The sequence below is a fragment of the Phocoena sinus genome, chromosome 1 (assembly GCF_008692025.1).
Source record: "Phocoena sinus isolate mPhoSin1 chromosome 1, mPhoSin1.pri, whole genome shotgun sequence".
Taxonomy (NCBI): Eukaryota; Metazoa; Chordata; class Mammalia; order Artiodactyla; family Phocoenidae; genus Phocoena; species Phocoena sinus.
In genome coordinates, this window is record NC_045763.1 from 77,040,629 (window position 1) to 77,154,616 (window position 113,988).

Genomic DNA, 113,988 nt, shown 5'->3' on the forward strand with positions numbered 1-113,988 from the left:
TAAGAATCAGAAAAATAACTGAATGATTACCATTGTTGTAGTCTGAATAAGCTACAAAATTTATAGGACTCAGTAAAAAATGAAAATGAGGAGCCCCTGTTCAAAAGTAATGAGGATTTCAAGATGGCAACAGAAAAGCATTAAACTAAGTACAGGGACCTTCTAAGCATGAAGCACCATGCAAATGTGCTTTTGCATGCCCCTATAGTCCAGGCTAAACTAGTGAGAACACCTGCAGTATAAAGGCTCTGCATGGGATTTCCAGTACAGTCCTATAGCATCATTCATGATCTAATAGTTGATGTAGTTATCAAACTTTGGGGCCATCACCTCTGGCAGGGAATCTAGCTACAGGAAAAAAAATCTAAGCTATCCCAGTAAAGGAAGAGAGGCAGCCCTAAGTGGGGAAGAACAGCCCCTTATCAACCCCAGAGATTCAAATGACTGCAGGATTCCGGAAGGGAAAAAAAAACCCCACACCAAGCTGATCTCCCTGTGCTATGCAGCTGCTTCCCACTAGCTATCTATTTTACATTTGGTAGTGTGTATATGTCAATGCCACTCTCTCACTTCATCCCAGCTAACCCTTCCCCCTCCCCGTGTCCACAAGTCCATTCTTTACGTCTGTGTCTTTATTCCTGCCCTGCCCCTAGGTTCAGCAGTAACCATCTAGAGGGGTGGGATAGGGAGGGTGGAAGGGAGACACAGAAGGAGGGGATATGGGGATATATGTATACATATAGCTGATTCACTTTGTTATACAGCAGAAACTAACACAACATTGTAAAGGAATTATACTCCAATAAAGATGTTAAAAATAAATAAATAAAATAAAAACTTGCCAAAAAAAAACCATTCACACCAGCAGCCATCCAACTAGTTGCTGCCCCTAGAGGTGGGCAGTTGTCAGTGTCCCGAACTAAACATCTGCCTGCAGGGGTCTATCCAAGCTTTAGGACTGAGGGGTGGTATACATTTACAACCTCAGCTGCTTAGCCAGGACTGAGGGAACCATTTTCCCATGCTCTTACTCATGTTCCTTGGTGTTGGCTGGTGTTGCAGGTCAGAGTGACCTAACAGAGCACGTGTAAACGGTGAGACCCAAACCACAGTGTCTGATGAACGTACACTATGACACTAGCATGAAATAGGACTCAGAAGAGCATAGCTCAAAGTAACTGTGAAGTGAGCCAGGCCTGCTGCAGGTCTAACAGTAAAGTATGGTAGCTAGTCTCCAGAAGGATTTCTAAAGATCCACAACTCCTATTGTTCGTGGGCTTATGTAGTTGCCTCCCACATTAGGGTATGGGATGACCCCATTGACTTCTTTAATTAATAGAAAGCAGCAGAAATGATGGGCATTTTTGTGTTCTTGGGAACTCTGAGATGTCATTTACAAAATTCAGCTACAGTGACAGAGAGACCCCTGCAGAGGTTCCAAGACAATACTGAGAATGAAAGAGGCCTCACTATCCCTGCTTCCCAGTCAAGCCTAAAGATGATCTTATTGGCAGTTATTAGGCTCCAAACATGACCAGCAAAAGAACCTCCCATATAAGCCCAGTAAACCAATAGAATTATGGAGGAGATAAGCTGGTGGTTGTTTTAAGCTGCCAAGTTTTAAAATGATTTGGTCCATAGCTCCAGATTACTGACTAATACAGTAACCGTATTAGTCAGTGTTCCATCTGGGAGTCAGAACCACTGTGAACATTGCAGAATTGAGAATTTATTATAGGGGTTAACTGGGACAGTAAAGAACTGAAGAAAGAACCAGAGGATCAGAAAAAAGTTACTAACAAGCCTCCCTGAAATACTGGAGTTAGCTTTTGTTGTTGGATGTTGGAAGCTAAGTAAGGCCAGGAACTAGAGTGGGACCATGAAGGTAGAAGTCTATGGAAGTTTGTTGCCTCTGCATATCTACAAGCTCTGTGAGATTGTTGCCAAGTATCTTGTTATGGGTCTAGGATCATCATGATAGGTCAGCAAAGCCAGCATTCAAGAAGAAGCGTTAGACATGGAGTAGGGAAGAGTAAGGACACCAGCCCATCTCCATGTTTCTTACTGCCTCCTATCAACTCTCCCTTCAGGCAGTTATGGCAGCTGTTTTACATCTGCCTTCCCAATTTAAATCAAATATCTCTTTTCACCAGCTCTAACCCAAAACCTCACAGTTTCTGTGAAATGTATTTCTATTTTTTCCAAGTTGCTTCAGCAAAGCCAATTCAAACATGGAAGCATGTAATGATGACTTGTGGCACAGCAAGGAATTTCCTTATGTCGTAGTAAGTGGACCCTGTCCCTAACATAATAATAAAAATGTAAGCAAACAGGAAGCTATGAGCTCCTGTGACCTGGTAGATTACTTCCTCCACATTGGCTGCATTGACTACAGAACTTCTGGCCCACTCCCATGAGGAACTGTGGAGGCATGTTAAACTGTGCCCATTTATCCACTTACATCCATATCTTGTAAGCCTTTTATACTGCTTGTTTGCTGACTCAGTAATAAACCCAAGTGAAAACAATTTAAGAGACCTTACCAATTTCCAAATGATAAAAATAGTTTTGATATTGAATAGAAGAGAAGGAACTGCCATGAAAAAAAAAACAGAGACAGCTTTTGTGTGTGTGTGTGCGTGTCCAAAGATGTTTATTATAGCATCATATATAACAACCACAATCAAATTAAACGTCGGTCAGTGAAGGACACAAATAAAGCACTGACATCTACCCCTTAGAACAGCATCTGGTCATCCTAACAGGAGTGTAGTAGATCTAGATGTCCAACAGGGAAAAATCTCCAAGATAAATTAATAAGTGTAAAAAAACCAAAGGATAGAACAGTGTGCGTGAAACGATCCATTTGTATAAAAAACAAATGTAGAGCTACAGATACATACACATACACACTAATGCACACCTAAATTTACTAGGCTGATGTACCAAAGAGCAGTCATCTCCAATGAGCACCTATGGCAATAGGTGAAGATATGTCCTTTTTATTTGATCCCCTTCGGTTCTATTTTATAAAAAGTAAAACAATACATATAAAAAGAAAACAGTTTTATACTGCCCTGCCTAGGTGTTTATAAAATACTGATGTAATGTCCAGAACTCCTACTATAATTCCTGGAAAATAAACCAGGCTAGAGGGAAAAAAGCTTTAGAAGTGGGGCCCTACCCATATATCCAGACAAAACTATAATTCAAAAAGACACGTGCACCCCTATGTTCATAGCAGCACTTTTCACAATAGCCAAGACATGGAAACAACCTGTCCATCAACAGATGAATGGATAAAGAAGATGTGGTACATATATACAATGGAATACTACTCAGCCATAAAAAAGAATGAACCAATGCCATGTGCAGCAACAAATGAGAAAACTCAAGTGTGTGAGATTCAAGAAGGAAGGAGCAGTCAACCGTTTCTGGTTACTGCTGAAATGTGGCTAATGAACATAGCAATACAGTTATTAGTGACCTTAATAAGGGAAATCTTGCTAAAGAAAAAAATGGGTAGTGAATAAATAGAAAAACTGTGTGTACACAATTCTTTCAAGAATCTTAACTTGGAAGTAGAGTGTAGAGAAGGAGTAGAAATTGGGAAAAGTAATATGTGGTGCAAAGAGACTTAATTTGTAGTACAATTGTAAAGTTTTTTTGGAAATGTTATAGAACTATTTTACATTTTAAACTCTATATACTGAACTGATAAAAATTAAAACTTTTACACAATTCTTTGTAATTAGACACTGGTAAATAGCAACATTGGTAAATAACAGAAGTTATGGCTTAGTTTTCTCACCTGTAAAAATGGTATACTAATACCCAGTCCAAGTGTTGTATAAATCTCATTAGATAATGACAGGTCCTTGGCCTCATTCCTGCACATACTTAGTGTTCAATTCATAGCAGCTTTCATGCTGAGAAGCTTTGTACTGTTGTACCCCAAACTCAGGGATCTTAGCACTGAGTGCCAACTGTTCATCAGTCAGTCAGTCAGGATATTAAACTCCTACTATTTATCAACACTTTGCAGCTAAGTGCTGTGGATAGAATGGTGAATGAAAATACTGCTCTAAGTCCTCATGGAGGTTAGACTCTAGCAGAAAGACAGATATTAAACAAATCACAAGACATAAATATTTACAAGTTTTCAAAGTGGTGTGAAACTTCATTCAGTCATTCAAAACCTTGTCTTGTTCCTGATCTTAGAGGAAATGATTTCAGTTTTTCACCATTGAGAACGATGTTGGCTGTGGGTTTGTCATATAAGGCCTTTATTATGTTGAGGTAAGTTCCCCCCATGCCTACTTTCTGGAAGGTTTTTATCATAAATGGGTGTTGAACTTGGTCAAAAACTTTTTCTGCATCTATTGAGATGATCATATGTTTTTTCTCCTTCAATTTGTTAATATGGTGTATCACATTGATTGATTTGCATATATTGAAGAATCCTTGCATTTCTGAAATAAACTCCACTTGATCATGGTGTATGATCCTTTTAATGTGCTGCTGTATTCTGTTTGCTAGTATTTTGTTGAGCATTTTTGCATCTATGTTCATCAGTGATATTGGCCTGTAGTTTTCTTTCTTTGTGACATCTTTGTCTGGTTTTGGTATCAGGGTGATGGTCGCCTCATAGAATGAGTTTGGGGTATTCCTCCCTATGCTATATTTTGGAAGAGTTTGAGAAGGATAGGTGCTAGCTCTTCTCTAAATGTTTTTACAAATTTGCCTGTGAAGCCATCTGGTCCTAGAGTTTTGTTTGTTCAAAGATTTTTAATCACAGTCTCAATTTCAGTGCTTGTGATTGGTCTGTTTCTAATTTCTATTTCTTCCTGGTTCAGTCTCAGAAGGTTAGGCTTTTCTAAGAATTTGTCCATTTCTTCCAGCTTGTCCACTTTATTGGCATATAGTTGCTTGTAGTAATCTCTCATGATCCTTTGTATTTCTGCAGGGTCAATTGTTATTTCTCCTTTTTCATTTCTACTTCTGTTGGTTTGAGTCTTCTCCCTCTTTTTCTTGATGAGTCTGGCTAATGGTTTATCAATTTTGTTTATCTTCTCAAAGAACCAGCTTCTGGTTTTATTGATCTTTGCTATCATTTCCTTCATTTCTTTTTCATTTATTTCTTTTTTTTTTAACATCTTTATTGGGGTATAATTGCTTTACAATGGTGTGTTAGTTTCTGCTCTATAATAAAGTGAATCAGTTATACATATAAATAATGTTCCCATATCTCTTCCCTCTTGCATCTCCCGCCCTCCCACCCTCCCTATCCCACCCCTCCAGGTGGTCACAAAGCACCGAGCTGATATACCTGTGCTATGCGGCTTCTTCCCACTAGCTATCTATCTTATGTTTGGTAGTGTATATATGTCCATGCCTCTCTCACGCTTTGTCACAGCTCACCCTTACCCCTCCCCATATCCTCAAGTCCATTCTCCAGTAGGTCTGTGTCTTTATTCCTGTCTTGCCCCTAGGTTCTTCATGACATTTTTTTTACTTAAATTCCATATATATGTGTTAGCATACGGTATTTGTCTTTCTCTTTCTGACTTACTTCACTCTGTATGACAGACTCTAGGTCTATCCACCTCATTACAAATAGCTCAATTTTGTTTCGCTTTATGGCTGAGGAATATTCCATTGTATATATGTGCCACATCTTTATCCATTCATCCGATGATGGGCACTTAGGTTGTTTCCATCTCCAGGCTATTGTAAATAGAGCTGCAATGAACATTTTGGAACATGACTCTTTTTGAATTATGGTTTTCTCAGGGTATATGCCCAGTAGTGGAATTGCTGGGTCATATGGTAGTTATATTTGTAGTTTTCTAAGGAACCTCCATACTGTTCTCCATAGTGGCTGTACCAATTCACATTCCCACCAGCAGTTCAAGAGTGTTCCCCTTTCTCCACACCCTCTCCAGCATTTATTGTTTCTAGATTTTTTGATGATGGCCATTCTGACGGGTGTGACATGATATCTCATTGTAGTTTTGATTTGCACTTCCCTAATGATTAATGATGTTGAGCATTCCTTCATGTCTTTGTTGGCAGTCTGTATATCTTCTCTGGAGAAATGTCTATTTAGGTTTTACACCCATTTTTGGATTGGGTTGTTTGGTTTTTTGTTATTGAGCTGCATGAGCTGCTTGTAAATTTTGGAAATTAGTCCTTTGTCAGTTGCTTCATTTGCAAATATTTTCTCCCATTCTGAGGGTTGTCTTTTGGTCCTGTTTATGGTTTCCTTTGCTGTGCAAAAGATTTTAAGTTTCATTAGGTCCCATTTGTTTATTTTTATTTCCATTTCTCTAGGAAGTGGGTCAAAAAGGATCTTGCTGTGATTTATGTCATAGAGTGTCCTGCCTATGTTTTCCTCTAAGAGTTTGATAGTTTCTGGCCTTACATTTAGGTCTTTAAACCATTTTGAGCTTATTTTTGTGTGTGGTGTTAGGGGGTGATCTAATCTCATACTTTTACATGTACCTCTCCAGTTTTCCCAGCACCACTTATTGAAGAGGCTGTCCTTTCTCCATTGTACATTCCTGCCTCCTTTATCAAAGATAAGGTGACCATATGTGCATGGGTTTATCTCTGGGCTTTCTATCCTGTTCCATTGATCTATCTTTCTGTTTTTATGCCAGTACCATACTGTCTTGATTACTGTAGCTTGGTAGTATAGTCTGAAGTCAGGGAACCTGATTCCTCCAGCTCCGTTTTTCGTTCTCAAGATTGTTTTGGCTATTCGGGATCTTTTGTGTTTCCATACAAATTGCGAAATTTTTTGTTCTAGTTCTGTGAAAAATGCCAGTGGTAGTTTGATAGGGATTGCATTGAATCTGTAGATTGCTTTGGGTAGCAGAATCATTTTCACAATGTTGATTCTTCCAATCCAAGAACATGGTATATCTCTCCATCTATTTGTATCATCTTTAATTTCTTTCATCAGTGTCTTATAATTTTCTGCATACAGGTATTTTGTCTCCTTAGGTAGGTTTATTCCTAGATACTTTATTCTTTTTGTTGCAATGGTAAATGGGAGTGTTTTCTTGATTTCACTTTCAGATTTTTCATCATTAGTGTATAGGAATGCCAGAGATTTCTGTGCATTAATTTTGTATCCTGCTACTTTACCAAATTCATTGCTTAGTTCTAGTAGTTTTCTGGTAGCATCTTTAGGATTCTCTATGTATAGTATCATGTCATCTGCAAACAGTGACAGCTTTACTTCTTCTTTTCCGATGTGGATTCCTTTTATTTCCTTTTCTTCTCTGATTGCTGTGGCTAAAACTTCCAAAACGATGTTGAATAAGAGTGGTGAGAGTGGGCAACCTTGTCTTGTTCCTGATCTTAGTGGAAATGCTTTCAGTTTTTCACCATTGAGGATGACGTTGGCTGTGGGTTTGTCATATATGGCCTTTATTATGTTGAGGAAAGTTCCCTCTATGCCTACTTTCTGCAGGGTTTTTATCATAAATGGGTGTTGAATTTTGTCAAAAGCTTTCTCTGCACCTATCGAGATGATCATATGGTTTTTCTCCTTCAATTTGTTAATATGGTTTATCACATTGATTGATTTGCATATATTGAAGAATCCTTACATTGCTGGAATAAACCCCACTTGATCATGGTGTATGATCCTTTTAATGTGCTGTTGGATTCTGTTTGCTAGTGTTTTGTTGAGGATTTTTGCATCTATGTTCATCAGTGATATTGGCCTGTAGTTTTCTTTCTTTGTTACATCCTTGTCTGGTTTTGGTATCAAGGTGATGGTGTCCTCGTAGAAAGAATTTGGGAGTGTTCCTCCTTCTGCTATATTTTGGAAGAGTTTGAGAAGGACAGGTGTTAGCTTTTCTCTAAATGTTTGATAGAATTCGCCTGGGAAACCATCTGGTCCTGGGCTTTGGTTTGTTGGAAGATTTTTAATCACAGTTTCAATTTCAGTGCTTGTGATTCATCTGTTCATATTTTCTATTTCTTCCTGATTCAGTCTTGGCAGGTTGTGCATTTCTAAGAATTCGTCCATTTCTTCCAGGTTGTCATTTTATTGGCATAGAGTTGCTTGCAGTAATCTCTCATGATCTTTTGAATTTCTGCAGTGTCAGTTATTACTTCTTCTTTTTCATTTCTAATTCTATTGATTTGAGTCTTCTCCTTTTTTTCCTTGATGAGTCTGGCCAATGGTTTATCCATTTTGATTATCTTCTCAAAGAACCAGCTTTTAGTTTTATTGATCTTTGCTATTGTTTCCTTCACTTCTTTTTCATTTATTTCTGATTTGATTTTTTTCCTTCTGCTAACTTTGGGGATTTTTTGTTCTTCTTTCTCTAATTGCTTTAGTTGCAAGGTTAGGTTGTTTATTCGAGATGTTTCCTGGTTCTTAAGGTGGGTTTGTATTGCTATAAACTTCCCTCTTAGAACTGTTTTTGCTGCATCCCATAGGTTTTGGGTCGTCATGTCTCCATTGTCATTTGTTTCTAGGTATTTTTTTATTTCCTCTTTGATTTCTTCAGTGATCACTTCATTATTAAGTAATGTATTGTTTAGCCTCCATGTGTTTGTATTTTTTTACAGATCTTTTCCTGTAATTGATATCTAGTCTCATGGTGTTGTGGTCGGAAAAGATCCTTGATACAATTTCAATTTTCTTAAATTTACCAAGGCTTGATTTGTGACTCAAGATATGATCTATCCTGGAGAATGTTCCATGAGCACTTGAGTAAAATGTGTATTCTGTTGTTTATAAATGGAGTGTCCTATAAATATCAATTAAGTCTGCCTTGTTTAATGTATCATTTAAAGCTTGTGTTTCCTTATTTATTTTCATTTTGGATGATCTGTCCATTGGTGAATGTGGGATGTTAAAGTCCCCTACTATGAATGTGTTACTGTTGATTACTCCTTTTATGGCTGTTAGTATTTGCCTTATGTATTGAGGTGCTCCTATGTTTGGTGCATAAATATTTACAATTGTTATATCTTCTTCTTGGATTGATCCCTTGATCATTATGTAGTGTCCTCCTTTGTCTCTTCTAGTAGTCTTTATTTTAAAGTCTATTTTGTCTGATAACAGAATTACTACTCCAGCTCTCTTTTGGTTTCCATTTGCATGGAATATCTTTTTCCATCCCCTTACTTTCAGTCTGTATGTGTCTCTAGGTCTGAAATGGGTCTCTTGTAGACGGCATATATATGGGTCTTGTTTTTGTATCCATTCAGCCAGTCTGTGTCTTTTGGTGGGAGCATTTAGTCCATTTACATTTAAGGTAATTATCGATAGGTATATTCCTATTCCCATTTTCTAAATTGTTTTGGGTTCGTTATTATAGGTTTTTTCCTTCTCTTGTGTTTCTTGCCTAGAGAAGTTCCTTTAGCATTTGTTATAAAGCTGGTTTCATGGTGCTGAGCTCTCTCAGCTTTTGCTTTTTGGTAAAGGTTTTAATTTCTCCATCAAATCTGAATTAGATCCTTGCTGGGTAGAGTAATCTTGGTTGCAGGTTTTTCTCTTTCATCACTTTCAGTATGTCCTGCCAGTCCCTTCTGGCTTGCAGAGTTTCTGCTGAGAGATCAGCTGTTAACCTTATGGGGATTCCCTTGTGTGTATTTGTTGTTTTTCCCTTGCTGCTTTTAATATGTTTTCTTTGTATTTAATTTTTGGTAGTTTGAATAATATGTGTCTTGGCGTATTTCTCTTTGGATTTATCCTGTATTGGACTCTCTGTGCTTCCTGGACTTGATTAACTATTTCCTTTCCCATATTAGGGAAGTTTTCAACTATAATCTCTTCAAATATTTTCTCAGTCCCTTTCTTTTTCTCTTCTTCTTCTGGAACCCCTATAATTTGAATGTTGGTGTGTTTAATGTTGTCCCAGAGGTCTCTGAGACTGTCCTCAGTTCTTTTCATCCTTTTTTCTTTATTCTGCTCTGCAGTAGTTATTTCCACTATTTTGTCTTCCAGGTCACTTATCTGTTCTTCTGCCTCAGTTATTCTGCTATTGATCCCATGTAGAGTATTTTTCATTTCATTTATTGTGTTGTTCATCGTTGTTTGTTTCATCTTTAGTTCTTCTAGGTCCTTGTTAAATGTTTCTTGCATTTTGTCTATTCTAATTCCAAGATTTTGCATCATCTTTACTATCATTATTCTGAATTCTTTTTCAGGTAGACTGCCTATTTCCTCTTCATTTGTTAGGTCTGGTGGGTTTTTATTTTGCTCCTTCATCTGCTGTGTGTTTTTCTGTCTTCTCATTTTGCTTATCTTACTGTGTTTGGGGTCTCCTTTTTCCTTTCATTTATTTCTGAACTGTTCTTTATGATTTCTTTCCTTCTGTTAACTTTAGGGATTTTTTGTTCTTCTTTCCCTAATTGCTTTAGGTGTAAGGTTAAGTTGTTTATTTGAGATGTTTCTTGTTTCTTGATGTAGGAGTGTATTGCTATAAACTTCCCTCTTGAAACTGTTTTTACTGCATCCTATAGGTTTTTGGTCATTGTGTTTTCATTGTCATTTGTTTCTAGGAATTGTTTGATTTCCTCTTTGATTTCCTCAGTGATCTCTTGGTTATTTAGTAGTGTATTGTTTAGCCTCCATGTGTTTATATTTTTTACAGATTTTTTTCCTGCAATTGATATCTAGTCTCATAGCGTTGTGGCCGGAAATGATATTTGATATGATTTCAATATTCTTAAATTTTCCAACGCTTAATTTGTGACCCAAGATATGATCTATCCTGGAGAATATTCCATTAGAACAAGAGTAGAAAGTGTATTCTGTTGCTTTTGGATGCAATACCCTATAAATATCAATTAAGTTCACCTTGGTTAATGTATCATTTAAAGATTGTGTTTCCTTATTCATTTTCATTTTGGATGATCTGTCCATTGGTGAAAGTGGGGTATTAAAGTCCCCTACTATGATTGTGTTACTGTCAATTTCCCTTTTATAGCTGTTAGCATTTGCCTTATGTATTGAGGTGCTCCTATGTTGGGTACATAAATATTTACAATTGTTATATCTTGTTCTTGGATTGATCCCTTGATCATTATGTAGTGTCGTTCTTTGTCTCTTACAATAGTCTTTATTCTAAAGTCTATTTTGTCTGATATGAGTATTGCTACTCCAGCTTTCTTTTGATTTCCATTTGCATGGAATATCTTTTTCCATCCCCTTACTTTCAGTCTGTATGTGTCCCTTGGTGTGAAGTGGGTCTCTTATAGACAGCAGATATATGGGTCTTGTTTTTGTATCCATTCAGCCAGTCTGTGTGTATTGGTTGGAGCATTTAATCCATTTACTTTCAGATAGTTATCCATATGTATGTTCCTATTACCATTTTCTTAATTGTTTTGCATTTTTTATGGTAGGTCTTTTCCTTTTCTTGTGTTTCCTACCTAGAAAAGTTCCTTTAGCATTTGTTGTAAAGCTGGTTTGGTGGTGCTGAATTCTCTTAGCTTTTGCTTGTCTGTAAAGGTTTTAATTTCTCTGTCAAATCTGAATGAGATCCTTGCTGGTAGAGTAATGTTGGTTGTAGGATTTTCCCTTTAAATATGTCCTGCCACTCCCTTCTGGCTTGCAGATTTTCTGCTGAAAGATCAGCTGTTAACCTTATGGGGATTCCCTTGTATGTTATTTGTTTTTTTCCCTTGGTACTTTTAACATTTTTTCTTTGTATTTAATTTTTGGTAGTTTGATTAATATGTGTCTTGGCATATTTCTCCTTGGATTTATCCTGTATGGGACTCTCTGCACTTCCTGGACTTGATTGACTATTTACTTTCCCATATTAGGGAAGTTTTCAACTATAATATCTTCAAATATTTTCTCGTCCCTTTCTTTTTTTCTACTTCTTCTGGGACCCTATAATTCGAATGTTGGTGAATTTAATATTGTCCCAGAAGTCTCTGAGACTGTCCTCAAGTCTTTTCATTCTTTTTTCTATATTCTGCTCTGCTGTAGTTATGTCCACTATTTTATCTTCCAGGTAACATCCATTCTTCTGCCTCAGTTATTCTGCTATTGATTCCTTCTAGAGAACTTTTCATTTCATTTATTGTGTTGTTCATCATTGTCTGTTTGCTCTTTAGTTCTTCTAGGTCCTTGTTAAATGTTTCTTGTATTTTCTCCATTCTATTTCCAACATTTTGGATCATCTTTACTATGATTACTCTGAATTCTTTTTCAGGTAGACTGCCTATTTCCTCTTCATTTATTTGGTCTGGTGGGTTTTTACCTTGCTCCTTCATCTGCTGTGTTTCTCTGTCTTCTCATTTTGTTTAACTTACTGTGTTTGGGGTCTCCTTTTCTCAGGCTGCAGATTCGTAGTGCCCATTGTTTTTGGAGTCTGCCCCTAGTGGCTAAGGTTGGTTCTGTGGGTTGTGTAGGCTTCTTGGTGGAGGGGACTGGTGCCTGTGCTCTGGTGGATGAGGCTGGATATTGTCTTTCTGGTGGGCAGGATGGCATCCTGTGGTGTGTTTTGTGGTGTCTGTAACCTTATTATGATTTTAGGCAGCCTCTCTGCTAATGGGTGGGGTTGTGTTCCTGTTTTGCTAGTTGTTTGGCATAGAGTTCCAGCACTGTAACTTGTTGGTCATTGAGTGGAGCTGGGTACTAGCGTTGAGATGGAGATCTCTGGGATAGCTTTTGCCATTTGATATTATGTGGAGCCGGGAGGTCTCTGGTGGACCAGTGTTCTGAACTCGGCTCTCCCACTTCAAAGGCGCAGGCCTGACACCCGGCCAGAGCCCCAAGGCCCTGTCAGCCACATTGGCTCAGCAGAAAAGGGAGAAAAAAAGAAAGAAAGAAAAACATGAAATAAAGCTATTACAAAAATTTTTTAAATTATTTAAAAAAATTTTTAATAATAAAAAAGAAGGAAAGAAGAGAGCAAATAAATCAGAAAACAAATCTACCAATGATAACAAGCACTAAAAACTATATGAAAAAAATAAACCAAACAAAAAACAAAGAAAAACAATAGACAGAACCCTAGGACAAATGGTAAAAGCAAAGCTACACAGACAAAATCACACAAAGAAGCATACACATACACACTCACAAAAAGAGAAAAAGGGAAAAAAATATATATATATATTTAAAAAAAGGAGAAAGAGAGCAACCAAATCAATAAACAAACCTACCGATGATAATAAACTCTAAATACTAAACTACGATAAACATAAAACCAGAAACAAAATTAGATGCAGAAAGCAAACCCCAACTCTACAGTAGCTCCCAAAGTCTACCACCTCAATTTTGGGATGATTTGTTGTCTATTCAGGTATTCCAGAGATGCAGGATACACCAAGTTGATTGTGGAGATTTAATCCGTTGCTCCTGAGACTGCTGGGGGAAATTTCCCTTTCTCTTCTTTGTTCGCACAGCTCCTGGGGTTCAGCTTTGGATTTGGCCACGCCTCTGCATGTAGGTCGCCTGAGGCCATCTGTTCCCTGACCAGACAGGACAGAGTTAAAGTAGTAGCTGATTCAGGGGCTCCAGCTCACTCAGGCCGGGGTAAGGGAGAGGTATGGAACGTGGGGCGAGCCTGCAGCGGCAGAGGCCGGTGTGACGTTGCAAGAGCCTGAGTCTGTGCCGTGTGTTCTCCCGGGGAATTTGTCCCTGTATCACGGGACATTGGCAGTGGCGGGCTGCATAGGCTCCTGGGAGGGGAAGTGTGGATAGTGACCTGTGCTTGCACACAGGCTTTTTGGTGGCTGCAGAAGCAGCCTTAGCGTTTCAGGCCCGTCTCTGACGTCCGCAGTGATAGCCGTGCCTCGCACCCGTCTCTGGAGCTCGTTTGGGTGGTGCTCTGAATACCCTCTCCTTGCACACCCCTAAATGTCTCTTCCCTCTTAGGCAGGTCCAGACTTGCTCTCGGACTCCCTCCCAGCTAGCTGTGGTGCACTAGCCCCCTTCAGGCTGTGTTCACGCAGCCAACCCCAGCCCGCTCCCTGGGATCCGACCTCCGAAGCCCGAGCCTCAGCTCCCAGCCCCCACCCGCCCCGGCAGGTAAGCAGACAAGCCTCTTGGGCTGGTGAGTGCTGGTCAGCACTGATCCTCTGCGTGGGAATCTCTCCGCTTTGCCCTCTGCACCCCTGTTGCTGTGCTTTCCTCTGTGGCTCTGAAGTTTCACCTCACCACCCCCCATATCCACCTGTGAAGGAGCTTCCTAGTGTGTGGAAACTTTTCCTCCTTCACAGCTCCCTCCCAGAGGTGCAGGTCCTGTCCCTATTCTTTTGTCTCTGGTTTTTCTTTCTTTTGCCCTACCCAGGTACATGGGGAGTTTCTTGCCTTTTGGGAAGTCTGAGATCTTCTGCCAGTGTTCAGTAGGTGTTCGGTAGGAGGTGTTCCACATGTAGATGTATTTCTGATGTATTTGGGGGAGAAAGTTGATCTCCACGTCTTACTCCTCCGCCATCTTGAAGGTCTCCCCCGTTCTGCCCATTTTTTTAAAATTGAGTTCTTTTTTGCTACTGAGCTACATGAATTGTTGGTAAATTTTGGAATTAATTGATTGTGAGTTGCGTCATTTGCAAATATTTTCTCCCATTCTGTGGGTTGTCTTTTTTCTGTTTATGGTTTCCTTTACTGTGCAAACGCTCTTGAGTTTAATTAGGTCCCCCCCCCTTTTTTTTTTAATTTCCATTACTCTAGGAGACAGCTCGAAAAAGATATTGCTGCAATTTATGCCAAAGAATATTCTGCCTATGTTTTCCTCTAAGATTTTTGTAGTGTCTGGTTCTACTTTTAGGTCTTTAATCCATTTTGAGTTTGTTTTTGTGTATGGTGTTAACCTAAAACAAATATAGATCAATGGAACAGGATAGAAAACCCAGAAATAAATCCACACACCTATGGTCAATTAGTCTATAACAAAGGAGGCAAGACTATACAATGGAGGAAAGACACTCTCATCAATAAATGGTGGGAAAAGTGGACAGCTACAAGTAAAAAAATGAAATTAGAACATTCTTTAACACTATACACAAAAATAAACTCTGTGTCTTCATTCTACCCTCCCCAATATGTCTGCCACATTGCCCCCAAAGTAATGTGCAAAACCAAAATAGCTCTTAAACTATTTTAAAAATAAAGACTAATGCCACAAAGGCAGAGACTATGTCTCTACATCACTTTTTCCAGGCACCAAGGACAAAAGGACCAAAATACGTGTCAAGTGAATGAATGCCAGGCCTGACACCCTGAGGCCCTTGCTTCCACTTCCCTATCTCTTACTGTACCGTCTCACTGTTGTCACACATCTAATCAGTCAAGGACTTTCAGTTTTCCCAAAAGTACACACTGTTTTATGTCTTTGGGTCTTTATCAGGAACACCATACCCCTTTCATCCTTCTCCATTTCTAATCCTACCATATTCAGCCTCCCTTTTCTGCCTTCTGACCATATGCCCCCCTTTCAAAATCCCACCCCTACTGCCTTTCCTGACTGTCTCCCCCACTCTCAAGCAGAATAGAGCACTCTTTCTTTTGTGTCCAACTCTCCACTCTTCATACAGAATCTAACTTCCAAATGCATTTACTTCTTTACATATTTGACATACACCTCCCTAACACCCCTCAACTGTACAGTGAGTTCTTTGGAGACAGGACTGCATCCTGGGAAGAGAGAAAAAAAGAGGAGTGAGGGAAGGATGAAGTAATGAATATTTGAACACACATAAACATACAGAAACTCTTCCACTCCCTTTCCTTACCCTCTTGCAACCAGTTACCAAATCCTGTCAAATCTGAATATCTCGAAAAGTCCTCCACCTGTCTCTATCCTTAGTTCATGTCCCCAGCATCTCTCACCTGGATTCCTACATAATCCTTTGCAAACAGAGCCACTGTGAACCACTGTACAGGTTGTGTCCTGCCTGAAAGCACCCAGACTTGTCAGGGGCAAGGACAGTAGGGGTGAAATACAGTCCAAACTCAGCTCCCAAGACTAAAGTCAAGGGGGCACTATTTGATCATTTCTCTGCCCAGAGGGAACACATTTTTCTAATTCACAAGTTGTTTTTCTAAATCACACAACATATGTGCTAGCAATGCAGCCCTGTTTCAACCATTCTTCACCATAGAGCCAGAATCTTTCTAAAGTATCAATCTGATGCTTTTACTGTCCTATTTAAAACCTTCTAACGACTTTCCTTTGTACTCAATGTGAAGTTCAAGCCCCATTATATGACTGATAATGTCTTTCATGTTCCACCTCTGGTTTACCACTCCAGTCACAGTTCTCACAACATCACACAGTGTATATTGTATATACTGGGCTCCATCCACTCTCTCTTAATATATCTCAGGATATCTCATCCCCCGGCTGTGAGCTGCTTTTCATTTCCAGGAAAGCCCCCTGCCACCACCCCACCACTTTTACATTCTCCAGTCACATGGATGACTCATGATCATTCTTCCCTAACTCCTCCAGTTCCCCTTCTGACTGGGTTAAGTTCCTCTCACATCATCTCACTTCTAACCTCTGTGGTAACACTGAACCCTCTTTGTTTTAATTGACAATTTACTTGTTCCTATTTTCCTCTAGATGCTGAGCTTCTTAAGGGCAGGGGACAATCTCTTATCATCAGCATACCCCAATAAAATCTGGGTTAAGTTCCTCTCACATCATCTCTGACTGGGTTAAGTTCCTCTCACATCATCTCACTTCTAACCTCTGTGGTAACACTGAACCCTCTTTGTTTTAATTGACAATTTACTTGTTCCTATTTTCCTCTAGATGGTGAGCTTCTTAAGGGCAGGGGACAATCTCTTATCATCAGCATACCCCAAAGTCTATCACTATGCTCAATAAATCAAAATTTGATCAAGGCAAACTTGAAATTTGTCTTCTCCAGAGTATGAGTTGTAACAAATCAATCCCAAAGCTGACAAGGAGAGCACAAAAGGAACAAGTGAAATCTTACTGCATGGGTTTACACTATAGGAAGACAATATTATACCTGTAGGTAAAAATACTGAGCCTCACTCCACCTAATTGAGGAAAAAGACCTTAAACTATATCCTCATTGTTACTGCAATAACAAACTGATTTAAAGTTTGCTCTTTGTTAATCCTTCAACTAGCCTTCAAACTCTAGGTTGATTCAAATTTTTATGAACTCTTATATATTATTATTAGATAAGATAGCTAAAATGTCTTGCCAATTAATTCTCATGATTAAGTTTTAGTGTAGATACTGGTTCCAGCATTAGGAACTCTGACCTGACTAAATGTCAGAGTATTGAATAAAATTGTAGAGTTAAGGAAAGCCTTCCAGATCATCTAGACCTCACACCTGCACATACCGACTTCAAGGTTGTTCCCATGTCTGTGTATCCCTATTTTACTATTTTCTTATTAAGTCAACTCACTGAAAACAAAAACAAAAAAAATCTTGGTGTCATTCTAACAATAACAATATGTGAAATTAGAAGTTTGATGTGTTGGATATGTTTTTTGTATGACACACTAAAATGATTACATATCAACTAATTTTTTCAAAAAGTTCCTCCTAGTTCCAGAGGCACTCTTGAGTGGCCCCAAGAGTCTAGGTGCTTGACCCTGTTTGCCTGAGTAGGATTCCATCTAGACTCACTGAGCACAGTCCTGTCTGATTAATGCAAGCCAGCCTCTGTCCAGAATGTCTAACTGAGTTTGGATTGATGGAGACAGTGGCCATTGTAGCTAGACCAGCCAACTGGGAATCTGTAAGAGGTGGACTAGTTATAAACAGGGATGGCTCTGAGGGCGCCAGAGCAGCTTCCTACTTCTCCTTCTACAAAGAGGGTTAGAAACTCATCATGAAAGAGACATGAAAAGTAAGTCAAGGGCATGCATTTATTTCTAATTCGCTGAAGGTCATTTTTCACACTCTATGAACCATCACACATTCTGTGCCACTATGAACAATTAGAGGAGGAGTGTTACTAACATTTATCTATTTTTCCTGCAGTACATGTACCCACTAGCTGAAGGGAAGCTATTCTTAACTTCTCTGGCAAAAAGGAAGGATCTTCCTTTCCAAAAACAAGAGTTTCCTGATTTTATTGAGGGAGTAATAACACCTCCTCAAAAATACCTAGGTACTCCCTAAAACACCAGAGGGAATCTGAGTCCCTCAGGTTTCTCCAACATTTCAAAGACCTTAAACAAGTTTATGTTTAGGCATTGTGATATGTTGTTATTTGGGGTTAAAAAGATAATCATTCACTAATTCAGTCAATCAGTCAAAAGCAATTTCCTGAGCACTCACTCTATGGGATGAGTGCATGCTTGGTTTGCTTGAAGCCCCCAACCTGGAGTTCAGGGGGAGGTAGGGAACAGTAGGAAATGAGGTCAGTGAGGGAACCAGAAAAGACTGCCTAGGATGTATTTGTCAATACCCAGTCCCGTTCCTCCTCTAGTTAATGACAATTTCCCTGGAAATTGTGGCCAGTACAACAGCTCCATCCTATAACTTGCACAACATATTTTTTTATTGTACAATTCCATTTAAATGAAATATTCAGAATAGGTAAATCCATAGAAACAAGATGTAGATTGGAGGTTTGCACAACATATTAATTCTACTAATATACAATTATCCCATAATATTCTTGAAGGAATGGAAAGAGGATGTGGGATGCTGCCTAAGAGGGCAGAGTCTGGGCACATATAATAAAACCTCCTTCTTGATGATGTTGCTTGATTAGAATTTAACATTGTATTATCCTATCTGAACTCCTAATTTAAAGGTACTTTCTGCTATTCTGTTTTCAATTACCAGTTCTCTATTTTTAGTTCTCCTTTGGGCTTCTGTCAAGTCTTGGCTCCTTTTGCCTTAGTCAGACAGACATTCTTGATTCATCATCACAATTCCTAACCTTGACCCCATTTCCCATTTTTTTAAAATTGTATTTACATTATTTTCATTATAAAACAACATTGCCTTAATGTGGAGTGATTAAAAATATATGGGCTCTGGGGTCAAAATGCTGAATGATCTTGGCAAGTTACTCAACCACTGTGTGCCTCACTTTCTCTTATACAAAATTCATACTTACCTTAGAGAGTTGCTATAGGGAATAAAAGAAGCAGTCTATGCCCTGATAAGCACTGAATAAATGTTATCTAGTAACATTATTTATTCTCTTCCTCAGTGATAACCTGCAGTGATAACTGGATTTTTTTATGTTTGTGTCAACACATAAAAATGTTATAGGTTTTCATAATGTTTATAAAACATAAAAATTAAAAAAATAAATGTTCTTTTTTTTTACTGGATAGGGTTTTTAAATTCATTCTGATAACTCAGTTCTATCAAATCTTCCTTAATTTACCAAAGTCTTTATAATCCTTTCACTTAGGAAATAAAAAAAAAAATAGAAAAGATCAGTGAAACAAAGAGCTAGTTTCTTAAAAATTATAACCAAAACTGATAAATCTTTAACCAGTCTCACAAAGAAGAAAAGAAAGAGAAGCCAAATAAACAAAATAAGAAATGAAAGAGGAGAAATAACAACCAATACCACAGAGATACAAAAAATCATAAGATAATACTATGAAAGTTATATGCCAACATATTGGACAACCTAGAAAAAATGGTCAAATTTTTAGAAACATACAGCCTGTCAAGACTGAGTGAAGAAGAAACAGACAATTTGAACAGACCAATCACTAGAAGAGAAATAGAATATGTAAAAATGCAAACAAATAGAAACTCCCTACAAACAAAGGTCCAGGCCCAGACAGCTTCATGGAGAATTTTACCAACGATATAAAAAAAATATTATACCTATCCTTCTCAAACTGCTCTTAAAAATTGAAGAGGAATGAACACTCTCAAATTCATTTTACAAGGCAACCATTACCCTGATACCAAAACCAGGCAAAGACACTGCAAATAAGAAAATTATAGGCCAATATCTTTGTTAACTATAGATGCAAAAATCCTCAAAAAAATTAGCAAACCTAATTCAATAAAACATAAAAAGGATCATACAGCAAGATGAAGTTAGATTTATTTCAGGGTCACAAGGATGGTTCAACACAGGTAAATAAATCAATGTGATACATTAATTTTTTAAAAAACAAAAAACACATAATCTCAATAGCAGCAGAAAAAGCATTCGACAAATTCAACATTCATGATAAAAATTCTCATCAAAGTGGATATATAGGGAATATATCTCAATACAATAAAGGCCATTTATGACAAACCCACAGCCAACGTAATACTGAATGGCAAGAAGCTGAAAGCCTTCCTGTTAAATTCAGGAAAAAGACAAGGATCTCCTCTCTTGTTGCTTCTATTTAGCATAGTACTGGAAAACCTAACTGCAGCAATCAGACAAGAAAAAAGAAATAAAATGTATCCAAATTGGAAGGGAAGATGTAAAACTGTCACTATTTTTGGATGACATGATACTCTATATAGAGAACCCCATAGCCTCCACCCTAAAACTATTAGAACTAAATAAGAGAATTCAGCAAGGTAGCACATACAAGATTAATATACAGAAGTCTGTTGCTTTTCTATACACTAATAATGAAATATCAGAAAGAGAAAGCAAGGGTACAATCCCATTTAAAATTGCATCATAAAGAATAAAATGCTTAGGAATAAACTTAACAAAGGAGATGAAAGACCTATACTCTTGGTTTTTACATTTTATTTATTTTTTATTTTATTTTATTTTTGGCCACTTCGGGTCTTAGTTATGGGACCTTCGTTGTGGCACGTGGGCTTCTCTCTAGTTGTGGTGTGCAGGGTGAGTTGCCCTGTGGTGTGTGGGATCTTAATTCCCTGACCAGGGATTGAACCCACGTCCCCTGCATTGGAAGGTGGATTCTTAACCACTGGGCCACCAGGGAAGTCCCAAAACCTATACTCTTAAAACTAAAAAAGTTTATAAAGGAAATTGAAGATGATTCAAAGAAATGGAAAGGTATCCCATGCTGTTGAATTGGAATAATTAATATTATTAAAATGGCCATACTATCCAAAGCAATCTACAGATTTAATGCAATCCCTATCAAAATACCAAGTATACCTCTCCCAAACTAGAACACATAGTCCTAAAACTTAGATAGATCCACAAGACTTTGAATTGCCAGAGCAATCCTGAGCAAAAAGAGCAAAGCTGGAGATATAACCCTCTCAGATTTCAGACTATACTACAAAGCTACAGTAATCAAAACAGCATGGTACTGGCACAAAAACAGATATATAGATCAATGGAACAGAATAGAGAGCCCAGAAATAAACTCATGCACCTATGGTCAAATAAACTTCAACAAAGGAGGAAAGAATATACAATGGAAAAAAGACAATCTCTTCAACAAGCAGTGCTGTGAAAACTGGATAGCTACATGTAAAACAATGAGGTTAGAACATTCCCTCACACGGACTTCCCTGGTGGTTCAGTGTGTAAGACTCTGCGCTCCCAGTGCCGGGGGCCTGGGTTCAATTCCTGGTCGGGGAGCTAGATCCCACATGCATGCTACAGCTAAGAGTTTGCATGCCACAACTAAGAGTCCGCATGCTGCAACTAAAATATCCCACATGCCGCAACTAAGACCCAGTGCAGCAAAAATAAATAAATAAATAACCATTCCCTCACACTACATACAAAAATAAACTCTAAATGGATTAAAGACCTAAATGAAAGACCCAAAACCATAAAACTCCTGGAAGAGAACATAGGTGAAACACCCTTTGATATAAATCATAGCAATATTTCCTTGGATCAGTCTCCTAAGTCAAAGAAGTAAAAGTAAAAATAAACAAATGGGACCTAATTAAACTCAAAAGCTTTTGCACAGCAAAGGAAACCATCAACAAAATGAAAAGACAACCTACAGAATGGGGGAAAATATTGTCAAATAATGTGACCAACAAGGGGTTAATATCCAAAATATACAAACAGTTCATACACTCAACATCAAAAAAGTAAACAATGCGATAAAAAAATTGACAGAGGACTTGAATAGACATTATTCCAAAGAAGACATCCAGATGGCTAATAGGCACATGAACGGATGCTCAACATCACTAATTATTAGAGAAATGCAAATCGAAACCACAATGTGGTATCATCTCTCACCTGTCAAAAAGTCTACAAATAACAAATGTCAGAGAGGTTGTGGAGGAAAGGGAATCCTTATACACTGTTGGCAAAAATGTAAATTGGTGCAGCCACTAGGGAAAACAGCGTGGAAGCTCCTTTAAAAAACTAAAAATAAAACTACTATATGATCCAGCAATTCCACTCCTGGGTATATATCCAAAAAGATCAAAAACACTAATTCAAATTATACGTGCACTCATATGGTCACAGCAGCACTATTTACAATAGCCAAGACATGGAAGGAAACCAACAGAGAATTGGATCAAGAAGATGTGGTGTGTGTGTGTGTGTGTGTGTGTGTGTGCACGCGTGTGCGCGTATATATGTGTATATACATATATATATATAAAACGCAGCCATTAAAAAGAATGAAATACTGCCATTTGCATCAAACTGGATGGAACTAGAGAATATTACACTTTGTGAAGTAAATCAGACAAAGACAAATATGATATGCTATCACTTATATGTGAAATCTAAAAAATAATACAAATGAATGTAAAACAAAACAGAAAAAGACTCACAGACATAGAAAAGAAACTTGTGGTTACCACAGGGGAGAAAGAAGAGGCGAGGGACAGACTAGGGGTATGGGATTAACAGATACAAACTACTATATATAAAATAGATAAGCAGCAAGGATACACTGTATAGCACAGGGAGTTATACCCATTATCTTGTAATAACCTATAATGGAATAGAATCTGCAAAAATACTGAATCACTATGTTGTACATGTGAAACTAACACAATATTGTAAATCAACTATGCTTCAACTAAAAAAATTTTTTTTTCACTTAGGTCTCTAAGCCAAATCACCCAATTTGGTATTATTTACATTTAAAAATCTTACATAATATTCCAATATTTATACTCTTGGTAAATAATAAAACCACTTCTAAAATTGAGAAACACCACCATCACTTCTGTTTCTATCAACTTTATTACAAATTTTATTAATTTTCACATAACTTGCTATAGAAAGTAATAAGCATTTGTCTACACTTAAAAAATTAACAAGTGTTAGTATAGAAAATGTATCCCAAGAAGAAAATGTGCAAAGAATTTTATAAAAAGATCCAATTTCTAGTATGCTTCTTGATCACTTTTACAATAACATAAAACAACTGTGTACCCAGAAGCCAAGTACATTCCCACTTTCCAAACACTGACCTTTATACAGTTAATATCCCATAATCAGCCAACGCTGATAAAATATATACATATATACTCCTAAAAAGAGAGAGAGAGACAGAGAGAAACAAAGAGAGAAAGAGAGAGAACTGGAGAGGGTGAGAAAGAAAAGCCTCTTGAACAAACCAAAGTTGGGATCAGGACCAACTCAAGAGGAACAATGGGGTTATTCAGAAGTTCTGTCTTCCTCTTAGTCCTATAGCTGCTGCAGGGGTCCAATACTCCCCTTGTTCGGCTGAATAACAATGGCTATGAGGGCATTGTCATTGCTATAGACCCTGCTGTGCCAGAACATAAACACTAACTGAACAGATAAAGGTAAGGAAGAAATGGAATTTCTCTTGTTTGAATTGTAGAGAAGAAAAAAGTTAGTAGTTAATAATTGCAATGGAAACTTCTTAGTACTCCAGGAAGTTTAAAAGCAGCATGGTACAGGGAAGACAATGCTGGAAAGTGCAGTGGGAATTGAAGGTTCTATACAGTGTTCTACCCTGTCTCACCATAAGACCAAAGACAAGGCATGGGGCCTCCCTGATCCTCCGTTTTTCCATCTGTAAATTAGCAATTGGACTCGTCTGTTCCTTAAACAATTATTTATTGAATGCTTGCTTATGGCATGCCAGGAGAGAGAGCAGTGAATTTTTTTAAAGCTCCTGATCTCCTGCAGTATATATCCTTTTCAGATGATATAGATAATAAAAACATGTCAACGTAGAGAAGGCCAATGGTAGTAAGTTGCTATCCAGTAAAATAAATCAGCAAAGGGGGATAGGCAGTGTTGGTGGGACTGGGGTAGGGAGAGAATGTGGGTTACTGTTTCATGCAGGGTAGTCAGGGAAGTTCTCACTGTTGATGTGACATCTGGGCAGAGGCCTGAGATGAGTGAGGGAAGAGCCCACTGAAAACCTGGGGAGGGGACAGTAGGTACAGCAGTATGGAAGTGACAGCATGCTTGATGTGACCAAGGAAACAGCTGTGAATGAGTAGGAGGAAGGCTGGGGAGAGCTGAAGTTGGAGAGGGAGCAAGGCTCAGGCCATCGGAAAGATTTGGGCTTTTACTTTGAGTGAGATGAAATCCATAGAAGGATCTGAGCAGAGGCAAGGTGTGCTCTCTTCTGCTTATTCTGAGATCATTCTGATGGCAGTGTTGAGGAGACTCTGCGTAGGGCTTCCACTTGCCCTTCATCTTGTATAAGCTCTGTTGCAGCACAGAGGTATAGAGGGACACTGGGTAGAAAGCTGCTGCAGATGAGAACTGATTGTGACTAGGAACAGGGATATTGTGGTAGAGATCATTACTGTGGTGTGATTCTGGACATATTCTGAGAGTATCATAGAGAAATGTGCTGATAGTTTAGATGTGTGGGGTAGAGGAGGGGTGGAGGGAAAGTAGGAATCACAGAAAACTTCAGGGGTTTTGGCCTGAACACTTGGAAAAATATAATTATCATCAATTGAGAAGTAACCTCCAGCCTATTTTGGGAGCTCTCTGAAGTCCCTATCCTACCAAGAGCCAGTCTTCTGGTTATCAGCTCTCTGTACTCTGGCTTCTGGCTGATCCCTGCCCTGAGCCCAATCAGTTTAATGGTCTCTTCAATACATCAGGAGCACACTAGAGCAACTTCCAGAGAAAAGGAAAGGACCCCTTGGAAATCTTGAAGAATAGTTCTATTGTATCTTAGGTCAGGAAGAATTGAGAGGAAGATCTACTTTGACATAAACAATACTGTAGACTGTGGTGTTGCCAGCAACATGAAGAGGTTGACATCGTCATCCAGCACCCAGTATTCCTCAATTATTCAGTGGATTTGATCATGCAGAATAGATTACCAATGAACCTTTCATCCAGCTGTTTCCTCCACTAGATAATAAGGAGGAACAATTTCTCTCATTAATCATAACATTTTTGGGCTTGGGATACAAAACAATATAAGGTGATATTATTTTCAGCTTGATGGCAGAGCAAGAAGCCCTGCCTATGATCAAAAAGCTCTGCCTCTCCTATGAATTTTTCCACTACTCCACTCGCAGTGCTCCCAACCCAGCTGCCTCTGCTGGGAGGTGGGAATATAGTGAAAATCTCTTCTATGGGCCATCACCATAAACTGTTTTCCTCAGCTTGCATCAGGTAAGGCTGTTCCCTACTAGGAATTATAATAGTAATGATATCAGTGAGTTTTATGACTGCCTATGTGTAGTTTATAACTAATTTCATGTTTGTGGCAACCTTAAAGGTAGGTAGTAATAGTATATTAAAGAGATAACGAGACTGAGATTCAAAGCAGTCATATAAACTAGCCAAGGTTTAAGCCAGAGTATTAAGCTAGTATTGGAACCAATTCTAGATGCTTCCAATGTCCATGCCCTTTATCATATTAAGCAATTCCTTGTAATGCCAAACATAAGTATTTGACTTTTGATATAGGATTATAGAAGACTGAAAGCTGTTAAATGTGCAGAATTAAGCCACAATTTTGGACTGACAGGTGACAGATTTCAAATTCTGAATCAGAAACCCTACTCACCAGTCAGTTGTTTTTTGTATTAATGACTGAAAGTGAGAATTGTTGTGATGAATGCCTGTTCATTTAGTCTTCTCTCCCTTGGCCATCCTCACTTCTCTTTTTTTCCTATAATAATAGGACATGGTGACTACAGCTTCTACTTATCTGCATGAAGCCACCGAAAAAAGGTTTTTTTTAAAAATGTATCAATATTAATTCCAGAGAACTGGAAGAACAAAACTCAATACAAGAGGCCAAAACCTGAAAGCTACAAACACGTAAGAGTCAAAAATCTTCTCTTAAAAATATTTTCTCTACTGCTTCTCAGTTTTGACCTAAATTACTCGTTTCAGGGTTTTTTGGACAAATGTTATCATTTCTATCCTGATGTTTTAGAAATCTTTTAAAATGTTCTCAGGTTGATGTTTTAGTCACACCACCTACCCTCTCAGGTTGAGATAAGCTATATACTAAGCAGCTCACTGCCTGTGAAGAAAAAGGAGAATACATTCATTTCACCCCTGACTTTGTACTTGGAAAAAACCAAAATGAATTGGACCATCAGGTAGGAATTTTGGTTAAAACAAATATTTTGCCATGATTCCAACATGCAGCTTTATATCCATGTTCAGTGCACAAGTCTTGGAGCCAGAGTCCCTAGGGTCAAATCCTGACTCCCCTACAGCTATGGGTGACTTTGGACAAGCAACCCAGCTTCTCTGTACTTATTTCTTAAAAAATGGTGAATAGAGGAGCTCCAACTTATAGAAATGTTGGGAATATTAAACTAGATCATCCTTGTAATTGTACTCAGTATGGTCTCTACAGAAATTTGAACATGGGATGGCCATAGTAAATGTTTTGCTTTAGGAACACTTTTTAGGTTTTAATTTTTCAGTTCTCCACTGCTGGATATTAATCAATCACCTGCCACCTCCATGGAAGGCAGATTCGTGGCCCCTGAAAAGGGCCAAGATGACAGTTCCTGGCCAAGAGAAAACGCTCACAGGCTGTTAGTTGCTGATACTATTATTCAACCCATTCTTTGAACCAGATGAACTTGTCTATAAGTGATCGTTTTTACCTATAGAAATGGCAATTTCATCTAGTTCAATCTAAGAAGTTAAGATCATTGTTTCAAATGAATGAAAGCACATTATTTTTCAGGTAAAAATGAAAATCATTGTCAAAGGAGGGTCCAACCCACATGTCACTACTCAATGAAAGCCTTCCTGAATCTGCACACCCCAGAACCACTTCTTCCTCTTCCACTGCCCCTTCAGCGAACATTCATTAAGTCTCTTATCTCTGTCAAACAGTCAGCTAGTCATGGTCCTCAACATTGCCTGGACCCAATATTGAAAGCACCATCATCCTATCCCATCCCAATCTTATCTCTCCCCCATACTTTGGTCTTACCATGTTTGTTGTACTTGCCACCTCTAATCCTTTGTGCCCTTCTAGATATACTTTCTTTTCTACCTGGCATGTCCAATGAAGTCAGTCATGTCAGCTACAAGTATAAATAGCTCAACTCCCTTAGCACTCTTATCCTTATGTTTTAATCAACTTGCCAGTTGAACTGAATTTCTAGCCAGTTTCTTTTGGCTCCTATTAATATATTTCCAAGATTGTGAAACAAAATTATAAAATTAATTGGTATCTTTAAAAAAATATGCTTTCAAAGCTCACTGAAGCCCTCAAAGCTACTCAATAATGTTTGAACTTATCTCTCTCAGCTCCCTTCTTATTCTGCATAGAAGCTGTTTTAAAGCTTCCACCACTTTTCTCAAGATCTCTAGCTACTCTTTTCAATCCCAACAAACAACAGAGGGACCTTTATTGGGAAAACAGAACCCCTACTTCCTCTCTGCTTCCAAACTCATGTCTACCTTCATTACCCCCATCTCCACTTGTTAGAAGATATTATTTTCTCCAAACCTTAAAGCCAATTATTCTCTAGTCGTTAAAGGCAATGTCCCCATTGAGGACTGAGCTCTTGTTCTTTTCTCAGTCCCCTCACTTCAGCTGTTTCCCATTTTTGTTTCCTCTCTTCCTCCCAGTCAGGTGTTTTCCCCATAATGAGATATGTGTTCATAAGAAAAAAATCTCACATTCTGCGAAAATATACCCTAAAACAACAGGTTTCTGGAAAAATAAGATTAGAAAAAGATTCCTCAAAACCTATTCAATTTATAATAATAACAATTACAACAATAACAATAGTACCTAGAGAGATGATTTGGGCCACGCTGGCAACCTCTAAGTTTTGCTGCCACAACAGATATCAACACACACTCATATAAAGTTGAAATGCTTTTTAAAAAGTGAAAATGGCTGGTGGGAACTTAGAAAATGTAGATGGGAATGGAAGGAATTCTAAGCCAAAGGCACTGCTTTTAAGATGGGCATGGGAAGTAGGGCAACCTATTATCAGCTGAGAATGAAAGAAGTCTGAGAGTAGAACTTTATGAGAAGAGAGCTGCAAGTGCAGGCAGCTTTACATTTTCTTATAATCCATTAAATTCCTATTACAGTAGTTGATATGAGGACTTTTTCTTCCATACCAAAGGTTATAATTCTACTCCCAATATTCTGGTAACCGTTGCCTAGGAAACTTAAACCAGTATCTCTAAAATTGAATGTGTATAGGAACTATGGAGGGATCTTGTTAATACACAGATTTTGATTCTCTAGGTCCGGAGTGAGCCTGAGATACTTCACATCTAACAAGCTTCCAGGGGATCTTGATGTGGTCCAGCAGGACTACATTTTGAGTAAAAAAGACTAAAAGACAAAACATAAAATCTGCATAATACTTATATTTTCCTCCTATTTTCAGATCTCACATGAGCTAATCTGTTTTACATAAACATATCTTGTAACAGAACAGAATCTATTTCCTATCTCTCTGCATCTTCATTTCCTCAAAAGTTTTTACTCATTATTGCTAAAGCAAAAACTCCCCCTTATATTTCCCCTTATTGCTTCTTCCTGCAACTCAATCTGTTGATTTATCTATATCCTTCCATTCACCCTGAATTCCTTGGAAAAGAAGTTTTAATTATATCCCTTTGTCTCTAAGCAGCTTCAACTCAAGGACAATATATTACTCATCTTTATATTTTCAGGTACATAGTACAGTGCTAAATATATATAATTAATAATAGAAATAATGGTTATATAATGAATGCTACCTATATGCTAAGCACTTTAAATGAGTCAATTCATTTCAACATCACCACAATTTTTTATGTTTTATAGCAGTGTTTCTCAATCTTTTTTTCATTATTGCCCACTGGAGGAGCCTTTTTAGACTTTTTTTTCCGAATGCCTCCCGTGACATTTTAATACCTCGCATGTACTATATATCTACCTATGTTGCCAGGTATTGAGCTTAAGAGATACACACACCATTGTAATTCCTAAGATTTATTAACCCCTGGTACCAATTTTTACCACTTTGGAGAAAATTTCGTTCTCAATGAGAATGCATTCTACAGATATGACACTGAGGCATAGAGAGGTTAAGAAACTTGTCTAAGGATACACAGCTAAGAAGAGGCAATAAATGTTGAATGAATAAGATAATAATTGAAAAATTGGGTGGATGTATGGAAGGATGAATGATACAAAGAAGAATATTACATTTCCTGAACTGAAGGAGGTTCGCAGTCTAATTATGTTGTTTATGTCAGTCTCCCCTACTATATAGCTACAGATACCCAAAGCCCAGTGTATTCGGGCCATAGAAAATGCTCTAGAAATGTTTTGTTGATTTAACATGCTGTGGACTAAAAAATACACTTTATAGTATACTGTAATGTCATGTAATATAAAGAAATTATAAACAATGGCAGTCATTTAAAATCCAAATAATTGTAATAGGAAAAAAAGGCCTTTAAAAATATTTGAGATAAATTTGGTCACTTGAATTATGATAATGTATTTGAAATATTTTCCCACAGGAAGAGTGTTTGTCCATGAGTGGGCCCATCGCCGCTGGGGAGTGTTTGATGAGTACAATTATGATGAGCCTTTCTACAGCGCTAAGTCAAAGAAAATTGAAGCAACAAGGCATGACTATTTAAATTGCCTTAAATTACTTCAGGCTGTAACTTCTTGTTTTCCTTAGTTGATTTCTTTCAAAAGCCATTTATTCACTTTTGTGCCAATGCAGGTAACAGATGCTATATCACAAAACAGTGCTTTTCTGTTTTGTTAGAAAAATGTATCTTAAATTAGCTGGTTGTCTATGTAAAATATACATAACTTCAAGAACATTTGGTAGCCAAGTTGACATATTTTTCACCTCTCTACCACAGCTGCCAGAATTCATTTGCACTGAAGTTTGTGCTCTATGTAAAGGTTTGTGTTACATGCTAGGAGATCAAAATTACTTACATTACAAAAAGATGGGGGAAAATGGGTAAGAAGAAGTGGCAAATGCTGGCTGAGTAGGAAATCAACCAGTTTCAAAGAACCAAACAGGAATTTCTTGGGATTTAAGGTTCACTTTGAAATACCAATCTAACATCACAGTTAATAGACAATCCTCTGGGTTCTGAGATGAAGATAGCAGAATAGTTTGAGGATTGGTTTAAAATTAGGTGCCATCAATGTTAGAAGCCCTACTGGGGCTGAGGACTAGTCACAAATGTACAAGCTGAAAGATACATGATTTCAAGGAAGGCCCCTATCGCATCAGTTTCGGGACACCTATTTTAAAGAATATTACATTGATTACCTTTGTTTACATCATTTTCCCCCTAAATGCCTAGTCTCTGCTACAGAATATTCATCATGGTTTTTAATATAGATAGCACCATATGTTCCCTGAGCTTGGGGGCAACAGAAACATAGACATGCTTAGGAAACCCCCTAAATGATTGAATGAAATCTAGTTATCACTTTCTGAATTTGAACTGGAAACACATTTTAAAAATTGGATATATTTGCATCCCAGCATATGTATTGTAATCACTGCCACCTGTGGCCAATTTCATGCAATAAAGCATATGTCTACAATGCTCCCACCATTTTTTACTCTACGATCTGCTGACCTTGGCAACACCTCACTCTTTGTTTCCAGCCACAAATTCTTTTGAATAGCAATATTCCTCAATAATCACAACACTTGTGGTTGCAACACACCCATTCTCTAGAGGGGTAACTTCTCTAAGGGCAAATCTATCTTTAAGCTAAGGTGATATTGAGAGTAAATGGGTTTACAAGTTCTCTCCTCCAGATGCCTATAGTCCATTTACTGTCTCAAAGCCACCAGGAGAAATGTTTGAAAAAGGACTACCTCCAGCCATTTGAGTCTACGCAACACAGCAGCAGCTTTAATATAAGCAGAAAACTCAGTCATTGTACATATCTGCAGGTCCCATTTAAAATTTCTTGAAAAATAGATAACTGCTCTGGTAGAAACCCTTGAACTTTGCTGTCAGAATATTATGTGTATAGTACACAAATCAGAATAAAAACCTTTATATAAGGATCATTGTGGATAGAAACACTTAAGATTTTCAAAAACTGTTAATGGTTAGGTTGCTTCAAAGACTAACTGTCCTATTTTCAGGTGTTCTACAGATATTACTGGTATAAATAGAGTTTATAAGTGTAAAGAAAACAGCTGTGTAACTAATAGATGCAAAATTGATTCTAAGACAAAACTGTATGAAAAAGATTGTCAGTTCTTCCCTTATAAATATCAAACTGAAAAGACATCCATAATGTTTATGCAAGGTATTGATTCTATAAGTATACCAATCATTACTTTAGATTGTATATTTACAATCAAAGGACCTGTCCTCATGTTTATAAAATATCTGTGCAAGTGACCTGAGGGACTAGATGTATTAGTATAGTTCTTTGAACATTGGCTGCTACATAGTAAAGCACTTAACTAGTGTTATTTATTATTATTATTATTACTATCATTATTATTAAAAATCTACATTGCTATGATATTGACTCCTCATTGAATCATATTTCATTCAACAAACAAAAAATTTGCAGAACAGATCTTAATTTTTGTCAGGTATGTACTTATATCTTTAAATGCATTGTATATAAAACTTTTTTCATCATATTAAACTTTTAGATCATTGAATTCTGTAATGAAAAAAACCATAACTGAGAATCTCCAAGCCTACAAAATAAAATGTGCAATTTCAGAAGCACTTGGGAGGTGATCAGCAATTCTGAGAATTTTAAAGACACTGTGCCTATGGTGGCAGCACCCCCTCCACCCACCTTCTCATTGCTGAGGATCAGTGAAAGAATTGTGTGCTTAGTTCTTGATAAGTCTGAAAACATGAAGGTAAGCTTCATGGGGAAATTTGGGCAAGTGTTGGGAGGAGATACCACAGATCAGAGCGGTGATGAGGCTAGAAGAAAAGTGTGTAAAGGGGACTGGCTTCAATGGCCTAGGAAGAGAGATGAGAGCCCTGATGGGTTACCAAAGAGCCAATTCCAACCAATCCACTGGTGGAAAAGTGCTGGGGAGAGGTAAAGAGGAATGGGCAGAAGTAGGGATTTGATCTCTCAGGATTCAGCTCCACGTCTGGTAAGTTTCACCCTTTGGAAAGTCTAGTCCCCAGTGGATGGGGAGATTTCACTCACTAATCAGAGTCCATCCACTACAGTCTGGATTGATTCTGCCAGCTCTGGGGAATGGTTTCATTTTGAGACAACTGGTACAGAGGCCTTAAAGAATAATTACAGTCTCTAAGTTTTGATTTCAACCCAAACGCCACCTTACCCTTCAGCTCTTATTTGTGCAGTTTATAGCCCCAAATCAGCTCTAGTTAAAAGTGTGTGCTCTTTTCCATACTATCATATGTCTCATAATACATATAACTATATTTTTCAGTTTTAACAACTCAACAAATTTATAATTGCTTTATTTAATAACACTAATTACTGTTCATCGAAAGTTCTTACAAACACACATTCTATGTTATCTGTTATCATTTGCCAGTCAAAAACCACTTGGTTGTTTTTCTTATCCTTTTTTATTCAGGGTTCTAATCGCCTAAATCGAATGAATCAAGCAGCAGACCATTGAAAATGGATGCTGGGTGGGGATAGTTGACTTTGTAGTACTTCCCACATCAAAAGTAAGCTAATCCAAATAATAAGCAACAATGAAAGAAGAAAGCTCTTGGAGAGCTTCCCTACAGAAGCTTCAGGAGGAACATCCATCTGCTCTGGAATTTAATCTGCATTTCAGGTGAAAATTGTTCAGCAAAAACAATTGTTCAGCAACAAAAAAAGTTTGGCTTTCTTAATTTTTAAGGATATTTCTATGTTAATTTCTACTGTACATATTACTGCCTAATTATAACATAATTAATTCTAAGAAGCACAGTCTTAAACATATAGAAAGAAGCTCAATTAATTTTCTTAATGAATCAGTTAATATGAATAAATTGATGGATGAATAAGTGTCTATAAAGTCCCACTTTTGTGATTTTGTCTTGTTATCATGCAAAATTCAGTGCAAAATAAATGTTTCTTAAATAAATGAATATGCTAATGCAGCAACAGTCACCAATTTTTAGAGCAATAAATAAGTTTATGGTATGATTCCATTTTGGGCCAATCCTCATTTTAGTTTCTGTGACATTCTGTTAGGGCAATCTGACGTTAGGGCAATCTGACATTAGGGCAATCTGAGTTTTGGATTGGGTTGTTTGTTTCTTTAATATTGAGCTGCATGAGCTGTTTATGTATTTTGGAGATTAATCCTTTGTCTGTTGATTCGTTTGCAAATATTTCCTCCCATTCTGAGGGTTGTCTTTTTGTCTTGTCTGTAGTTTCCTTTGCTGTGCAAAAGCTTTTAAGTTTCATTAGGTCCCATTTGTTTATTTTTGTTTTTATTTCCATTACTCTAGGAGGTAGATCAAAAAAGATCGTGCTGTGATTTATGTCAAAGAGTGTTTTTCCTATGTTTTCCTCTAAGAGTTTTATACTGTCTGGTCTTACATTTAGGTCTTGAATTCATTTTGAGTTTGTTTTTAGATATGGTGTTAGGGAGTGTTCTAATTTCATTCTTTTACATGTAGCTGTCCAGTTTTCCCAGCACCACTTATTGAAGAGACTGTCTTTTCTCCATTGTATATCCTTGCGCCTTTGTCATAGATTAGTTGACCATAGGTGTGTGGGTTTATCTCTGAGCTTTCTATCTTGTTCCACTGATCTATGTTTCTGTTTTTGTGCCAGTACCATATTGGCTTGATTACTGTAGCTTTGTAGTATAGTCTGAAGTCAGGGAGTCTGATTCCTCCAGCTCCGTTTTTCTCCCTTAAGACTTCTTTGGCTATTCGGGGTCTTTTGTGTTTCCATACAAATTTTAAGATTATTTGTTCTAGCTCCCTAAAAAATACCATTGGTAATTTGGTAGGGATTGCATTGAATCTGTAGATTGCTTTGGGTAGTATAGTCATTTTCACAATATTGATTCTTCCAATCCAAGAACATGGTATATCTCTCCAGCTGTTGGTATCTTTAATTTCTTTCATCAGTGTCTTATAGTTTTCTGCATTCAGGTCTTTTGTCTCCCTAGTGTAGGTTTATTCCTAGGTATTTTATTCTTTTTGTTGCAATGGTAAATGGGAGTGTTTTCTTAATTTCTCTTTCAGATTTTTCATCATTAGTTTATAGGAATGCAAGAAATTTCAGTGCGTTAACTTTGTATCCTGCAACTATACCAAATTCATTGATTAGTTTTAGTAGTTTTCTAGGTGGCATTTTTAAGGATTCTATATGTATAGTATCCTGTCATCTTCAAACAGTGACAGTTTTACTTCTTCTTTTCCAATTTGTATTCCTTTTACTTGTTTTTCTTCTCTGATTGCTGTAGCTAGGACTTCCAAAACTATGTTGAATAATAGTGGTGAGAGTGGACATCCTTGTCTTGTTCCTGATCTTAGAGGAAATGCTTTCAATGTTTCACCATTCAGAATGATGTTGGCTGTGGGTTTGTCGTATATGGCCTTTATTATGTTGAGGTAGGTTCCCTCTATGCCCACTTTCTGGAGAGCTTTTATCATAAATGGGTGTTGAATTTTGTCAAAAGCTTTTTCTCCATCTATTGAAATGATCATATTGTTTTTATCTTCAATTTGTTAATATGGTGTATCACATTGATTGATTTGCGTTATGTTAAAGAAACCTTGCATCCCTGGGATAAATCCCACTTGTTCATGGTGTATGATCCTTTTAATGTGTTGTTGGATTCTGTTTGCTAGTATTTTGTTGATGATGTTTGCATCTATATTCATCAGTGATATTGGTCTGTAATTTTCTTTTTTTGCAGTATCTTTGTCTGGTTTTGGTAACAGGGTGATGGTGGCCTCATAGAATGAGTTTGGGAGTGTTCCTTCCTCTGCAATTTTTGGGAAGAGTTTGAGAAGGATGGGTGTTAGCTCTTCTCTAAATGTTTGACAGAATTCACCTGTGAAGCCATCTGGTCCTGGACTTTTGTTTGTTGGAAGATTTTTAATCAGATTTTCAATTTCATTACTTCTGATTTGTCTGTTCATATTTTCTGTTTCTTCCTGTTTCAGTCTTGGAAGGTTATACCTTTGTAAGAATTTGTCCATTTCTTCCAGGTTGTCCATTTTATTGGCATACAGTTACTTGTAGTAGTCTCTTAAGATGCTTTGTATTTCTGTAGTGTCTGTTGTAACTTTTCGTTATTCATTTCTAATTTTATTGATTTGAGTCCTCTCCCTCTTTTTTTTTGATGAGTCTGGCTAATGGTTTATCAATTTTGTTTGTCTTCTCAAAGAAGCAGCTTTTAGTTTTATTGATCTTTGCTATTGTTTTCTTTGTTTCTATTTCATTTATTACTGCTCTGATTTTTATGACTTCTTTCCTTCTGCTAACTTTGGGTTTTGTTTGTTCTTCTTTCTCTAGTTCCTTTAGGTGTAAGGTTAGTTTGTTTATTTGAGATTTCTCTTGTTTCTTGAGGTAGGCTTGTATAGCTATAAACTTCCCTCTTAGAACTGCTTTTGCTGCATCCCATAGGTTTTGGATTGTTGTGTTTCCATTGTCATTTGTCATTGTCAGTGATCTCTTGGTTATTTAGTAACGTATTGTTTAGCCTCCATCTATTTGTGTATTTTATGTTATTTTCCCTGTAATTCATTTCTAATCTCATGGCGTTGTGGTCAGAAAAGATGCTTGATATGATTTCAATTTCCTTAAATTAATGAGGCTTGATTTGTGACCCAAGATGTGATCTATGCTGGAGAATGTTCCATGCACACTTGAGAAGTGTAATCTGCTGTTTTTGGATGGAATGTCCTATAAATATCAATTACATCTATCTGGTCTATTGTGTCATTTAAAGCTTCTGTTTCCTTATTTTCATTTTGGATGATCTGTCCATTGGTGTAAGTGAGGTGTTAAAGTCCCCCACTATTATTGTGTTACCGTTGATTTCCTCTTTTAGAGCTGTTAGCAGTTGCCTTAGGTATTGAGGTGCTGCTATGTTGGGTGCATATATATTTATAATTGTTATACCTTCTTCTTGGATTGATCCCTTGATCATCATGTAGTGTCCTTCCTTGTCTCTTGTAACATTCTTTATTTTAAAGTCTATTTTATCTGATATGCATATTGCTACTCCAGCTTTCTTTTGATTTCCATTTGCATGGAATATCTTTTTCCATCCCTTCACTTTCAGTCTGTATGTGTCCCTAGGTCTGAAGTGGGTCTCTTGTAGACAGCATATATATGGGTCTTGTTTTTGTATCCATTCAGCAAGCCTGTGTCCATTGGGTGGAGCATTTAATCCATTCATGTTTAAGGTAGTTATCGATATGTATGTTCCTATGAACATTTTCTTAATTGTTTTGGGTTTGCTTTTGTAAGTCCTTTTCTTCTCTTGTGTATCCCACTTAGAGAAGTTCCTTTAGCATTTGTTGGAGAGCTGGTATGGTGGTGCTGAATTCTCTTAGCTTTTGCTTGTCCGGAAAGCTTTTGATTTCTCCATCGAATCTGAATGAGATCCTTGCCAGGTAGAGTAATCTTGGTTGTAGGTTCTTCCCTTTCATCACTTTAAGTATACCATACCACTCCCCTCTGGCTTGTAAAGTTTCTGCTGAGAAATCAGCTGTTAACCTTATGGGAGCTCCCTTGTATGTTATTTGTCATTTTTCCCTTGGTGCTTTCAATAATTTTTCTTTGTCTTTAATTTTTGCCCATTTGATTACTATGTGTCTCAGTGTGTTTCTCCTTGGGATTATCCTGCCTGGGATTCTCTGCACTTCCTGGACTTGGGTAGCTATTTCCTTTCCCATGTTAGAGAAGTTTTCGACTATAATCTCTTCAAATATTTTCTCGGGTCCTTTCTTTCTCTCTTCTCCTTCTGGGACCCCTATAATGCGAATGTTGTTATGTTTCATGTTGTCCCAGAGGTCTCTTAGGCTGTCTTCATTTCTTTTCATCCTTTTTTCTTTATTCTGTTCTGTAGCAGTGAATCCCACCATTCTGTCTTCCAGGTCACTTATCCGTTCTTCTGCCTCAGTTATTCTACTATTGTTTCATTTCAGTTACTGTATTGTTCATCTCCGTTTGTTTGTTCTTTAATTCTTTAGGTCTTTGTTAAACATTTCTTGCATCTTCTCGATCTTTGCCTCCATTCTTTTTCCGAGGTCCTGGATCATCTTCACTATCATTATTCTGAATTCTTTTTCTGGAAAGTTGCCTATCTCCACTTCATTTCATTGTTTTTCTGGGGTTTTATCTTGTTCCTTCATCTGGTACATAGCCCTCTGCCTTTTCATCTTGTCTATCTTTCTGTGAATGTGGTTTTTGTTCCACAGGCTGCAGGATTGTAGTTCTTCTTGCTTCTGCTGTCTGCCCTCTGGTCGATGAGGCTATCTAAGAAGCTTGTGTAAGTTTCCTGATGGGAGGGACTGGTGGTAGGTAGAGCTGACTGTTGCTCTGTTGGGCAGAGCACAGTAAAACTTTAATCAGCTTGACTGCTGTTGGTGGGGCTGGGTTCCCTCCCTGTTGGTTGTTTGGCCTGAGGCAACCCAACACTGGAGCCCACCTGGGCTCTTTGGTGAGGCTAATGACAGACTGTGGGAGGGCTCACGCCAAGGAGTACTTCCCAGAACTTCTGCTACCAGTGTTCTTGTCGCCATGGTTAGCCACAGCCACCCCTGCCTCTGCAGGAGACCCTGCAGCACTAGCAGGTAGGTCTGGTTCAGTCTCCCCCAGGGTCACTGCTCCTTCCCCTGGGTCCCAATGCACACACTACTTTGTGTGTGCCCTTCAGGAGTAGGGTCTCTGTCTCCCTCAGTCCTGTCGAAGTCCTGCAATCAATTCCCACTAGGATTAAAGGTCTGATTCTCTAGGAATTCCTCCTCTCGCCAGACCACCAGGTTCGGAAGCCTGTCATGGGGCTCAGACCCTTCACTCCAGTGGGTGGATTTCTGTGGTATAAGTGTTCTCCAGTCTGTGAGTCACCCACCCAGCAGTTATGGGATTTGATTTTACTGTGATTGCACCCCTCCTACTGTCTCATTGTGGCTTCTCCTTTGTCTTTGGATGTGGGGTATCTTTTTCAGTGAGTTCCAATGTCTTCCTGTCAATGATTGTCCAGCAGCTAGTTATGATTCTGATGTTTTCACAAGAGGGAGTGAGAGCACGTCCTTCTACTCCGCCACCTTGGTTCCTCCCCCAACCCATTGTAAAATTTACATGGAATCTCAGGGAACCCCCGAATAGCCAAAACAATCTTGAAAAACAAAATCGCAGGGGTCATAATTCCTGATTTCTAAATTATCTACAAAGCTACACTAATCAAAACAGTGTGGTACTGGCATAAAGACATATAGACCAATGGAATACAATAGAGAACCCAGAAATAAACCCTTGTATATGTGATCAAATGATCCTTGATGAGGATGCCAATACCATTCAATTGGGAAAGAACCATCTTTTCAACAAATGGTGTTGGGCAAATTGAATATCTACATGCAAAAAAAAAAAAGAATTTGGACTGTTTCCTTATCCCATATGCAAAAATTAACTCAAAGTGAATCAAAGACCTAAGTGTTAGTGATAAAACTATAAAACTCTTAGAAGAGAACACAGGAGAAAATCTTTATGTCATTAGATTTGATTTCTTGGATGACACCAGAAACACAGGCAACAGAAGTTAAAATAGATTAAATTAAAAACTGTGCACCAAAGAAGACTATTATTAATGGAGTGAAAGGCAACCTATGAAATAGGAAGAAATGTTTGCATAACATATACCTAATAAGGGGTTAATATCCAGAGTATAAAGAACTCCTAAAGCTGAACAACAAAAAAACAACAACCTGATTCAAAAACAGGCAAAGGACTTGAATCAATATTTCTCCAAAGGATACATACAAATGGCCATAAGTACATGAAAAGATGCTCAGCATCCCTATTGATTAGAGAAATGCAAATCAAAACAACAATGAGATACCACCTCACGTCCATTAGGATGACAACAGAAAATAACAAGTGTTAGTGAGGTAATGGAGTAACAGCAACATTTGTGCACAGCTGGTAGGAACATAAAATGGTGCAACTGCTATGGAAAACAGTATGGGTATTCTTTTAAAAATTCAACACAGAATTACAATTTGATCCAACAATTCCACTTCTGGGTACATACTCAAAAGAACTGAAAGAATTGTCTCAATGAGATATTTGTACACCTGTGTCCATAGTAGTATTATTAACTTCAGTAGCAAAAAGGTGGAAACAATCCAAAATTCTTTGACAGATAAATGGATACACAAAATATGGTATATACTTACAATGCAATAGTATTCAGCCTTATAAAGGAATGAAATTCTGACATATGCTAAAACATGGATGTAACTTGAAGACACTATGCTAAGTGAAATAAGCCAGACACAAAGGACAAATATTTTATGATTCCACTTCTATGAGGTACCTACCATAGTCAAATACATTGAGACATATGTAGAACATAAAGTTGTTACCAGGGGCTGAGAAGAGATAGGAAAGGGGAGCTATTGTTTGTCTGGTCCAGAATTTCAACATTTGGGATGCTGAAAATTCTAGAGATGGATAGTGGTGATGGTTGCACAGTGTGAGTGTACTTACTTAACGCTTGCTATAGACTGAATGTTTGTGTGCCCCTAAAATTCATATGCTGAAACCTAATGCCTAAATATGATGGTATTTAGAGGTAAGGCCTCTGGGAGGTGTTTAGGCCATGACGATAGAGTCCTGATGAATGGGATTAGTGCTTTATAAAAGAGACCCTAGAAAACTCCCTCATCCTTCTACCATGTGAGGACACAGAGAGAAGATGGCTAACTATGAAGCAAGAAGCGGGCTCTCACCAGACACTGAATCTGCCAGTACCTTGATCTTAGACTTCCCAGCCTCCAGAACTGTGAGACATAAATGTTTTTTGTTTATAAGTCAGTCAGTTTATGGTATTTTGTTAAAGCAGTCCAATGGGCTAAGACAATGACATTGAACGATACACTTAACAACGGCTAAAATGGTAAATTTTATGTTTATTTTATGATAATAAAAAAGAATATATAGTTGAATCTGCTTCCGTATCAACAAAGTAACTCTGAAAGAATTAGTTAGAAAAATATATATTCTTTTCTAGCTTTACTTCGCCTTGTCCCTTACTTTAAGATGTCTGGGAATGTTCAGTTGGCAATTGGAATATGATCAGAAGTAGTGTTCCTTAGAACTTGCAACAGGGAGGAAGAGAAATGGTTGGAAGGGGACTGGAAGAATTTCCCCAGGTTTACTCCCAGCTTGGAAATAATCTGGGAGGTAAAGCAATTCCTTTTAAAAAGATAGTCATTGTGCATCATTTTTTACTGTGCACCATTAATTCCAAATCAGTTAGTTATCTGATTCTGTCCTACAATATCCTGGTCAGGATGTTAGAGAAAGAATTCTCCTGCCAAAGAGTGTGAAAGCACAAAGTCAATGAATCTCATGACTCTCCAAGAACAGGGTCACCCATGCCCAGGGAGCCTCTGATTTACCAAACTACCTTTATAATTTCTGTGACATAAGAATGGTAAAAGGAGTAATAGGTAATACATAACTAGAAGAAAACCAAAGTTCTGCTCAATTACGTCTTATATATTCAAATATATATATCAGTAAAGGTCATCAAAAATAATATTGAGTAAATGATTTTTCATAACCTTTCAAAAATATCGCTAGGCTATATTTTTATTTTATACAACTATATTTTACATATATTTTTCTTTCTCTGCTGTTTTGACTTATGAGTTTATAACCAAACTTGATAAAATGTGACTGAGTGTAAGAAAAAAAAGAAGACAAGTGGGATGGGGAATTCAAATGAAAATACTAATAGTATTATGCTCATTATAAACAAAGAAAATTTTAATGCAGGGAAAATTGAAGAGAATCCACCAAGACCTGAAACTGATGAGGACACTCAGACAAACTTGGAGAGTTTCACCAGAACAGCACCTGGAGGTGCATTTGTGGTTTCAAATGTTTCAAAACATCCCTTACCTGACCTCTACCCACCAAGTCAAATCACAGACCTTGAAGCCACACCTGATGGGGATGAGATCAGAATAACATGGACAGCACCAGGAGATGATTTTGATGTTGGAAAAGGTAAGGATGAAGTTCATACAGTATTGATTAAGTGAAAGGTACTCGTTTCAAAAGCAATGGTGTATGGGTGGGTAAGAGGAAAATAATTTTAAACTAATAGCTCAGAAAAGTATTAGTTTTATAATCTCATGTTCTGAATCATAAATGTGACACATTTTAACATGTCGCCACTTTTCATGCAGAGAAGGTAGCATTTGGCAGAATTCAGCTTTTATGGAAAACTAAATATGGCTTTGGATATGAGTATAAGCTTGCATTCTAAATATTTTTGAGAAGAATTAATAAAAAGGATTTTTTAATGGATGCTCCAGTTCCTACATCATTTATAACATTTTTTTCCTTAGTTCAACAGTATATCATAAGAATAAGTGGAAGCATCCTGGATCTAAGGGATAATTTTGATGATGCGCTGCAAGTAAACACTACTGATCTGTTACCAAACGAGGCCAACTCCAAGGAAACCTTTGCATTCAAACCAGAAAATATCTCAGAAGAAAATGCAACTCACGTTTTCATTACTATTCAAAGTGTGGATAAAAGCAATTTGACATCAAAAGTATCCAACATTGCACAAGTAGCTTTGTTTATTCTTCAAGTAGATCCCAGTGCTGGTGAAAGTCATCCAAATCCCAGAGTTCACATTTCTACCTTGGTATCGTCAGTGGTTGGATGTGTTGCAATTGTTAGTGTTATTTTAAGTGCCACTATTTGTATTTTAGAGAAGAAAAGAAATGCAATTAGAACAAGGACTGGATTTTAATAAAATAAACAAAATTGAAGGATACTGTAATTTTTTTTTTTTTTTTTTGCTGTACGCGGGCCTCTCACTGTTGCGGCCTCTCCCATTGAGGAGCACAGGCTCCGGACGCGCAGGCTCAGTGGCCATGGCTCACGGGCCCAGCCGCTCCACGGTATGTGGGATCCTCCCAGACTGGGGCATGAACCCGTGTCCCCTGCATCGGCAGGCGGACTCCCAACCACTGCGCCACCAGGGAAGCCCGGATACTGTAAATTTTTAAATTCTGCTGTGGATCATTAGCTCATGAAAATAATTTAAAGAAGTCTAAAACAATTAAATATAAATACCCAGAGATAATTGAAACTGTAAGTCAATATTAAAAGTATAATTTTATTTACTCATTGTTTCATTTATCATACACAGTGATAAATAAAACTTTTTTCTTCTTGCTATCTGGTTGTATGTTACTTCATACAAAAGTTTTCTGGAATAATATTTCAAACTTCATCAAAATTTAAAGTTGTCTATGTGAATAGTAAAAATACAAGTGTAAGAAAGCAAAGGAGCTCTAATTTACATTTCAAAACAGTTCTCTGGTTTCTGTGTGTGAAGGGGATCTGCAGTACATGAAAGGAAATATCATGCAGTGAGAAAGCTATAGCAGTTGTCCTGGGTCTAAAATGATTTTAGCTTAGAGGAGATGGATGGGGAAAAGTAGACACACTAAAAATAAAATTAAGTGGAATAGAGAAGATATGGTCATGGATTGTATGAGAGAGATAAAGGGGAATGAATATGAGGATGAATCCTAAGTTTCTAACTGAAACTATGGATGAATGGAAATGCCATTTACTGAGATGGGGAAGATTCAGGAAAAGAGGATTTTAATAGAAGGAATAAAGAGCTGAGTTTGAACGTTTACATTTAGGGAGCCTGTGAATAAATGTCAACTAGCATTATGACATTGGCAATTGAATCTAAAGGTCTGGAGTCCAAAATTGTTAAATAGATCATGGTTGTCAGGATATAGATGGCATTAAAGCCATAGTAATGAATTAGATCTATTAGAGAGTGTAGATTGAAAAGAGCAGATTTAAGTGGCAGGCCATGGCCATACCTACACAGTCCCTAACAATGCCAAAAAAAAAAAAAAGGAAACATAAAACTATGGCTTACTATGGTGCTGAAAGAATTTGGCTTCATGAGAGTAGGTAGACCTTTGAGCCCAAGTTTATAGGCTTATAGTTTCTTTTTCTTCCAATTAAAGTTTTTCTCATGTTGCAAAGTGAATTTTACCACCAAAATTCAACTCCCTGAGGAACTGGAGAGACACTGAAGATGATCACCCATCATTTGCATCCTTATCTCATTCAGCTTTGGTAGGAGTTACTCACTGATTTGGAAGTAAACCAAAATGAAAGCCAAGTAAGGTGAGCCTGGGGTCATCCTTAGCAATCTTTAAACATAGATCAGACTTTGACCTGGCATAATTAATTTGGTCTGAGTGGCAGGATTGACAAGAAGGGTATTGCAGTTTAAATGAGAAGTGCAGAGAATCTAAAATCAGAGGAAAGTTGGAAGCCCTTAATCAGTGGGATGCTCTGATTTACTCTCATGGCATTCAGTGGAACATGAGCTCTGTATTTAGGCATTTGGGGACTGGGCTGCTGAGGCAGAAAATCTGTTGGCACTCTGTTCCTCAAGTGAGCTGGCACCAACTCAACCAGTGCTAATAGTTCTGGATACACAGGTAAATGTGGAGGAGGTTTGGTAGGTGGTACGTGTAGGACAGTTGACCTATTACAAAGAAGATGATAAAAGCCCGAAATTCTGTGTAGGCAATAGATATACTATATGAGTCAGCCTTTCTTTGTGTCCTTCCTATCCGCCCACCCCACAGCTCTGCAAGCAAGGCTATGAGCCTGGTTACTTCCCTCCCAATGTTCCAGTGCAGTAGCTAAGTTCTAGTAGGTCCCAGTACTGGGCTATCCCTTCCTAGGACAAAGACTGATGGAGATCTATGCCCAGGTCTGCATCAAGGAGCTAACTGTGAATTATTAATAATCATAAAAATAAAATGAATGGCTACCATTGGTGTAGTTAAGATCACCAACATATCTTGTGGGGCCCAGTGTAAAATGAGAATAAGGGGGGTCTCAGTTCAAGAAATATTGTAATTATGAATTTCAAGATGGCAACAACAAAGCATTAAACCAAGTGCAGGGCCTTCTAAGCATGGGCCTCTGTGCAAGTACATACATAGGTCTTATGTCTACTAAACCAGCTCTGGCTATAGTCCATGATAAACTCGTAATAAAACATGTAATGTGGAATCTCTTCATGAACTTTCCATTACAGCAACATTCATGGTCTAATAGTTGATGCAGTTAATCACAAAAAAGTACCAGGTTTGGAAAGGGAACCTTAGGACCATTGCCTCTGGCAGGGAATCTAGCTACAGAAAATAAATATAAGTTTTCCCAAGTAAAGGAAAAGAGGCAGCCCTATGTGGGAGAGGGCAGCCTTTGTACCAACCTCAGAGTCTCAAATGACTTCAGGGTTTCTGAATGGAAAAAAAGCAACCAACTGACTGCTGCCCCTGGAGGTGGGCAAGTCAGCAGTGTGACAAAAGTGTCCTTCATCTGCCTGCAGGAGTCTGCCCAAAGCCATAATACTGAGGGGTGGTATACACTCACAATCCCTCCTGCCCAGCCAGAACTAAGGGAACTACCTTTCTGTGCTTCTACTTCATGCTACTAATGATGGCTGGTGTTGCAGGTCAGAGTGACCTAATAGAGCACGTGCAGACAGTGGGACCCCCAACCATAGTTGTAAAAGGGAAGAGCCAAATCTGACTACATGTTGGATCTGTTTCTTTTACTTTACCCTTGCTTTCCGCTGCTTTTGTTCACTATAAGGATACTGTCTATACAGAATGGCCTGCCTCTGGGAACGCTGCCCCTCTGGCTGAATGTTAAACCAAAGTGCCTTTGTTCAGGGAATCATTTGGACCCTGTCCACCTGTGGATGGCTGCAAGAAAGAAGAAATTAACACATCCCCTCCCAGAGGCTGGCCATTCCAGGTGATATTTGCAAAACTTATGGCCTTTTTACTTTACTTCCTCATCTCTTCCCCCTCTCTCTGTTATAAAAAAAAAAAACTGGCATCCACAGCCCAATAAGATGGTTATTTTGAGACTTTAGTCTGCCATCTTCTCTGTCTGCCAGCTTACCAAATAAAGTTGTATTCCTTGCCTCAACACCTCCTCTCTGATTTATTGACCTGTTGTGAGGAGAGCAGAGTGAGCTTGGACTTGGTAACATAGTGTCTGATGAACACTCACCATGACAGCAGCCTAAAATGGGACACAGAAAAGCATGTCTTGAGTTAACATTAAAGTGAGTTAGGCGTATGGCAGGCCAAACAGAAAAGTATGGTAGTTAGTCTCCGAAACTAGCTTTGGAGTTTGGAAACTTTGTGTTTTCAAAGATTCACAAGCCCTGTTATTCATGCCTTTGTGTAGTCCCTTCACAGATTGGGTCTGGGCTGGACCAATGACTTGCTTTAATTAGTAGGATGTAGCAGGAATTATGAAAGCTTTCATTTTTGTGTTCTTGGGAGCCCATGTGTAAAACACAGCTATGCTGATGAAGAGGTTCCGATTCCATATGCACAAAGAAACGAACCTAACTATCTCTGATTCCAAGTCAAACCTCTAGGTGATTTCATTCATGGATACCAGACTTCAAGTAAGACCAGCAGAAAAGCCACCTAGCTTAGCCCAGTCAACTACAATATCATGAAAATAATAAAATGGTTGTTTCAAGCCAGTAAGTTTTGGGATAGTTTGGTACACATTAATAGATAACTAAAACAACCAATAATGATATTAGTCAGAGTTCCATCAAGGAAACAGAACTACTATGAATATTACAGAGTAGGGAATTTATTACAAGGGTTAACTGGGGAAGTAACTGAAGAAAGAGTTGAAGAGTCAAGAAGCACTGAAGCACTGGAGTTAGTTTTTGGTGTTGAATGTTAGAAGCTAAGCAAGGCCAGGAACTAGAGTGGGACCATGAGGGTGCTGATGTAAAAGTCTGTGGTAGCCTGTGGCCCCTGCACAGCTACCACCTCTGTGAGTTTGTTGCTAGATGTCTTGTGGTAAGTCTGGGATCATGATAGGTCAGCAAAGCCAGCAGTCAGGAAAAAGTTGAACATGGAGTAGGGAAGAGTAAGGATGCCAGCCCACCTCTGCTGGTTTTATTTCTTACTGCCTCCTATCACCCCTCCCTTCAGACAATTATGGCTGTTGGTTTACTTCTGCCTTCCAAATTTCAAACAAATATCTCTTTTGACCAACTCTAACCAAAGTCTTGTGGTTTCTGAGAAATGAACTCCAATTTTCTCCATGTTGCCTCAGCAAGGCCAATTGAAACAAGGAAGTATGCAATGGTGACAACTGTGGAATAGCAAAGAATTTCCTTATGTGGAAAAGTGTGAACCCTGCCTTAGACAAATAATAAATAAATAATAAAATAATAATTTATAAATAATAAAATAGAAATAACTATACAATAATTATAAATAACATAAATAAATTAGCTTAATTTAATTTTAAAACAAATAATTGTAAAAGAAAGAAAGCAGGAAGCTTTGAATAGAGAACGCAGACACTCAGAGGCAACCATTTAATATAACAACATAGAGTTACAAATGACTTTAATAAGAGTAATTATGGTAAAGAAATAATGTGGTGTGAATAAATAGAGAAAGTACACAAAATTCAAGAATTTTGATTATGAAATAGAGCATAGAGAAGGAATAGAAATTGGAAGAATATATGGTTAAGAAAGGTTTAATTTGTAGAACAAGGAAAGGTTAGATTTTATTATAAATATTTTAAAATATTTGATATTTTAAGCTACATATATGTAAAAATGATAAAAAAATTTTTTCTGATTGCTAATTCTTTGGAGGTAGACTTTGGTATAGAATTAAACCTTAGTTTTCTCTTCTGTAAAAATGTGATACTAATAATCACCTCCAAGTGTTGTGTGAATCCCACTAGAAAGTGGCAGGTGCGTGGGCCCACACCTGAATGCAGCGTTCAATTCATAGCAGCTGTCACGCTGAGAAGCTTTTTACTATTGTACCCCAAGCTAAGGGATCTTAGCACTGAGGTCCACCTGTCAATCAGTCAGTCAGTCAGTTTATTAAGGTTCTGCTATTTGCCATCACTCTGTATTATGGTGCTGTGGAAAAGTAGTGAATTAAAAAGACATTCTTAATCCATGGAGGTTAAAGCCTAACAAAAAGACAAATATTAAATTACAAGATATAAATAATTACAAGTTTTCAAAGTGGTCTGAAGCATCAAGTCACTGAATGAGATTCATCAACCACACTGCAAATAAAATCCTCATCCATCCACCCACTGACCATTCATTTATGTACAGATTCCCCAGGAGCACACTGGTTTTGCCTTGAACGTGTGAATTTTGCTATTGAAACAGGATACAATTTAGTACTCACCCAGATTCCACTTTCAGCTATGATGGCGCAAATCTGAGAATAAAAGGTACTATGTACCCCAGATTCCAAACTTAGAATACTGCAAGCCATATCTCTTTATAGCAAGTGAGAGGTTCTAGGTCATCCAAAGCTATAGTTTACCACCCACCAATTCCATTACACTAACCACCCCCATTATAAGAAGACTAGGAGAGAGAGAAAGGAGTTGTCCTTTGGGGGAAGTGCAGTGTTCAAAAAGGATAGTCCAAAAATAAACAAAAACAAAAAACAAAAAGGATACTCCTGAATAAAGTGTAAATCTCAGGAAGCCACAAAGTCAGGAGCTAGTAATTCTCTCACACCAACATTGCTGAACCACTGGATAGGCAGAGTTCTGATGTTGCTGACATGGAAGAAATAGGCAGGAGAGAGGTGGGGAAGACAGATTTTTTAGTGGGACCACCATCATGCACTGAGGATTTCATGCATGTTTGATACATTAAGTGTAGAGTTTCTTACTGATTGAGAATGTGACTGGGCTTAATCCACTTGGGATCTCTCATGCCAAGAGACTGTGTAAAGAGAAGAGCTTTACAGGACCCATCTGAGAACCTGCTAGGGAACAACTTTTGGGCACCTACCACGGAGTGACATCTGAAACTACACAATAGCAGAACAGGCTTATTATGAGAAGACATTAGCCTCTCCTGTTTCTCCTCTCCAAGACCCAAGCAGAAAAACCCTAAGAAAAGGGAGAAGCAGTCAATTGAAACTGAGGCTGTATACTCCTTTCTCCCCTATTTCAAGTCAGAGACTTAAGTCTGGCCTGAGTTAGAGGAAGGGAAAGAGGAAATCTGAAGACACATGTCTTAAAAGACATGTCTTAAAATAAATAGGATTGGGTGTTAGCCATCAAAAAACAAAACTGTTCAAATACTCAAAACTGACAATACTAATAGAATTGGACTATGGTGTCGTAATAGAAATTGGTACCCGATGAGATAGGGGAAACACCAGAACATAGATACTGAAAAACATTATTTTTTCATGCTTATATCCCAAAGAGATAACACTGCTCAGTAAATTGATTTCATAGTGGTCACAGTGAACAATAGCACTGCACAAATTTATGGTGACAAACCAACTGATTTCCAGACCCATTCTCTAGACAGCAAACTCCTGCTGTCTTCCCACTTCCTTCCCTCCTGTAGATAACACCTGTGTTCACCTCCCCATCATCCATTCTCACTTCTGCAAGAAGAGGTCCAGTCATTTTCCATGCTGGATTTCTTGGCAAGTCTTCGACTTAATCTCCAATCAGCCCTCCTACCATCACCTTCTACTTCTGGTGCCTAGCACAGCTTCCTCCCTTGGACTAGCTGCATTTCCCTTCATTTCTGTCTTCTGTTTCCATATAACCCTAAATTTTATCTAGGACCACCATATACACAACTCTAAAAGGATCCATTCAAATAATTTCTTATATTAATGGCACTCCTGGAGTTTCACAAAGCAGTCTGTATATCTTCATGCAGTAGTCCTACTCTTAGAGCTGACATATGAAAAAGTAAGTATTCATTACAAATCACTTTATACTGTTCCATAAACCAGAAAGTTGTCTTAAAGCTTTTGTACCTACGATAGCATTTTAGTAAAACACATAGTCAAATCATATTTGTTGCTAATTAATTTTTGATTTATGATCCCAGTACCTTGTATTGTTCAGTAATCTGTATGATGATCAGCACATTAATACCGGTTATGTTTGACCTCCTGAGGAATATAAGCAAAGTGCTACACAAGTGCTAACTGTTGTCACATGGTTATCAGGAAATAAGAGAGCGGCTTTCACACGAAATTGTTCTAGAGACATATGAGAAATTAAAAAGTAGGAGTTTGGTGGTATTGAAACTAGAGCCATCCCTTAGTCCATAATTTGAAGTTCCGGTTAGACTTAGAACTAACAACTATCAAAATCTTCTGCTTTTATTAAAAACGGGCACACACAGTGTCTCAAATATACCTAAAACCTTATCAGCCTTCTTCATAGAGCAATTCATTGCTCTCCAGATTCCAGAGTCTAATAATACTATAACAAAGAAAGCCCGCTATTGAGTTTCAGTTCCACCTCCACCCTCTGCCGCATCACCATGAACATCACACACACACACACACACACACACACACACACACACACATTTTGAGCCAACATGGGAAATGTGGGTAGCTTAGAAAGCTGTTTGGATATAGATTTGTCAATTTTGGTCAGGAAACGAAATAATTCTATAAAACTGAAATATTCTCTTCACCCATACCTCCTTCTGAATTTCTTATCTCAGAGAAACAAAAATATTTCACCACCCAGTCATTCAAATCAGAGACCAGGAGACCATCCCTTGGCCCTACAATTCCCTCACACTTTGTATTCAATCAGTCAACAAGTCCTGTCACAGAAATCTCCTTAACCTTTGTCTCTCCCCCCCTCACCTTCAGTAATGCTGCCTCAGTTCAGCATCCATCATCATCTCCTGGATAAAGATGCCCCCTACCTGGTCTCTGTCTTGATTCTCCCCTCCCCAATATGCCTACTACATTGCCCCCAGAGTAATGCACAAAACCAAAATAATTCTTAAACTGTTTTTAAAATAAAGACTAATGACACAAAGGCAGAGACTATGACTCTACATCACTTTTTCCAGGCACCAAGGACAAAAGGGCCGAAATATGTGTCAAATGAATGAGTGCCAGGCCTGCCACCATGCAGCCCTTGCCTCCACTTCCCTATCTCTTACTGTACCATCTCACTGTTGTCACACATCTAATCAGTCAAAGACTTTCAGTTTCCCAAAAGTCCACACTGTTTTATGTCTTTATCAGGAACACCATACCCCTTTCATCCTTCACCATTTCTAATCCTACCATATTCAGCCTCCCTTTTCTGCCTTCTGACCATATGCCCCCTTTCAAAAATCCCACCCCTACTGCCTTTCCTGACTGTCTCCCCCACTCTCAAGCAGAATAGAGCACTCTTTCTTTTGTGTCCAACTCTCCACTCTTCATATACAATCTAACTTCCCAATGCATTTATTTCTTTACATATTTGACATACATCTCCCTAACACCCCTCAACTGTACAGTGAGTTCTTTGGAGACAGGACTGCATCCTGGGAAGAGAGAAAAAAAGAGGAGTGAGGGAAGGATGAAGTAATGAATATTTGAACACACATACACATACAGAAACTCTTCCACTCCCTTTCCTTACCCTCTTGCAACCAGTTACCAAATCCTGTCAATTCTGAATATCTCGAAAAGTCCTCCACCTGTCTCTATCCTTAGTTCATGTCCCCAGCATCACTCACTTGGATTCCTACATAACCCTTTGCAAAAAGAGCCAGTGAACCATTGTGTAGGTTGTGCTCTGCTTGAAAGCACCCAGCCTTGTCAGGGGCAAGGAGAGTAGGGGTGAAATACAGTCCAAACTCAGCTCCCAAGACTAAAGTCAAGGGGGCACTATTTGATCATTTCTCTGCCCAGAGGGAACACATTTTTCTAATTCACAAGTTGTTTTTCTAATTCACACAACATATGTGCTAGCAACGCAGCCCTGTTTCAACCATTCTTCACCATAGAGCCAGAATCTTTCTAAAGTACCAATCGGATGCTTTTACTGTCCTATTTAAAATCTTCTAACGACGCTCCTTTGTACTCAGTGTGAAGTTCAAGCCCCATTATATGATTGATAATGTCTTTCATGTTCCACCGCTTGTTTACCACTCCAGTCACAGTTCTCACACCTCACACTGTACTTGTATATACTAAGCTCCATCCACCTTCTCTGTATCCCCAGGCTACATCTCCATCCCCCTCTCCATCACCCATCCACTTCCACATTCTGCTGTCACATGAATGACTCATGCTCATCTGACGAGTCTTAGAATAGATATCACTCCCCTGGGAAGCATTCCCCAACTTCTCCAATTCCCCTTCTGACTGGGTTAAATTCCTCTCACATCACCTCATTCTCGCCCCCGGGATAAAACTTAACATTTTATGTCTTAATTGACAATTCACTTCTCCCTTATTTCTTTCCAGATGGTGATCGTTTTGAGGGCAGAAAACAATCTCTTATTAACATTATATCCTCTATACCTATCACTATGCTCAGAAAATATTTGTTAAAGGAAAGCATGGAATCTGTCTTATCCAGAGTATCAGTTGTAATGAATCAATCTCAGAGCTGACAAAAGTACAATAAGAGAAACCAGTAACCACCTTACTCTATAAGTTTACACTATAGGAAGACAATGTTATACCTCTGGACAGTAATGCTAAGTCACCCCATCTAATAAAAGTATCTTGAATTATATCCTCATTGTTAATGGAATAACAAACTTTGGCTTAACATTTTCTCTTAATGAATCTCCCAACTAGCCTTCATCTTCTATTTAGGTTCATTCAAATTGTTGATATAAATATAGTTCTGCCTAATACCTTCCTCCAACCCCAGCTGCTTCTATGACCCTGTTTACACCTGACCAGGATTTTACTTTAGTCCTTCAAATTAATTTCAAATATTTTAAGGCCCAGACTCATTCAAAAGTAGCTAAAAATGTATTTCACACTTGAGAAATGCAGCCCCTCTTCACTTTCCTATATCAGCTGGCCGCCCTTCCCATACTCCTACATAAACAGCAACACTGACCCACCCAGCTGCCTGAGGTCAAATGCAGAAGTCATTTTTTCTTTGAAATGCTGTTCCTTATACCTGATTTTTCATCACTGGCTCTTTCTTTGCACATCTCTGTTTAAATATCTCTTTGGCTAGGCCATCTCTGTCAACCCAGTCCTAAGCAGCAACTCAGTCACCATCCTATCTTTCGTTTTAAAATTCTCTGTATAGCTTTTACTTATTTTCTTCATTTTTGTACCAAATCTTTTTTTTTCACATCTTTATTGGAGTATAATTGCTTTACAATGTTGTGTTAGTTTCTGCTGTGCAACAAATTGAATCAGCTATATGTATACACATATCCCCATATCCCTTCCCTTGAGTCTCCCTCCCACCCTCCCTATCCCATCCCTCTAAATCGTCACAAAGCGATTTGCCTGTGCTATGCAGCAGCTTCCCACTAGCCATCCATTTTACATTTGGTAGTGTATATATGTCAGTGCTACTCTGTCACTTCATCCCAGCTTCCCCTCCCCCCACCCCGTGTCCTCAAGTCCATTCTCTACATCTGTGTCTTTATTCCTGCCCTGTCACTAGGTTCATCAGGCTTATTTTTTAGATTCCATATATACGCGTTAGCACACAGTATTTGTTTTTCTCTTTCTGACTTACTTCACTCCGTATGACACACTCTAGGTCCTACCACCTCACTACAAATAACTCAATTTTGTTCCTTTTTATGGCTGAGTAATATTCCATTGTATATATGTGCCACATCTTCTTTATCCATTCATCTGTCGATGGGCACTTAGGTTGCTTCCACGTCCTCGCTATTGTAAATAGTGCTGCAATGAACACTGGGGTGCATGACTCTTTTTGAATTATGGTTTTCTCAGGGTATATGCCCAGTAATAGGATTGCTGGGTCATATGGTAGTTCTATTTTTAGTTTTTTAAGGAACCTCCATACTGTTCTCCATAGTGGCTGTATCAATTTACATTCCCACCAACAGTGCAGGAGGGTCCCCTTTTCTCCACAACCTCTCCAGCATTTATTGTTTCTAGATTTTTTTTTTGATGTGTTCACTTACTTTAATAACACTACATTTACCATGTTATCATCATGGAATGTAAACTCAGGTTAGACAAGAGAATTTCACAAGTACAACAAAGCATTCTGTAGTATACCAAAGTTTGTATAATGTCTGACCAAACCAGCTTGCTCATAAATCACTTCCATTATAGGCAATTTATTTAGTTTAACATTTATGATTCTTACAGAGAAAATAAACATACTGCACACATTTAAAAAGTGTTTTTCATTTACCCTAGCATTAGCACTTAAAATTCATATTTCTATTTCAAAATGACACAAAAATTATTCTAATATAACAGCAGCAAAATATAATTCTGCAATTACAAAAGAGTTAGATGGGGATCTACAGTTAAGTTATTCTCATGTTTACAACTATGATTCTGAAATAAATACTACTTCAAAGCAGCTCTCTTACCAGCTTTTTAGGTTTGGCTTAAAAACACACATATAGTTGCCAGGAGGTTTATAATGTTGTATTCTGTGCACTGTTCTGAAAGGGTTCCTCTAGAGCCAACCAGCCCTTAAAACAGTACTCAGTCCACAAGGCAGTCAGAAAGAGTTAAATTAACTGGGGTAAATAGGATTCCTATATTACATCAAAAGCATATGATATTCTGCAGCAACTGGGAGCATTATCAGGATTGGCATGTTGTCCTCTTTAAAACTAATTTCATCAGAAGAGCTTAAGAAGGTGGACATTGTACCACTATCAAGAGCATTTAAAAATGACATGTTTTTGTGCTAATCTGCCTCCCCCGAATGACCTAGCTAGTGAACTAGTCACCAGTAACCTGGTCACCAGGCAAATCAAGCCTGCAAGAAAGGAAGCCAGTATTCAAATTACCATGTTATTGTCCGACCCAAAGAACTTATTTTCAACATAAACATATAACCTCAATATGAGATGTCTAACTAAAGCAAGCATCACCAATGAGACCAAGACAACGTCTCCTCTTCTAAGGTTTAGGTTTTGCCCAGAATTCTCGATACATGGAATCGCCCATACCAAGAGTCATTGTTCCCACAACAAAGCCTTGGGCTGCCATGCACATGTGAATCAGGTGAACAGACATTTTAGTATTTCCCCTGCTCTTCAATTTATATAATCTATATGCAACGATTGTTGCAAAACCTGCCATTCCAGTGGGGACAAATGATGCCTCTCTAGCTTTTCGGATAAGTTTAGATCCGTGATCTTCATCATATGAAGAAAGAGAATCATCTGTGTCGCTTGACATAGTGATTGAAGGATCTTCAGACAACTACAAGACATCGCAGGTTCCAACCGGCTTCTGCTGTTTCTAGATGTTTTGATGATGGCCATTTTGACTGGTGTGAGGTGATACCTCATTATGGTTTTGATTTGCATTTCTCTAATGCTTAGTGATGTTGAGCATCTTTTCATGTATTTGTTGGTCATCTGTATGTCTTCTTTGGAGAAATGTCTATTTAGATCTTCTGCCCATTTTCGGATTGGGTTGTTTGGTTTCTTTTGATAAAGAGCTGCATGGGCTGCTTTACAAAGGAGGCAAGAACATACAATGGAGAAAAGACAGCCTCTTCAATAAGTGGTGCTGGGAAAACTGGGCAGCTACATGTAAAAGAATGAAATTAGGACACTCCCTAACACCATACACAAAAATAAACTCAAAATGGATTAAACACCTAAATGTAAGGCCAGACACTATAAAACTCTGAGAGGAAAACATAGGCAGAACACTTTATGACATAAATCACAGCAAGATCCTTTCTGACCCACCTCCTAGAGTAATGGAAATAAAAATAAAAATAAACAAATGGACGTAATGAAACTTAAAAGCTTTTATACAGCCAAGGAAACCATAATCAAGATGAAAAGACAACCCTCAAAATGGGAGAAAATATTTGCAAATGAAGCAACTGACAAAGGATTAATCTCTGTATAGCTTTTAACACTAAGTGATACATATTAATTTTCAATGGAATGTTACAATGTTTATTGTTTATCTTCCCAGCTGGAATATAAATTCCATGAGACCAGTGACCTAATGGTTTTCCTCACTTCATTAACTAGAAGTGGACTTGGCACACAGGAAATTCTCAATAATTAACTGTTGAATGAATGAAGAGATAAGGGAAGAATGAACTGGTTATTTTATCAACATCCTTTTGTATGCGGATTTAGAATCAGGCCAAGGAGGGTTATTTAAAGTATTTATGTTACATAATATCTTATTTATATCTTTTCTGGCTCCTCTTTAGAGCTTAGTACATGAAAACCTTGGCTTCTGTCATTTGCTAGAAGAATTTTCACAAACACACCCATGCAATCAGGACCAATATTCAGAAAAGAACATTACTATCATCCCCAGGGACCCCTTTCTGTTCTCCTCCAGTCATAATCTTCCCAAAAGTTAAACATTATCTTGATTTCTAACAGCATAAATTGTTTTTACCTGTTTATATACTTTATATAGGTGGAATAATATAATACATATTTTTTTGTGATTGACTTCTTTTAGTGAAATATCTTTGTGAGAACCCTCTATATTGTTGTGTGTAGTTGTATTTTGTTGATTCCTTAGAGTATAATAAGAGCTTTTAAGTTCAACATTCTATCATTAACATATTGAAATATCAGTTCATTTTTAATGATCATATATTCATGTAATAAAATTTATACAAGGAAATCTAGAATCTTTCCAATTTTTCACTCTTTTAAAATAATGTTCTTTATGATTAACACGCCTATAGCAAAATCTTAATTTACATCTTTAGTTGGTTAGAAGAATTTCTAAAAGAAAATTTTCAGAGACCAAAAGAAAAAACATTTTCCCTTTTTTGATTAACATTGGCAATTTATTCATAAGAAAGTATTAGCAATTCTTTTTATTATCAACTGTATATGACAGTATTTGCCTCCCTAAGCTATCACCAAAAGTAGATATTACTGTCCTTTTAAAATTTTTGTCAACCTGACAAAAAAGTATGTCATTAACTCATTTTCTCAAGTGGAGTACCTTTTTCTTATTGATTAATTGAGTAAAAGTTAATTCTTGGTCTATTCAGGTTTCCTATGACTGATTCTATTGTGATAATTTGTATTTTCCTAGAAAATTGTCTGTTTCACTGAGTTATTTTAATGTAGTGGTAGTTATTTTAATGTAGTGGTATTTTGCCATTTTAATTTGCATTCTCCAAATGACTAATTCATTTACATTTTAAAATTGATTAGCAATATTTCAAGATTCTGCTCTAAATCTGACATTAATTCTTGAGATTGGTTTAGGCCTTGCATACAAAATTAGAAAGGTTTTAAGTGCTTGCATATATATGAAATACATTCTGTAATCAAACTATATCTTTTTAATTTTCATGCAGAAATTAGAAAATTAATTGTGGATTACAGAGCCGTCTGGTTGCAAAATGTGTCCGTTTCATTGCCCTTTTGATTTAGCTCATCCAAAGGACTGTAAAAGCATTTGTGGCCACAGCTTTCAAAACTGTGACCTCCACTGAAAAGTAAGACCTTATAACAGAAAAGTAGGAAAAGGAATGAGCTGTCAGTAAATGTCACTAAAGGAGGCTAACTGGTGAGATAAATAAAAAATAAGGAAGGCTTTAGGGTGTGGATCTGGGAAATGAAAGGGTATGTAATTTCATAGTTAAATTATTAGAATATTTTCCTAAGGCCAAGAAAAGAAAAAGTATGTTACAAATAGTATTGTTGCTATTAAAATTAGTCTTTAAAAGTCCAGATTTATTTACAGAATAACGCTGAACATAAAGGCAGGATTCTATTCAGTAAAATAAGGGATAAGATATTAAAAATCTTTTTATTGCATTTTCCATTAAAAACGGAGATAAAATGAGTTTCAACAAGATATATATAAAAATGAGACTTCTTAAATACTTGAGTGTATTATTTAAAGATCTTATGAAGAGTTTTCTTGGATTATGATTTAATAATTATGTCAGAGATAATTTAAATGTGATACAAGCTGTAAGTAGAGGAGGATGTAAATTTTAGAAGAGATTTTCAAGCACAAATTTTGATTTTTCAGGTGAAAAATGATCTTAAAATTATTTTTGTTTACAATAAGTGCTACTGGCAAAGTTGCTCTTCATAAGAGTTTTATGGGCAAATAAATATCTATGAATCAATAAATTAATTAATAAGAATCACTAATCCCTTAATTCATTCAGTGAACATTTAATTATTTGTACTCAATTTGTAATCAGAAGATATGGATCTAAATATTAGCATCATTTTTATTAACTACATGCCAGTTTTTTTCTGTAAATTTGTAAGATATGGAGAAAAATACTCCAGGGTGTTTTGAAGAGCTACATATGGATAATATATGTAAATTTCCTAGCATAGGGCCCAGCAAATAGTTAATACTCAACACTCTAAGTTGTCCTTCCCAGTTTTTTTTTTTTTTTTTTTCTGTATGCGGGCCTCTCACCGCTGCGGCCTCTCCCACTGCGGAGCACAGGCTCCGGACGCGCAGGCCCAAAGGCCACGGCCCACGGGCCCAGCCGCTCCGCGGCACGCGGGATCCCCCCGGACCGGGGCACGAACCCGCGCTCCCTGCATCTGCAGGCGGACTCCCAACCACTGCGCCACCAGGGAAGCCCTGTCCTTCCCAGTTTTAACTGTAAAATTATGATATTAATTTATATCTACCAGAGTTGTCATGGGGAATAAAAGTGAGGTACCTACTGTAATGCATAAGCACCTATCAAAATGCGTGGCACACAGTAGAAGCTCAATCATTCTGTTCTCTCCTGATTTCCTATCATTTCATTTTCATGTCAACAATATTTGCTAAGCATCTACTTATGTGCACTGGATCTTGAGCAATGAGGGTAAACAAGTCAAATGTGATCCCGGCCCTCACAGAATTTATAATCTGGTGTTGAGGGAAAGACAAATTAGTCATTTAATTACAACCAGATGGTAAGAAGAAAGCCTTCATTACCAAATCAGTTTTTAACTCTGCCAATGCAGTGTTAGGCACTGGGAATACAAAGGTTATATGTGCTTGCTTTAGTTTACTTTGAGAAATTAATTAGGAAAGCCTGTCTACAGCATGATCACAGGTGTCTCAATGAGGTCCTGAACACCCCTCAGTCCCATCTGTCATTTGAGTTCTATTGTTTCTGTGTAGGTTTTTTTGTTTATTTTTTTGGTTTTTTTTTTATGGTACGTGGGCCTCTCACTGTGTGGCCTCTCCCGTTGCGGAGCACAGGCTCCAGACGTGCAGGCTCAGCAGCCATGGCTCATGGGCCCAGCCACTCCGCGGCATGTGGGATCCTCCTGGACTGGGGCACGAACCCGTGTCCCCTGCATCGGCAGGTGGACTCTCAACCACTGCACCACCAGGGAAGCCCATTTCTGTGTAGTTTTTATCCTTCTTGGCTAGAAAGTGATTAATGTCTGTCAATGAGTATTTTGTTGTTGCAACATTCACATTCCTAAAATATGAGTGGTAAATTGTTGTTTACTACAGTTCAAGTGGAGGGTAGCATCAGTATTCTTGGCAACAGAATGTGGCCCAGTGAAGGGGAGATGCTAATAAACTCTTCACCTGGTTGCTGTCATAGAAAATGTCTTGCAGGTTCATGCAGGTATAAAGCAGCTATTTACTTGAAGTGATTTTTAGAACACTGTGTTCAAGCTTACCTGCCTGTGCAAAGCTCCCCTATGGCTTACCTTGGACTCCCTCTTCCCCTCCTTCATTATCTACTTCCCATTGGTAAATTCATTTCTTCAGGTTCAATTCAATATGACAAATATTTATTAAGTGCTATTGTGTGCATATCCTCCGGAATCTAACATTTCAAATATTCCTTGTGTGGAAGCAAAGTTCTTAGCCCTCCATGAGGTAGGGAAACCTATAAAAGATGCTAAAAGAGAGACCATCAGCAGAGGTCCAGCAGTGCCAGTACACTCAACCAAGGAAGGTCTGTTAAGCTGACAAGAAAGGCCTGGCAGGGATGGACATGACTGAGTACTGAACAGTATAACACTTCTTTTGAGCTTATTCTACTTCATATCCTCAAAATAATAAGTATTAACATCTCATACATGAAACATCATGAAAGAACCTCTTGAGAACTGTATAAGACATAAACCAAGGAAATGCCTAAGTTCCCAGTGATTTAACACTTGGCCATGTTGTTATCACTCACTTTCCTTATGGAGCACCATTGCTCCCCTTGCCTCATTCCCTACTCTAACATTCCCTACTCTAACATGTAGCCTCAACGAGTGATTTAGGACCTTTCCTCCCTTGCCATGGCACCTAACACTGGACATGCCAGTCACAAAGTCCTAACACCCTGGCCACACAGATTGGTTCAGCGGGTGAGCACATGGCTTAAGCCAATGCAACCAGAGTCCCTTGCCATGTTTGTTTAAGCTGAGGTAGGTGATAATAAGCTCTTTTATCTCAGGTGGTGAAGCTGGAAAGACATGAACCTAGAACTGTCAGCAGCCAAGGTTCTTGATTTGTGGAGAAAGTCAGTCTGGAAGATGGATGCTAACATGATGACAGAAACAAAAGCAAGAAACCGAGCGTGATTCCTGCTCATCTTGTGGCTCCCTATATCAAACATTACCCCTATTTCTAATATGGTAATAAACTTGGCATGTCCAAGGAACTGAAACCAAGTGCATGAGGAGACAGTGAAGCACATTAGTATATCTCAACAGTAATGAAATTTGTGTATGTTAATATATCTCCATACTGGGTAAATATTAAAATCATCTGGAAGGTTTATAAAAACATCAGTATGGATTTTCACTTATAGTAATGTTGATTTGGCAATTCAAATCAACCTTCCCTCTTCTATTCAATATTCCTCTGGAGATTCTAGTAGTGCAATAACCTGAGAAAAGAAATAGAAGTAATTGAGACTAGAAAAGAAGTAAAAGTCTCTTTGCTTGCAAATGACATGATCATCTACGTGGAAAATCCAACGTCTTCTACAAAACAGCTATAAAACTAGTATGTGATTTTAGCAAGGTTGCATTATACAATAACAATTTTCAAAAATATCAATCATACTTCTATACACTAGCAAAAAACTTGAAAAACTTTAAAAATGCCATTTATAACAATATCAAAATATGAAATACAGAAATAATATAACAACTGTAAAAAAATCTTGTACACTGCAAACTACAAAACATGCTACGAGAAGTTAGAGAAGACCTAAATAAATAGAGCACTAAATCATATTTATGCCAGAAGACTCAATATTGCTAAGATGATAATTTTCCTAAAAATTACCAGTAAGTTTGACAAAATCTCACCAGGTTTTTTGGTAGAAAGTGAGAAGACAATCCTAAAACTTATGTGGAAATTGCAAGTAACTAGAGTAACCAATTTCTTTTTTCTGAAAAATAAGAAAGTTGGAGGACTCACATTGTCTGATTTCAAGACCTACTACAATATAAAACAACAGTAGACTGAAAACTATAAGACATTGATGAAATTGAAGAAGACACAAATAAATGGAAAAATATTCCATGCTAATGGACTGGAAGAATTAATATAGTTAAAATGTTCATACTACCCAAAGCAATTCAGTACAATCCCTATCAAAATTCCAGTGGCATTTTTTTTTTACCAGAAATAGGAGGGGAAAGTTCTAAAATTTGTATGAACCACAAAAAGACCCCAAATAACCAAAGCAATCTTGAGAAAGAAGAACAAATCTGGAGAGATCACATTTTCTGACTTCAAACTACATTCAAAGCTATAGTAATCAAAACAGTTTGGCACTGGCATAAAAACAGACACATAGATCAAAGCAATGAATAGAAGGACCCCAAATAAACCCATGGATATATGTTCAATTAATTTATGACAATGAGGCCAAGAATATAAAATGGGGAGAGGATAGTCTCTTCAATAAATGGTGTTGGGAAAACTGGACAGCCACATGCAAAAGAATGAAACTGGATGACTGTCTTTCACCATACATAAAAATCAACACAAAATAAATTAAAGACTTAAGTTAAGACCTGAAACTATAAAACCAGAATAAAATATAGGAAGTTCTTTAATATTGGTAGTTGTAGTGATGTTTTGGATTTGACACCAAAAGCAAAGGCAGTAAAAGCAAAAATAAACAAGTGGAACTATGTCAAACCGAAAAGTCTCTGCAGAGCAAAGGAAACCATCAGCAAAATGAAAGGTCAAACTTCTGAGTGGAAAAAAAAAAAACAAAACTACTGAGTGGGAGAAAATATTTGTAAATCATATATTTGATAAGGGGTTAACATCCAAAATATATAAATAAGCCATATAGATCAATAGAAAAAATTCAATTTAAAAATGAGTAGAGGAACTGAATAGACATTTTCAAAAGAAGACATACGAATGACCAACAGGTATGTGAAAAAGTGCTCAACATCACTAACTACCAGGGAAATGCAAATCAAAACCACAATAAGATAACATCCCATACCTGTTAGAATGCTATCATCAAAAAGACAAGGGATAAGAAGTGTTGGCAGTGACATGGATAAAAGGGAGCCCTTGTGAACTGTTGAGGGTGGCGCAGACACTATGGAACCAGTATGGAATTTCCTCAAAAAATTAAATATAGAATTGTCATATGATCCAGCAATTCCACTTCTGGGTATTTATCCAAAGGAAATGAAAACATTAACTCAAAAAGATATATGTACCACCATGTTCATTGCAGCATTATTCATAATAACCAAGATATATAAACAACGTGTGTGTCAACAGATGAATGGATAAAGAAGATGTGGAAGGTATGTACAATGGATATTATTCAGTCATGAGAAAGGATGAAATGCTGTCATTTGTGACAACACAGATGGACCCTGAGGGCATTATGCTAAGTGAAATAAGCCAGCCAGAGAAAGACAAATACTGCATGGTATTACTTATATGTGGAATCTAAATTTTTAAAAGTCAAAGTCATAGAAACAGAGAGTAGAAAAGTGGTTGCCAGGAGCTGGTGGGGGGGTGGGAAGTGTGGTAAATATGGAAAGGCAGGTAGAAGGGTACAAATTTTCAGCTATAAAATGAACAGGGTCTGAGGATCTAATATATAACATTATAAATATAATAAATAACACTGTTGTGTAACTGGAATTTGCTAAGAGTGTACAACATAAATTTCTCACACACAAAAAGATAAGTATATGAGGTAATGGATGTGTTAGTTAACTAGATGAGGGGAATTCTTTCACAAAACATACATATTTTAAATCATCATGATATATCACAATTTTACAAAATCAGAAGTAAGCAACATAATCACAATAGTAAGTCCTTACATATCAATAATCACTCTAAATATAAGTGGATTGAATTCACCAATCAAAAGGCACAGAGTGGCTGGATGAATAAAAAAAATAAGACCAACTATATGCTGCCTCCAAGAGACTCATTTCAGCTCTAAAGATACTTATAGGCTTAAAGAGAAGAGATTAAAGAGGATATCTTTTAAAGTGCAAGCAAAATGAAGGTGAGTATAGCCAAAATTATATCAGACAAAATAGACTTCAAGCCAAAAATGGTAATAAGAAACAAAGAAGGTCATTATACAATAGTAAAAGGGTCAAAACATCATGAAATACAAGAATTGTAAATATATATGCACCCAGTATCAGAGTACTAAAAGATATTAAGAAAATACTAACAGATCTAAAGGGAGAAAGAGACAACAATACAATAATAGGACAATACAATAGTCGGACACTTCAAAACCCCACTGTCAGCAATGAATAGACCATCCAAACAGAAAATGAACAAAGAAACATTGAAATTGAACCATACTCCAGAACAAATGGACTTAACAGACATATATAGAACATTCCACCCAACAGCAGTAGAATATATTGATACATTCTCCTTGAGTGCACACAGAACATTGTCAAGATAGAACATGTGATAGAACACAAAACAAATCTTTGCAAATTTAAGAAGACTGAAATCATACCAACTATATTTTCTGACCACAATGGTATGAAACTAGAAGTTATCAACAAGAGGAAAGCTGGAAAACCCACAAATATGTGGAAATTAAACAATACCCTTCTGAACAACCAATGGGTAAAAGAAGAAATCAATAGAGAAATAAAAAATTATCTCAAAACAAATGAAAATGGAAATAAAACATATCAAAATTATGAGATGCAGCAAAAGCAATTCTGAAAGGAAAGTTTATAGCAATAAATACATATAATATTAAGAATTAGAAAGATCTCAAATAAACAACCTAACTTTACATTTCAAGAAACAAGAAAAAGAAGAACAAATTAAGCCCAACATTAGCAGAAAAAAAGGAAGTCATAAAGATCAGAATGGAAATAAATGAAATAGAGACCAGTAAAACAACAGAAAGAATTAATAAAAGCAGGAGCTTGTTCTTCAAAAAGATAAACAAAATTGACAAACCTTTAGCTAGACTGAGAAAAAAAGAGAGAGAAAACACATATAAAATTAGAAATGAAAAAGAAAACATGAAAACTGATACTATAGAAATTCATAGGCTCAAAGAGACTATTATGAACAATTATATGCCACCAAATTAGATAAAATTCTAAAAGCACATAACCTGCCAAGACTGAATCAGGAAGAAATAGAAAATTTGAACAGAATGATAACTAGTAAAGAGATTAAATCAGTAATCAACCTCCCAACACAGAAAACTCCAGGACCAGATGGCTTCACTGATTAATTCTTCCAAACATTCAAAGAATTAACACCAATCCTTCTCAAACTCTTCCAAAAAATTGAGGAAGAGGGAATACTTCCAAACTCACTCTATGAGGCCAGCATTATACTGACACCAAAGACAGATAAGGATACCACAAGAAATGAAAACTACAGACCAATATCCCTGATTAATATAGATTGCAAAAATTCCCAAAATATTAGCAAACCCAATTCAAGAACACATAAAAAGGATTATTAATCACGACAAAGTGAGATCTATCCCTGGTATACAAGGATGGTTTAACACACATTAATCAATAAATGTAATATATCACATTGGTAAAATGAAAGATAAAAATCACATGATTATCTCAATAGATGCAGAAAAAGCATTTGACAAAATACAACATTCTTTCACGATAAAAACACTCAGCAGACTGAGTATAGAAGGAACATACCTCAATATAATAAGGCCATGTATGAGAAACCTACACCTAATATTTATACTCAATGGAGAAAAATGGGAAGCTTTTCCCCTAAGATCAAGAACAAAACAAGGATGCCCACTCTTATTCAATATTTTACTGGAAGTCTTAGCTAGAGCAATTTGACAAAATAAATAAAATGTATCAAAATCAGGAAGAAAGAAGTAAAACTGTTGTTATTTGCAGATGATATGATTCTGTACATAGAAAATCCCAAAGACTCAACCAAAAACTGTTGGCACTAATCAAAAATTTCAGTCAAGTTGCAGGATACAAAATAAACATACAGAAATCAGTTGCATTTCTATACACTAAGAATGAAACATCTGAAGAAGAAATAAAGAAAATTATCCTTGAAAAAGAAAGCAAAAAAAAAATCCCATTTAAAATTGCATCAAGAAGAATAGAAACACAACATTGTAAATCAACTATACTTCAATAAAAATTTTTTTAAAGAATAGAATATTTAGAAGTAAATTTAATCAAGGAGGTGAAAGACTAATACTCTGAAAACTATTAAACACTGATGAAGGAAATTGAAGATGATATCCTGTGTTCATGGATTGGAAGTATTAGCATTGTTAAAATGTCCATACTACTCAAAGCATATACAGGTTTAATGCAATCCCTATCAAAATACCACGATATTTTTCACAGAACTAGAACAAATAATCCTAAAATTTATATGGAACCACAAAAGACCCTGAAATTTCAAAGAAATCTTGAGAAAAGAGAACAAAGCTGGAGGTATCATGCTCCCTTACTTCTGACTATACTACAAAGCTACAGTAATCAAAACAGAATGGTATTGCACAAAAACAGATACATAGATCAATAGAACATAATAGAGAGCCCCAAAATAAACCCACACACTTATGGTCAATTAATCTATAACAAAGGGGACAAGAACATACAGTGGAGAAAAGACAATCTCTTCAATAAGTGGTGCTGGGAAAACTGGACAGCTATCTGTAAAAGAATGAGATTAGAACATCATATCCAAAAATAAACTCAAAATGGATTAAAGATCTGAATGTAATAAAGCCTGAAACTATGAAACTCCTAGAAGAGAATAGGGGCAGAATACTCTTTGACAAAAATTTCAGCAATTATTTTTTTTTAGATCTGTCTCCTAAAAAAAGCAAAAAAAGCAAAAGTAAACAAATGGGACCTAACTAAGCTTAAAAGCTTTTGCACAGCAAAAGAAACTCCTGAGCAAATGAAAAGACAACCATTGAATGAGAGAAAAATATTTGCAAGTGATATGACCAATGAGGAGTTAATAACCAAAATATATAAACAGCTCTACAACTCAATATCAAAAAAACAATCCAATTTAAAAATGGGCATAAAACCTGAATAGACATGTTTTCCAAAGAATATATTCAAGTGGTCAACAGGCACATGAAAAGATGACCAACACTGCTAATCACTGGAAAAATGCAAATCAAAACCACTATGAGATATCACCTCACACCTGTCAGAATGACTATCAGCAAAAAGTATACAAATAATAACTGTTGGCAAGGTTGTGGAGAAAAGGGAATTTCCTCAAAAAAATAAAACTAGAACTATCTTGTCATTTGTAACAACATGGATGGACCATGAGAATATTATGCTAAGTGAGATAAATCAGAGAATGACAAGTACTGTATGATATCACTTATATGTGGAATTTAAACAAGCCAAAACTGTAAAAACAGAGAATAAAATTGTGGTTATTAAGGGATGGTGTTAGGGGGACAGGACAGATGTTGTTTAAGGGTAAAAACTTACAACAAGTAGTAAAAAAACCCCAGAGATCTAACATGCAGTATAGTGAATATTGTATTATAATCATCAAACTTGCTAAGAGTCTAGAATTTAATTATTCCAACTACTAAAGACAAAGAATAATTATATAACATAATAGAGGTGCTAATTATTGCTACAATGGCAATCAGGTTACAATATATAAATATATCTAATTAACATATATATATTAAATTACACAATTTAAATTTATATATACAATATATTTAGATTTTAGATTTTTTAAATGAATAAATGAATATCTCTTACAACTCTGTTTGCCAATCATGCCTCAATAAAGCTAGAGGGAGAAAAGGAACTGATCCACAGTCAACCAATCAATCAATAAAACTACAGTAATCAAAGGAGTGTGTGGTATTGGTAAAAAGATAGACACATAGATAAGTGTAACAGAATAAAGGGTCCAGAAATAGACCTACACAAATATAGTCAACTGATTTTTGACAAAAAATGAAAAGGCAATTTAAATGAGAAAGTACCAATTCATCTATAATGATGAAAAAATTGGACATCCATAGGCAAAAAAAGTAATAATATTTGTAATACATATCTAAGACCTCATACAAAAATTCTCAAAAATGGATCATAGATCTAAATATAAAACTATAAAATTTCTAGTAGAAAAGCAATTAGAAAATCTATACACCTTTGGTTTGGAGATGAGTTTTTAGATATGAACCAAAAGCATGATCTATTAAAAAAATTTGATACTCAACTTTAAAAAAATGAAAAATTTTGCTCTGAAAAAGATACCCTGGGGAAAAAAATATTTTAACATATCCAATAAAGAACTTATAACTCAACATTAAAAATATAAACAACTCAGTAAAAAGTGGGCAATAGAATCTGAACAGATCTATTCAGAAATAGATCACCAAAGAAGATATACAGGTGGTAAATAAATAAGCACGTGAAAAGACAGGTTTGCCTGCAATAATATTACCATGATGTTCTAATGGTGATTTCCATTTTTTCATTCTTTCTATATTTATTCATTGCAATGCTTTAAATGAGATTTATCCTTTCTCCTTTCCCCCTATTTTTATTCATATCACATGGACTCAGAAATATTTATTTTATTCTTTAATTTATAATTGAATACTATCATTAATTTTAAAAATTGAGTTAAAATTCACATAATATAAATTTACCAGTTTAAATATTTTAAAGTGTAAAGCCTTAACTATACATTAAGTAGGCAGCCATGTGGTAATATTTGAGATTAGAAAAACTTTGTTGCTAGAATTAACTCCAGGTGCCATGGTCTTAAAAATCCTACCACTGAAGACATATTCTTTTCAATTGATTTTTTATAATGTAGAATGCAACTAATCCAATTCAATGTCTTTTAGTACATTCACAATGTTGTGCAACCATCATCATTATCTAACACTAGAACATTTCATCACCCCAGAAAGAAATCCTACACCCATTAAGTAATCACTTCCTATTTCTTCTCCCCTCCCCTAAGCCCCTGGTAATGACTAGGCTACTTTCTATCACCATGGATTTACTTATGCTAGACATTTCATATAAATGGAATCATAAAATACATGGCCTTTGTGTCTAGATTCTTTAACTTGGCATAGTGGTTTTAAAGTTCATTTATGTTATAGCATATAACAGTACTTCATTACTTTTTATGGCTGAATAATATTCCACTGTGTGGCTAAATCACATTTTGTTTATCTATTCATCAGTTGATGGACATTTGGGTTGTTTCCACTTCCTCAGGATACTTTTGCCCTATATAGCAGGGGTCCCCAACCCCTGGGCCATGGACTGGTACTGGTCCTCGTCCTGTTAGGAACTGGGCCTGCACAGCATGAGGCGAGGAAGCAAAGCTTCATCTGCCACACACCCCTCGCTCACATTACAGCCTGAACCATTGCTCACATTACCGCCTGAACCATCCCCTCCCACTGTCTGTGGAAAACTTGTCTTCCACAAAACCAGTCCCCGGTGCCAAAAAGGTTGGGGACTGCTGATATATAGAATTCTTAATCAGCAGGTTTTCTTCTTTCATCATTTTGATTAAATCATCCCACTGCCTTCTGGCTTTTGTGGTTTCTGATGAGAAATCAGCTCTTAATCTTATTGAAAAATTTCTTGTATGTTTCTCAGCATAAATCTCTGAATTTATTCTATTTAAGGTTTGATCTTCTTGGATATGTAGATTCATATCTTTCATCAAATATGGGCAATAAACTTCAAAAAACCCTTGAGCATTATCTACTCTAGTTGAACATATGTATACCCAATGACCCAGAAATGCCACTCCTAATTATATACCCCAAAATAATATGTGCACATGTGCACTAAAAGACTTGTTAAAAATGTGTTATTAATAAAAGTCAAATACTTTAAACAATTTTTTTATTGTCCACTCAGAGTTTACACAAAAGTTTATTGCAGTCTTATTCATAATAACCAAAAAGTAGGAGGAAAAAATAAATGTTCTTCTACTGGTAAATGGATAAGCAAATTGTAGTTTATTCATCCAGTGAAATTCTATTCAACAATAAATAGTAGTGAACAATATGCAACAATATGGATGAATCTCAAAAACATGCTGACTGAAAGTAACCAGACACCAAAAACAAAACAAACAAAACACCAAAAAACATAATGTACAATTCCATTTATGAAATTCTAGTAAGTATAAACTAATACACTGGCAGAAATTAGATTAGTGGTTGCCCAGGTATGTGGTTGGGAAAGGAGAACTGACTAAAAGGGGATACTAGGGAACTATTTGACATAATGGAAATGTTCTATACCTTGACTGTGATTATAGTTACATGGGTGTATAAGTTTTCAAAATTTACAGAAATGTATGCTGAAAATGGATACATTTTTGTATGTAAATTATACTTTAATAAAGTTGATTTTCTAAATAGATCATTCTAGCTACCACGAGGAAATTGGATTTTGGCCAGACAATGGTGGAAGCAGGTACACTAATTAAGAGGTTATTGCAGAGATAATAGTAGCTTGGATGAGTGTGGTAATCACAATGATAATAGTTAATGTGTATATGACATTTATTATGTGCCAGGCACTGTTCTCTGTACTTTGTGTGCATTGGTTTATTTCATCCTCCCACTAATCATATGAAGTAGGTACTGTTATTAGGTACTGTTATGATGTTAAAGTACAAAAAGCTTAAGTGACTTGTGTAGTAAGTAGAAAAGCTGGTAGTTTGGCTTCAATTCATACACTTAACCATTATGCTCTACTGGATAGATTCAGAACAAATTTTGAAGGTACGGTTGCCAGAAGTTACTGATATGTAAGATGTGCTATGCAAGCTAAAGAGAAGAATCAAAGATGATGATTCCATAATGGGATGAAGAAAACTGGGAAAGTATCATGATTGAAGGGTGTAAAATGAAGAGGCCTCCATTAAACAAGTGAAAGCAAAATTGGACTCTTGTGTTTGTTAAGCAAAAAAGAGCTTTGTTTCCAGGTGAAGCCTCTGAAGAAAACAAACCACTATCATTTGGGCTTTCCAAGAGCAAGTAGTTCAGGAAATGGTGGAATATCACAAGTGGGAGCATTTAGGGATTGACTGACCTATAGCCCAGAGTATAGTCATTGAAGTTAGGCTGTTGCTGCTGGGCTGGCTTTTAAAGGTGTAAGTCCTAGTAGGAAGTTGTCACTGATCCGCTGGGATGGGTATAACATCTGATCTGCTGTTACTGTTTACTGTGACCAAAGATCATCCATTTCTTTCTAAGGGAATAAGAATGTGTTATTGTCAAGAAATAAAAAAATACTTAAACTCTGTTTAGGACATGTCACGTTTAAGATACTTAACAGCCATGCCAATAAGGATGTCAAGAAGATAATTAGGTCATATCAATCTGGAATTTCCAGTACATACACATCAAGTCTGAGAGTCATCAGCCAAAAAGACTGGATGAGATCACCTTAAGGAGAGAAAGGAGCTAAACAGAGGCCTAGATGGGGAGAAGTCTCCAAATTTTGTAGATCAGGCACAGTAGGAGGAAAAAACAAACGTGTTTGAGAAGGATTCACCAGGAGGTCTGAAAAACTTTCTGAATATTCAACAAGGTATTTATAGAAAATAGTCAAGTATTTAAAAGGATATAATTGGAATAACTTTACCTGAAAAATTCTGAGCATTCCATTGCAAATAAGTTATAAATAAAGAAAACATGTTTATGGAAATGAAATATAATGATATCATTGAGTGCCCACTCCATGTCTGGCATTATATAGACACAGAAAGAGTGAGGTGGGTGAGAAGGTTTCTCTCAAAATGAAGGCTTGAATTTATCCTTGCATTCATTCTATCAAAAGAAATATTTAGCAAATGCCTTTGAAATACCTGACACATGCTTGATTAACAGAAATATAACTGAACAAGGTAAGCATATTCATGAAATCTAATGGAAAAGACAGCACCAGATACACCATTTTAGTGTATAGAGTGCTTTGGGTACTTAAATCATGAAGAACTAACCTAATCTAAGGGTCGTGGAAAGTCTCTCTAAGAAAGTAAAATTTTAGCTAAAACTTAAGAGGTGAGTAGAGATTCACCAAGAGGGTAGAAAATAATGTCCAAGGCAAAGAGAACAACATGTGCAAAAAGTTGGGGAGGAGATTCTCAGGTAGACTAGTCTGATCAGAGTGAGAGATGTGGCTGAAGAATTAAGTATGTGGATTTTAATGGGGTGGGGACCTTACAAGTCTCACTAAGGATTTTGGACTTTATCATAAAGTAAATGGAAATAACATAATCAGAGCTTGTTTTCAAAATCTCACTGTTGTAGGTGATATAATCTATATAATTAAAAGTGTCTGTGGGATCACAGAAGAGGAAAAGATCAACTGATCAGGTAGGCTCCCAAGGGAAAAAATATTTGAATTGAGTTTTGAAGCATGGGAGAGATTCTACCAGGCAGCAAAAGAGAAAAGGCATTCCAGGAAGGGGAAACAACAAGGGCAAAGACTCCAGTATACAAAAAGAGCTGGGCATGCTGGGGAACAGGAAGCAACCATGAAGGACTACAGCAGAAAGTGGAGAGAACATGGCAGAAAATAAGGCCAAGGGATTCATCCCTGACATCTATGTACTAATGGTACAGTATGGAACAAATACCATATATTTAAATATTTAAAAGTTATAAATCATGCTAACAAAATATTATATAAAATTTGTTCTCCTCTCTACATACCTTCATATTCAAAAATATGGTGAATAAGAGGTTGTTTAGTATAGGTGAATATGGTAAATTCACATTCATTCAGGCCTTTATTTACACTTAACAGTCCAAGTATTATTATATCTTTACAGGAAGTTTGCCAAGTCACCCAGTTCTAAATCAAAGTTCATTAACCATATGACTAGGAAAGTTACGTAAATCTTGCCAGATAACAGTAATTAACAGGCAAGCGCTGGGTTCTAGGCCTAGTTGCTTTTTTTTTTTTTTATGATTCTAGTAGTCACAGCATATCTGACAAGAGTAATCAGATATGGATATAAAACTGAAAAGTCTGTCAAACTCTTTACTAAATGTAAAAATTGTAAACTGCTTTTGAGTGAGGTTAGTCCCAGTGGAATCTTATAGGATCTTACATGGCATAAAAACAAATTCTTTACTACGTAAACACAATTATTTAATGTTTTGTGATTCCAAAGTCTAACAATATCACAGTTTCCTTCATCATTTCTGTTGATCCTTCCTCAAAATTCAATATTGCATGATGTCTGTATAGAAAAACATTACAGCACTAATTTAAAATTTAAGAATTTTAAAAAATCAGAATTATACTAAAGTTTGCCTTTGCTACAGTATTAATAAAACTTAGTATGCATTTTAGAAGTATAAGCAAGATTTCAAGGGAAAAGATTAATTTCCTGACAAAGAATTGATTAAAATCATTCTCATGATACCTAGCGTAATGTACTGTACATAGTAGGAATTCACAAACATCTATTAAATGCATGGCTGTTGAGTGAATTCTTATTCATTGATTAGTGAATATGTAACTCCTAAAATAATAATGCTTTCATACTGGGGTCTTTAGAGACCATTGATTCTAACACTTTCACTGTCAAGATGCAGATGCAGAAGCCCAAAGAAGTTTAGTAAGCTGCTCAATTTCATCCTTCTAGGTATTTCAGAATGTTTAAGTCACAAGTTTCAGTTTCTAAAACTACTAGAACAATAAAATAGGTGTGTGTTAGGCCATTGTTAGCCAAGTAGTACAAATTTTTGGACATCATAGGAAAGAGAGCATATGTAGCAGAAGTCTATTTATTTGTTTGTTCACCCATCATTTTATACATGTTGCTCCCTTAGAAGCTACCAGCCATCTCATAACCACTGATTGATCAATCTTGAGTCCTGAAACGTATTACCCCAATCCTTGGCCATAGTTGCTTGGCTTGGTTGTTGGGATCTTGCCGAAGCTAGGTCAAGCAAGTTTTTTCTCTGAGACTGTTTTAACTTCTCTGATGGAATAAGACAAAAGACAAAAGCTGTTGCTTACTACATTAACCATCACATGAAGGAAATCTATTTGAATTAAGAAAAAAAAAGTGGTCTCTGACCAGTAGTGCACCCAGATATCTGAAAGACACAAATATAAATCCTTTTTAGAGGGACTCTTTTTAAATTAAGACTTCAAAGATCTTCTGCAAATAAAGGGAAAATGAGCAAATGAAAAGTCAAACATCTCTAAACATAAAGAAAACAAGCCTGGAGGGATTTGAGAAGATGGCGTAAGAGTAAGACACGGAGATCACCTTCCTCTCCACAAATACAACCGAAATACATCTACATGTGGAACAGCTCCTATAGAACACCTACTGAATGCTGGCAGAAGGCCTCAGACCTCCCAAAAGGCAAGAAAACTCCCATGTACCTGGGTAAAGCAAAAGAAAAAAGAACAAACAGAGACAAAAGAATAGGGACGGGACCTGCACCAGTGGGAGGGAGCTGTGAAGGAGGAAGTTTCCACACACTAGGAAGCCCCGTCGCGGGCGGAGACTGTGGATGGCGGAGGGGAAGCGTCTGAGCCGTGGAGGAGAGCATAGCCACAGGGGTGCTGAGGGCAAAGCGGAGAGATTCCCGCACAGAGGATCGGTGCCTACCAACACTCACCAGCCCGAGAGGCTTGTCTGCTCACACACCGGGGCGGGTGGGGGCTGGGAGCTGAGACTCGGGCTTCGGTCTGATTGCAGGGAGAGGACTGGGGTTGGCTCCCTGAACACAGCCTGAAGGGGGCTAGTGCACCACAGCTAGCCGGGAGGGAGTCCGGGAAAAGGTCTGGACCTGCCGAAGAGGCAAGAGACTTTTTCTTCCCTCATTGATTCCTGGTGCGCGAGGAGAGGGGATTAAGAGTGCTGCTTAAAGGAGCTCCAGAGACGGGCGTGAGCTGCGGCTATCAGTGCTGACCCCAGAGACGGGCATGAGACGCTAAGGCTGCTGCTGCCGCCACCAAGAAGCCTGTGTGCGAGTACAGGTCACTATCCACACCTCCCTTCCGGGGAGCCTGTGCAGCCCGCCACGTCCAGGGTCCCATGATCCAGGGACAACTTCCCCAGGAGAACGCACGGTGTGCATCAGGCTGGTGTAACGTCACACTGGCCTCTGTCGCCGTAGGCTCTCCCTGCATCCGTACCCCTCCCTCCCCCCCGGCCTGAGTGAGCCAGAGCCCCCGAATCAGCTGCTACTTTAACCCCGTCCTGTCTGAGCGAAGAACAGACGCCCTCAGGCGACCTACACGCAGAGGCTGGGCCAAACCCAGAGCTGAACCCCGGGAGCTGTGAGAACAAAGAAGAGAAAGGGAAATCTCTCCCAGCAGCCTCAGGAGCAACGGATTAAATCTCCACAATCAACTTGATGTACCCTGCATCTGTGGAATACCTGAATAGACAACGAATCCCAAATTGAGGAGGTGGACTTTGGGAGCAAGATATATTATTTTTCTGCTTTTCCCCTTTCTGTGAGTGTGTATGTGTATGATTCTGTGTGAGATTTTGTCTGTATGGCTTTGCTTTCACCATTTGTCCTAGGGTTCTGTCTGTCCGTTTCTTTTTTATTTTAACTTCTTAAAAATTATTTTCTTAATAATTATTTTTTATTGTAATTATTTTATCATATTTTATTTTTTCTTTCCTTCTTCTGCTTTCTTTCTTCCTTTCTTTCTTTCTTTCCTTCTTTCTTTCTTTCTTCTATTTTTTCTCCCTTTTATTCTGAGCCGTGTGAATGAAAGGCTTTTGGTGCTCCAGCCAGGAGTCAGGGCTGTGCCTCTGAGGTGGGAGAGCCAACTTCAGGACACTGGACCACAAGAGACCTCCCAGCTCCACATAATATCAAATGGCAAAAATCTCCGAGAGATCTCCATCTCAACAGCAGGACCCAGCTTCACTCAACATCCAGCAAGCTACAGTGCTGGACACCATATGCCAAACAACTAGCAAGACAGGAACACAAACACACCCATTAGCAGAGAGGCTGCCTCAAGTCATAATAAGTCCACAGAAACCCCAAAACACACCACCAGATGTGGACCTGCCCACCAGAAAGACAAGATCCAGCCTCATCCACCAGAACACAGGCACTAGTCCACTCCACCAGGAAGCCTACACAACCCACTGAACCAACTTTGGCCACTAGGGACAGACACCAAAAACAATAGGAACTACGAACCTGCTGCCTACAAAAAGGAGACCCCAAACACAGTAAGATAAGCAAAATGAGAAGACAGAAAAACACAAAGCAGATGAAGGAGCAAGATAAAAACCCACCAGACCTAACAAATGAAGAGGAAATAGGCAGTCTACCTGAAAAAGAATTCAGAATAATGATAGTAAAGATGATGCAAAATCTTGGAAATAGAATGGACAAAATGCAAGAAACATTTAACAAAGACCTAGAAGAACTAAAGATGAAACAAGCAATGATGAACAACACAATAATTGAAATTAAAAATGCTCTAGATGGGATCAATAGAATAACTGAGGCAGAAGAACGGATAAGTGACCTGGAAGATAAAAGAGTGGAAATAACTACTGCAGAGCAGAATAAAGCAAAAAGAATGAAAAGAACTGAGGACAGTCTCACAGACCTCTGGGACAATATTAAACACACCAACATTCGAATTATAGGGGTTCCAGAAGAAGAAGAGAAAAAGAAAGGGACTGAGAAAATATTTGAAGAGATTATAATTGAAAACTTCCCTAATATGGCAAAGGAAATAGTTAATCAAGTCCAGGAAGCACAGAGAGTCCCATACAGGATAAATCCAAGGAGAAACACGCCAAGACACATATTAATCAAACTGTCAAAAATTAAATACAAAGAAAACATATTAAAAGCAGCAAGGGAAAAACAACAAATAACACACAAGGGAATCCCCTTAAGGTTAACAGCTGATCTTTCAGCAGAAACTCTGCAAGACAGAAGGGACTGGCAGGACATATTTAAAGTGATGATGGAGAGAAGCCTACAACCAAGATTACTTTACCCAGCAGGGATATCATTCAGATTTGATGGAGAAATTAAAACCTTTACAGACAAGCAAAAGCTGAGAGAGTTCAGCACCATGAAACCAGCTTTACAACAAATGCTAAAGGAACTTCTCTAGGCAAGAAACACAAGAGAAGGAAAAGATCTACAATAACAAACCCAAAACAATTAAGAAAATGGGAATAGGAACATACATATCGATAATTACCTTAAATGTAAATGGATTAAATGCTCCCACCAAAAGACACAGACTGGCTGAATGGATACAAAAACAAGACCCATACATATGCTGTCTACAAGAGACCCACTTCAGACCTAGAGAAACATACAGACTGAAAGTAAGGGGATGGAAAAAGATATTCCATGCAGATGGAAACCAAAAGAGAGCTGGAGTAACAATTCTGATATCAGACAAAGTAGACTTTAAAATAAAGACTATTAGAAGAGACAATGAAGGACACTACATAATGATCAAGGGATCAATCCAAGAAGAAGATATAACAATTGTAAATATTTATGCACCCAACATAGGAGCACCTCAATACATAAGGCAAATACTAACAGCCATAAAAGGGGAAATCAACAGTAACACATTCATAGTAGGGGACTTTAACACCCCACTTTCACCAATGGACAGATGATCCAAAATGAAAATAAATAAGGAAACACAAGCTTTAAATGATACATTAAACAAGACAGATTTAATTGATATTTATAGGACATTCCATCCAAAAACAACAGAATACACAGTTTTCTCAAGTGCTCATGGAACATTCTCCAGGATAAATCATATCTTGGGTCACAAATCAAGCCTTGGTAAATTTAAGAAAATTGAAATGGTATCAATTATGTTTTCCGAACACAATGCTATGAGACTAGATATTAAATCAAAAAAACCTAGAAACAAATGACAATGGAGACACAGCAACCCAAAACCTCTCGGATGCAGCAAATGCAGTTCTAAGAGGGAAGTTTATAGCAACACAATCCTACCTTAAAAAACAGGAAACATCTCGAATAAACAACCTAACCTTGCACATAACGTAATCAGAGAAAGAAGAACAAAAAAACCCCAAAGTTAGCAGAAGGAAAGAAATCATAAAGATCAGATCAGAAATAAATGAAAAAGAAATGCAGTAAATGATAGTAAAGATCAATAAAACTAAAAGCTGCTTCTTTGAGAAGGTAAACAAAATTGACAAACCATTAGCCAGACTCATCAAGAAAAAAAGGGAGAAGACTCAAACCAATAGAATTAGAAATGAAAAAGGAGAAGTAACAACTGACACTGCAGAAATACAAAAGATCATGAGAGATTACTACAAGCAATTCTATGCCAATAAAATGGACAACCTGGAAGAAATGGACAAATTCTTAGAAAGGCACAACATGCCAAGACGGAATCAGCAGGAAATAGAATATATGAACAGACCAATCACAGGCACTGAAATTGAAACTGTGATTAAAAATCTTCCAACAAACAAAAGCCCAGGACCAGATGGCTTCACAGGTGAATTATATCAAACGTTTAGAGAAGAGCTAACACCTATCCTTCTCGAACTCTTCCAAAATATAGCAGAGGGAGGAACACTCCCAAATTCCTTCTACGAGGCCACCATCACCTTGATACCAAAACCAGACAAGGATGTCACAAAGAAAGAAAACTACAGGCCAATATCACTGATGAACATAGATGCAAAACTCCTCAACAAAATACTAGCAAACGTAATCCAACAGCACATTAAAAGGATCATACACCATGATCAAGTGGGGTTTATTCCAGGAATGCAATGATTCTTCAATATAAGCAAATCAATCAATGTGATACACCATATTAACAAATTGAAGGAGAAAAAACATATGATCATCTCAATAGATGCAGAGAAAGCTTTTGACAAAATTCAACACCCATTTATGATAAAAACCCTGCAGAAAGTAGGCATAGAGGGAACTTTCCTCAACATATTAAAGGCCATATATGACAAACCCACAGCCAACATCGTCCTCAATGGTGAAAAACTGAAAGCATTTTCACTAAGATCAGGAACAAGACAAGGTTGCCCACTCTTATTCAACATCGTTTTGGAAGTTTTAGCCACAGCAATCAGAGAAGAAAAGGAAATAAAAGGAATCCAAATCAGAAAAGAAGAAGTAAAGCTGTCACTGTTTGCAGATGACATGATACTATACATAGAGAATCCTAAAGATGCTACCAGAAAACTACTAGAGCTAATCAATGAATTTGGTAAAGTAGCAGGATACAAAATTAATGCACAGAAATCTCTGGCATTCCTATACACTAATGATGAAAAATCTGAAAGTGAAATCAAGAAAACACTCCCATTTACCATTACAACAAAAAGAATAAAATATCTAGGAATAAACCTACCTAAGGAGACAAAAGACCTGTATGCAGAAAATTATAAGACACTGATGGAAAAAATTAAAGATGATACAAATAGATGGAGAGATATACCATGTTCTTGGATTGGAAGAATCAACATTGTGAAAATGACTAAACTATCCAAAGCAATCTACAGATTCAAAGCAATCTCTATCAAACTACCACTGGCATTTTTCACAGAACTAGAACAAAAAATTTCGCAATTTGTATGGAAACACAAAAGACCCCGAATAGCCAAAGCAATCTTGAGAACGAAAAATGGAACTGGAGGAATCAGGCTCCCTGACTTCAGACTATACTACAAAGCTACAGTAATCAAGACAGTATGGTACTGGCACAAAAACAGAAAGATAGATCAATGGAACAGGATAGAAAGCCCAGAGATAAACCCATGCACATATGGTCACCTTATCTTTGATAAAGGAGGCAGGAATGTACAGTGGAGAAAGGAAAGCCTCTTCAGTAAGTGGTGCTGTGAAAACTGGACAGGTACATGTTAAAGTATGAGATTAGATCACTCCCTATCACCATACACAAAAATAACCTCAAAATGGATTAAAGACCTAAATGTAAAGCAAAAAACTATCAAACTCTTAGAGGAAAACATAGGCAGGACACTCTATGACATAAATCACAGCAAGATCCTTTCCTAGATCCACTTCCTAGAGAAATGGAAATAAAAAGAAAAATAAACAAATGGGACCTAATGAAACTTCAAGGCTTTTGCATAGCAAAGGAAACCATAAACAAGACCAAAAGACAATCCTCAGAATGGGAGAAAATATTTGCAAATGAAGCAACTGACAAAGGATTAATCTCAAAAATTTATAAGTAGCTCATGCAGCTCAATAACAAAAAAACAAACAACCCAATTCAAAAATGGGCAGAAGACCTAAATAGACATTTCTCCGAAGAAAATATACAGGCTGCCAACAAACACATGAAAGAATGCTCAACATCATTAATCATTAGAGAAATGCAAATCAAAACTACAATGAGGGCTTCCCTGGTGGCGCAGTGGTTGAGAGTCTGCCTGCCGATGCAGTGGACACAGGTTAATGCCCCGGTCTGGGAAGATCCCACATGCCGTGGAGCGGCTGGGCCCGTGAGCCATAGCCGCTGAGCCTGCGCGTCCAGATCCTGTGCTCCGCAATGGGAGAGGGCGCAACAGTGAGAGGCCCGCATACCGCAAACAAACAAACACAAACTACAATGAGATATCATCTCACACCAGTCAGAATGGCCATCATCAAAAACTCTAGAAACAATAAATGCTGGAGAGGGTGTGGAGAAAAGGGAACACTCTTGCACTGCTGGTGGGAATGTGAATTGGTACAGCCACTATGGAGAACAGTATGGAGGTTCCTTAGAAATCTACAAATAGAGATACCATATGACCCAGCAATCCCACTATTGGGCATATACCCTGAGAAAACCATAATTTAAAAAGAGTCATGTACCAAAATGTTCATTGCAGCTTTATTTACAATAGCCTGGAGATGGAAACAACCTACATGTCCATCATTGGATGAATGGACAAAGAAGATGTGGCACATATGTACAATGGAATATTACTCAGCCATAAAAAGAAAGGAAATTGAGCTATTTGTAATGAGGTGGATAGACCTAGAGTTTGTCATACAGAGTGAAGTAAGTCAGAAAAAGAATGACAAATACCGTATGCTACCACATATATATGGATTTTAAGAAAAAAAAATGTCTTGAAGAACCTAGGGGTAAGACAGGAATAAAGACACAGACCTACTAGAGAATGGATTTGAGGATATGGGGAGTGGGAAGGGTAAGCTGTGACAAGGCACGAGAGAGGCATGGACATATATACACTACCAAACGTAAGGTAGATAGCTAGTGGGAAGCAGCTGCATAGCACAGGGAGATCAGCTCAGTGCTTTGTGACCGCCTGGAGGGGTGGGATAGGGAGGGTGGGAGGGAGGGAGACGCAAGAGGGAAGAGATATGGGAACATATGTATATGTATAACTGATTCACTTTGTTATAAAGCAGAAACTAACACACCATTGTAAAGCAATTATACTCCAATAAAGATGTAAAAGAAAAAAAGAAGCGAAGAAAAAGGAACGGCTAATAAAATTCTAAGGGAGTATCTACAAGGAGATTAAGCTACCAATTCACTGTATTCTTCAATTTAAAGTTTGTGTAACAGTTGGTTAAATCCAGCATAATCTCTACAGGAATTAACTATGACATCTAAGAATGGCTGGACTGTAGCATGAGTGGGTGTGTGAGGTTGTGATGTTTCATAAATCTCTGAATCAGTACACCATACCCATAGGTGAACTCTCAACATTTCCTTCTTTATATCTCACGTTACAAAGAATGGCATTTGCTTTTCATTCATTTTATGTAACACTTTGAAAGGTAGTATATATAAAAAATAATTTGCTATTACCTCAACACTTCTGTGAGGCATCCAGAAAAATATCTTTCAGGAGGAAGAGGCAACAGGAAAAGAATAAAGAAATAAGTTTTAATAAAGATCATGAAAAGAAACTTGGTTAGAGATTAAGTTTTTGGAATTTTATGACAATATGATTTTATACCTCTGTTGACCATTTCAGTTTCAGATACAACTTAAGAATTGTTTATTGAAAGGTTTTCTGTCACCAAAATTATCAAAAAATGAATAATTAAATTCTGAAAGACCTGTACTTAAGTTTCCATGGCAAAACAGTCATTTGAAAATTCCATTATTCAACCTAAAATTGAAACAAAATAAAAATTCTATTGATTTATAGCTATTAATTATAGCAATCCACATTCTCTTGGATCTTGTACTGTTAAGTACTAGTCTGTAATAGAAACAAAAAGAAACTGCTTTCAAAATAATTTTCTAGGCTGATACTCACTGATTCACCCTTTTGAAAAGTAGTGTATGTTGCATATACTTTAAAAACATGGATTCTGGAACTGGATTCATAGGCAGTGCCTATGTTTTACTATTTCTGTACTCTAAAGAGCAGAACACTGAGCAGTATGGAGATTTCTCAAAAAATAAGAAAAACAGAACTACCATATGATCCAGAAATTACACTCCTCGATATTTAACCAAACAAAAGAAAAACATGAAATAGAAAAGATATATGCATCTTTATGTTCATTGTAGCATTATTTACAAACGCCAAGAAATGAAAGTAACCCAAGTGCCCATCAATAGATGAATGGACAAAGAAGATGTAGTATATATATGTAATGAATTATTACCCTTAAAAAATAATGAAATCTTGCCATTTGTGACAACATGGTTGGATGTAGAGGGTATTATGCTAGGTGAAATAAGTCAGACAGAGAAAGACAAATACTGTATGATTTCATTTATATGTGAAATATAAAGAATACAACAAACCAGTGAACATAACAAAAAGGAAACAGACTCACAGATATAGAGAACTAGTGATTACCAGTGGGAAGAGGGAAGAAGGGTCGGGCAAGATAGGGGTAGGGGACTAAGAGTTACAAACTACTATGCATAAAATAAGCTACAAGGATATACTGTACAACACAGGGAATACAGCCAATATTTTATAAATGTAAATGTAATATAATCTTTAAAAATTGTGAATCACTATGTTGTACACCTGAAACATAATATTGTACAACTATACCTCAATTTTTAAAAAGAATCACATGACTGTTAAATGACAAAGGCAAGGGTCAGGTTTAGATTCATCTGACTCTAAAGCCAGCTTACAATGCTATGTGTACAACTATTTCAAGCTAAGGAATATTGGCAGATTTGTGTTCAATCCAAAAAAGAAATCTAATTGAAGCATCATAAGTTTTCAAGTTTTACAAGGACTTAAACCATTCAGTGCTATTTGAAAACTGAAATACCCAAGAAGTCATCAGAGAAAGTAACAAAAAAAAAAACATTTCCCCTTGACCCATAGCTGTTCCTAACCATTGTGCTTATAATATGACTCTCATCTAAAGAATAGAAATCCTAATTCACTGCCACTCCCACTCTAGTTTCTTTATTCATTTTTGGTTTGTTTTGTTTTTTAAACAAGCCTTTTTCATCTGTTATTTCCTGGTGCTTTTCATTTCAGTTCCTCATCCTTCCACAGAGCGCTTTTCTGTAAATAGATCCCAGAACTGGAAAATATCTAATACTATTTGATGATGATGACAATGAAGACAAAGAATGATCACCATGATGAGGATGATTACTACACAAACAATCTAAAAGAATTGCTCAATTCAATGAGTATTTAACACCTTAGCTGTCTTAGAAAGTATGATAAATGTTCAGCATAATCCCCATTGCTACTTAACAATTAAAGAACTCTTTAGAATAAGATAAAGAAGTTCATCAAAATATTTTAGTAATTATATATATATATATTTTAGTAATATATTTTTGCAAATATTTGGGTCTAGAGTCAAATTTCTGAGTTAAGCAGATAAATAAATACTCTCCTTACATTTCCAATAGGTTTATTGTAACATGCGAAAAAATGGTGCTCACTCTGAATGTTATTCTGTTCCTAACTTTGCATCTCTTGCCTGGAATGAAAAGCTCAATGGTAAATTTGATTAACAATGGATATGATGGCACTGTCATTGCAATTAACCCCAGTGTGCCAGAAGATGAAAAACTCATTCAAAACATAAAGGTAAGTGAAAAATTGATTATCCATTTATATTTATTTCATTGAGTATTTTCAACTCATGTTACCTAGGCACATACACACATTCACACAGTTATAACTTTCCAAAATTGCTTAGACAGTATTCGTCATTTACATAACATGTATCTAAACTGTCAAGATTAATATCTGCTTAGTTTAAATATTATGTAGTATATATTAATAGCATTAGTCATTCTCCAAATGAATTATTAAAAGGCCAAACTACTAATATTTGTCCAACTCATTAAGCTAAAAGAAAGACCTTTGAGCTACTGGAGAATTATTTTCAAATTTTATCTTTATGAAGTTACTTTTATAATGTTTCAATAACTAACCTCCATTTAAGCCCTAGAGGTTCATTATCATACATTTTTTTTCAGTTGTTCATATTGTTCAACTCTAAAAATTTTGAAATTCTTAGGTATCTGATCTTAAAGAAAATATTACTTATTTTTGAAGTTGACTTACTTCCTAATTTTATCTGGGTTAGTCATTATAATAAAATATTCTATATATAGCACTCTAATATATACTGTTTTCTTTGATCCTCTCAATATCCCTATGAGGTGGTCAAGAATAGAGATTATTAATTACCCTTGTTGTATAAATTGAGAGAAGTAATTTGTACAGTCATACGATAAGTAGCAAAACTGGAATTTGAAGCCAATGACCTACATATTTTTAGAAAATCACTGCTTGTTAAAACTTTGCCTTTTATGAACACATTCTTTATGAGAAGATAACTCAAAATAAATCTAGCAAAATGTTTTTTTTCAATTAACAACAGTATAAAATCTACCAAACTTTAAACTCCCAATCCCATTTTAAGCACCTCTGTTCAATTCAATAAGCAACTTGCCAACAGACTGCCAGTCTTAATCACCTTTATATCTCACCTAGCACCCTCACTCCCTGCTCCAACCCATAATGCTGAATGCAGGTCTGGATAAGTGAAAAATAAAGAATTGATTTCTAAGTATATAAAAATGAGAGTTTACAGGCATCTCTTGCCTTGAATGAAAAGCTCAGTGGTAAATTTTATTTACCAGACTAGAGAAATATAGTAAAATGTAACCTATTTTTCAGTTAGTCTTTGCCAAAATATTTGGGGAGAGGGGCTTAAATTAACTTTTTTTTTTTTTTAAAGATGATGTTGGGGGTAGGAGTTTATTTATTTATTTATTTTTGCTATGTTGCATCTTCATTTCTGTGCGAGGGCTTTCTCTAGTTGTGGCAAGCAGGGGCCACTCTTCATCGTGGTGCACGGGCCTCTCACTGTCACAGCCTCTCTTGTTGCGGAGCACAGGCTCCAGACGCACAGGCTCAGTAGTTGTGGCTCACGGGCCTAGACGCTCCACGGCATGTGGGATCCTCCCAGACCAGGGCTCGAACCCGTGGCCCCTGCATTAGCAGGCAGATTCTCAACCACTGTACCACCAGGGAAGCCCCTAGCTTCTTCTTGTTTGTACATTTTCATTTCATTGTGAAATTGTTACTACAAGGTATTTTTAATTTTTTCAGGAAATGGTAACTGAAGCTTCTACTTACCTGTTTCATGCCACCAAATGAAGAGTTTATTTCAGGAATGTAAGCATTTTAATTCCAATGACCTGGAAGTCAAAATCTGAGTACTTAATGCCAAAACAAGAAGCACATGACCAGGTAGAGTATTTTATCTAGCTCCTAAACTGTTTCTTTCTCCCTGTGATTTAAAAAAATTAATACTCAAATTTTTTTAGTAATTACTGATGACTACTTTAGTATCTAAATTAGTAATATTATGGGTCTTAATTTAGATGAAAAATTCCTTGTTTCTATTGCTCTTGGGATCTGTTTTGGCTTGTTTGTTCTGCTTTTTAGGCAGATGTCATAGTTGCTAATTCTTACCTAAAATATGGAGATGATCCCCATACACTTCAACATGGAAAATGTGGAGAAAAAGGACAATATATACATTTTACTCCAAACTTCTTGTTGACTAATAATTTGCCTATCTATGGGTCCTGAGATAGGGATATCTATTTTATACTTCTATTTTTATTTCCACTGGAAACAAATATAACATTGTGATTAATGGTATTTTTAAAAAAATTTTAAAGGAAAAAATAGTTGTTAATACCTTTGGAAATTTACTAGTTATGTTCAACCTAATTATATTTCTTTTTGTGTGTGTTTAATAATAAAATTAACCATTTATTGATACTAACTCATTTTAACTTCTTTGGCCTTATGAAAGTTGTCAATTTCTAGATTTCCTTGACCCAGTTAGGTTGAGGAAGGGAGACTTAAAATATAAGTAAAATAGTTAAATACAGGTTTCCCCCACTATCCAAAAGAAGCATTTCTATGAAAGCTTTCATAAGAATGTATACAGCAAAGAAGCAATTAGCTTAGGACACATCTTGTTAACAGATGAACAAAATGTGTCGAGATAAAGCACAGATGCTCACAAACACAGTTCAAATCTATGGGGTTTGAGGGTGAGATGCTGAGTGCGATTCCCAGGGAAGGAGCTTGGTGGTGCCATTCTTCCTGCTCTGGGTGTGTGCTGTTTGTAAAACAGCTGGCTGCGAAACAAATGCTGATTGCTATTTTTACTTTTCGCTTTTTTTCATAAAAGCAAAAGTCCTCTTCGAACTTCTTTCTGTTAGCAAAAACAGGTACTAAGGTCTTTCGTAAAAGTGAAGTGGTGTAACGTGAACTTTCAAAAAGCTGGGATACATGTATTGTAAACATAAATTTATAAGTGGCAATATTCTCTCATATGCAGAGTATTTGTCCATGAGTGGGCCCATCTCCGATGGGGAATATTTGATGAGTATAATGTGGACCAGCCATTCTATATTTCCAGAAGAAACACTATTGAAGCAACAAGGTATCATTCTATTGAACAAATCTGTTTTCAAAACCTTTCACTTATGACTTTTTAATTTTCTGTACTAGGCAAACAAAGGCTACCTCAGTGGTTGAATGCTCAGAGTTAACTGCAATATCCAACCTGCCCCACTATATATCTGTCCAACAATTTCTGGTATTACACCTTGGAATCAAGATGAATCAAAATTTGGGAAAATTTTCAGTATTCATGGGAGTTGTACTAAAAATATGTTATTGTCAGAGGAAAGAGAAAGAGAAACGTTGTACCCTAAAACTTAAGATATCTGAGAGTTAGAGTTCAAGTTCCTACCCAATCTTTTATTCCATTTGATTCATAACTTTTTAAGGTGAATCTGTTTCATTGAAATCAATTAAACTGTTAGAGCCTCATATTAAATATATTTATTTTTCATTTAATCTTGAGCTTAAGAAGTACTTTTCATAAGGATAAGTGAGAAAATTGATTTTTTAAGAAGTATAATTCTGGGTAGATTTAGACAGGTCCTATTTATGAATAGACGAGATATTTAAACTAAAAATGTCAAGCACATGGAGTAGTTAATGAGTATTAAAGAACAACAGAAATCAGTGTAATAGAAAATAAGTCTTTAGGATAAAAAACATATTAGGGAAAAGAGGTGTGGTAGAAAAATGCCTTTGTGTTGTTTGCTTTATCTCTCTTAAGCTGCCTAGAATCTTTCCCACAGAGGAGGCTTTCAACCCAGGACACTCATTACTGTCACCTCCTCCCACGCAACTCCTCCCAGCACCGACTCCCTTATTCAAACAATGCTTGTTCATCCTTCAGACTCAGTTTAAATGCTTCCTCCCTAAGTGTCTTTCCTCTCCCTCCATTTGGGGTTAGACACCCTTGACACTGTTCCCAAAGCAATGTACGTGGGCTTCTCTCACACTGGGCAGTAATTGTCTGTATTTTAAGATCCTTGAGGGCTGATTTTTTTTTTTAATCCCTTAGCCTTGGACATGGTACAAAGTAAAAGCTAAACAAAGAATGTATCAAACAACCAATTTTTAATAAATTAATGAAAATAAATAAGTTTCCTTATCAGTCATAAAAAGAGATATATTAGTAAAAACAAGTATCTAAAATAACATTTATTGAGCTCCTACTGTGTGCCAGGCACTTTGTTGGAGGCAGTGTAAGTTTAGTTTTCAGGCTTTTACTCTAGAGCTAACCCTCTTGGAAAACATGACTAACCATCTCCTTTAATCCTTGCAATACAAATAAATTTATTTAAATAGATTAATGTTTTGAAGTTTAATATTAACACAGAATGCGAGTAAATCCTGCAGATAAACAAGAACTCTTTTTATCTTTTACCCATACCCCACCCCACCTCATTCTCTGCCAGGGCCTTGACAATTATAAAGACCAAAAGGTTTGAATGCACAAGCATTTCCATGCAGGGTTTATTTTCATTTCTTCTTTCAATCTAGCTCAGTGATTTTCAAATGTAAATTGCAAAATGCTGTAAACACAAAAACCACACATGGTTTTGTATGTATGGTATACATGTATATATGTATACATCTATATAGCAATATGTATACGTGTATATATATATATGTATATGTGTACCATACATAAGAAATTTAAGAGGGTTTTAGGCATAATGTTGACTCTCCTCTCTCTGCTGGGAAGCAACTCCTCTGTATCTCTTAACTCAATTTTCACAACATCCTTGTGAATTAGGAATTATCATCTTAAACTCAAGGTCACAAGGATAATAGATATATTAATCATATTAATGAGCAGTAAACATTAAGAAATATGAATTAACATCATTGTTCTTGTTGAAATCATGGTAAATAGGGGGAAGACACTGCCTACTTTTGTCAAAATGGAATGTTGGTACATGGTCTAGAGCAATTATCACTGAGGGAATGATTTTAGGATGTTAATCTTTATTCATAATTTCTCTGGCCTTCATGTACAAATATAATCTAATTCTTTCATCACAGATGTTCAATTCATATTACTGGTATAAACGTGGTTTTCAAGAAATGCCAGGGAGGCAGCTGCATAACAAGGCCATGCAGACGTGACTCATAGACAAGGCTGTATGAAGCAAAATGTATATTCATCCCAGAAAAATCCCAGACTGCAAGGGAGTCCATTATGTTTATGCAAAGTCTCCATTCTGTAAGTACCTTCTTTTCCTAGTCTCACAAAGGAACCCTTTAGGAAAAATTAATTAGGGAAGCTGGATTTTCTACTATGAAATTATATATACCAATAGAAATAAGGGAAATTACTGAGACAGTTAATTAATAGCCATTTTATCCAGTCCTGTGTGTCCAGTCTTGTCAGGGTGTATCTGGAAATTATTCTACCCTTTCTTACTAGCCTGCTTTCTTTTTTCTTCAGAGGTAGAACTGTACCCTTCTCATTGGCATCACAGAATTTCTTATTACATCCCTTCCCTCATTTGACTTCTGTAGACTTGTGTCTAGAACTACAACCTTACTTTTAATTCTTTCTTCTAAGTGTTATTCATATTACTATTCCAAAGTAATTCATTCTGGGAAAATGAATTTGGGAAATTCAGCTTGGGAAAGTACTGACAGTCTCTACTTTCCATTATCTTCACACTGAAGCACACTAAGTTTTGCAAAGTGATATTGTGAAAACATAAACGGCTCTGTCTCTACAGAACAACAAAAGAGGAGAGGTTCACAATCACCAATCTGACCAATTAAAAAATAACAACACAATAATTCAGGTTCCAAAGCTAATGTTTGACCTGAAATATTTGGTTGAATGTATAAACCTCAGTAGATAAGAACAGGTGACTTGGAGTCAGACAGATCTGATGTCAAAACCCAGTCTGTAATTTTCGAGCTGTGTCACTCTGAGCAAACTGCTAAATCTGACATTTAATTCTCTGGTCTTTTAAACAGGAATTATAAAACTCACTTTACAGCGTTATTGCTGTTAGTTTTATAAGAGCTAATATAAATAAAGTACGATCACAGTGCTTAGCACAAGGTAAGTATAACATAAACTTAAAATTTTTAATTTTTTTAATTTATAAAATATTTGGATAATAGGGAATTGTCTCTTTCCCTGGATAAATCCAGCCTTAATTAATGCAAACATATTATAGCTACCTAATGAAAGTTTTGAAACATGTAAAAAATACTTTAAAATATGAAACATATGAAAGTTATCAAAAACAACAAATCAAAATAAAGTATACTATCTCTAGATAGTAAACTAACATTTGAAAGAAGCAAATTTTCATATACCAAATTACTAGCAACATAGACTTCTATGGGTAGAGGTTTGGAAAGGCCTATTATTTCCAATAAGATTTAAAATTGTTTTGGAGTCTAGGGCATTAATGATGAAGGACCTGAGTAAAAATATAGACTCGATATTTTTTTCTAAAACTCCTAAATGAATCCAGTGAGATATTTAAGTAGAAATTGTTTTCCAGCCTAATAAAACTCCCTCCTGGGAATATCTGAAACATGAATCTAGAAGTTTCACTTTAACCTGCTGAATCTGGATCCACAAAGGCAGCCAAAGTTCAGCATCCAAATAGATATCAGATCATGTGACGCAAGAGGATAATTGGAATATATACTGTCTGTACCAAACTATAAATTCCAAAAGCATTTGACTATGAGGAGATAACTCATGCTACCTACCTGAAAAATAAATAAAAATGAAAGAAAATCATGTAACTGAAATATGGAGGGCAACTAATTATATAAGATATGGCTCAGAGATAAATACTGTACTTTAACCATATATCTTGTCCATAATAACACAACCTTCTAATTATCGTAACATAGACTAAATATATTGCATAGCATCTGTACCCAGGGCATAAGCTCAGACTCAAGAGAAATATGATCTGAAATAATGAATATTCAAGTCCATGATTTTCTTTCTTTAAAATTCATTATTCCCACTTCATGTCCATGTTAGGAACTGAAAAAATATAGAAATAATTAAAAATAACTGTTCTTGAAGAACTCAATTTAGTGAGAGAAGTAGAGATAAAAGAAAAATAAATATGAATACAAAGTAGGAAGAAGTAGAAACTAAGTGCCATGAGAGTACAGCAAATGTCTCCAATTGAAAGTCAGAAAATTGTGTCTAATGAGATGAGTTTTGAGCTGGGATTTGGAAATAAAATTAGTATGAACTTGCTAAAGCAGGAAGGGGAAGGGTATTCTAGGCAAAGAAACAGGTTTACAGAAACAAAGATGGAAAAATACAGGGATGAGAGGGAAGGGATAATGGGATAATATGTATACATATAGCTGATTCACTTTGTTATACAGCAGAAACTAACACAACATTGTAAAGTAATTATACTCCACTAAAGATGTAAAAAGAAAGAAAGAAAGAAAAAAGATTTTAAAAAATAAGAAAAATACAGGATGCCACACATGACTGTACAAGTTGAGCACTGCCCAAATTACTTGCATCATGGTCACTAAAGATTTTCATATTTATTAGAACACTTTTCAGGTAGACAGCAATAAAAGAACTTGAGAAAAGGGCACCTTTTTCTAATTTGCACAAATTTCCTTTTCCATTTGTATTAGAGAGAGCCTTGTGAAAGTTTCTGGCATACTCTAAGGACAGGAAAAAGTTCAATGTTCTATAAGCAAAGCATACATGGTGAGGAAGAAGCAAGAAATGAAATTGAAACACAAAATTGGAACCTACAAAACTAAGGTGTTTGGATTTTATTTTATCAACTTCAGTCTAGTGATGTAACCAGCTTATCCTTTCAGGATGATAATTCTACTGACTGTGAAAAACAAAAGGAAGTGAGATAGTGGAGGCAGGGAGACCAGTTGGAGGGCCATGGCAATAGGCAGATAAGAGACCTGAAGGCCCTGAATAAAGGCAGTGACAGTAGCAAGAGGAGCCACATTTGGTAGGCATTTCATATCATCAAGTTGATTATAAATCACTGCTTTGACTGAAAACTATATTTTTCTCCCATCCAATATAACCCCTTCTGAAAAATGTAGATCAGAAACTTAACAGAAGGAAAACAAACTCTTAAAATTTGAATAAAAGGTATTCAGGTTTAATAATTTAGTTCTAAATCTGAGCTTACAGCAGGAGATTTATATGAGGAGGTCATTTAAAAAAACAAAATGATATTTATAAAGCTGAGGCTTTACTGCAAGATGAATTCTTTCCTGAATGCTACTAGTTTATGCTAGTGTTTTTCCAAGTTACTAGGTTTCAAAACTTGGAGGATTTTCATAGATTCTCTAGTAATGAAATATCATTTGGCAGAATTACTGGATACAACTCACCATTTGCAACTCAAAGAGAAGCAATCACATTTCCTCATTTTCTTCCCACATTTTCATTACTTTTTCGGGAGTATTATTTTATTTATGTCTAAGTTCACCAGAGCCAATTATATTTGAGATTGTTAGAATATCTGTTCTCAAGTTTTTCAATAAACTATAAAGAGATAGAAAATACTTAGGCAATTAAAGAAGGCCATTTTCTTTACTCCACTTTTAGGGGGAAGCTAGAAATTACTGCAAATCCTGTCCCTTTTTCCATTAAACTTATTTCAAGGCTTGAGTCCCCCAAGAGTCTAGAAGGGAAAGTAAGAAGTTAGCTTAAGCAGTTGCGTCAGCCACCATCATCCCCCAGTGCTATGATCTACCTATACCTAAAAGAATTACCAAATAAATTTCCAGTGCATATTGATGGTTTTAATTTGCTTTTTCTCCATTCAAGTATGCAAAATGGATGTGAGAATGTTAGATTATGAAATAATTTTTAATTGTCAGGAGATAAAATCTGTGGAGGATGTACAAGGCAGCCAACTGTATATTTGGAAAGGAAGGTAATGCCTCATCAGTTACCGTACTACTGTCTTTCAACTGATTTTTCCCAGGTGACTGAATTTTGTACAGAAAAAGCACACGATACAGAAGCTCCAAACCTACAAAACAAAATGTGCAATGGCAGAACCACGTGGGATGTAATCATGGACTCTGATGACTTTCAGAATATATCTCCCACGAGAGAAATGAATCTACCGACTCCTCCTACATTTTCATTACTCAAGTCCAAACAGGGGGTAGTCTGTTCGTTACTTGATAAATCTGGAAGCATGAATTTAGTAAGACGTTTATTTGTTAGCTCTCCTAAATTAGGTATTTAAGCTAATAGAAATATAATTTAATCTTAGGTTTAGTTCTACTAAGCTAACTAAAAAATATTTTTATTATTCTAATAAATTTTAGTACAGTGATTTTACATGGACAAGCACTAGAAGATAATATACTAAAATAAAAATAATTGTTATATTAAGGTTATTGGATTACAGATGATGTTTATTCTTTAACTTTTAGTTCTAACAAACTAGAAATAACATAACTGAACAAAAAGAAAAGACGAAAATCATCCATAATTCTATGGAGCATATGTCATTCCTATCTTTTTTCTCTTCATGTATTTTGTTTTTCCTCCTCAGAAATGTGATTATATCTTATATAATGTTTTATAATATGATTTTTTTTAACTTACTATACCTTAAACACTCCCCAAGGAAAAAAAACGATTCCATGACACAAGTTTTATTGGTCATATGGTATGCACATATTATAATTTAGTCAAAAAACCCCCATTACTGGACATTTTGGTGACTTTCAACTTGTTATCAAAAATTATGTTGCAACAAACATTTTTGTGTGCATTTTTAAATTATTTCCTTACTGTTAAAGAAGAAGGTATAAAATTTTAAGGCTTTTCCAAGTATAATATGACTGATTTTTAAAGTTTTTCTTTAATATTATTTCTTTTTAATATAATGAAGAAGTTAAACTCTAAAATACAGTAATCAATTATTATTATGATCTCTGGCCCATGAACTTTGTGTTTCACCAATCTGTCAAGATTGGAGGAATCTCAGGAATTGTTCAGACATCTTTTTCTTACAGGAAGACTGTCTCTTTCGAATGAATCAAGCAGCAGAACTACACTTGATTCAAGTTATCAAAAAGGGATCCTTGGTTGGGATGGTTACATTTGACAGTGTTGCTGAAATCCAAAATCATCTAACAAAAATAACTGATGATGGGCTTCCCTGGTGGCGCAGTGGTTGAGAGTCCGCCTGCCGATGCAGGCGACACGGGTTCGTGTCCCGGTGTGGGAAGATCCCACATGCCGCGGAGCGGCTGGGCCCATTAGCCATGGCCGCTGAGCCTGTGCGTCCGGAGCCTGTGCTCCGCAACAGGAGAGGCCACAACAGTGAGAGGCCCGCATACCAAAAAAAAACAAAAACAAAAAAAACAAAAAAACTGATGATAATGTTTACCGAAATCTGCCTCAAGCTGATGGTGGAACTTCAGTTTGCAGGGGACTCAAAGCAGAATTCCAGGTAAGATAAGAATGCTTTTCTAAATATCACTTGCCATTTATCATTGCTTTTAATTTTGTCCAGCTCTCTTGGAACAAGGGTCATGAGCTTAGAGGTCCCTCACTTAAATAATTTTTAAAGACCTTCTGCTGTCTATTGTTCATAGCTAGATCCTCTCTGAGTGTGGTTATTTCACCCACATGCTCCTGAGGAACTGAGTTGCGCTGAGGAGTGGTTAAAGGGAAGAAAAATCCCGTGTGCACATAATCGTCATTACTTAGTTAGGAGCTCCTCATTTCTTTATCACTCCCATAGTCTGAATTTCTATGAGGAGAAAATAATGCTGTTAAGGGGACTGTGGAAGAGGGAGATTACAAATATTTTTATATTACGGATAAAGAAAACCCCAGTTCATCAAGTTAAATTGACATTTAAAAATCACAAAGATAGAGGTAGTTCCTCAAGTATAGTACCAAACTCAAGACAGATACATAGAAGTTTAATGAAATAAAAATTGTGAATTATATTAAAACACCTTCAGTACTCATCTGAATTTCTTCCGACCTAAGACAGCCTCTATTTAAGCCTATTTATATTCTTTTTCAGTGAAAGGAAAACCGTTTCCTTTCACTGACCCTCTCATTGCCTCAGCTACAAAGTGGAGACTGTTACTCTTATTTTGGCCACTAGTTAATATCGTCTCTTAGCTTTCCTCATGATATCTGTTTCCTGTAAATCACATTGCTTTAAGAAAACACACAAGTTCTAGATTCAGACAAACCTGGAATTCTGGTTCTATTATGCCCTAGCTAAATGACTGTGGGTGAGTTACTCAACTAAGAAAGTCTCAGTTTCCTCAATTAATGAAATGTGGAAAATAACAGAACCTATCTCATTTAATAGGAACTATGTCAGATAAATAAGCCTCCCCTAATGTTCATAGCAGCATCATTTACAATAGCCATGATATGGAAGCAATCCAAGTGTTCACCAAGAGATGAATGAATAAAGAAGATGTAGGGTGTATGTATATATATATATAATACATATATACAATGCAATATTACTCAGCCATAAGAAAGAATGGAATTCTTCCATTTGCAACAATGTGGATGGACCTAGAGGGTATGATGCTTAGGAAAATAAGTCAGACAGAGAAAGAAAAAACTGTTATCAATTATATGTAGAATCTAGAAAATAACACAAACGGATGTATAGAACAAAACAGAAACAGACTCACAGATATAGAGAACAATCTAGTGGTTACCAGTGGGGAGAGGAAAGAGAAAGGTGCAAGATTAGGGTATGGTATTAAGAGATAAAACTACTACATATAAAATAAGTAAGCAACAAGGATATATTGTATAGCACTGGGAAATATAGCCATTATTTTGTAATAACTTTAAATAGAGTATAATTCATAAAAAGAGTAAATTACTATGTTGTACACCTGAAACTTTGTAAACTTTTAACATTGTAAATCAACTATAATTCAATAAAAAAGATAAACAAGTGCTCAAGAAAGGATTGCTATTATTATAAAAATCATAATTCTCATATATGTCTATTCACTTCTAAAATATGACAGTACTATATCTTGGGAATATGTTATAATGTTTGCGCATGTTGGTTCATACATGTTTTTCTTAATATGTCTTGATATATATCTATGACATTTTGACCACAGAGTCTATTACTGAAGAGATTATATCAAATTACATTCAAACGTATAAAAAACCTCTGTTACTCATGTAAAGAAACCATATCAACGTATAAGCTTTTACTTACAGAATCATAATAATATCTGAAATTTATTGAGCATATACTGCATTAGTGCCTACGTTAAATGCTTTACATTCATGATCTTACTTTATCATTACCATTAATGTTTTAGTCAGGCACTATTTTTATGCCCATTTTACACATAAAGAAACTGAGGTTCAGAGTAATTAAATATCTTTCTCAAGATCATAGAGTCAGTAATTGGTAAATCTGTTCTTTCTTACTCCAAAGTTCAAAAAGGTAATCATTACAGTGAGCTATTTATAGAACTCTATTATAAATATATATTCATATATATGAATGATAGAGAAACTAAACACTAGCTATTCTATTTAGCAAATGGCGGAGCTAGAATTTACTCTCAATTTGTTTGAGTAAATTGTCTTAGTCACTACTTTTGGTAAAAATCAGGAAAATACCCCCAAAATTATAATACTTGATAAATTCAGGAACTTCTTTCTTCATGACAGGTCAATGTTTTTTCCAGGAAATCCTGAGGTTCTTCAATTAGCAATTAAAATGCGTTAAAAGGCACGTCACATCATTTAACTTTGAACACCTGCCTTCAGTCACGGCTTTACAAATGTTGTCTAGTGTGCAAACTTCCAAACTGCCTGGGTCATTTGCCTCTACCCCAAGTATCTCCTGGGATAATAAAAATAGCTAACATTCATTGAGTACTTACTATGGGTTAGACATTGTTCTCAGTGTTTTATTCTTTCTCTCTTGGGTAGCTTAAGTATATGTGAAAGCACTGTTAACATTCTGCCTTTGGAAACCTACAAGACCATTCTACATTACACTCATTTCCAAACCAACAAAACCTGGAATGACAATACAAAGTTTCCTTTTGCAAAGTTTCTGATGCATAGACCTAAAGACTTCTCCAAGACTAAAGAACAGATTTATTCTTAGTTTAATTTATTTAGATATTATATTCTATAATTAATAATCTGGTTTTTTACTATCAGGCAGTTATCTACAGTAACCAAAGCACTTCTGGTTCTGAAATCATATTACTAACTGATAGGGAAGATAATGAAATAAACTTATGCTTTGAGGAGGTAAAACAAAGTGGTGCGATCATCCACACCATTGCTCTGGGACCTTCTGCTGCCAAAGAACTGGAGACACTGTCAGATATGACAAGTAAACCTTCGGAATAGAGTTTGAATAGAAAACACTTTTTCAGTTTCTCTCATTCCAGGGGCTCTTTCCCCTTAAACTACAAACTGCTCAAAATTTTCCTATCCTAAAAAATTAATCTTTGTCCTTTCCTTGTCCTTGTCCTTCAAATTAATATATTTCCTCTCCCCACCCCCACTTCTCTCCATTTCTACCTATATTAACTTTTTCTAATATTAGTCAACATTTTCTGTCTTCATTCATTTCTCACCACTTTCTACCAATACCACCAAAATGAAACTTCTTTCTCCATGGTTACTAATGACATTCAACTGCAGTTCCAAAATTCTAGCTCAGCATCTGTCCTGCTCAATCTTAAAGTAGAGATTCAGATAGCCCTATTTCACTGAGGAAGAAATGTAAACCTAGAGAATAGAAATGATTTGCCCAAGGCTAGAGTTAGAGACCTGATTACTGGGCCTTGCTCTCTGAAATCCATTCTTTCAGCTCCTGACACCTAAGTTATCTCCCTCTTCATTAACTCCTGTATCACTTATTTTCTGCACTTAATCAATTTTTACTTTATTCTAAACTGTCACTCTCTAATTGTTTTGGTATATCTTAGATATAAATAGAAAATAAGCAGCTAGTTTAAAAATTGTCTTTAATTTTCATAATGTTATTTGGTGATTAGATCAGCTTTACTAATGTGGAAAGCACTTAAATCTAATGATTGATATAAAAATAATATTTGGCTAGTTTTTTTCTTTGTTCTAACATATTTTGAGCAAGGTTTAGTTATTGTAGGATTACATCTAGGATACTGATATATTAAAAGTTCCTAAGGTCTGGGAAATTCATCTTCTGTAAGTTTAAAAAAGAAAAATTTTAATGTATTTTATAATATATTGATAAGAGTATAATAACAAACATGATTTTCCCATTTAAAATTAGTATTATATGGATTATTACTCAGCCATAAAAAAGAACAAAATAATGCCATTTGCAGCAACAAGGATGGACCTAGAGGTTGTCATACTGAGTGAAGCAAGTCAGACAGAGAAAGACAAAATATCGCTTATAAGTGGAATCTAAAAACATGGTACAAATAAACTTATTTACAAAACAGAAGGAGTCACAGATGTAGAAAACAAACTTACGGTTACCAGGGGCAAAAGCAGTGGGAGGGATAAATTGGGAGACTGGGACTGACATATACACACTACTATATATAAAATAGATAACTAATAAGGACCTACTGTTTAGCACAGGGGACTCTACTCAACAGGGAAGAGAATCTAAAAAAGACTGGATATATGTATATGTATAACTGATTCACTTTGCTGTATACCTGAAACTAACACAACATTGTGAATCAACTATACTCCAATAAAAATTTAAAAAATAAAATTAGTATTATAAAGGTAAATAAAATTCCATTTTAGGAGGACATCATTTTTATGCCAATAAAGACATAAATGGCCTTACTAATGTTTTCAGTAGAATTTCATCTAGAAGTGGCAGCATCACTCAGCAGGCTATTCAGGTCAGTATCTTTAAAAAAATTCTTTGCCTTTTTACACTTGTAATAACTTTTTATTATCCTAAATAGTAACTTCTTTCTCTAATAAATAACTATTCTGCCTGAAAACATTTCAGGTGTAACATCCTTATTGAATTTGCTTTTTGTAATACTTATAGTCACTTTTTCTTTTGATTTTTCTATTTTTTATCAGTATAAATGCTTTTATTTGCAAAATTCTTCAAAATAATTCTTAGTTATTTTTAATTGAAATCTTAAAAGTATATTTAGAATTACTCTGAACTGACTAAACTTTGAAATGTTACTAACTGTAATAACAAATCAGTTTCACATGTTTGTTGTTTTTATTTATGTAACAGTTGGAAAGCAAAGCCTTGACAATTACAGGAAGGAAATGGATAAATGGTACAGTGCCTATGGACAGTACAATTGGAAATGCCACTTTCTTTGTTGTCACATGGACAATACAAAAGCCAGAAATTCTTCTCCAAGGTCCACAAGGAAAGAAATATAAAACCTCAGATTTCAAAGAAGATAAGCTAAATATTCGATCTACTTGGCTTCGAATACCAGGTATTGCAGAAGTAAGAATATTTTTTAAATTTTCTCCATGCTTTATCAACCAATTTTGAGGAAAAAATGAAGATATCATATACAGGAGTAGGAAGATATTACAAAAGCTCTCAAATAGCTATTTTTAAAATTTTCAGACAGGTACTTGGACTTACAGCCTTCTAAATAATCATGCCAGCCCTCAAATGCAAACCGTGACAGTGACTACTCGAGCAAGAAGTCCTACTACACTCCCAGTAATTGAAACAGGTCACAAGTCAAACTACAGCCCATTACCCTAACCCACTGATTGTTTATGCACAAGTCAGTCAAGGGTTTTTGCCTGTACTGGGAATCAATGTAACAGCCATTATAGAAACCGAAGATGGACATCAAGTAACATTAGAGCTATGGGACAATGGTGCAGGTAATAAGAATCTGCGTCAACTTCCACTGAACTTAAAATGCTACTATAATCACATGACTTAGAAGTCAATATTTCCTATATATGCTAATGAAACATATATTAAGTGAATTTAATTTTAATGTTTTTAAAACTTTTTAACTTTTCAATTAGTTATCTTGTCTAGGCATAAACATGAGCATATTTATCTTCTTTAAATTTTATGAACAATTTTGCCTTTCCCATGTAACAAGAGTACAGTTTTTCTCTATTTTCATTAGTGTCGGTGTTTTGCATATGCTTTCTGAGGTTTAGTTATATTTTCCTTATTTTGTTAGGAGTCTCTTATGAAATAATAATAGCTAATATTAATTGAATGCTTATCATGAATTAGACTTTTCCAAAGTCAAAGTTTGGCAAGTGGCCAAGCCAGGCTTTGAACCCAAGTAGTTTGATTCTAGGGTTCATGTGCTTAAAAAATTGTGCTATACTATTGCCCAAAATAGCTTCCATCACTAGTGCTCATGAAGTTGATATTGTCGTTTTTACTTCGTTGTATGTCTAATATTACATTTCAATATCAAGGTACTGATACCGTCAAGAATGATGGCATCTACTCAAGATATTTTACAGATTATCATGGAAGCGGTAGATACAGTTTAAAAGGACATGCCCAGGAAAGAAACAACATGGCTAGGCTAAGTTTAAGACAACAACAGAACAAAGCTCTGTACATACCAGGCTATGTTGAAAATGGTAAGTGGCATTAAAATAGAAATGTGCCATTTATTTAGGTAAATTATATGTGGCAAACATTTAAATTATAATGTACTATGGAAAACCTAGTTATATAATCACCTTTATGTTTCAAAACCATATTTATGTTAACAGACCTAGCATAGGACTATGCTTCCAATATGTTTTGTTTACATCTCCTTCGGTTCATTTACATTGAGAAAAAAAAATTACTCAGCACCTCCTAGGTAGCAAACATTTTGCTAGATGCTGGAGCTACAGAGATAAATAAGTTGCCATCCTTGTCCTTGAAGAATTTACAGTCAAGAAGTAAAGATGGATAGGTTAAAAGATAGTACTAACATTGCACGTCTCCTAATCAATTTTATTTATTTTTTTTTTAAATATTTATTTGGCTGCATTGGGTCATAGTTGCAGGATCTTCATTTGCAGCATGTGGGATCTTTTGTTGTGGCACGCGGGCTCTTGGTTGCAGCGCAGGCTCTTCGTTTTGGGGCACAAGCTCCTCTCTAGTTAGACCCTGTGGGCTCAGTAGCAGCAGTGAGTGGGCTCTCTAGTTGTGGCACACGGGCTCTTGAGCGCGTAGACTTAGTCGCCCCACAGCATGTGGAATATTAGTTCCCAAACCAGGGATCACACCCATGTCTCCTACTTTGGAGGCGGATTCTTACCCACTGGACCACCAGGGAAGTCCCTCCTCATCAATCTTTAAATGACACCAATAAAACAAGCTTTTTTTTCACTAAAAGCTGTTACTTTTTCAATGGCTGCTATCAATCAATATTAACCCTCTACAGCTGCAAATGAGATTATGAAATAAAGAATAGGTATCACAATATGAAAAGTTACAAAATTGCTTTTTTGGTAGGTAAAATTATACAGAACCGGCCCAGACCTGGAGTCAAAGGTGACGTGGCAAAAGCTGAAATGGACTTTAGCAGACTAACCTCTAGAGTGTCGTTTACTGTATCAGGAGCTCCTCCTCCTGGTAATCACCCTCACATGTTCCCACCCGCTAAAATTACAGACCTTGAGGCTAAGTTTAAAGATCTTATTCAACTTTCATGGACAGCCCCTAGCAATGTCCTAGAAAAAGAAAACGGTAAGTTTCATATTACATTTAAAAATATCATATACTAAAATAAATCCCACTGGTTTTCATTTGCTAAAAATTTTCTAATGTCTTATTTATATATAATATGTATAGATTGTCTACTATGGGCCACCTATTTTCATATGTGAAAACTTAAGCTGCAAGAGATAATGAACTGGACCAAAGTACTTCACATTAAATAAATTATAAGTCTAACTCACTCTCGTCAGATTCTGTTGTGCCAAAGTGCCTCTCACAGTATGAACCATCTTAGAAATTACTTGGAGAAGACTGACTGCAACTTTCTGTTGCATCCCTTTCTCCCTAACAGGGAAAACTTTTTCTAAGTATTTCTGTACTTGCACAATTTCATTCATTGATTGACCTTTTGTTGAATTTTCAAATACTATTAGGTTCTTTTTTTTTTTTTTTTTTTTAAGATTTGTGCACTCAGAGGGAAAACAGCAGAAGCAAGAAATACCACAATACTGCCACCTGTGGAACAAAAGCCACATTCACAGAAAGTCAGACAAGATGAAAAGGCAGAGGGCTATGTACCAGATGAAGGAACAAGATAAAACCCCAGAAAAACAACCAAATGAAGTGGACATAGGCAACCTTCCAGAAAAAGAATTCAGAATAATGATAGTGAAGATGATCCAGGACCTCGGAAAAAGAATGGAGGCAAAGATCGAGAAGATGCAAGAAATGTTTAACAAAGACCTAGAAGAATTAAACAAACAGAGATGAACAATACAATAACTGAAATGAAAACTACACTAGAAAGAACCAATAGCAGAATAACTGAGGCAGAAGAATGGATAAGTGACCTGGAAGACAGAATGGTGGAATTCACTGCTGTGGAACACAATAAAGAAAAACGAATGAAAAAAAATGAAGACAGCCTAAGAGACCTCCAGGACAACATGAAACGCAACAACATTCGCATTATAGGGGTCCCAGAAAGAGAAGAGACAGAGAAAGGACCCGGAAAATATTTGAAGAGATTATAGTCGAAAACTTCCCTTACATGGGAAAGGAAATAGCCACCCAAGTCCAGGAAGCGCAGAGAGTCCCAGGCAGGATAAACCCAAGGAGAAACACACTGAGACACATAGTACTCAAACTGGCAAAACTTAAAGACAAAGAAAAATTATTGAAAGCAGCAAGGGAAAAATGACAAATAACATACAAGGGAACTCCCATAAGGTCAACAGCTGATTTCTCAGCAGAAACTCTACAATCCAGAAGGGAGTGGCATGATATACTTAAAGTGATGAAAGGGAAAAACCTACAACCAAGATTACTCTACCTGGCAAGGATCTCATTCAGATTCGATGGAGAAATAAAAAGCTTTACAAACAAGCAAAAGCTAAGAGAATTCAGCACCACTAAACCAGCTCTAGAACAAATGCAAAAGGAACTTCTCTAAGTGGGAAACACAAGAGAAGAAAAGGACCTACAAAAACAAACCCAAAACAATTAAGAAAATGGTAATAGGAACATACATATCGATAATTACCTTAAACGTGAATGGATTAAATGCTCCACTCAAAGGACACAGGCTTGCTGAATGGATACAAAAACAAGACCCATATATATGCTGTCTACAAGAGACCCCACTTTAGACCTAGGGACACATACAGACTGAAAGTCAGGGGATGGAAAAAGATATCCCATGTAAGGAAAATCAAAAGAAAGCTGGACTACCAATACTCACATCAGATAAAATAGACTTTAAGATAAAGAATGTTACAAGAGACAAGGAAGGACACTACATAATGATCAAGGTATCAATCCAAGAAGAAGATATAACAATTATAAATATATATGCACCCAACATAGAAGCACCTCAATACATAAGGCAACTGCTAACAGGTCTAAAAGAGGAAATCGACAGTAACACAAAAATAGTGGGGGACTTTAACACCTCACTTACACCAATGGACAGATCATCCAAAGTGAAAATAAATATAAAAAGTTTTGTATAAAAAATAAATTAAATTTAAAATTTTTAAAAATGATAAAACTTGCACTTAGTTGAGTGCACAAATCTTTTTTTTTTTATATAGCAGGCTCTTATTAGTCATCAGTTTTATACACATCAGGGTATACATGTCAATCCCAATCACCCAATTCATCACACCACCACCACCACCACCCTGCTGCTTTCCCCCCTTGGTGTCCATACGTTTGTGCTCTACATCTGTGTCTGTATTTCTGCTCTGCAAACTGGTTCATCTGTACCATTTTTCTAGATTCCACATATATGCGTTAATATACGATATTTGTTTTTCTCTTTCTGACTTACTTCATTCTGTATGACAGTCTCTAGATCCATCCACATCTCTACAAATGACCCAGTTGTGTTCCTTTTTATGGCTGAGTAACATTCCATTGTATATATGTACCACATCCTCTTTATCCATTCGTCTGTCGATGGGCATTTAGGTTGCTTCCATGACCAGGCTATTGTAAATAGTGCTGCAATGAACACTGGGATGCATGTGTCTTTTTGAATTATAGTTTTCTCTGGGTTTACACCCAGTAGTGAGATTGCTGGGTCATATGGTAATTCTATTTTTAGTTTTTTAAGGAACCTCCATACTGTGCTCCATAGTGGCTGTATCAATTTACATTCCCACCAACAGTGCAAGAAGGGAGGGTTCCCTTTTCTCCACACCCTCTCCAGCATTTGTTGCTTGTAGATTTTCTGATGATGCCCATTCTAACTGGTGTGAGGTGATACCTCATTGTAGTTTTGATTTGCATTTCTCTAATAATTAGTGATGTTGAGCAGCTTTTCATGTGCTTGTTGGCCATCTGTATGTCTTCTTTGGAGAAATGTCTATTTAGGTCTTCTGCCCATTTTAGGATTGAGTTATTTGTTTTTTTAATATTGAGCTGCATGAGCTGTTTATATATTTTGGAGATTAATCCTTTGTCCATGGATTTGTTTGCAAATATTTTCTCCCATTCTGAGGGTTGTCTTTTCATCTTGATTGTAGTTTGCTTTGCAAAAGCTTTTAAGTTTCATTAGGTCCCATTTGTTTATTTTTGTTTTTATTTTCATTACTCTAGGAGGTGGATCAAAAAAGATCTTGCTGTGATTTATGTCAAAGAGTGTTCTTCCTATGTTTTCCTCTAAGGCTATTAGGTTCTTAAGAAATAATCCTTACTCTCAACAGTTAGTTGAGTGCAGAAGATACTTCATGCAAATAAACAGATAATTTTACAGAATATGATGAGATATGCCATTGGACGGCCACTTCGGCTTGAGGGTTAAGATCACAAGGTATATCTTAAAAGGCTTTTCAGGGAAGACTATCCCTGACCTAAGGCTTGAAGAATGAGAGAAGTTAGCCAAGTTAAATGAAGATTTCCCAGAGACAGAGAGGATCTCATGCAGAGATTTGGCTGTGGAGTTTGAATTAGAGTTCAAGGCCAAAATATCTCATTCATTCCAAGTTCCTTAGAATAAATTGCCATCATTCCAGTAAGCTTAAATCACTTTCAGCTTTGCTTTAAATTTAACTAAATTAAATTAGTATTTATTGAATGCGTACCATATTCCAGTATTGTGCTAGACTAGTAGATTCTTTTGGTTTTTTTTAAAATTCATTTTTGGCTACATTGGGTCTTCGTTGCTGCACGCTAGTTTCTCTAGTTGCGGCGAGTGGGGGCTACTCGTCATTGTGGTGAGCAGGCTTCTCATTGCAGTGGCTTCTCTTGTTGTGGAGCACAGGCTCTAGGCACGCGGGCTTCAGCTGTTGCAACACGTGGGCTCAGTAGTTGTGGCTCGGGGCTCTAGAGAGCAGGCTTAGTAGTTGCGGCTCACAGGCTTAGTTGCTTCACGGCATGTGGGATCTTCCTGGACCCGGGCTCGAACCCATGTCCCCTGCATTGGCAGGTGGATTCTTAACTACTGTACCACCAGGGAAGCCCTAAACTAGTAGATTCTTATGGGGTAAAGCCAATCTTGCTATTTTCCCTTTAAGGTGGTAAAATGAAAGCAATATGCATATCAATAGACACATATCTCAGAGGTTGTCAGTGCTGAAAAGCCACTTTCAATGCTATTTCTCCTGGGTTATAATAAACCCTTTACTATATGCTCTGAAAAGAAATGATGCTTTTTAACCTTTCATTTCCCATGTAGCTATATTTCTTTTTATCATTATTACACAACGATAAAAATCATTCTAAAACCAAAGGAAACATAAAATACCCATGAAGTGCTCTTTGTACTTCAATATTGAGATTCTTATCATGACAGCTCTGAAATACATTATGACCCTTAAAAATACGGTGAAATTAAAAAGAAACTTCCACTGAAAAAGCCATAAATGAAATTATCTGACCAAATGTTTAATTCTGAATTGAATTCAGTTAAGACCAAGTCTTCAGTTCATGATTGGCTTCATAATAAATGTCCCTTATGCTGATTATAGGAACTAAAAGAAGGAAGAAAGTATTTCATACGTACATTGGGAGAGAAAAAAACGAAAAAAACTTCACTGTGTTTAACCTCAAATGCCTCAAATAGGTGGGATCTGATGGTCCTCTTTCCTTGTGACAAATAGGAAGATACTGTAGTTGCTATCAAATTTTACCCTTAGGCATTGCAAAAGGAGGTAGTAGAAGTATCTCAAAAAATAAATATCTATATATTTTTGAATAAAAACCTTAAATTTTCTGGGATCCAATTTCCATACCTGTCAAATATGCAAATCAGACTAGATGACCTAGAATTACTAAAACAAGTACATGTAATTCTAATATTTTATGATCCTCTAATTTTGTCATTTTGGGCATCAACTGAATATCTCTATTGTTGTTCAACAAGTAATATTTTTATTAAGGTATAATTGACCTACAACACTATGTTAGTTCCAGGTGCATAACATAGTGATTTGATATATCTATACAATACAAAATGATCATCACTTTAAGTCTAGTTACCATCTGTCACCATACTAAATTACTATAGTATTACTGACTATATTCCCCATGCTGTACATTTCATCCCCATGACTAATCTATTTTTTTAAAGTTTGTACCTCTTAATCTCCCTCACCTATTTAACTCATTCCCCCCACTCCCCTCCCCTTTGGCAAATACTTATTTGTTCTCTGTATCTATGAGTCTATTTCTGTTTTGTTATGTTTGTTCGTTTGTTTTGTTTTTTAGATTCCACATATAAGTGAAATCATGTGGTATTTGTCCTTTTCTGTCTGACATAATTCACTTAGCATAATACCCTCTAGGTCCATCCATGTTGTCACAAAAGGCAAGACTTCATTATTTTTTATGGCAGAGTAATATTCCATTGTGTATATATACCACATCTTTTTTAACCATTCATCTATCAATGGACACTTAGGTTGTTCCATATCTTGGCTATTGAAAATAATGCTGCAATGAACACAGAAGTGCATATATCATTTTGAATTAGAGTTTTTGTTTTCTACAGAAAAATACCCAGAAGTAGAATTGCTGGATTGTATGGTAGTTCTATTTTTAATTCTTTTAGTAACCTCCATACCATGTTCCATAGTGGCTGCACCAACCAACATTCCCACCAACAGTGCAAGAGGATTCCCTTTTCTTCACATTCTCACCAACACTTGTTATTTGTTGTCTTTTTGATAAAATACATTCTGACAGGTGCAAGGTAGTTTTGATTTGCATTTCCCTGATGATTGGTGATGTTGAGCATCTTTTCACGTGTCTGTTGGGGCCTAGAAGTAATTAAGGAGGTCAAATACATGCCAACACAGTATCAGATACTCTAGTTCATACAAAAAGAATACTCTAGTTCATACAAAAACATACTTTTGCTCTCAAGAATAATATGTTCAAATTGAAAAGATAAACTGAACCTCTATAAAACTGGAAAACTCCTTTCCATGCAATAAGAGTTCATGGAAGAGAGTCATAAGGGGATGAAATACATGACCAGGACTTCATGAAGAAACTGGACCTCCTGTTGGACCTTGAAGAATGAGCACAATTTGCATAGATAGGGAGAGGGAGGCACATTCCAGGGAGTCATGACAGGGAAAAAAGGAACTAAATAATATGATCAAAGTCAAGAAAGCAAAATTTCACAATGAAATATTTGAATTAAAGTAAGTGATGGATGGATAGATAGATAGATCGACGTAATGGAATGCAGAGAGGATGTAAAGAGTAGGGGAATAGGTCAGATCAATAAGGCCTATTTATTGAAAGACTAGAATTTTAAGGCACAGGGCCTGAATTTAAAACAAAAAACACTAAATTGAAGTTATTCACCACATGCTTAAAACATCTTCAACACTTCATGAAAAAAATAAAGTCTTCACTTCAAAAATGACATCTGATGTTTTATTGTTCATGGCATTTCATAATGTGAGACTATATTTCTATATCGATGGCCCTTGTAGATTTCTAAAACCATTTTGAAATGAAACATTTGTCAGCATCTTTCTTTCCTTTCTTGATAAAGTAACAGTAAAAATAGCTAATATTTCAAACATTTATTAACTCTCATTGTGCTAAATACTTTTCATGCATTATCACATATAATTCTCATCACTAGCATTCCGTAGATATTTGTTGAATGAACTGAATGACCGATTCTCTATTTTACGGATAAGAAAACTAAAGGTAAGAAAGGGTAAATAAATTTTTCTTTGTTACAGCCAGAAAATAGTAGAACTAAGGTGCTAATCAAAGTCTGCCTAGCTCCTAAACATGTTTAATTGGTACACATTCCAGGCTCTCTGCCTCCCTTTGCTCTTTATCCTTATCCCTGGCTCCCACTCTACTTATCTGCTCTCTTCCTCACCCGTCCCATTACTCTCTCTCTCAGCTTAATGAGAAATAATACAGGTATAGAGTACTGAATATCTTTACTATACTCAAACATTACTGTGTTCCTTGTTCTAAATTAAAAGTGGACTCAGTTCTTCATATTTCTATTTCTAAAAAGAAATCTAGATTCCATTTTTTGTCCTATACAATTTTGAATTAATTCTTTGTGATTAGATAACTAGATAAAAAACTGTTCCCATATTTTTTCTTAAAATAAAGAATATGGAATAACCAGACAAAAAACCCAGTGTGCATTTCTGATAGGCCCCTAAATGCAAGGCAATGTGGTAGCAATAAGGCATCCTAGTGATTCTAACATACATGAAATATCTGTTTGTTTTCCAGCCAATAGGTACATTATAAGAATAAGTAAGAGTTTCCTGGATCTCCGAGAAGATTTTGACAATGCTGCTTTAGTGAATACTTCTAGTCTAATACCTAAGGAGGCCAGCTCAATAGAAAATTTTGAATTTAAGTCAGAACCTTTATAGAAAATGTTACCTATATTGCAGTCCAAATCATCAATGAAGCCAATATCACCTCAGAGGTTTCTAATGTTGCACAAATAGCCAAGCTTATTCCTCTGTCAGAAGACAGTGTCCCTGCTCTGGGTACCAAAATTTCTGCAATCAGCTTGGCAATTTTTGTATTAGTTTGTACATTATTTTGTATTATGATTTTTATCTGTATTTTAAACTAGGAATTGTATCAGAACTGAAATTCAATGTTATACATATTTGGTAAACGTTTATTTAGAATTTAATTTGGTATATTCATTGTCTATTATAAAGCTCTTTGAAATATACAAGTGAATGTACAAAAGTAGTAAATTTCCTAAGTACTTGAGTTTAATAGTTCTAATTAGTCTCAATGTAAGCAAAATGAATATACCATTTCCTATCTTTTAAAAATTCCATTTATTAACTCAATATAAAATAAAATACAGATTTTACTTGCTGGCTTTTTTTTTTTTTTGGCCGCACCTTGCGGCTTGTGGGATCTTATTTCCCCAAACAGGGATTGAACCCCGGCCACGCCAGAGAGCTGAATCCTAACCACTAAACCACTAGGGAACTCCCTACCTGCGGGCTTTTTAAGAAACATTTTCAAAGTGTGCTAAAAATTCATTTGGTATTGTATATTAACAAAATCAAAATTCATCCAAGCCATTTGAAAAATATTTATGAATCCACAATAGAAAAAATTTTATAGTAGAATTATTTAGGTTTCATTTTTATTATGAATGAATAATTCATGTTAATATAAACTATAATCAAAAAGAGTATAATTTTTCAATGAAATATGGTCCAAAGCAGTAAGGAGGTCAAATTTGTTTTTTATCATTGATTAAAAGTGGTCTATCACACAGGGAGGGGGAAGGGTAAGCTGGGACGAAGTGAGAGGGTAACATTGACGTGACAAGTGTAAAATAGATAGCTAATGGGAAGCAGCTGCATAGCACAGGGAGATCAGGGGTGGGATAAAGAGGGTGGGAGGGAGACGCAAGAGGGAGGGGATATGGGGATATACATATGCATATAGGTGATTCACTTTGTTATACAGCAGAAACTAACACAACATTGTAAAGCTATTATACTCCAATAAAGATGTTAAAAAAAAAACAAAGTGGTCTATCAAAGCTTTGACCCTAGGCATGAAATGACCATTAGACAACAAGAATAATTTTTTTTGTATGAATTGTGGAACATCACTAAAGTCCCATTTATATTCTGAGACCATTATTATTAGGTCCTAAGAATATCACCAAGATGCTCCATCAAGGCAGGGATCTTTTTTTGACTGCTGTATCCTCAGCATCTAGAATAGTACTTGACACATACTAGATATTCAATAAATATTCATGAAAAGAAACTAATGAAAATTTTCATACCATCACAGAAATTCAAATTTGACCAATTACATCAAAAAATACCCACAAGATATCATGTGCACATGGTATTGTAAGGATTTGATATAATGAAAACTAACCACTTAATAATAGTGATCTGAAACAACACATAGCATTTCAGGAAATTAACTGTATCATGTCAATAGAACTTATAAACTACCTAATAAAATGTAAATTAAGCTATGAATATAGCAATAGTGTGATTTTTTTCTGAGGGAGAAAGAGACAGAGAGACAGAGTAACAGATATATTAGAGGAAAATACTTTGTTTACAGGCAGGAATATTTCAAAAACTCTTTGAATGTCTGAAAGGAGGAAGTTATATGATACATCTGGAAAAGTTGGAAAAAATTATAAGACATTAGCAAACCAAATCCAGAAGAATATATAAAAAATAATAACCAAGTTGAATTTATGACCAAGTTGAATTTATCCTAGGAATCCAAAGATGGTTTAATATTAGAAAATCAATGTAATTTACCACATTAATAGATTAAAAAGGGAAACTATATTGTCATTTCAATACACATATAAAATTATATTATAATTCAACCACCATTATTCATTAAAAATGAAACCTTTAATGTCCAATCTTAATCTTTAAATCTTTAAGATTTTTTTAATCTTAATCTTTAATCTTAAGATTTTTTTAATCTTTAAAAAAATTTAAAAGAGGGCATTAAATCTTCAAGTAGGGATGAGAAATCAGACACAAAAGAGGAAGAATTCTAAATTCTGAGGAAAACAAATCACTTAAGAGTCTATAAATCATAAAAATTTACTGTTGATTATGAAAGTCTCAAAGGGTCAAGGAATAATTTATTCTATCTACTTGGCCACTGTACTGAGAAATGATTTACAAAGCTTTAACAGTCACTGAGAAAAGTAAGATTCCTATGCAGTTAAAAGAAAAAATAGAAGATACAATAGTTGGGAAGAAAGATACAAAACTGTAATTACTTTCAGGTGACATATAAAATCCAACAGAATTAACAAATAATTAAAACTATAAGAGAGCTCTGTAAAGTTACCAGACACAAGATCAATTTATAAAAATCAATAGCACCAGTCTGACACATAAAGAGCTAGATGTTATCACTACCATCCTCCCAAGAAAAAAAGCTGAATAACTGAAAACCAACAATTCTTCTTAGATCCATCAAAGAATTAAGGCCACATCACTATCTGCTGCCCCATTAATATAGAGAATCACAGCTTACCAAGAACAGAAGCCCAGGAGCTGAACATTGCCACTGAAGCCAGTACCAACAGAACACAAACTATAAATGATGAACTGCAAGAGGCTCAGTGCAGCTAAACTTAAGAGTTAAAAACTCCAGGGCGCCTTAGAGGAACCTCCACACTTTCCTGAGCTTTTGCTCCAGGAGCCCCACCAGGTTCTCAGAAGTGAGAACTGGTGAAAAATTCTTTCAGATTTTTAGCAGGGGGAGAAGGAAAAGTAATCATTTTGAAATATGCCCAGAGCATTCTGTTCTTCTTAACAAAAGGCTGTCCTCAAGGGAAACAATATTACCTAACCATACAGCTTGGGTTTTACAAGAGCCCAGTCAACTTTGAGGAAGAGAAATACTCAACTCCAATCTCCCCTAGACTTCCATGTGGGGAGAGGAAAATACCCAAATCCAACCCTCACTAGCCTTCCACATGGAGGAAGAGAAATACCCAACTCCAGAGCCATTTAGTTTTTCCTGTCTTATCAAAGGAAAAAAAAATCTATAAAATGTGTGAAGGTCACAGCACGGGGGACAAGCACACTAAAAAAATGAGACCTAATTATAGGACTATAAGATGCTTCCCCTTCCCTCACACCTCATCATCACATGAATAAGGCTGCAGTATAATAACAGGGGATTACAGATAGAAGAACTGGAAGCCTCAGAACCAATTTAAGAAGGAGTCTCTAGGGAAGCCCAAAACATCCAAGGACACAAAAATAGACACTAGAGGAAATTTTTGTCTCTGACACCTAAAGCTACAGCAGTAAGCATACCCTAACTAATAGCCAGATAGTGTAAAACCTCAGATGAAAGGCCTATTTACCTCAGTTCCTTTCACCCAATACACAATGTGTGGCTTTCTACCAAAAATTACAAGGCATGATAAAGGCAAAAAAAAATAGTCTGAAAAGACCAAAAGCATCAGTACCAGACTTAGATAGAGAAGAAGTTTTGGAATCATCAGATCAAGAATTTAAAATAACTGGAAAAGGGGAGAAGGATAAATTAGGAGATTGGGATTGACATATACAAACTACTATATATAAAATGGATAACTAATAAGGATCTACTGTGTAGCACAGGGAACTCTACTCAGTACTCTGTAATGACCTATATAGGAAAAGAATCGAAAAAAGAGTGGAGATATATATATATAACTGATTTACTTCACTGTACACCTGAAACTAACACAACATTGTAAATCAACTACAATCCAATAAAAATTTAAAAAAAGAATTTAAAATAACTATGATAAATATCCTAGGGCTCTAATATAAAAAATTGACAACATGTAAAAACAGGTAAGTAATATAAGCAGAGACATGTAAGCCTTAATAAAGAATCAAAATTAAATGCTAAAAATCAGAAACACTGTAAAAGAAATGAAGAATGCCTTTGATGGACTCATCAGTAGACTGGACATGGCCAATAAAAGAATTAGTAAGCTTGAAGATATGTCAATATCTGAAAAGCAAAGAGAAAAAAGAAGAGAAAAAATGGAATAGAATATCCAAGAACTATGTGACAATTACAAAAATTCAATGGGAGTAGCAGGAGAAGGAGAAAGAGAAAGGAAAAGAAATTATGAATAATGGCTGAGAATTTTCCAAAATTAATGACAAATATCAACCACATATTAAGGAAACTCAGAGAACAAGTATAATAAAATTGAAAAAAATCTAAGATGGCGGAAGAGTAAGACGCGGAGATCGCCTTCCTCCCCACGGATACACCAGAAATACATCCACACGTGGAACAACTCCTACAGAACTCCTACTGAAGGCTGGCAGAAGACCTCAGACCTCCCAAAAGGCAAGAAACTCCCCACGTAACTGGGTAGGGCAAAAGAAAAAACAGAGACAAAAGAATAAGGACGGCACCTGCACCAGTGGGAGGGAGCTGTGAAGGAGGAAAAGTTTCCACACACTAGGAAGCCCCTCCGCGGGCGGAGACTGCGGGAGGCAGAGGGGGGAGTTTCGGGACCGCGGAGTAGTGCACAGCGACGGGTGCGGAGGGCAAAGCGGGGAGATTCCTGCACAGACGATCGGTGCTGACCGGCACGCACCAGCCCGAGTGGCTTGTCTGCTCACCCGCCGGGGCGGGCGGGGCTGCGAGCTGAGGCTCGGGTTTTGGTTTTGGACGGAGCTCAGGGAGAGGACTGGGGTTGGCGGCTTGAACATAGCCTGAAGGGGTTAGTGCACCACGACTAGCCGGGAGGGAGTTCGGGGAAAAGCCTGCACCGGCCGAAGAGGCAAGAGACTTTTTCTTCCCTCTTTGTCTCCTGGTGCGCGAGGAGAGGGGTTTAAGAGCGCTGCTTAAAGGAACTCCAGAGACGGGCGCGAGCCGCGGCTAAAAGCGCGAACCCCAGAGACGGGCGCGAGCCGCGGCTGAGGGCGCGAGCCCCCGAGACGGGCGCGAGCCGCGGCTGAAAGCGCAAACCCCAGAGACGGGCGCGAGCCGCGGCTGAGGGCGCGAGCCCCCGAGACGGGCGGGAGCCGCGGCTAAAACCGCGGACCCCAGAGACGGGCGGGAGACGCTAAGGCTGCTGCTGCCGCCACCAAGGGGCCTGTGTGCGAGCACAGGTCACTCTCCACACCCCTCTTCCGCGGAGCCTGTGCAGCCCGCCACTGCCAGGTTCCCGGGATCCAGGGACAACTTCCCCGGGACAGCGCACGGCGGGCCTCAGGCTGGTGCAACGTCACGCCGGCCTCTGCCGCAACGTCACGCTGCCTCTGCCGCCGCAGGCCGGCCCCGCACGCAGTGCCCCTCCTTCCCCCATCCCCCAACCCCCGGCCTGAGTGAGCCGGAGGCCCCGAATCGGCGGCTCCTTTAACCCCGTCCTGTCTGAGCGAAAAAACAGACGCCCTCCAGCGACCTACACGCAGAGGCAGGGCCAAATCCAAAGCTGAGCTCCTGTGAGCTGTGAAAACAAAGAAGAGAAAGGGAAATCTCTCCCAGCAGCCACAGAAGCAGCGGATTAAAGCTCCACAATCAACTTGATATACCCTGCATCTGTGGAATACCTGAATAGATCCCAAATTGAAGAGGTGGAATTTAGGAGCGAAATCTATGATTTTTTTCCCTTTTCCTCTTTTTGTGAAGGTGTACGTGTATGCTCCTGTGTGACATCTAGTCTGTATACTCTAGCTTCCACCATTTGTCCTAGGGCTCTATCCGTCCATGACTTTTTTTTAAAAATTCTTTTTCTTAATAATTAAGTTTAATTGTAATAACTTTATTATACTTTACCTTCGTTCTTTCTTTCCTTCCTTCCCTCCCTCCTTTAGACAACGAATCACCCCAAATTGAGGAGGTGGTCTCAGGGAGCAGGATTTATGATTTTTCCCCCTTTACCTCTTTTTGTGAAGGTGTATGTGTATGCTTCTGTGTAAGATTTTCTCTGTATAGC

General features: G+C 36.7%; 2 protein-coding genes across 2 annotated transcripts; one reads left to right on the plus strand and one right to left on the minus strand.

Annotated features, from left to right (window-relative positions):
* Nucleotides 1–23,475: 23,475 nt before the first annotated feature.
* LOC116759361 (calcium-activated chloride channel regulator 1-like) lies at nucleotides 23,476–113,320 on the plus strand (the record flags this gene model as incomplete). Its single annotated transcript, XM_032643077.1, is given in 28 exon segments — nucleotides 23,476–23,611; nucleotides 23,614–23,633; nucleotides 25,958–26,009; nucleotides 26,012–26,097; nucleotides 26,238–26,362; nucleotides 29,765–29,882; nucleotides 31,390–31,580; nucleotides 31,928–32,229; nucleotides 41,249–41,482; nucleotides 41,827–42,139; nucleotides 82,869–83,049; nucleotides 84,586–84,726; nucleotides 84,925–85,072; nucleotides 85,831–85,939; nucleotides 87,925–88,105; nucleotides 91,854–92,081; nucleotides 92,902–93,029; nucleotides 93,260–93,341; nucleotides 96,074–96,251; nucleotides 97,673–97,773; nucleotides 98,130–98,354; nucleotides 98,481–98,596; nucleotides 98,598–98,749; nucleotides 99,311–99,481; nucleotides 100,350–100,583; nucleotides 107,778–107,918; nucleotides 107,921–107,997; nucleotides 113,300–113,320. Coding segments are annotated over 28 exon segments (4,191 nt in total), but the record flags the coding sequence as incomplete, so codon positions are not given.
* Nucleotides 53,480–54,899, minus strand: LOC116751425 (HIG1 domain family member 1A, mitochondrial-like). The gene has a single exon (XM_032627281.1). The coding sequence runs from the start codon at nucleotides 54,733–54,735 to the stop codon at nucleotides 54,454–54,456; it is 282 nt and encodes a 93-aa protein (XP_032483172.1). The 5' UTR covers nucleotides 54,736–54,899; the 3' UTR covers nucleotides 53,480–54,453.
* Nucleotides 113,321–113,988: the final 668 nt, after the last annotated feature.

Excerpts from the sequence above, each read along its gene's own strand:
- LOC116751425 (XM_032627281.1), bottom strand. The coding sequence starts at position 54,735 with ATGTCAAGCGACACAGATGATTCTCTTTCTTCATATGATGAAGATCAC.